Source organism: Protopterus annectens, chromosome 8.part0 (genome assembly GCF_019279795.1).
Source record: "Protopterus annectens isolate FY-2018-M chromosome 8.part0, PAN1.0, whole genome shotgun sequence".
In the NCBI taxonomy this organism is placed as follows: Eukaryota; Metazoa; Chordata; order Ceratodontiformes; family Protopteridae; genus Protopterus; species Protopterus annectens.
The window spans coordinates 1616230748-1616374926 of NC_056741.1; positions in this window are offsets into that span (position 1 = coordinate 1616230748).

The following is a 144179-nucleotide window of genomic DNA, read 5'->3' on the forward strand; positions in this document are numbered from 1 at the left end:
TCAGAGTTCAAAACCAAAGGAAATATTTAAGATAACGTCGCAGTACATGCCTACACAAATAAAGAAAAACTAAATCTAAACTAAGTTTTGCTATATTCCTGACTGTGTCTAAGATAGTTAGTATACGCTAGCAATCTACTTAGAGCAAGGCAGATGTTGTGGTGAATGGTTCTTGTCAGGTCCAAGACCAAATATAGAATGCTCTTTCTCATTAACAGACTTCTCAGATTAATATTTATCACACAACTCTTGACCATCTGCATTGTCAAGCTAAGTGTGTCAACAATTTATTTTGTTCAGTTTGTTCTAAGTAACAATGAGTTTGTATCAGCTGTACTTGTCAGCAGGATTTATTTGTTACCAACCTTCTTTATGTTTCAGTTACAAAGTTAATAGATGGAAGTGTATCCACCTATATCAATAGAAAACCTTTATAACGAATTGCTTTCCTGGAAGATAGTAGTTGACACACATTCCCCATTTAATATGCAATCCCTTTATTTAAAAAGTTTGAGATTTACAAGGTTGTGCTGTAATCCAGAATAATTCTCTATAGAATCTGATGATTTATGCAATTTATTTATCAGCAGAGGACATAAAAATGCTAATATTTCTAAGGGCTTTAAAACAGCAGCAGATCTGATACGCCAGGAAGTGTTTTAAAATGAAGTGTGGCAATGATAACACACAGCCTTTAAGATTTCCCACTATGTATAGTTCTAACAGTTTCAGATTTTATCAAACTGTAATAAACATTGGAATTTGCTTACCAGTGATAATTTTTACCCTTCTATCATGTCTGAACACTGTGTGCTGCCTTATAGGCTTGGTAAAAATTTTGCAGAATATTTTTCCTATATATAAAAAGAAGTTCCTGTAGCACTATCAACAAATTATTGTATTCATGCAAGCATTACAGGGATGTCTTCAATATTTACATTGCAGTTTTTTGTACTAAGATCTGCATTTTTTTTTTACATCTGTAAACACATTATAAACATACAAGATTAGATCCCTTGTCAATTGAAGTATATATAGGGAAGGTATGTCATAATGGTTAATCTGTTCACTTTATAAGTGCAAAGTACAAAATCTGATTATAATCTAGAGTTATTGGCTAGACTTAAAATTACCTTTCAGAACAATTAGTTAATTATTAATCTAAGAACCCTGAACCTTACCTTCAGTATAGTGCTGTCATCATGGTCTGGGTGAGGCCAAGAGCCTAAAACTTTAAGATTGTGAGTTAGCATAGTGGTTAAAGTGTCTACCATATAAACAAGAGGTACAGTTTGATTTTCACCAAGTGAAATTGGCTAGGCTAGAAATGACCCATCAGGGCAGCTGTCCTAGTACTTACCTGTGAATTCCTATGAACTAGATTTGTTGATTTACAGGGCAGTATGTTCCTGCAGTGCCTTTTATGTTGGTCAAACTTTATGGCCATGGAAATGCAGATTGTCCATACATCTGTATACATTAACTGTCAATGCCCACATAGTGCATCATTACAGCAATATCTCTTATTACATCCTTGAGTAGTTTATTCTTTTATTTGGTATAGATGCTGTTAACTGGGTGCAGTTTGACGTGTATTTGGAAACATGTTATCCTAAATAGAAAAGAAATGGATCTTAAATTTAGGGACTTTAGGAAAACCAGGATTAAATGTAGAGTTATTAACATGCTTATTTGTTATATATGGTTAATTATCAAGTGAATTTGTTGTTTTAATACTCTATCTTTGTAGTTGCCTTTTGTTTTGTTTCTTTAAGAATGGTTTTGCTCTGTCATGTGACCGTTTTCATGTAATTTAGTATAACTTTATATTTGCAGACAAGTTCCTTACTGTGACTATTCCTTTGAAAAAGTTGTTCTGAGTGAATCCATGGTGTGATTACCACTAATGAAGGATTTCTTGAAGCATGTATAAGATGCTGGAGAGCTTTTTTTTTTTTTTTAGGGGGATTTTGTATTATTCTTGCATCTGAATAAGGTCTCATACATATATATGCAATTGATTTGGTTGTTTCATATTTCACTGACCTCCAAATGATGGAACTGGAATTACTGACCTTTTTTAGTCGCGTTACAGGATAGGATTTGTCCTGCTTGCAAGATCCATTTTAAAAGCTTTTTTTTTTTTTTGCTGGGGTTTTGCATGGATGACAAGTCTTTTCCCCACTGCAGGAACAATGTTTTGATGCAAAGAGAATATGCACTTAGTTATGTAGATTCTTAGTGGTTGACAAAAGTGAACCGAATCATATAAATGTCTATTGTGAAAATGTTTTGATATACCATAAAACTACAATCTTTTCTTCTGGTTCAAGATGGCAAATCACGGACACATCTGAGCAACTTCATTATATGAAAAGTGTACAAAGACCTAAAAACCCATACCTTGGAATGTACTATCCAAGAATGATGTATTTCATATTTGAAATACAACTGAAACCTATACAGTGAGGAATTCTTGAGCAAATCTGCAGTTTGGGGCACAGGCTGATCAAAAAGAACTTAGAATCTGCCCTTTTTATTCTATGATAGCAAATCAAAGGACAAAAATGTATTTTAGTGTGAGTAATGACCTTTTCTGGCAAGTACATTACTAAATTAAAGTTGTCTAATACCTTAGGAAATGTTGGCATAATGGAAGCATACTTTGAAACCATCTTTACCATCCTTTCATGATATCCTTGGTGCTCTGGCTAAGTTTTGAAGAACAACACAGCTCAGCTACAGTCTTTTACATTTTAATAGAAAAATGTCTTTTTACTGAAAAGAGCTGACATGATATAAAACTGTAGAAAAACACGAAAACACCAGCTACCAAATGCACGATACTCTCGGCAACTTTAATATATTGTAAAATGTCAATCCACCGCGATAAAAAGTGACCACTTATTCACTTAGTAAAACTCTAAGCAAGACCAACCAAATAAATGTTGTTAAGCAAAACCAACCAAGTTGTTGTTGAAAAACGATTTTCGTCCGGATACTATCCGGACTTCTTCAGACAAACAAAGCCACCATAATCAACTACTTTTAAATACTAGCGGCTGTTTTCAACAGCCTATCAAATTCAAACATTCTGGTTAAAAAAATTTTTTAAAGTGGTATTTTCTTTTCTACATTCTCACGTTTAGATAATAAGTTTAAAACCAAACACATTAAAATACTTTCGTATGAAATAGAAAAATAAAGATTTCAACAAATACAATATTCAATCTGGGTTGCATATAGTTAGTTTTTTCTGCACTCCCAAAACAGACTCGTACATTAAACATTCCCTATCTATAAACATTGGTACGTTTATGATATAAAACTGTACTTCTTCACTCCAAACTTAAATATATAGTGGATGCCCACAGTCCTTAAGTTTCAGTAGAAAATTGGCAGACCAGAACAATTTAGAAATTTAATTTTACGGGGCAGTTCACCAATGAAATGCAAATATTTTTAGATGAGAAAACGTATTTGGGTTTTTCAGTGTTTTCTCACAGTAAGTGCAAGTAGGTATATTTCTCTAGCATTTCTTGCCCAAATTAAGTAGATGACAGATAGGCCTTAAATCAACAAATAACTTGCAAGCTTCTTTCAGTCTTTTTTTTTTTTTCTATGGCAAGAGGTTCATTCCAGGTCCCAACCTATATTACTTTCCAGGTTTTTCTTTGTCATTAGGCCTCTACCTCTGTCTCTGGGAATCCTCAACTAGGAACCCTACCAACTTCTTTTAAAGAAAAGAGGGTATGGCTTCATCTAACTCCACTCTGTAGCCATTTGTCTCCATTCCACAGGGCTGCTCTTGGAGCACCATCCCACAGTTGTTACAATAACTAAACATGTCTCTATGTAGTGCAGTTGTTTATTCTTACCAATGTAGTTACTAGACAGGGTACTAAAACTCACATAATGGTTTATTAGACATTTTATTGAAAAAGGACAAAGGTATTCTTATGTCTTCAAAACTGCTTTGGGTAATATATATATATATATATATATATATATATATATATATACACACATATATATATATATATATATATATATATATATATATATATATATATATATATATGGATCTAGGACGTTTGATCGAAAGATCAAATGTCCGAATCCATTAAGGGCGAGCATACTTACGCAAAAGTGCTTTTCACTGAAGAAGCACTTTCATCTAAGTATGCCTGTTGCCAAGGCCATACTATGGTGCAGATAAGGGAAACTTCCCTTTTCCCCACTGTAGTGTGGTCTTGGAGGGAGAATATTAAAGATGGGGGTGTGTGGGGAGCACAGCCCTCCTGCAGAAATGTTAATGTAGTGTTTTTTTTTTTTTATTTTTATTAACACGCTTTAACGAAAACGCTTTTTTGATGAAAGCGCTTTCGTTAAAGTGTGTTCGGTGGTTATGGATTTGAACGTTTGATCTTTCGATCAAATGTCCTAGATCAATATATATATATATATATATATATATATATATATATATATATATATATATACATATTTAGGTATGAATGTGTATGCAACAAGTTTAGTGTAGCCAGGATGTTTCGAGGAAGCAGAAAACTAAAACATACATGGGGAGAACATATATATTTCACTCATGTATTGACATAGTGGCTAGATGTCAGGACCCAACTCCATACTCAGGAGCCATGACATAACACTCTTCACTGAGCCATTGTGCTGCTCCCAAGTCCTTTATGAATCCTCTTAAATATTTATTAGCAAAAGAGCTAGTGTTTTCTTATCCTGCTTAATTGTTAAGAGGAAGACGTATCACTGACTATAGTGGTGGTTCATTCTGTAATAACACTGATCAGCTTAATGAGGTAGCTCTTCTTCTGTGATATCATTCTGGCAGAATATAAGAAATTATTGTACTGCTTTCTGAAAGTAAACAAAGGAATCTGTCTCTCAAACCGGTCTCATGTAGATTACTGACAGATAACTTGGGTATCCCATTTAATGCCGTCTCAGAGCCTTTGTTACTTGTATCCATGACTCTAATGCCCATAATGTATCCTAAGAACTGTCAGGTATTAAGGGCAATTCAGTAACATTTATGTAGTGTATGGAGCATGGTGATTATGCTCTGATATTCAGAAAGAAGACAAACCAGTTAAGTACCAGAGTGGCACGCAACCCATCCTTATCAATTGTTTAGCCCCCCCACTTTTGTTGTTAAGGTCAGGTCTAGTGCAGAGCAGTAAAATCTGCCTGCACTGACTAGCAAATGACAGCAGCAGAAGAAAACATTTATTTCTGTCTGCTGTCCATTGCCTTAATGTGTCCATAACTTCCTGTAAAAAACAAAATTAGTTGCTAAAATCACAGGATGCGTTTGCCTGCATAAACTAAAGGATACAAACTCTGAAACTCAAATATATGTAATTATTTAGTGACTTCAGTCCTTAGTGGTTTGTTCAAAAAACACAGAGTTTATGAGGAATGGACCAGAAAATATGAAGAAATAATCTAGACGGTCTATGAAAATCTAGACAGTAAAGAGGTATAAAAGATAAGTGTAAACAGCACCCACTAAGTGTTTTACCACTTTCAAAGCCAGCAAAACACTTAGCATTTTTTTCATTGTAATTAATAGTAGATGGAGCAGATAAAGCTTCAATCACTATAAAGAATTATGATCGTCTCAACAACCATAAACCTATATAGTGTGTTACTGATACAAACACCAAGATTCAGCTCTCAAGCTTCGCTCTCGAGGTTAATTTCTTGGCATCCATGTCTCAAACAAATAATAAGTGGGTTACGATCAATGACAAGAGCATAATATATGTACTTCATGAAGAATGAACAGTTTTGCTAACAAAGGTTACTTGAATACTTCATTACATTCCAGTCTTTGTACATCTATGAGTAATCCTTAAACATAACATGCATTCCCTTTTGAGTAAGTAACAGAGATGTATACCCTCTACATTAAGGTAATTACATTTCCGTGTGACCTTTTGTCATGAGCTTATTATGAACTTAAACAGAAATGAACAAATCTATGAAAATATTCTGCTTCCAGATAATGCAGGTGTTACATTTGGAGACTACTTAGACCATAAAAGAGAAGTATACCGAGAACATTTTATTCCAGTTAATCCTACTTTTCAGGAAATAGTTCTTGTTTTCTTAATATTTTTTACAGGCCCATTACATCATATATGTTATAAATAAACCCATTACTGAAATTAATAATTGGTGTTTCCCAGATAGATCCTGGTACCTGGTTTTAAGTGCCATTTTAGAATATGTCATGTAGCACATATCTACGTTTTACATCTAAACAGAGGTTGTGTTAATATAAAAGGAAACAGGATTGCAGATTTCATCATGAAGGATCATGATTCATGAGTCATACACAACAAAGCTATTGAAACAGCAAGAAGGTTTCCATGGTAACCAAGGAACACAAGAACAAACCAGATAAACCTGATACAAATTCACTGCTTTTCTCATGTCTAAATTGTCACACAACATTTTAAAGTATGTGAGAATCACATGGAACTGCTTCAAAGTGTTTCTATATAGAAATAAAAATGCATTTTGTTCTACTTGTTTCTGTGATGCTGTTCTGAACTACATTGATACCACTATCATAAATATGCATTACACGGAAGTACACGTTTTAATGTCAACCTTATTGTTCTATTGCTGTGACTTCAGAATTGTAAAATAGCTATATCATGCTGATGATACAAAAAAAAACTATAAATTGTTGAAATTTTATTTATAAAGGCAGTTATACTCTGTGATATACAATCACATATACCATCAAAATTAGTTCTTACAATAGCAAATAAGAGCTATTATATTTCAAAATCCTAAGCCAATAATAAAGCAGAATCTGAACCAGCATTAAGAAAGCAAAGAAAAGAAAAAGAAGAAAAAAACTGTTTGGTAATGGCCACTGTGGATTTGTATTCAGTGCATTTGTTCTATAAATGATTATGTCAATGCAATATACTTCAGTAAACCTCGGCTATGTAAATTCCTGTCTTTATATCAGGTTTGCACACTCACAAGATAATCAGAACTTTTTTGATATGAAAATGTTCAGAAAAAAAGTGTCATTTTAATTCAAGCAAGAAGAAAACTATTACATGATCTTGGGAAAGGAACTAATCAGAAATAAAGTGAATCATGAAGCTATCCCAAGGGACATTCATAAACTAGATAAAGTTATTTCATCTTAATTAGAAATCTGAATAACTAATAAAAGTTTAATCAAGTTTTTAGTAATGGCAAATGGTAGACAGATGTAAATTTACAAGAAAGAAATTAAATGAGCCAGACAAGGGCAATTCATTAGTGAATGAATCTACAAATCCATCTCTATTTTAAAAGAACAAATGAGGCTCATCTGAAACGATTACACATTGATACTGTTATTTCTTTATCTCTGTGTATATGCTGTGCAAGAAGAACATATTCCATGCTTATAAAATAACACACAACTTAATATGGCAGAAAGAAGAGAAGAAATCACACTTCCAAAATGAATTGCCTCTCCCATCTTCTATTCCATGCCAATTATGTACTCTTAGATTAAAACAATCTTTTGATAAAAATATAGAGTTAGTCCTAGCTGATATGTAGCCACCTAATACACATACCTGACAAAATGAGCAGTGACTCTCAGCAAAGGACTTAACTATGCAATTTTTTATGATTATTTTTATTACCCACTGAAAAGGATGAATGTGTCCAAAGATTGCTTATAATGACTCCCAGTTAGATTTCTGAGACGCTCAAATCTAGCTCAAGTTCTGCTGCCTTCAGTTGTTTTTGCTTTTGATAGTTGCTTCTAAAGCATTTTGTGACATCTGCCATTGTGTGTAGGCAGGCATACACTATGTTATACATCATATGCAAATCTGAAGTATTTTCTTTTTTTCTTTTTTATATTTCCCCCTTTGTCCACAGACTACTGAGTCTCCCCAGTGGTATATGGGTCTAATAGTTCCCAGGTAATGAGGATCATCTTTAGTTGAGGCCATTATCTTGATAGGCATCACAGCCATTTGTCCTTTCACTAATGTCCTAGCAATGATTGCATTTTATTAAGGCTCCAACTCCTTTCCTAGTGGTGATGTTAACACCTGCCACACAAAATGGACTATAAACACTCCTCCAATATCCATGCATGTGAGCTCTTTCAATGTGAGACGGCAGCTGTTATCTCTGGCAAGGGCAGATGTACTGCAAGATTCTCCATATACCAGATCCTCCTTTCTGTTTCTTGAGAATTTCAACCCTTGGGACAGAAGGGGCAGGTGTATCTGTCAGGGACACCCCTACCTCCCACAGGATGGACACAGTTCATACACCCTGCTAGCACAAACTAATCACATGGGTCACAAATGAATATGTGTCACCTGTGCAGGTAGTCATGGCTTAATACCTCTGTGCCACAGGACTGGTGTAAGTTACAAATGATTCTACCCAGTCCAGAATGTTGGACCTAACAGCCAAAAGTATTGTTTATAATGCTATTTAAATTTCTTTGCAAAAAAACAAATCTACTAATATAAGAGAAAGGGAGAGAGTCAGAGAAATTTGGTATTCTTAAAACTCATCATGTATAGCTAATTCTACACAAGAGAATCAAAGACATCAAGGTATGGATAATCAACATCAAGAAACAGTAACAAGATTTCTAGACATGTTAGTATTGGTTCATACTGACTTAAATCCTTAAGTGACGTATTTTGTAATAGCAGGGGAAGTCTTACAAGGAGAAGAAAGATGTAAATAAAGTGGATCATCACCGCCAAGGGGAAAAAAAGATTCAAAATATGATGTTTGTGTGAAGACCCCTCTCTAGGCCAGTAATCAAGAACCCTGAGTCCTCACCACTGACAGTGGAGAGGGATGTTCACTTGGAATACAAATGGATAAGCTCAGTATTTCCAAATGCAGCTCTCTGCATCAAATACAATTTCCCTTAAGAAAATACAGCCCAGGGTCTGGGTTTCTTTATATCTGTCTCCCTCCAGGGCCCCAATAAGGCTCCCTACTAGCACAGCTACAGGGTTAAGTCCTCAGCTGAGTGTCCAAGCCAAGTCCTCCAGCATCCTCTCTGTGAAACCAGTGCTTCGTGTGTCCCTGCTCCAAGTAGTTGACACATGTACATTGTGAGATTTGATTTTTCACACACACACACACACACACACACACACACACACACACACACACACACACACACACACACACACACACACACACACACACACGCACACACACACATATACTGGGAAAGGCTGACACAGATTTACCTGCTGTGCCCGTTTCTTCTCAGAGTATAAGGTAGTTATCACTGCCACCAGACACTCCACAATCAGCTAATCTAAAGCCTTTAACAAAGGGTGTCCAATTATACTGTGTAATATTAATACTAATATAAATGATAGCAGTTGAGAAAGACAGCTAGGCCTTCAGGAGTGGCCCACACAGTGTCACCAAATAAATATAAGCACTCTCAAAGGTTAAATACTTTCTAAAAGGACCAGCCACAACAAAAGTTTTAAAGATATTTAATAATAAAAGCACATAAAAATACTGAATATATATTTACAATAAACCACAGAGTTCAAATCACTGCAAATATTGAAAATAACATTGATGGACAGACTTGGGTTAATAAAGAAAGACAATATCTAAAGTAAGCTTCACTATATTTTCCTGACTGAATCTAGGAGAATTAATTTTCCCTACTTATTTAGTAGAACAAGGCAGATGATGTGATGAATGGTCCTTCTTGTTGTCAGGGTCAAGACAGAATACTCAATACTGAGAGATTTCTCTTTGTAATATCTAAAATTTCCAAGATGGCTGGCAGAATGTCCTCATCTGGTCACATGACTCTAGGTTCTTACACTATTCCCATTTGAAGCTTGAGACGGGATGTTAGCATAGATGTGATAAGATGCATATCTACATTTTTACTAATGTTTATGGCAGTGCCTGGGACTTCCTCTCTTTTTACTGAACTAATGAACAAAGACGTCTTCCAGACACGCTTTCTCTAGTCCTATTCAGAGCTGTGACATAAGCACTTCCATGGCCCAACAGGTGGTCCAATTAACATTATTTTTCTTAAAGTAAGAAGTAAGCTAGCTGTTTAATCCTTTCTCTTCCAGTGTCCTTTGCTAACATAGACACATACAATCTCACATGTATATTCCTTATTTGTACAGCAGGACCCACTGTTGATACATTTTTTTTAACACTAGCAACTTTACAAACACATTTTGATTTTCAAATGCCATATACTTGTAACATAAGCATTTGTGCAAATCAGTTTGATATTCAAATGCCTTACAGTTGCAATACATTTGTAAAACAAGCATTTTGTATAAATCAATTTGATATTCAAAGGACATATCATTTTTACAGAACTCCAGATGGCTATGCTGGCACTAGCCCACATCTTCACAGTTTGTAATATGTTTTTTTTTTTGTTCAGAGTGTGACACATTTGTGAGCTATATTTAAGCTTTGTAAATTCTGCTAATGCACTATGAAAATCCCTTAGCAAGATGCTTTATAAGTGACAAGACAATTGTATTTGTCCTCCTATATAATATATACAGGATAATTAACTCTAGTCTGTTAGAAAAATACAGCAGTTGTGTGATAAAAATTCAGAGATGTTTCTAACTATGGAAATAATTACTTGTTTGCCTGTAATAAGAGAGACAGTTGTAAAATGAATTGCTGAGCCCAGAACTCTGAACGGAACTAGAAGCAAGCAGTTTGCAGCAATGTGAAAAGTCTTGTATTTATTAACAGTTGGTCTTTCTGTTCTTTTCTCTGAATGTGAGAAAAAAATAAGTTAATTACCTCTGGTTCCACTGAGAAATAAATAATAACCTAATATATTTTAATCTGAATCAAGTGTACTAGTAAGTCTTGCTTCGACCTTGGATTGTCAACACCCATGTAAACTGATACTTTGCAATGTGCCTGTGTCGTAATCTAATAACTTAGCTCAGCTAGGCTTCAGTATTATATAAGACAGAGTCAGATAGGTTATTTAGCTAGTAACAATTACAGTTTTTCTTTTAAGCCTACTATATGAGCAATCAATTATTTTTTCTATTCTTTATCCAGAGCTACTTATCTTTGTATAAGTAACTTGCTCCAGTATTGTAAAACTTCTAAGTTAAGTCTTTTATTCTCTTATTCACGTTTAAGAGCTTGTAGCTGGGTATTTTATCTGAATAAAGTATTATTTAGCAGTGTAAGCTATTCAGGTTGCTAGTATTGGCCTCTAACTGTCCAGACTAATCTTCTCATTATCATTTGTGTTTATTTTATTATTATTATTATTATTATTATTATTATTATTATTATTACTATTTGGATATGTGGATATTAGTTGAAGAATGGCTTGTTAGTTGCCTTGTGCTTGTTCCAATAATTAGTGTGGCAACAGAGCTACCTTCCCAAAAAAGCTGTGGGAAATTGTACAAACAGCCTTCTGTGTGTGTGTGTGTGTGTGTGTGTGTGTGTGTGTGTGTGTGTGTGTGTGTGTGTGTGTGTGTGTGTGTGTGTGCTTAAACAGTTTGTCTGAAGGGCAGTTACCATGTGTGTAAATAGTTTGTCTGAAAGGCAGTTACCTTGTTTAAGAGGCACTACCTAGAAAACAATGAAATTCAGAGAATGATTGGTGCAAAAGGGGTCAGAGTTACTAGATTAAAGACTCAGATATGTAAATAGTGTGAAGTCCAAGTCTGGGTTTGGATTTTGAAAGCCTAGTCCCAGAACAGCAGCAGGGTGGCCACGGTGGTGCAGTGGTTAGTGTTGCCACCTCACAGCTAGAGGTTCTCTGGTTCGATCCTCAGCTGTGTGTGCCTTTTGTGGAAGGTTGGACACTGGGCTGGCAACTCAACACCATAAAACTCCACTGCCAATCATGAGTGGACAGGTGATCTTCTGTGGCGACTCCTAACTGGGAAAAGCTGAAAGAAGAAGAAGAAGAAGTCCCTGAACAGCAGTGCATATTACCTCTATGCTGTTGAGGCCTGGTTGCTTTTAGTAAATTGGTAAGTCAGATTTGTCTGTATATTTTTTTATTTAATCTGTTGTGTTCCATTGGTGTGACTTGAGAGACAGTTGGTCTGGTTTCTCAAACCTACAGGGCAGTGCAGTAGATCCAAGAACCATAGTCCCTATCCCTTACATATTGAAGATTGTGTTGGTTGTTTGAAGTGGGATTCATACCCATTTGTCTGGCAGTTTCTCACCATGACATTGGAATCTGCATTTCACTGTTGCAGCAGAATTCTTTTGCTCCCTAAAGCACTTTTTTGACTCATTCCTATACTGCAGTTAATAAAGTAACAGTCAAGTGACCTTGATTTTTAAGTGAGGCCAAACACATTGCAGAACACTGCTGAGTGTTAATCTAGATATATAGGTCAGTGGTATATGTTTAACATGGCTGGAATAATGTCCTCACTTCACAGAGACAAAGTAGTGGGTTTAATACTGACCTGTAGTCAATATCTGTCAAGTCTGTTTGTTCTTCTCATGTCTTTGTTGAGTTCCTCTCTCCTCCCAAAAGCAATTCAGCTGTTTTCTCCCCAAGGATGAAAGGTACAAGGTTCAAAACACAGCCTCCCAAGTTGAACTTGAGATGCATGCTAACAGACTGAGCAGTAGCATAGACTCTAAGCATTGTCTTTTGGGGAAAGAGGCATCAAATGCAGTGTGTGTTTTCCTCTCAATAGGAGAACACAGATAACGAACTACATGACATGTCAAGATTACCCATTCGACAGTATAAAGCGAAATGTCTCTAAATGATTAGGTCATGCTGATTAATGTTGCCAAAAATGGATATGGATGTTTGCTAGCATACTTTGATCTATGCCAGGACCAAAGCTAACAGTGAGTAATCTATGCTCATTTATTCAACACTGTATTCTCACTGTAAATCCCAGCAAACCTGGGTCAGTAAACTACTGGCTGGCTAGTGTCTGGACAAGGAACAAAGGCAGTGCAGCAAAGTCATTTGGCTTGGGACCTGTTGTAGAATTCTCAGTGGGAAGAAAAACTAGAAATGGTGTGGATATTATGGTGAGAGAGAGAAAGTCTTCTGAAAGCAGTAAGAGATATCAGCAGAATTATTGGCAGAGTCATGACAATCATACTCAGGTGTAAAGACAAGGCACTACTCATAATCTCAGCCCATGCCCCACAGCAGGGCTGTGATGGTGAGGAAAATAGTGTATTCAAGCAGCAGTTGCAGGGCCTACTGGATAAAGCAGGAAAAAATGAACTGGAGTTAATAATGGAAGGATGGAATGCTCATATCTGGTTAGACAGAAGATACATCATTTTTTGAAAAGAGAAGGTAGAAAAAAAAGAGGTAAGGGGCAGGTAAAAAGGAATAAATCAGAATTGAATGTGGAAGGATTGAAGGACATTACTATAAGAAATACAGAGGAGAAAGACAAATGTTGACAATTTGGCTCAAACTGTGGATGCACAAAACCAGCTAGATGACAATTACATGCTTGGAAATATAATAAGCAATGAAAACAGTAGGATCAATAAAACAAATAGTGATAAAGGTCAATCCCTTGTAACAACTGACAGAGCAGATATTAATTAATTAGAAGCTGAGGATTCTCCAGACCTCATCAGAAAATATAATCTTGGAATAGGAGATTCAATTATTAGAGGAACTGATACTTACATTTGTGGAGAAGATAATGAACATTAAATATTGTTATGCATGCTGAAAAGACCCGTCATAAAAAAATAGAAAAGTGTAGAGAACCAAAGCCTAATTTTGGGCACACGTGTTCTGACTGGATGGCCTGCTCTTGACAAGATCAGATAAAAGAATTTTTGCAGCAGATATTTTGCAACATTTGACAAAGAAAATGCAGGAATTTTGCCATATCAAAAATTTAATAGTTCACAGATAGCAACATTTGATGTATCTCTGATTGTTAATGATAAGATCATTAAAAATAAACCCCAGGATTCAATAAACTCTGTGTAGGCTTTGCACTGACCCTACATGTAGAGTACCTGTTACCGCAATGGTGCTTATCGTGCAGTATCAAGCAATGCATATTAATGAGGTGCAGCAGATCTAATTAAGGTTTTGTGGCTCATGGCAGTGTTGCTGCCCATGACACCTTGCAAGTGAATGCAGATAGCAATTCCATGTAAGTCAAAGCATCAGTGGTTTACGGATTTGCACAAAATGCCACAATGACCACCAGGACTACACAGATATCATTGATTCTGCACATTTCTCCAAAAAGGCCAACATAATGCAATAATACATATTACATAAACAGAAATAAGGACATAAAATGTGGCATAGACTTGTGTTGCAAAAAAACACAAATGTACCTGACATGCCCTTTCTGCAAGTCAAAAGGTATATATAATGGAGGGACAATGGCCCATAAAATATGTACAGATATGTAATAATTCACTTCCAAAGCTAGAACGCTGATAGAATAACTAGGTTGTACATTAGCACGAACTGTCTGAATAGAATATAAATACACCTGTAGTCAAACCCAGTACCATCTGGCCTCAAAAAGGAATCGATCAAAGCATTAATAGATGGCGCCACAAAGTCTGTTAAGTAGCACCTGCATTTTATACAATCAATAGTAATGGTCACAGTTTAGCAAGGATTTTCTTTTGTACTCCCCTGTGCATGCTCCCCATATCACCACTGTCTTATCTTTCCCATTTCTTTTTTATAAAGCATTATTGCATGATGGTGCACATAGTGCACCATCCCTAAACAATGGTGAATGAATGACACCTGTATATAAATGTATGTCAGTGTATCATAGACACCTCTGAAAGCACTACATACACCTGTATTAGAACCCAGTACCATCTGGCCCAAACAAATAGGAATATATCAATGCATTAGCACGTGCTGCCACAGAGTCAGTTTTGAAGTACATGTATTTAATACAATTAATCCTAACTGTCACAGCTTAGCAGGGAATTCCTATTGTTCTTCTCCCTGCTTGATCCCCATGTCACCACTCTTCTATGCTCCTCATTTATATCGTCTAGAGCATCTTTGTGTGATGGTGCACATCATGCACAAATGTGCAGCGAAGTTGATAAAAAGTAGTTATATATAATGGATAGAGCTGTATTTGGACCTAGTACCATCCGCACCCAAAAAAGAACATATCACTGCATTACATGCATTAATACCTGCTGCCACAGAGTCTTTTAAGTAGCAGGTGTATGCAACAGCAGTTAAGTCTTCCAGTTGCTATTCAGTCTTTAAAATACATCTGCTACTCAACTGAACCTGTGGCACACCTATTAATGCATTGAGACATTCCTTTTTGGGGTCAGATGGTACTGGGTTCTAGTACAAGTACATATGACATCTACAAATGTTTTTATGTTTGCTTCACTTAACGTCACACAAATGTGGTGCTTGAAGGTGCACAGTGCCAAGCACAATGTTTGTGTGATAGTAAGCATTGTGCAACACATTCAGTGTGCACAATCCCAGTAAATGTGATAACTGCAGTTGGCAGGAAAACATCAATCTACACTGGCCTTGATCCTTGGTAGGCATGGCAGGCATACATTGAAAGGAAATGAGATTTTCTGCTCAAAGATGGTTTGTCCAGGAGTCCAAAGTATTTGCTGGATTCCTTGTGAAGGAACATGGGTGCAGGCTATTGCTGAGGGACTATTCCAGATCAGAGTACAAGTCAGAGGCATGGGATAGTCTTGCTCAGGCTGTGATCAGTGCTACAGATATCTTCACACTGGTAAGCAATGCAGACAGCTCTGCAGTGACCACCACAGGAGAAAGAAGGATACCCTTGACCATTGGACAGAGGAATGTAGGACTGGGTGTACCCCACAGATGTGTAAGTACCAATTACAGAGACTAGTTGTAAGAGTTAAAAGCTGATTATAGTCAGGATTAGTATTCATAAAGCATTCTGTTCTTTTCTGTTTTTTTTTCATAGCTACACAGAGAGAGAACTGAATGTGAGAACCCATGCTAGCGTATTGGCCTGGATGGGAGAAGCATGTGGTACGTATACAGAAGAACAGTACTGTTATTGTAGCATTAAAAGTTAAAGACAGCTTTTATTGGTAGTTTATATGCTTGTATCAAACTGTGCATGCATATCTTAACCGTAAAAGCAAGTGTGAATGCATTAGTCTGTAGTACAAAGCAACAGTTCCATATTCTAAAATAAAAGTGAACATGCAAATCTCAACTGTAAAAGGAAACTATGCATGCATTATTGTGTATGCCAAAAAAACAGTACAGTGTTAGAGAGTAATCAGAGGTTGTTGGTTGAAAAACCACACTTCCCAACTATACAATAGTATTATAGTATAGTTTTCATCAGTATTGCAATGTAACCTCAGGTCTCTATACCGGTGGCACAAATGGTCTGCTGTAATCTGTAATCATTATAACTGGAACATGCATATGTGTGATATATGCACACATAAAAGGATTGCTTGCTGCAATGTGTAGTATAGTGTGGATCTGTTATGAGATTGGTAGCCTTAAAAGTAAAAAAAAGTTACTTATTAGGAGTTGGTACTCTTAAAAGTAAAGGTAACAGAATAGTGTCCAATAATTGTGTCAGTGTAGTCTATGTCATATATGAAGTTACCAATGTTATCCTTTTTTTTCTTACCCCAACCCTTATCTTCTCTTTTTTTCTCCACAGCACAGTGGGGTAGGAGTGGACCACAGGATCCTCCTGTCCCCACTCCACCAGCTTAGGTCTTTAGTTTCAGCAAGTCTAGATGCAACCTGGCAGCACCCTTTCTGCTACCCATCCAATATCTGGCCCATCAGGTAGATCTGCAACGCTGTATAGACCAGTGGACCAGTGGTTACCTCCTGGAAAAGTGGCAGAGTTTTGATTTTATCACCCATGGCAACCTGCCATGGTTGGTGTGTAGGATTGTGTGCCACACTGTCGGTGCACAGCTATGCCAGATGGAGCGCCTGCTCTCCATCATTATACAGAATACCAGGAGGAGACGCAGACATCCAGCACTGCAGCCGTGGGTGCAGTGAAGTGATTATGATGACAGTCCAGTGGGTGAGGACTTGATTCTCACTGTCACCCAGCTTGATGGCCATGGGTTCTCTATGCCCTGACCCTCACCCCAACCATTGTGTTCACCAATCATTTGTGTCCTTCACCATCCCTGTGTATTGTCTTGTATGTCCTGTCTGTTGGCAGTTACCTCCTCACCTTCCCAACCTACCTGACCCAGACATACCTATGCTCCTTCCCCAGCATTCCTCTCTCTCTCTCAAAAAAAAAAAAAATTTAATGGGCACCTGTCCCACAAAAAATATCTGTCCCATACGTAGCTCTCCATTTTGTGCATGTGTCTTCTTGACACACTTGATTCTGTTCAATCGGCTATACAACATGATTGTGTTGTGGTCACCATTCTTTCCAGAGATGACATTGCAAATTCAGCTAATATTCTGAACCTATGTTCATTTTCTTACTGTTGAAGAAATGGATAGCTATGGTTCTTTCCTACCTTCCTTCTGCACATTCCTGTCCTGTTTCACTTTGTTTTTCCTCTGCTTGCTCTCCATTTCACCACTTTCTTCCAGAGAGGATGGATATAGAATGCTCTTCAACATTAGTTTTCCAAGTTACAGGGTTGCCATTTTATATGGTATAGATTATTAATGTATTGCAGCTGTGAATGATTACTGTTTGAGAGGAGGAAATCACAACAGCACTGCAGGCTGCCTTACTTCCACTGGGTGTGTCAGTTTAGATCTAGAAAGCACCTCTGGAGATACCACAGGCCTTTCTCATCAACATAACACAGAGGCTGCAAACCATGCCATGATATATGTGGATATATTGAAAGCCATTTCACTGTAATCTGTCTGGTATAGGATTAGGTTACATCTGCCTGACCTCCAGACCACTGTCTGACCATGCCCTGGTGGTATTAGTGCACATCCAAAAGTATCATATAGCTGATGACATCAGTAGAGTCTGTTGAGACCAGAATAAGTGTACCACATGTTGGTGTAAAATGCTGATAGCAGTGTCAAGCAACAGCTCACAGACAGACAGACACACACACACACACACACACACACACACACACACACACACACACACACACACACACACACACACACACAAACATCCAATTGACTGGCACAAGTCTGATTTATACAGGACTGCAGGTGAATTTACAGTAGATGACAACAGATGGTCATGTAGAAGACAAGAGGTTTGGAGGGTAGCATGAAATGGGTGTTTAGACTTGTGTAAGTATCAAAATACTGGAATTCCATGTCATTGTAGAAGTAGATGTAGGATACGATGTCTACTGTGCTGACTAGACACAAACAGTAGACTGTAGTGAGAACACAACCCTTACCTATCTAAGTACACAGACTACAGAACACAGTACTTAATGCAAGCACCACTGCACAAGTCTGATTTATGCAGGCGTGCAGCTGAACTTATAGTAGATGACATCAGTAGGCAATGTGGGAGAAAACAGGTTGGGAGGGCTGCATGAAGTGGATGTGTAGGCTTGCACAAGTATCAAATTACTGTCACTGCATGCCATTGGAGAAGTAACTGTAGAACACCACATCTGCTGACTAGATACAGACAGTCGACTGCAGTGAGAACAGAAACCCTAACTATGTAGGTGCACAGACTACAGAACATAGTACTTAATGCAAGTGTTATGGCACAAGTATGAATTTTATATGGCTGAAGGTCAACTTATGCTGGATGACATCAGCAGTGTGTGTTATAGAGAAGAAGTTTGGAGGCCTGCATGAAAAGGATCTGTAGGCATGTGCAAGTATCAAAATACTGTCAATTCATGGGAATTTATTTATTTATTTATTTTATTTATTTTATTTAAATTTGTTGACCGGGAGTGTCCAACTGGACGTGGGTCCATTTTCAGCGGTGGCCCGGGGAGAAAAGCTCCACAGTAAAATAAACAGACAGTAGTTACATTGGATTACATAGCGATTAACAATTTAACATAGAAATTACTTACAGCATATTTACAGATGAAGAACATAGTACATCAGTAGACAACTAGAATCTTTATCTGTGAAGTACATAACAGGCATTAACAAATGTAACAATGAGAAGTTCCTGCTGTATAATAAGTACTAGGCTTATGAGCATCTGAGCTTGCTATCATCAAGGTAGTTAGTGGAGGTGAAAGAAAGGTAGTAGTTGGATGGGGTGGATGATATTAGAGTGGGAGTTGCAAGGGCATAGCCTGCATGTTTTTAGGTGCGCTTTTAATAAAGTTTTGAAGTTGGTGCATGATGGTACGGAGGTAATTGTGGGTGGGAGTGAGTTCCATAATTTGGCTATGGCGCAAGAGAATAGTGCTTCACCAGCAGAGTTATTGACTTTAGTGATCTGCAAGTGATTTTTGTTGTTGGATCTTAGTGGTCTGGTGGTGCGATAGGGTTGGAGTAGATTATGGAGGGATGGGACATTTAGTGGATGGTTTACTAGTTTGTGGGCGAGTGAGAGTTGATACCACTGAAGGAGGTGAGGGAGTTCAAGCCAGCCCAGTTCAGCAAGTGAGAGACAGTGGTGACTACGGTAGGATGCCCCTGTGGCGAATTTGGCGATTTTGTTGTAGCAGGTCTCTAGCTTGTTTAGATCACATTGCCTTAGGTTGGTATATACTGGAGAGGCATAAAGTAGGGTGGAGATAAGGTGGGAATTTGCTATTGAAATCTTTGCTGCTTTGGTGAGAAATTGTTTATTTCTGTATAATGCTCCTAGTTTTTTGTGGACTTTTTATGGTCATGGATATGTGAATGTCAAATTTTAGTTTATTGTCTATTTCCACTCCTAGCAATTTGGTGTGTTCAGTTGGGTATATAGTGGTGTTGTCTTTTGCTGTGATGTTAAAGTGAGAGTTGTTTTGAGTATGTTTGGTGGGTTGGAAGATGAGTAGTTTAGTTTTGTTTGGGTTGAGCATTAATTGGGCATCAGATAACCATGTTTCAACAGAGGAAAAGGCTTCCTGTGTGACTTTTTGCAGTTTGGGTAGGGACTGGGCTGAGCAGATGATGGTTGAGTCATCTGCCTATTGGAAGAGTGTGCCATGTTTGGTGGCAGAGGCTAGATTATTGGTGTAAACAGAGAAAAGTAGGGGTCCAAGGATGGATCCTTGGGGAACCCCTATGGAGACAGGTAGTTGGGGAGATATGTCATTCTGCCATACAACGGATTGTTGGCGGTCAGACAGGTAACTCTGAAACAAGTTGGTGACTGATTGTGAGAAGGATAGGTTATTGAGGACAGAGATAAGTTGTTTGTGCGGGACCATGTCAAAAGCTTTAGATAGGTCTAGGAAAGTAGCAGAGGAGAGATAGCCATTGTTTTTATGCTGAAGGATAGTGTTAGTAAAGGAGAGTAAGGCAGTGGTGGTGCTATGGTTTGGTCGGAAACCATGCTGAGTACTGGAAAGGAGGTTGTTAGTAAGGAGGTAGTGTGAGACCTGAGAGTGTATGCATCTATCTAGTATTTTGGAGAGTGGAGAGAGAATAGCTATGGGGCAGTAATTGGTTAGTTCTGCAGAGGGTCCGCCTTTGTGGAGGGGAATTATATGTGAGACTTTCCACAATGTGGGAACGTAACTTTCTGACAGAGATCGGTTAATCAAGATGGATACTGGGTAGGCTAGAGCATCAGCTGCGATTTGTAGGTATTCATTTGGGAGGTTGTCTGCTGCTAATTTGGTGGGTTTAAGTTTAGTTAAAAGTTTTTTTTATGTTGGAGGTAGGTACAGGAGAAAAAGAGAAGGCAGTGGTGAGATTATTAGTTGAAGGTGTGGGTTGGAGGGGAGGGGGGTTGTGTTGTTTAGCTAGTGATAGTATGGTTTGGGTGAAGTGTGTGTTGAATGAGGTAGCAATATTTTCTGAGGAGTGAGGGATGTTAGGAGGAAGGGTACTGACTTTACCTGGGTGGAGGATGGAGTTTATGGAGGAGTGGTAATTGCAGGATGCACACTTCAGCTTTTCTGGCTACACACACAGACACACACACACACACACACACACACACACACACACACACACACACACACACACACACACACACTTGACTACAGTGAAAACAGAACCCCTAAGTCCATGGACTTTATGCAAGCACTACTGCACAAGTCTGACTTTTAAAAGACTGCAGGTGAACTTACAGTAGATGAAATCAACAGGGCATGTGGGAGACAAAATGTTGGGAGACCTGCATAGGTTCATGGCTTCATATGTACATAAGACTACTTAAAAACCTTACTATTCTAATGCCAGAAGCTTCAATGTAATGTCAGTCTCTTCATCTTTGTTGCACTTTACTTTGTCAATATGTTATTTTACCAGTGATTCAACCAGTTGTTAAATATGTTACCTTTACTGTATGTACTCTTGAAATGTATTCATTTTTATATCCATTCATCTCTATGTTCATGTTCATGTTATTTGTGGAGCTTTACATTTTAAATTTAAATAAAACAGCAACTTAAATACTATTACAGAAGATAAAAACACCTGTAACAATTATACAATTAAATAATTAAATGAAAAATTTCCAATTACATTCTGTATTTAGTCTGAAAGGAGTTAAAGTGCCATTCTTTAAAATTAAAAATAGTCTCTTCATACAAAAGTTTGTTTTTTATATTTATATTTTCATGATAATCAGAAAATACTTTCTACACAACAGAACCCTGTAACCTCCCCGGATCACTATTGTGATATAATTTAAAATGTAATACAATGGGGCTCTCCAATATAACTTTCTGAACATATCTAAAATGTTTCTGCAGCCTTATCTTAAAGGCTTTCTTACTTTCTTCCACATAAATCAAGTTACATGGGCATTTCAATGCATATATAATCCCTTCGGTATTACAATTATATTTCTTGTTTGATTTAAACACTAACACATTAATTCTAGCAAAAGACCTCACAACAGATTTACAACTTAAACAATTACCACAAGGAAAAGTCCCTAAGCAACCAGGTTCCCTGGGAGTAGAATATACTGGAAGAAAGACTCTACTATGCACCACCGTATCTTTTATATTTCTCCCACATTTGTAAAAGATAAATGGAATATTATACAAGACATTAAAAAATATTTAAATTTTAAAAAGCAGCCCCAATAAAATCTAATTAAATTTACTAATTGTTCACTAAATACACTGTATATGGTAACCAAGTAAACTTTTCTATGATTAGTTATTATGTAACTGGAGCACTATATTTCTATCATTAGGACAAATATTATATTTATCAATCATCTCATCCCCTTGTTGATCTGTCTGACCTATTGTATTCAAAAATTTTTGAGCTTTTTTTATCATAGCATCTATTGGAGAACATACTCACATTTCTTAGTACCTCTTTCTGGAGGTCTGAATCATTATTGCATAACCAATGTAAATGCAAAAGTTCACTATAGGGTAAAGCAGACAACAAATGAGGGGTGTGACAACTATGACCATGGAGATACTGGCCTCCATCATCAAATTTCTTATGAACCCCGTGTTCTAACATTATCATTAACAATGCCTTCAAGCTGAACATCTAAAAACACTATCTTATTACCATACAGAAGTCCATCAAAATTTAAACCAAATCTCTTATTCTGTAAACTTTGCACAAATTCTAAAAACAAGTCATAACCTCCATAGCAAATAAAGGTCAAATCATCAATACATCTATAATACCGCAACACACATTTTTTTTTTAATTCCATGGTTATATAGATATTCTGATTCATCAATACATCTATAATACCACAACACACGTTTTAAAAAAATATTCCATGGTTATATAGATATTCTGATTCAAACATACCCATCAACAAGTTTGCATACATAGGGGCAAAAGGTGCCCACATAGCAGTTCCCTGCAACTAATGGCATATCTCCTTATTAAATTGAAAATAATTATTAACTAAACAAAAATGAACTAATTATATAATGTAATTGATAAAGGGCAATCCTCTAGATAATATTAAAGAGCCTCTATCCCAAAAGAATGTTTAACATTAGGTGTACAAACTTTTCACATTAATTGTTGTCCAAAACATATCCCCTTTCCATTGTATATCTGATATTTTATTCAAAAAAATCAACAGTGTCCTTAAAATAAGAGGGCAATCTGGTAATGAATGGAAATAAATGTTTATGTAAGAGAGTAATCTAGTAATGAAGGGAAATAAATGTTTATGAAGTAGCACACCAATATTGTGTAAAATGTATTTACATGCAGAGACAATGGGTCATCCAGAAGGGTTGGAACAATTTTTATGAATCTTAGGCAACAATAATACAAGCAACCAACCACATAATTTCACAAGTGGAGAAGTGCAAAGACCAAGAAAAATACAAAGGACAAAAAATTGTCCAGGACAAAAAAGAGAGAATAAATCTAAATCTGAAAACATACCTGTTTTGGCTCATGCCTTCTTCAGTGTAAATTATATACACAGTAATCAAAGTGCTTTTAAAGATATATGCCACCAATCACATCTATCCCTCATGAATAATTAATACATAATGTTAAAGGGATACAATCAAAATGTATAAAAATGCTTATATAAAGAAGCATATTAATTCAAAAAACATCCTGGTACACAGAATATAACCTAAATGTACATATAGATTATTCAGAATGTTGAGTGCACATACCATAAACTGATTCACATGATACTTATTTAAATCAAATAGAAAAGAGCCACCAGTTTAACAATCCATATACATTCCATCATCTAAACATATTGTGCTGTTATCATGTTCCAACTCCCTATGGTTTTAACAATGATGGTACCCTTAAAACAAACTTTTGGATATTATATAATATCTATAAGAAGCTATTAGTTTTTCAAAACATCCTATTGTCCAAAATATATCTTAACATGTGTAAATATTCAATATATTGGGTATACCTAGAAAGAACAAATAAGTTAAATTAAATTAAAGATGTTCATTCAATCCAGGTGAGAAAAGACCACCCGGTTTTATAATCCATATATGTTCCTTAGTATTAAGAATATTGTGCCAACCTGCTTTCATATTTTTACTCCCCATAATCCTGCCTATGATGGTTAACTTGAACTTGGCTGTTGGATGTTGTACAGAGTGCTTATACAAAGCATTTGATATATTCTTATTTCTAATTGCACTCATATGTTTAGAAATGCGCAACTTGATTGGACGAGATGTTTGGCCAACATAAAAGGCTAAACAAGTGCAGGTTGCAAGATATATAACACAATCATAAATACAGTTAGCCAAAATATTAATACAAAAAATCTTAGAGGTGCTTTTACTGGTAAACTCATGAGTTTTATTAATATAGTTACAAAAAGTACAATGGCCACAGGGGAATAGAACCTGAGAGTATCCTGCCTCCAAGAGTACCTTGTTTATTTGTAAACATTTTGGAGCCATGTTTATGCTGATTCAAAAAAAACACCTAAAGTAATTCTTCTCCTAAAAGAGAATTGACATCTATCTCCCAACATGTTCAAAAGATAGTCATCTGCCAAAAGAATGTTCCAATGTTTTTGAATCAGATTGATAAATCTATTACTATTACAGGCATATGTAGTGACAAGTCTTATCCCTTCATCATGACAATCACATTGTTTATATTGTAATAATTGACTACGATCCTGGGTAGATGCAAATGTGTTCATCTGAGTAACGTGATTACAGTCATATCCTAAATTACAAAATCTATCAATAAGGTCAAATATGACACATCCTAAGAAACTGGGATTTGGGAATATTGCATATTATGTGTTTAGGATGGCAATTGGAAGCAAACAGTAAATTATTAGAGCTAAATTATTTTCTATGGACATCAGTGGACAGGGTACCATCATCCAAAGGGATTATTTGGACATCCAGAAAAGAAATGCACTTGGTTTCAAAATGAACTGCAAATTCAATGCCCCCACTTGTTTTCATTGAGATATTCAATAAATTATTGAAGGTAAAGAGAGTCGGCTCTCCAAATAAGCCAACAATCACTAAGAGTTAGTCTCCAAATAACAATTTCATCCAAAAACAAATTGTGATCCTGATTATAGATAATTTGTTGTTCCAAATAGCCCATGAATGAATCGGCATAAATGGGCCAATTTTTTTTGTTCTTAACAATAAAACAAGGCCATTGTACACCCCTCACTATTAAACTTTTTTCAGTATCATCATTGGGCAAATGACCTAATCAATAACCTTTATTAAGTGGCTTTACAGTCACTCAACCAGTAGTCAAGGTTGCTCTTGAACAGGGTTTTGAAGAGCATTGAGTCACATACAGTGGGAGCCTGTTACAAAGGAGTGCATCACTGGGGGATATATCTGTCTCCTCAGCATTTTCTGTTTATGTCACAGGCTAAGTTGAGAAACCAGGGCCAAGTTATTCTTGTTCCATTTGATTTGCAGATGTGCAGCATTTCCAGTAGGGTAGGGTCTGAGACTGCTCTGTAGGGCAGCCATAGGTCACCTCTCAGTAGTCTGCATGATACTGAGTACACTGACAGATCTTTCAGTCTTTCCACAGATGTCATGTTTGGATGCCCTGGAGTCTTCCAGGCAGAACCCTGTGTCTTCTGCAATTGCTGCAGGTATCTGGTGAGGTACAGATAGAAAGGAGAATTGTACGCAATTAGTGGTCTGATAAGGGTAGAGTACAGCAGAGGGATGACTGCCCTGGTCTCAGATGTGATGTCAATATGTATGATGTGCGCAGTGCAGAATGTGTGCGTTACAACTATGGACATACAGTGATGAAAGTGTGGATTGCTAGCAACACATGTTCCTAAGTCTCACAACAATGTGTTTGAGCTTAGAGAGGTGCTATGTATATCATAATTAGTAGGGGTACTTCATTGCCAAAGGGGATAATGAACCATTGTATGTTTTAAGTTTCAGTCTGTGAGTTTGGCACCAATCATTTGTGTGTGGCAGCTGCTTCTGTAATATGTTACCATCATTGGAGGACTCTGCATTAGGTGTCCAGTTAACGTCATCTGTAAATTTGGTAAACAACAGGCCATCTACCATTGCCTGTGGTTCAGGGAAGTAGTTTGCAAACATTTGAGGGCCCATCACAGATCCTTGTTGTATTCTAATGGTAACTGGCTACTGGTGGAGGTGCAGTCCCCAACTTTGGGTGTGTGTGTTATGTCAGTGAGTTGTTTTTCCCTGTACTACTATATGGCATAATTTTCACAGGGAGGTCTTCACTATGACACATGAATGGGGGATAGTGTCAAAGGCCTTGGATAAGTCAAGACAGGTAGTATGTCCTGTTATCTCTCATCCAGGTATGTGGCATCAGTATCCAAGAAGTCCACAAGGTACAATAAGTTAGATGTACCCTTGACAAAATCAGAATGGGTAGGGTCCGATGCGTTGAAGGTCACCTATGTCTTTGGTTATGGTCCTTGCTGATTTCTTCCCTAGCCTTACAGATAAGTGTTTTTAGGTATATGGGTCAATAGTTGTAGTTTTGCATGTTACCAGATTGATGTGCATTGCATAGCACACAGCATTTGATATTACATTTTGTACCGTGGTTGATATATGTGTGAAACAAGTACTGAGACACAAGTGTTGCAGTACTTGGGGTGGCAACCGATAGATGTATTGCAAATATGTGACATATTGTTAGGGCCCTCAGTTTACAGTGTTTACAGAAGTAATTTCATATCATACACAAGAAATGGACAGTAAACAGCAATAATACAGCATAATATAAACATTTCTACAGTGAGGCAAGCAGAGGGTTTGTGTGATGGTTAGCAAAGGGCATATGCATGCATGATGAACATGTTTGCGTGTGGGTAAGCAGTGTGCAACTGCTAGCCACATTGTTAATATCTGGCCATTAGTACTGAGTATCTAACATATACCTGCTGGTAATCTGCACCACATTTGCATGATGGTAAGCAGAGCACAACAGTGGCAAGAAATGCATTTTCAGGGTTACTGGACATACAGACAGTTGTGTATTTGTTGTTGGCTAAATGAAGGCCTTGCCAGTCCAGATAGTAAGAATACATTTACCTGCAGTCAGTCATACATTTGGTCATAAATGTGATAATAGATAGATAACTAAATCTGTAAAAGTAATAGTGTGTGGAATATGCTGCATTGGAACCCAGGACCACGTGTATGGCAGTCCTGCACTTACACCTGTTGCCACAAGAAGGTTGAGAAAACAGTTGTCTGTGTTGCACTTCATTGCTGCAGTATCACAGCAGTAAAACAAAGGCTGTCCACTTTGTACTAGAACCCAGTACCATCTGTACTCCAGACCATGTTTTTGCGATGACCAAGAGCATTAATTGAATGTATCTGGTTTCTGTTTTTGTCTTTCTGCTTCCTAGGTGGTCCAGTTTTCTCTGTTTCTGCAATGCTGTGCTTCATGCAAACCAGATAAGCACCACCAAACCTGAAATTTATTTGTTCTCCGGTTCCACTATTTGCACGACATGACGCATCAATCGAAAGTGGAATTAAAAACAAGAAATATAAGACAAGAAAAAAGGGAGATGTGAAATGAGGAAATAGAATGCATGATATATACTGTAGAAAATGATAGTATACATTAGATATTTCTACATAGCTTGGGAATTAAACTCACACCAATGCAGCTTCAGAAAATGGGATAGATACCTTATTCCTCTTTGCCACACAAACTGCTTTGTAGCAAATAACTGAAGACATTCTTCAATCATCCATCTGCAACAGAATGTACACTGCTTTCAAACCATCAGCTATTTGTACAATTAATTATCTTTATTATATTTAGATGTAATGCACTTAGTGATCACACAACCTGTTATGATTATCCTTGCAAATATACAACTCTGTCTTACATTTCTGTGTTTCTTGGTAATTCATCACTTTTCTGACCAGTAGTGTGGGACATTCAGTGTGTAAGCCATTCTGTATCATTGAAATATCTGAGGATATTAACTGGGGGTAATATGAAATACAGTTGCCAGCAACTGAAAGCAAGGTTGGGTGGCACAAACAAGCATATACTGTTCTTTTTGGGGGAGCATATGTGAGCTACTGTTATGGTACAAACAATAGTATACTGTTCTTTTGTGGGGGGGGCGGCAAAACACAGTTACTGTTATAGAACAAACAAGCATAGTCTGTTTTTTTAGGGTGAAGCAAAAATGAGTTACTGCTATGGCACAAACAAGGATATAATGCTCTTGTTACTCTCCATGTTCTGCATCATGCCTGTTGTTTGATCTTGGGAAGAGTTGCGAAGTCAGAAACTGCAGTGTGTATCATTACTTTCTATCTTGTCTCTTTTTATTGATTTGTTCGTACAAACATATGATGCTAAACTGAGGGCATGTGGTGATCATCAGTACTTTTGAGAGGTATGACTGTGTAAATCTTTGATGCCTGAGGCCTACTACTTACTAATGGACACATAAAAGTACAATAAGTCTCTGCTGTCACATGCTAAGGTACTTTTTGTACAAATCCATCACTATTTACTTGATTACTACACCAAGTTAAGAAATACAAGGATATTCCATAATATTATTAAAGAATACACTATAGGTTCAGGAATTACCTTCAAATGCAGCAGTTGACACAGTTTTAGTTGAGGGCTGACTCTGTCAGGTACAAGCAGTACAAAGCCAATACATGGAGAGGTAAAGGTTGTGTGAGTTGCCTGGCATCAATTTTACTATATGTATGTGAGTAGGAGAAAGGTATTAGGCACCTAGATGCTCAGTGAATGTGCTATGCATTGTCTCTTAGACAAAGCAAGGGCATATTGAGCACAAATACATCTGTCTCCAGTCACAGCAGCTGGTGGTTCCCCCTCTGAATCCTCTTCTGACTGTGGCTGTGGTAACCTAGGTGTTGGCAGGGGGGATGTGTGCCCCTTCCCCTTGCTGATCCTGTTGAAGCTTTTTCTGCAGGACCAGATTGTGTAGCATAGCACATACTGTGAAGATGTGTGTGCATGTGAATGGATTATACTGCAGGGCTCCACCAGATTTATCTAGGCACTGGAATCATGACTTCAGCAGCCTAAATACATGCTCTATCATGTTTCTGACTTGAGCGTGTGCCTCATTATGGCATTCTTCCATGGTTGTGTGTGTGCACTTCTGATGGGTGTCATCAGCCACAATTCCAGTGCACAGCCAGCATCCCCCAGTAAATGGCCCTGTGGGATGTCCCTCCTAGCAAACATCTGGTAAAGCTGTGATGTGTACCAGGTATGGGAGTCATGGTAACTGCTAGGGCTGCAGCACACACATTCAAGATAATTCCCTGGGCATTGCACATGACTTGGCAGTTGATGGAGTGGTATCCCTTGCGGTTAATGTAGATTCTACCCTGCTCACCAAGTGGTGCCTGAATGTGTACATGAGAGCAATCTATGGCAGCTGGTACATCATGGTAGTGAGCTACACGGTAGAACTGTTGCATATTTCTGGCTCTCTCCTCAGAACTTGGGGAAAACATATGTGCTTGCTGACATGTATGAGCATAGCATGCAGGAATTGGTGGAGGATCCTGGATGTTGATGCCTGTGACACACCCATCATGTCCCCAGTTGGTCTTTGAAAGGTACCTGTAGCTAAGATTCTAAGGGCTACACATACCTTAGTTTCAACTGGGATAGACTCCCCTTGTTTGGCTCTGGCTCTGAGTTCAGGGTGGCAGAGGTCACAGAGTTCTTCTAGTGTGTCCCTGTCCACCCTGTAGCAATCTACAATCTCCAGGTCATGTAGCATCTGGAAAGTTACCTGGGGTTTGAAAACCCTTCTCCTTCTTGGCCTAGGCCTGTTGTCACCAACAGCAGCAACATTGACTTCAGTATGTAGTACATACAGATGGATCAGCAACAGCCCCTAGCATTGTGTCCTTGTAGATGTAGATTTTCTGTCTGTACTCCAATAGTATTGAAGTATGCAGGAAAAAAGCAGTATGGAGTCTACACAGATGCTTTACAGCTCGCCGGACAGCTCCACCATGTTGGATTGGTTCATTAACATGCAATTCAACTGCTTATGCTGTAATCAGCATCTATTAAACACACCTGCTGCTTGCTCATTAGTGGGCTATGTGCATCTCTGCACATCTCTGCATAAATAATGTAAACATAGGCAAAACTGGTATTACTTTCCTCCTTTCTTGTGATATTGTGCAAACATGGAACACAAAAAGTGAAGGAAAGGTTCTACACCCTGTACTAGGGCCCAGGACCATCTATACTCCAGCCCTACCATACACGTGTTGCTACAGAAATAATTACATGACAAGTGCAGGGAAACCTGCCATTCATTCCTCCATCTGCTGTGATTGAGCTAAGCAATGTATCACAAAAATAATGACCAAAATAACAATCACATGTTATGGTCATTTTTGTACAAATCAAACAACTTTTATTTCCTCTTCTGTCCATGTAGACTGCTTTCTATGGCTGTTTTCGAAAAGTTTTTGAATACACAGGGAACACCAGCATGGAGTCTACACAGTTGCTTTAGAGCTTGTTGAATCACTCCACTATGTTGATTTGCTTGATTAGCATACAGTTCAGTTACTTATGCTGTAATTAGCATGCCATGGTATTTACCTTGTTTATGTGTGAGTGCGCACCACTACACAGAGTTTACTGAATCTAAAAGTATTAGTGGCCATGTGAACATCACAGTGAAAAATGACCATGTAGGGTTTATTGAACCCCCCCCCCCACACACACACACACACAATTTTTTTTTTACTGGAAACTTTGCTATGTTCCCAAAAGATTGATGCAAGATTGATTTTACTGTTTTTGTGAAACACGGGTAAAGAACTATAACTGGAAACCAAGTCAGTCATTGTTTAAATGTTTTTACTGTAACAGACACTCTAACAGAAAAATCAGGTGGAGGTCCTATGATAGGGATTAAAGATAGTTATGAGACTTGTGATTATTACATGTTCAATGATAAGAACACTACTATAGATTGTGTAACTGTGACAATAAAAACAACACAGGAACATATAACAGTTGTTGGCGTGCATACACCATCAAAGTCAAGTGCTCATGACCTAGAGGGATTCATACATTTCATATATGAAACACAGGAGCGAAGAATAATTGTGGCCAGAGACTAATAAAACGGTCTGGAATAATGTTGATTCAACAACTTTAGTAAGGAAATTATTCAGAATGTATGTACAGGAACAACAGTTTCTTAAGATTATTAAAAAAAAAAAAAATACCAAGAAATGGAACATACTAGACATTGTCTGTGTTCCTAAAGAAATGACTGTTACTTCTTGTCAACTTTTACCACTGTAAATGTGCAGTGATCATGGGGTTATAAAGGTTAACTTGTTGCTAGATAATTCTGCCAAACTGAAGTCTAAACCAATGCACAGAAGATGAATAACAGATTATATGGAAACAAAACAATCACTAAGTAAAACTAAATGGAGTGATGGGTTTAGTGGAAAGAGAAACTGAATGCAAAAAATTAAAAAAAATGTTTAATATTAGGATCTAGGCACAGAATGTCGGTAGGATATATCTCCATATGAACAAGATACTTGATTATGGTGAGGGATAAAAAAATATAAGAAATGGAAAAGAGGTTAAACTGCAACTTTGAAAACTGAAATGAACAAGTTGAACAGACAAATTAAGTATGGGGTGAGACAAGATCAAGAAAAATTTGAAGAAAATTTATATAAAGATATTGAGTATAATAAGAAACCATTTAATAGATACAGAAGATGTGAAAGGAGCAAATGCATACAAATTGATAAACTATCCCCCGGATTCACTAATCTTACATGCAGGGCTAGCGTAGTCCTGCATGGAAGCGCCCATGTAGGAGGAGGATGACAGCACACCATGCATATTAATGAAGGCGCACTGCTCAACCTCCCAGGCTTACATGGAGCATGTATGAGTGCAGGAGGCATTTCTGAGAGTAGAGCTCTCAGAATAAACACTCCCCTGCAATGTAGAAGAGCACAAAGTGGAAATAAATGAGCAAGACCGCTCATAGGTGTCCGCATATCCCCACCAACAGCCTCCCATGTGTACAACAGCAACAGGACATAAAAATCAAAAGAAGAAACCCCTTTATTTTTTTTTTAAATCTGAGTACAGCTAACCATAGGTGCGCGTGTGCCCATTGCTTATCTATGGTTAAAGCAGCATAAAAGGCTGAAGAAGATAACAAGGAAGATATATGCAAATAAAGCAGCACAGCAATTGTGTAGTGGGCAGAGCATTTGCCTAACGATAGGCATTCCCGGTTCGAGTCCCACTGCAGCATAGTCTATTTTACATGGCAAAGCATGTTATAATCAATATTTTTATTGCAAAACCCACTAAATAACATATATTTATGAACTGGAGTACTGCCAGAAATGCACATGTGAAGAGTCAGTGTTATAATGAATAAGGCAGTAGTAAGGAGGTGTAAGCACAGATAAGCAATAGTAAGCATATGTAAGCACTAGTACGCGTGTTTAAGTGCGTTTGCGTGGGGGTAAGCATTGCCTACACAGATTAAGCAAAGTAGAAGCTAACTGAGTGCAAGAAACTATAACCTGAAATAAGCAGTGCTTACCACTGCGCAAACCCACTTACAACTCCTTTAAAGTGCCTTAATCACTCTGTATCCAATGGGCCTTTGTCTGCCCGGCAACAAAACAAACAGCCATGCAGGTCTTGAACCCAGGACCCTATACACCATAGTCCCAGTAGCTGTCCACCAAGCCATCACAGAACTACAGAAGAATGAGGTAGTAGTAAACATTTCCTCACCATAGTATAACTAAACTGAACCTGTGAAAGGCATCAGTATACAGTCATATGTGCCATAACAGACTATATAACATAAATATGTGAACAAGAGTACAGCAGTAAGCACAGAAGTGAGGTGTACTTGTAATAGAGTGTCGAAGTCCCCCAATAAAACACAAGGACCCCACAGAGTGTATGTACACATCAATCAGGGATACTAGGCATACATATAAGGTGTAATGAATAATAACACAATGCCAAAAAAGCATTATAATGAATGTCTACTGTAGGCAACACCAAGCATTGCACAGGCCAGCTTAGGAGGTGTAAGAAATGTGTAGACCAGCTAACTCTTTGTGCCCAGTGGTATACCCCTTTAAACAATGCCAACTTTTGGTAAGCAGGTTTGCCCATAGCTTAGCCTTTTCAAAACTGGCCAATCACGGAAAAATGCGGGAAATTGGCCCTACTTAAACCAAAGAGGTGGGAATACAGCTCATAACTGGTAGTAGCTTCCCCTTGCAGGCACTATGGCAGTAAGGGAGAAGGAGTGCACTTCCGGGCACAGCTCTGGTGCATCCAGGAGTCCAAGGTTATGGCTGGACTCCTAGTTAAAGAACATGCACAAAGACTGCTGCAGGACCAGTACCAGGGCACCCAATATAAGGTGGAGGCCTGAGACAGTCTCGCCCGTGACCTCACCAGGGCCACTGGCATACCCTGAACCTGGTGAGCAGGTCAGGTACCACTATGCCGACCTGAAGCGGCAGAAGGGGGACCTCTTGGAGGAGTGGCTCCAAGAAGCAAGAGCATCATGTCCCAGCGGTGTGTAAGTATCAGTCCACTACCTGTTTAATAATTACCAGCTCAGGTATATCATGAATAGGTATGGCTAAATATTCCTCTTATGTCCCCCACAGCTGCAATCGGGTGCTCCATGAACCTGGAGGCCACATCTGCCACCTGGCATGGTTGCGACGTGAGGCAGGTTAGTAATACTCATGCTTTTACTGTCATAGGAAATAAAAATAAAAGTAGTAGTAAAGCTGCTGGACAGTGGCACAGGGAACTAATGGCTCTGCTGGACAGAGGCACAGGGAGCTAATCTAAGGGGTGGCAAAAGCCAACACATTCTGGCTAGGCTTATAAATGCCCTTAGGCAGATAGCCTAGTACTTACCTATGAACCTATGAACCTATACAGTAATTGCTAGAATAAAACCTGTATTGTTCAGGCAAGTACTGCATACACTAGAGAATATGTCAGGAAGAGTCTCATATTGTTAGTATGGCAATAAAAGTGCAATACCCTGACAAAGCAGGTCTAACTGCTGGACTGTATATGTATATTCTGGTATCATATGGTAATGTAGATTTGCAATCATGGAATAGCACTTTAGCATTAAGCACTGTTACCCACACCATGAACCATAACATGAATTTGTAGGAATGCCTGTATATGACAGATGTAATCCCCAGAGGCCATTTAGTACAACTGACAGACACATAGACAGTAAACAGGAAAAATGCAGACAACAAAACCCAAATAGCACATGCAACTGAGATGTGAACTGTTGTTTTATTAGCACACACAGCCAAAGTTTGAATCCTGCCAGTGGTACTAGTCTGCATACAGAATTATACACCACAACTGTACACATACATCCAGACTGTCTATTAAAGTGGCTCATATCTAATGCTATCTATGACAACAAACATGGCACACTAGCAACTCCCCAATACCTTATGTGACTAAGAAGCCATGTATGTCCCATTTACACCTTAACCTGTTAAGCTGTGGTCAGAGTGTGTACAGTAACAGAGTGAGATGTATGTACATAATACTAATGTGTAATCTGGAACCTTGAGTGGCAACAGTCAGGTAGTGCTAACAAACCTTGCTCCCACAGGTACGTTGGATACGAACAATGTGCTGTGAAATACAGACTAATATAACCTGTACTGGTACCATCCACCCTGGTATTGTAGGGGACTGTGAGTATTGCAGTTTCTCTGAATAATAAAGTATCACTGGTCACTGTCGCCCACAGTGTGCTACATAATATAACTGTGTAGGAAACCATGCATATGTGTGTGTCAGGTCACTAAAGGCGGAAGAGGGCAATATTCTAGATATGTCCAGGCATACCAGCATGTGATCAACACATGGCCAGAGTCTGTGCAGAAAGAGTTGGATAGCATAGTGCAAAACACCAACCCAGAATCCGGCCGTATATGTACAAACATTTAGTCCGTGTTAACAAACATTCCCTCCACAGGTATACCAGGTAAGAGGTGTATACTGCAGGTAAAACTGGCTCATGTGTAATGATGTTGACAGCCATATAAGTGTCCAATATAGGTGTATAGGGTAGTGTAGTAAGACTTGTAAGGTTCAGATAATGGCACTGACTAGGAATGTAATGTGGAGTACAGGAATATACTACTTAATTGACATATTTCTCTCCCCCCCACCTTATCTCCAACAATAATCAACATACCCATCCCAACTGGTATGTACTGACTCTGATAACAGCCTATCGATTGATAAATATTCTAATGGTTCCCACGCATGTGCCATATTGAATTATTCCAAAATTGTTGGCATGGTGCCATCAATGCACCTGCATGCTGTTCTTATTGCCACTGTGGTCCCATATATGCATGTGTTCTGTTTGCTATGCAGCTGTTCTGCATCTGGTGTCTGGGTTGATGGGAATATCTATGCATGATGTTATACCTAACCCTGGAATGTGTTGACTATTACTAACCCATATATGATGTTGAAATCTAAACACTATAGCACACTTGGGAAGGCCGGTCCCTGTGGACTCACCTGTCCCACCTCAGCTGGCTGAGGCACTGGGTACCAGCATGTCTAGGGCCCAACCCCGCACCTCCCTGTCCATTGGTCCTTCACCACCTTCCGGTGGAACCACCTCAGGGGATAGGGCTCACCCCCCCCGGGAGTTGGTGCGGACAGGGACCTGTCACCCATCACCAGGTCGGGGTCATGGTGCATAGAGCAATCAACGACCAGGTCGGCGATCTTCCACACCAGCTTGAGGGCCACGTGCCATGATTAGATAGTCAGCCTTGCTTTGTGGCTAAGCCCCCAACACAGTCACCTTCGGGGCTGTGAAGGTGCAGTGGTGACTGCCCATGGGTGGGGACCTCAGTCCCACTGTTACCACTAGGAGGGCTGTGGGCTTCAGATATCCCAACACCCCTCCCCATCAAGGTGTTAACCCCCCATGTGTCATATACCACCCCTGTATGCATCTTGTGTGTCTTGTCTGTTAACCTACCCAACCTACCTCCCCAAATATACCTACTACCCCTCCCCAGCATCCCACTTCCACTTGAAAAAAAAAGTGCAATCTGTTCCCACAAAAAAATCTCGCCCCATACATAGCTGTCCATTTTGCACATGTCTACCGGACACATGTAATCTGGTCTAATTGGCATCACAACAAATCGTTGTCCTCACCCCTCTCCCAGGGGCTTGAGTGTCCAAACCTACTTCCAAATTCAGTGTATATGCACAGTTGTTGCTGTAGAAGAAATGGGCAGCTATGGACCTTCCCTAAATCCTTCCTGCACATCCCTAGCTATTTTCCCTACTGTCTTTCCCTCTTTGTGCCCCTTTTTCACCACTTTCCTATTAACCCTTTTTCTTTTCTTTTAAAGAAATTAGCACGGGGGTAAGCGTGAGGAAGCAGTTTTAAGCAGCAGTAAGCAGGTTTAAGCCTGTTTGCACAGGGGTAAGCACTGCCCACACAGGTTAAGCAATTTAGAAGCTAACTGAGCATAAGAAAATGTAACCGGAAGTTAGCAGTGCTTACCTCCACGCAAACCCACATAGAACTGCTTTAAAGTGCCTTAATCACTCTGTATCCAATGGCCCATGTTCTTCCCAGCAACAAAATAAACAGCTTCTGCAAGGCTCGAACCCAGGACCATGCACACTACAGACAAAGTGATTTACCACTAAGCCATGCCAGAAACAACTAAATCTGATATTTTCAGAAACATATACAGTCCGGTCATGCAACAGTACAGAGAATGTATACCAACATCTAGATGTATGTGTGTGTAAATACATTAATATCTAAACAGATACTACATATCTATATATGTATAAATATATATATATATATATATATATATATATATATATATATATATATATATATATTTCTAAAACTATATACATATATATATTAATATATATGAACATGTATACATGCAAATGCCTACATCAACACATATATTTGTCTACACCTATATGTCTACATAAACACAGCAAGTTACTTATGTGAACGCAGATATATATCTATGGAGGGATATACGGACTTAGGTATATATATGTAAGCAGATATATATATATATATATATATATCCACGTAGGTATATATGGCCATATATCTGTAGATAGCAATGGCAGATTAACAAAAACACATATGTCCACATGCATCATTAATGGGGGTGAGAGGTCCCACGCACTATAAGTCTTGTACGAATAGGCATCCCACCCCCACAGTCAAACACATCCACCCTGCAATACACTACCAAGTGTTACAGATCCCATAACCAGGACCTAACACGACATGGGCACAAGATGATAACAGTACTACATCCCACCTGTATGATGTCAGGCTGGTATTGGTAAGATATCATGCAGTACAGTCTGCATCCCATAGGAAATGTAAAATGTGGAAGCCATCAGCATCCCCAGGATACAGATACACAGACACAGATATGCAGGTACATATATAGATATGCACACAATATGGAACAGACATTATGCCTACAGTTAACACCTGAACAACTGGACACTGTATAGGGCACTCATACAAATGAAAATCATTGCCTGCAACATATACCCACAGAGAGGTCATAGGGAAAACACCACACACAGGTTTGCAGAAATGGAATACCTTTTATTGTGTACTATTACAGTTCTATATGCCATGTCATATAGCTGTTCAGACACTGACAGAGTAATGCAACTGTGAAACAGTTATACTAATACAGCAATCTGGAAAGGTTCACAACTGTTCTGTCCAGGCCAAGCCCTTCAAATTGTACAATAGTAAGGACAGACTGGGCTGCAGGATACCAAACAATCAAAAGTATGTAATGCAGGTTTATAGTTCAACAGCTTCTATCTACACTCTGTACAAAATCACTAGGTGGTAAAGATGTCATTTGACCAAATGGGTTGTAACTGTTACATAACAAGGCATAACTGACACCATCACATGCACACTGACAAACAGAACAGTCTGTATGGCCGGAGGCAGTAGGCTTACATTAACCCAATTTAAGTAAGTAATGTAAATATAGGTGAAGTATATGGTACTGTACATCTAGATACCTTAAGGCAGCTCACCCCTGATACCCCCACATTTTTTAACAGCCTAGGTCATTTATGGTGCTTCCCCCCCAGACTCAATAATACAGGGCCATATACCACTGTTACATACACTGGCCTCTAGAGTGCATAAGAGCACAGATGTATTGTGTAGTTGACGCCCACACATATATATGGCCCCAGCCCCACTGTATGTGTGGGGGATACAACAACAGTGGACTGATGGCAGCAATGGCTGTGTTATATACTCACAGCCCACTTCTTAACAACCCCTGGCAGCATGTCATATGAGCAAAGCTTGGTATGTAGGTGGAGGACAGAGGCTGGAACACAGGCACAAATGTGGAGAACTTTTGCCATACACTAAACAAGTTGCTGTTGTTACAGCATAGTCTGCAACATACCCTTAGTCATGGAACTGAGGTTAGAAACAGAAATGGATATAGCCATGTACTGATAGCACTCAACACACACACTGCCAATGAAATATCTGACACAAGACCTGTGTGGTGGACAGACAACACACGACAGGCACACCTCTTGCCGCCAAGAAGATAGGCCCACAGATGAGAGCTATGCAGACACACCACATTCAAAGGTAAAGTAGTATGTACACACACACCCTGTAACACCATTACTATACAAAGCATAACACAACTCTACTCACACTCTGTCTGTAGTTCCTGAACCGCCTACAAATATGTAGCTGCCCTGAGTGTGCCGGTTCTCCTGTAAGAGGTATTGCTACCTGCTGTCTGTATCACTGATGCTCACACACAGGAAGGATATCCATCACACAGGCAATGTACAGGGACCATGCCCACATGATGTTGGGGTTTAGAGTAGGTGGTTGCCATGACAGTGGTGACTGGAAGTACTACACATGTGTAATCATATATATATGGCTATCAGGATAATAATATGTACATATATTTCCATCATATGTCCTGGACATGGAGTGTAGCCCTACCCCAACCTCTATAGTCCCACAGTCATAGGGCAAGGGGATGTCAGGTATGTATAGCAGGTATATTAGTAGACTATTTCTACTGTCATTGGAATTGTCTTCACAGACATGATGTGTGTTGGAGGTCACATCTGCTCATAACATGTGTGCCATTGGCTACTGACAGACATCCTAATGACATCATAGTAAAGCACCGCTGTTAGTATGTAATGCCCCTGTGGACTGCAGCAGAAATATTGGCCAATATATGTGGACATTCTGACACACTCTGTACAGTCCAGAGGTGTACACATAACCCATTAGTGCTAAACATGTGTACCATGACTGACAATATGGATGTAGACAGCCACGTAGATGGGTATAACACATAACGACTGGCATACATTTGCCACCATAGGTTATGCATTCACACACCTGGCCCAACACATAATAACTGCTGGTACAGTGGTGCCATGGCCACATACCACCCACTGGATATTGACATACATCTGTATAGCATCCCACTGCCCTGTCTGACAAACATGACAGTTAAGGGAAGCCCAGAAGCAGTAAATCTGGCAAGTATCTGCACATGACATCTCACTAAGTAAGTACACTAAGCTGCTAGGCATGTAACAATGCACTGAGTAGGCTACAGTCAGACTTGCTCAACACTGGCCTACAACTTCTATGGGGGAATGCACATGTACCTGCATATATAGCAGGCTCTACAGGCATGTTACAGCACAGGGTAAGATACAACTGTGTAAAAGTGCATAACCGCAACCAATGTGAACACAGCCACAGCCACATATGTTAAGCTAGCATAATACAACAGTATATGGACTATTCAACACCATCCTCATATGTGCCACTCACAGACTGACCCTACATATACTGGGCTGCTACACAGTTTGGTCTGATGGCTGTCAGTGGTATGGGACATTTGTATGTATAGCCCTACAAACATGTACGCCAATACGGTACCATAGAGTGGAGCAGCATGTAACATCCGATAGGATAGGACCTAGGACAATGACATCTACCACAGTCTGTACACAGGCTAAAGTATATATTAACAATACACACACTGTCGACATTCACCATTAGTACACAGCACTCAGTACTGTACAAACATCCACAGAATGTCCTGGTTATGTCATCAAATATAACCCCTACTGTACATAACATGTGTAGCTGTCGGATATCTCACTGGCTTGCTATCAGATATGATGACACTAATTATGGTGTACAGTACATATGCACCACTTCATGTATGACATATATGCACAGGTTCACAGAGTTGTGGCTGGAAGCACATTCACAGGGTCAGTAATGATATGTTGCTGTGATAACCTCATATATTTACTGTTGTAACAGGGTTTGTTGTAACATATGTCCTATGAGGGATAAGAAGCCAGTAACTGTCACGGCTTTCATCATCTACAGACTGCAATCCTCACACTATCTTCTGCAGTCCACAAATAGATGCTCCATTGGTAACACATGAAACCAAAGGCACAAAACACTGCCCCTGTTTTCAGATGACCCTGCAGAAGGGGATTCCTCAAACATGGAACTGACATGGCAAGTATTGAAACATGTTGGACAGTCATATCCACACACACCCTGTTAAACCAACAGTACTCCAAATGCAGTATAGCAGCACTTACAGTCTGTAGTCAGGTCAGGCACGTTCATCTCCTGTGTGTTGCCCTGTTTCCACAGTGTATGTTGTTAGAGGTAAATCCCCAATCCATCTGAGATGCTGTTTGCCAAACAACATATCTAGTTCCTGCTCACAGTAAAGGAAAAGGGCCAACACCAACATGATGTTCCTAGATATTGGAGTGTGTTTCCATGCAATTGGCTATGGGAATGTTACCACAGCTGTTCCACATGCAATCAGCTAGGGGAGGGCTGCAATTCATGCAGAGGCCATCAGTTGATCATGAGCATCACTTAAAATACACATGCTGCTCAGGTGTAGGTCTCCACATCCATCAGAGAGGGAATGGGAGAGGCAGACAGAAGCAAAGACAAGTCAGGGAGTGGTGGGAGAGTAAAACCTAAGCATAAGCATGTTTGTGTCACACACCTACAAGCACAGGATAGCAAACCCCTGATGACTATGTAGTGCTATCACAGTTCTATGCAGTTATTGGAGCACCACATGGGTTACCTGCTGTGCAGCCCTCAGAACATATATGTGATGGTGACTGACATCTGCAACAGGGATACGGTAGCTATACAGTAGGTGACGTACACATGCCTGACCGCATGAACAAGTGCAAGCATCAACACAGCCACACTATCACAGGGACACACACACATTGACACACTTGGCAGGGCCAGAATTACAACTCATCGGTATTGGGATTACCACAACACATCAATGTGCAGGTATCACATGCACAACACTGGTCATACTGGGGTTGTATGGGCAAAGAGTATGTGGCGGTGTCTGACATCAGACAGCATGCTTCAGTATGCCCATGGGGGGTGTAGGGAGTGTGGATGTGAATATACGCACCATACAACACACACACAAACACACAGGGTGCCAATAATGACATGCATGGGTGCAATGTCTGCACGGGTGTGTCGTGGTTGACTTTGCTGGACGGCTGTACAAGGCTAGTTGATGGGTATACCTTGGTATCAGGCCACATGACAATGGTCTGCATTGTGGCTTAGGGCTGTAGTGTGTGCATTTGCTCACACAGGTGGGTATTGTATCCCCCATCCAGTCACCTTGGTGACTATTGTGTGTGGCCAATGCTGTGCATCTCTTGCCATGTATGTGTTCCTTAGTCCATGACATGGATGGTGTCTGGGATGTGCACACCTCCCACATGCATGCACAATGACATGTGGAACTGTACTTGGGGTGTCTGGCCCATGTTGTGAACAGAGATCATCATCAGATGTGCCAGTCTTGCTCACATGTGGCAGGAACTGATAATGGGCAGTAGGTTTACCCTGCACCTAAATTGATAGCATGCTAACGGCATTCCCTGGTGTCAGTGGCATCTGTCAATACAGAGAATGTTGTCAGGCATGGTATGTCCTTTGTGGGTCACATATAATGGCACCACAGGTGTTTTAGGTGTCCATTGGAGAACATGAGGAAGGTGCACTCTCTGCATGTACGTGCATATTGGACAGATGGACAGGGTCTCATGCCCTCTGTAGCCCTCAGCTATCACCCCATAGTTACTATCAGTGGCCAATATGCAGTGTGCTATCCACATATTGGCTATTGCCTAGGCATGTGTGTGTGTGTATGAGAAATGGTTTGAGAGTGTGGTTTGGGTAATATTGGGGTTGCTAACTGTGATTACTTGGCCTTGATGCCACATGTATGGGTATGGCATTGCACCCCAGCCTCTCAGCTATTTCACATCTGTTATCCCTGTACTGTCGACATTGTGATGTATAGTAGGGCCACCACATAAGAAATATGCAAAACCCACTCCACGTTGGCTAATGGTGTCACACACTCAAAACCACTTCCACACAGGATATGTGTTACACACACACACACACACACACACACACACACACACACACACACACACGCACACACACCTGTCATGTCAGTGAGTAGAACCCCTACCTAACTAGTTTATTACACTACAGCACTACGCAGTCATAGTACATGCCACGGAGATTACTGGAGTACTCCTTCCCCAAAGGTGCAGCTCACATTGGATAACATCAGCAGGATTGCTAAAGTAGGATTCGAATTGTAGTGAGTGTGACTAGCCTAAAATGCATTGTTCCCTACACAGACAGTGACACACACACACACACAAAACACCCACAACCAACATGTGTGGGTATAGAACCCCTAACAGGTCTATATCACACTACAGTATGGAGCTGTTATAGGATGCATCACAGGGATTACTAGAGAACTCCTTCCCAAAGGTGTATTTCACAATGAATGACATCAGCAGGATTGCCAAAATAGGCCATTTTAAATGTGCTGTGTGTGACTAGCCTTAAATGCATTGCTCTCTACAAAGACACTGAGACACACACAAAACATCCACAACTGACATGTGTGGGTAAGAACCCCTAACAGAGGTCTATATCACACTACACCATGGAGCTGTTATAGGACGCACCATGGGGATTACTAGAGAACTACTTCCCCAAAGGTGTATTTCACAATGAATGACATCAGCAGGATTGCCAAAGCAGGTCATTTTAAATGTGCTGTGTGTGACTAGCCTAAAATGCATTGCTCCCTAAACAGACAGTGAGCCACACATAAAACATCCACAACCGACATGTGTGGGTATAGAACCCTTAACAGATGTCTATATCACACTACAGCATGGGGAGGGTGGTGTGTGCATGGGCCATAACCCATTCACCTAGTGGTTGACACGCCACATGCGGGTGCTCATGGGGTCATATGTCACAGGTATGTGTATACAGCTGCTAGATGACTACTTCTTTGTACAGTCATGTTGCACAGCTGGCATATGCACCACATAGTCTGTAATGCTGACAGATACTGGTGGCTAGTATCTGCAGTGAGTGACATCAGCACCTCATGTGTTTGGGGCCATTTGGCTGTGTGCTGGGTGGTACAGGCCTGGATGGCTCTTTGTCACAGTCACCCTCTTCCACACATCTATGTATGTCTACCTTTAGCTTATTATAGTGTGTTGTCCTGACATATATGTCTGTATTCCTATCCACTGTGTGTGCAAGCCATGAGTGATGCATACTGACGAATGTCTGCACTAACAACTGCAACTGCCAGCTATGTCTGGTCTACTGGTGTTTTCAGTCATGGCCTTCATGTGTTTAAGTGTGTGAGCATGCCCAGTATGGCCGTCTGTACTGAATGTGTGGATTGTGTCCAGGTAGTTTATGCTGCAGTGCTGACCTTTGTGTTGTACTCCGACAGGTAGCATGCTGTCTCTGCAGGGTATCCATCAATCATTTTGCTTTGACTGTTACTACATTTCTGCATAGCAGGGGGGCACACCTGACTTTTTCTACATTTTTACACAGGAGTGGGGGAGCACACCTGACTGTTATTACATTACTATGTAGGATGGAGGGGCACACCTGACTGTTTCTACATTTCTACACAGGCGTGGGGGGCACACCTGACTGTTACTACATTACTATGTAGGATGGGGGGGCACATCAGACTGTTTCTACATTTCTACACAGGGTTGAGGGGGCACACCTGACTGTTATTACATTACTATGAAGGATGTGGGGGGGCACATGTGAAACTTGTACACATTTGCTATGACTGTACTGGTATGTTAGGTACTCCATTTCATTCTGTATTGCTAACTATCATGCCGGCTAGAGGCATACCAGTGTAGTACAGATTGCAGCTTTGGTTTTCCTACATATTATTGTCGGACTTCCTACCTTTCAGAACTTACATCCCACTGCCTGCCCTAATCTATCAGTTTTAATACATGAGCTTGCAAATAGATGTTATAGTTTTTTATATGATAGTTTTTCATACTAAGGTTTGAATGAATGTTTTTACCTTTAAGGACCTAATTGATTAATTGATTAATTGATTTATTTGTGTTTTTAATGCATATATAAGTATCTGTTAGGATGGAGTGTTATAGGTTTGATAAAGCTCTTCAGCGAAAGCGCTTACCGATTGTCCTAATAAATCCTTACAGTTTGAACAAGAGGGTGGACATTATTCTCTTATAACTTGTACTTTTTTGGAATTATTAATTTGAAAGTACCACGGAACTTGGTCTGAAAAGATGTGACTTTTTAACAACGGAGTACTGCTTGGTGTGACTGCGAACAGACCTTGGTTCATTTATTTTTATTTTTAAACTTAGAGTCATACAGACCATTAAGGCTAGTTTCACACTGAAGAAAAATAATGCAGAAGGTAATATTGGATATGTTATGGTCAAAACTGGAAAGGTTGGGACTTGAGACCATATATCAGCATGTATATGTTAAAATGTATCTATTGCCACCTGTAACATGATGTTCTGTAATGATATAATAACAGCTGTGAATGAGAAATTGTGCCATGATGTAATTTATATAGATTTAATGTCAACATTTGAGAGGGTCATGCACAAAACACTGATCAATAAATTAGAACACCTAGGTATCAATTTACTCTTGATAAGATGAATAGCTGCATGACTTACACATAGGACACAGCAAGTATCATACAGCAACTGGACAGGTGAAATTCATGGTTACAGTCAGGGTGTGCAACAGGGCTTTGTCCTAGGCCCTTACTTGTTTAGATTTTATCTAAAAATCTGTTCTGACCTGGTAGTCAAGAACATCACATATACAAATGCCATAGATATAGCAAACTTGCTGGCTGACAGATTCAGCAAAAACTTTACCCTTCCGTCCCCCCATCAGTAAATTAGGTCATCCCCATACTTGCCCCCTTCCCCTCATATCTAGGGAACAGGTCATCACTGCTCTATCAAAGGCAAAAAATACAGCCTCCATGGGACCCGATAACATCACAGGCTGCATCCTACATGAACTCATGCAGGAACTTGCAGCACCATTAGGCACCCTATTCAACCAAAGCCTCAGTACTGACTTCATCCCAGCTGAGTGGAGGACAACCACTGTCATCCCTTTACACAAAAGTGGAGCGTCCACTGATCCAGGAAATTAAAGTCCCATCAGTCTAACTAGCCTGATCTGCAAGGCCATGGAACGGATTATCATGGACTTCATTAATAAGGATATTGACAACCTCGAAACACTTGATCCCACACAGTATGGCTTCATCAAGGGGAGGTCATGTCTGCTAAATTTGGTCAACTTCTTTGAGAAGTCATCAAAGCCATGGACAAGGTGAAAATGGAGCACACCACCTACCTTGACCTGGCCATAGACTTTGACACTATTCCCCACTCGGGAATAATAGATAAACTCTCTCAACTAGACATCAGTTCATATGTTACCAGATAGGTAGCAAATTGGATCACTTATAGAACCCACCTAGTCAAAATAGGAAAAGCCACCTTAAGCAGTAGATCTGTAACAAGCAGCGTACCCCAGGGTTTGGTCCTGGGGCCTCTGTTATTTGGGATATACTTTTCTGAAGTCCAGGCCAAAACCAGTGGGCTATGGCTGACCATGTTTGTAGATGACTGCAAGCTGGGTACTGTCATCAGTTTCCCTAGTGATGTGGACATTCTCCAAGATGGTCTCACTCAGGCAAATGACTGGTGCCAGAAACATGGCCTCAAGCTGAACACCAAAAAATGCATCATCATCCCTTTGAGAGAGTGACATCCCCACAAATTATCACATTAATAACAATGTCCTAAGCACACAATCAGTCGTGAGGGATTTGGGCACCCAGGTTGATAGCAACCTGACTTTTGACCACCATGTTGCTTCTGTTGTACAGAAACCCTTCTACATGGCCCACCACATAAGTAAGGGTATCTCATCCAGGGACAAGGAGGTCATAACATCCCTGTGTCCTTCCCTTATAAGGCCCATTATTGAGTACAACACCCTTTTTGGCATGTACCTTGCAAAGCACATGGAGAAGCTGGCAAGACACAGAGGTTCCTCACCAGGAGAATTCAGGGCTTCAAACATCTACCATACAGAGATAGGCTAAAACCCTATCCCTCTACTCAGTTTCATATAGACTCCTCAGAGGTGACCTCTGTCTGGCATACAAGGCAATCACGGATCTCACCTTGATGGAACTGCTGCATATAAGCAAGTCAAGTTCCACTCAAGTAAACCACTCATGTGCCCTCAACCTGGTCTGTGACATCAGCAAGACTTTTTGGCGGGACAGATTTGTGTCCCAGAGACTCCCCCAACTATGGAATAGACTCCCTCTCCACATCAAGCAGAGTACATCTTCACCTCTTTTTAAGCGCAACCTGGATAACTGGATGGGAAACAGAAAATATACCCCTGGGATTCCACCCATGTCCCTGCTGGACAGGGGGATCAGGTGCTGATTTGTCTAAACATGGATTAAACTCTTGGCTAGGCTTATAAGGGCCTCACGGCCAATTGCCTAGTAACCTCCTATGATCTTATGATCTTATGATCTTTCTGATCTATCTTTTTCCTCAGAGGTATTCTACAGTCTGTATACAGATGACTTGAAACTGGTAAACTGATTACATCTGTTACAGATAGGGCATGTCTGCAAATGAACTTAACTAAAGTGACCATTTGAGCACAGGAGAATATTCTGCTGATCAATACATCAAAAACTAAGCATATGAGATTTGGGAGACCTAAACTGAAATGTGAATAGTTAATATAGTACACATTGATTGAAGCTGAATATTCAGTCATGAACCATTATATATGAGCAGTTCCTGCTTTGGGTTTTTCCAATCAAATCAACCAATTGGTGAATGATAACTATAGAACTATAGGTTTTATAAAAAGATTTATACAGTGTAGGAAATCAGAAATTATGAAGTCATTGTTTATTAGTTACATTAAACCCAAACTTAAGTATGGAATAACAATATGGAAATCTTATAAGGAAACATGCATGAGTAAACTGGAAATAGTACAGCGGAAATATACTAAGGGCTTCCATGGATGTGAAAATTTAAATTGCTGCAAAAGACTAAAATAACTGAACTTGTACAGTGCCTCATACAGATATTTAAGAGGAGACCTTATTCAGGTATATAGGGCATTTAGAGACAACTACACCCTGGAATGTTTGGGGTTTTCAAAATGTAGTGGAGAATCATCAGACAACCTATGTAGAAAATTATATAGGAATGAAAAGTGTACTATTTGGTTGTCATAGAGAGCAGCTGCTGCATGGAACAGACTATCAAATTACATTAACAAGCAGTAGTTTAGATACTTTTAAGAATAGCCTGGACAGTTATTATGGGAACAACTGTTCTGGTATATTGTCAGGCTAGAAGTGCATTAATGTCCATGGCTGAAATATTTGTATGTATGTATGTATGTATATGTAACACATTGTTCATTAAGAAACAGAGAGTATGTCATGATATCTCATACAAGAATTGGACTCTCATACAAAACTTGGACCGACCCACAAAAGGAGGGGGAGTATCAATATTCATCAAAGATACCCACACCTCCAGGTTGGTGGCACAGCACGAAGCATCAGAGACTATCCATGTGCAACTAACAGTGGGTAAAACTGCCTTCCAGTTTATAGCCTGCTACAGACCACCCTCCCTAAACCAGGAACCCCACTCGGCCTTCCTGAGAACACTGGAAAATATGAAGGTCTCTCCAAACACCATTATACTGGGCGACTTCAACTACCCAAACATAGACTGGGAGCATTACTCTAGCTCCAACACCTTAGCCCAAAGGTTCCTAGAATTTATAAACTCAAATGCTATGGAACAACTTGTTACCACTCCCACAAGAGGGGAAAACATACTGAACCTGATCATCACCAACATGGGGACTCTATGCTCCAGACCAGAAGTGTATCCCTCACTGGTAAGATCAGACCATAAACTAATCTCACTGGATATTCACATCCCGACACCACCCCCTGCCCAGAAAACCACAGTGAAAAACTTCTCTAAAGCAAATTTCACACTGCTCAAAACTGAGGTGGAATCCTTCAAAGCCCCCGGGCCTGTGGAAAATACGGCCCAGACCACAGAATCCTTTATAAACGCATTCTATGAACACCTTCAGGAATGCATGGATCATGCGATCCCAAATAAAACCAAGACCCAATCCTCCAAAGGCAGACGTCCTGTCTGGTGGACCCCAGCCATAAACAAACTATACAATAGAAGGAGGAAGCTACTAAATGATAGAGCAAAATCCCAAAAAGGGAAGGCATCTCTGATCAGTATTAGCAAAAAACTACGGGCACTCATAAAATCGTCTAAGGCCAGCTTCGAGAGAAAAATTGCACAGGACACTAAGGATAATCACAAGGCTTTCTTTAGTTATGTTAGGAACCTGGGTGGTAATTCCCAGATATGCTCAGAATTAGTCCAAAATGACAAAAAATACATGAACCCACAGACATTGCCAACATCCTAGCTGACAGGTTCAGCAAACTTCTCCCCGCTCCCCACCAAAAGGGCAAATATCTATCCCAGCAGAGTGCTGCCTCCCTGACATCTCAGATGCTCAGGTAAGAGCCACCTTCTCCAAAGCAAAAAACACAGCATCAATGGGACCAGATGGTGTCCCGGGCTGCGCCCTACATGAACTCCAAGAAGAGCTAAACCCAAGCATAAAACTACTGTTCAATCTCAGCCTTACTACAGGATATGTACCCAAAGAGTGGCGTACAGCAACTGTGGTCCCTCTCCACAAAGGTGGTGCCTCAACGGATCCTGGAAACTATCACCCCATAAGCCTGACTAGCTTGGTCTGCAAAGCTATGGAAAGGGTCATCATGGACCTCATAAATAAAGATATTGGTGACCTACAGACACAGGATCCTACCCAGTTCAGCTTTGTTAAGTGCAGATCCTGCCTCTTAAACCTGGTTGATTTCTTTGAAACAGTCACCAAGGCCATTGACGAGGGGAAGGTGGTCCACACAGCCTACCTGGACCTCGCAAAAGCCTTCGATACAATACCCCACTCAGGCATTATAGATAAGCTCACCAGCTTAAATATAAACCCCTGTGTTACTAGATGGGTTGCAAACTGGCTCAAGGACAGAACCGACATGGTTAGAATTGCTGGAGCCATGTCAGACTCCAAACCAGTTACAAGTGGCGTCCCACAAGGCTCAATCCTGGGACCTCTCTTGTTCGGTATATATTTCTCGGAGGTACAGGCCAACACGGAAGGACTGTGGCTGACCAAGTTCACAGATGACTGCAAACTGGGAGCCATAATCGACTCTCCAGCCGACACAAGCATCCTCCAAAAGGGCCTCATCGAAACAGACAACTGGTGCCAGAGCCATGGCCTCAAGCTAAACGCCAAAAAGTGTATAGTCATCCCCTTTGGCAAAAACAAAGTGCCCACAAATTACCACATAGGTGGTAATCCATTAAGTACAGAAGAAGTAATTAGGGACCTGGGGACCCAAGTTGATAGCAATCTCTCATTTGACAACCACGTGGCCAAAGTGGTTAGAAAAACATTTTATATAGCCCACCTAATCATGAAGGGATTCACATCAAGATCAGGGGAGGTCATCGTGCCTCTTTACTCATCCCTCATCAGGCCCATAATTGAGTACAATGCCCCTTTTGGGATGTACCTTACCAGACACCTGCAGCAACTGGAAAAACCCCAAAAGTACCTCACCAAGAGGATCAAAGGGCTCAAACAGATGCCATATGCTGCCCGGTTAAAGAAACTCCAGCTCTACTCAGTGGCATACCCCTGTTCAGAGGCGATCTGTGCCTGACGTATAAAGCCATGTCCAACCCGGAATTAATGGACATGCTGCACCTCAGAAAATCCAAATCCCATCGAGCTACACACTCGAGAGACTTGAACCTCAGCACTGAAATAAATAGGACATGCTGGAGGGACAGATTCATAACCCAGAGGCTCCCTTCACTCTGGAATAAAATCCCAGTCCAGGTTAGGCAGAGTCCCTCATTGACTCTCTTCAAGAGGAATCTTGATGAGTGGATGGGAGATTGTAGGTTTACCCCGGGTATCACTTCTGTGTCACTGTTAGACAGAGGCACAGTATACTAACCTCAAAAAAGGGCATAGCAAAATTAATTTAAAATGGGTGGCGAAAGCCAAACACATTCTGGCTAGGCTTATAAATGCCCTAGGGCAGATAGCCTAGTATGAACCTATGAACCTATGAACCTAAGAATGGCCAATATGCAACTCAAGTAGACTTCTTTACAGTAAGTAAAGGCACTGGGGCAGAATCAGGGACTGTAAAGTCATCATTGGCCATCTCTGCTGAAAATGTTGGCTCCCACCATAAATCACTGGTGGCCACAGTCAGCTGCAAGAAGACGTCTGAGATGGCTCTAAGGTCAAATGTAACTAGGGTTAAGACCTGGAAGTTGACTGCAGTGCAAGTACATGGGTTCAAGGAAATACTATGGGATCTAGCACCTGAGGAAGAAAAGTAATTAGGTGGAGTAAAATGAGAATGTCAGTGTCTCAAAACAGCATGTGTGAACAATATAGAATGGATATGAAGCCAAGCAAGATGTGAAAACAAGGTACACAATGAAAGCTGGTGGTTGGATGCAGAAATCAAGGAAGTTATCAAAAGGAAGGAGAGAAGAAAGAAGTGAGAGTTAGTAAAGACATATCAGGCTAAATGCTTGGATAGCTAAAATAGTAGTTAAACTAGCAAAGAACAAGGTATCAGAAAAGCTCTAACAACCCTGGAAATTGACTCAACAGATGGCACAAAGAAACTGTATTAGGTTGCAAGTTAATAGAAAGATACAATAGATAGTCATCAGATACCATTCAAAAGGGATGCCAGCAACATCTTGCTCACCAATCCAGGGGACACCAGAGACAGAAAGAGTAATGCCATCAGCTTCTGAATAAAAAAAAAACACAGAAGTTTTGCTGTTCTATGCACAGCCTACAATAAATGAGGAAGAATAATGCAACCTAGAAGAAGTAAGTAAAACACTAAAGAAAATGAAGTCATGGAAAGCAGCAGGATCAGATGTAGCAGCATCAGATATGATCAAGATGTTGGGAAAGTTGTGGAGAAATTGTTCCTGGGGATATTCATTGCTGTTCTAATGAGAGAAAGAGGCAAACAAGATGACTGCAGAATAAACATTTTAATGCCTGTGTACAAGAACAATAGAGACATTTACAGGTCTAAGCAGTACTGGGTACCAAAATCCTGTGACATGGCAGGAACATGCTGGGGGGGGGGTGTAATAAATCATTGCACAGTTAAATAAAAAAAATAGGATGGAAGTTGAATAATTTATATTCAGATCAGAAGCAGCACTACCAAACCAATGTTTATAGTGAGGCAGATAGCTGAATAGAAGCTAGGGATGAGGAAAGAGTCTAACTGGGTATTCCTAGCCTTGGACAAAGCATATGGTAATGTCCCATGAAAGCTGATTTGGGCAGTCCTGTAATGGTTCATAGTTCTGTTCTGACTCAAAGAGGGGTTCCCAGTAGGAGTGGGTGTGCATCAGAAATCCTCCCTGAATCCACTGCTGTTTACACTAATGATAGATCATATTAACGAACAGGTCAGACAGGAAAAAGCAACAATGCTGCTGTATGCAGATAGTGTGGCATTACATGCAGACTGTACAGGAATTTCAGCAAAAGGAAGAATAGAATGCAACCTGAAGGCACATGGGATAAACTGTTATGAGAAGTACATGGGGCAATAAGAAGAAGCTGAGAACTGATATAGACTGGAAAATAGTGGAAGATGTTAACAGCTTCAAGTACCTGGGAGGGTTGGTGGAGGAGAAAAGAAGTCTGAATGAGAAGGTCAAAGCTAGAATCAGAGGTGCTTTCACCATCTGTCACAGATTGTCAGGGGTACAGTGTGACAGAAGAATAAGAAAGATGCTAAAAAGTAAAGTGTACAAAACAGTGGTGTAACCATGGAAACCTAGCTGGTGAAGGCAGAGCAGCTGATGAGGTTTAAGTTGATGAGGTGAGGAGCTGGGGACAAATGAAGAAATGAGGGCATTAGAGCAAAAGAAAAGTAGTCCCTATTGCATAGTCATGAAAGAATACAAATTGCATTGGTTCAATTAGACATATGCAGGAAAGCAGAAGATGATCTGTTGAAGAAGATTTGGGAGAGGGAGGAAGAAGGTAAGAGGAAATGAAGACATTCAGCCAAGATAAAAAAGTATCGTGTGAGAGAAGACATGTGACAGTCAGGAATAATGGTTGAAGAAGGTGGAATTCAGCTGAAAGAGGCAGTGACAGCTGAAGCAGCACTCCAACTCCATCCAGAAAATGGGGGTTGATGATAATGATTACGATAATGGTGATACATATTTAAAAATGTACAAATCTTTACTTTGGTAAAACATTTGATGCTGAACAATGGATTAATGTTTTTCATTGACCACTGTGTTGAATGATTTTCCTTCTTCTGTTTCTCTGATTATAAAGATGCGCTCATTCAATGGGAAGAAAGCACATCTAATATTTGCAAGCAGTGTTCCTTCTTTTGTTTCATTTACAAGTATTACAGTTAGCAAGGAGTCCCCTACAAACAGTTATTTTCAATCACATGTGAAGAGTTTTCTGTGCTTTCCTGCATTTCTTTACCACACCTGCAACAGCTGATTTGCAGGCAGGTCTATAATAACATGGGAAGATATATTAGGCAAGAATAAAATTTTTTAAACAAAGGGCAGTTGTAATACAAGCTCTGTTAACCAGAACCTGTCCCTTTCCCTAGTGTTTGTGCAGCCTTAGAGGTAATGATCATTAGTGAAGGGGCATGGAATTTTTGGAGGCACAGCCCCTGAAAAACTATTTGCTCCAGTGTCATTCAATACGGTAAAAACCTTTTAACTAAAGAGTTCACTTTCTTTAAAATATTTTCTTTCGGTAATGTGAATCCATTCTACGAATGCACAGAAACATGTACTGTGTGCATATGTATACATCTGATAATATGTGTAATATATATTCTGTTATTCATTTTTCTATCCCTGTTTTATCCTAGCCATGGACAATGGAAAGCTGGAGTCTGCCCTGGTAAGCAACAATCATAAGAAAGGAGGCCACTGTTTTTTGGCCTGGCCTTGCTAATGGTCAGTTAGCACCCTGGCTGCACTGTAAGCACATTCATTATCCTATTAACATGTGGGAGAGATGGGCTGACTAACAATGAGATTGTCATAAGGTGAGAAAGTAAGATGTATGTTTTTTGTTTTTTCCCTCACTCACTGACATGCTGGCCTCTGTGCACAATGCATAAGGTAGTGAAGTGGGTCACTGTGAGGTGAAAGTCTCACCTCTGTGGTGTCGTACGTATCTGGGGACACTGACAGTGCAATGATGAGTTGCCCATCTAGCATCCAATTTTTCATGCCAACCCAGTGTGAACATGTGTTCTTCCATATCACAACCGTCCAGTATCCACCCTCTCCTTCCATCCTGAGGTGTGAGCAGAGCAGTCCCTTCATTCCTCTCCCATCCCTCATTTGCTCCCCCAGTGCCAGGACCACTAACTGTACCCAAATGACCTAGATCATAGATATGGCTTAGCCATCTGTGCCATGTAGAAAACAGATAAAGGACCTCTAGACATTGGACCCAACCCAGTTTCGTTTTGTCAAGGGCAGGTCCTGCCTACTCAACCTGGTGGACTTCTTTGAGAAGGACACCAAAGCAATGGATGAGGGCAAAATGATTCACACTGCCTACCTTGACCTGGCCAAGGCATTTGACACAATACCCCACTTGGGCATTGTTGACAAACGCACAAGGTTAGGTATGAACCCATATGTCACCTGGTGGATAGCCAACTGGCTCACAGACATGAAACAAGAAGTTAGAATTGATGAGTTCACCTCTACAAATTGGCCAAGTCAGTAGTTGAGTCCCTCAAGGATCAGTCCTTGGACTGCTGCTTTTTGGCATTTACTTCTCTGAAGTCAAGGCCAATGTCAGTGGTCTCTAGCTGACAAAATATGCAGATAATTGCAAATTAGGAGCTGTCATTGAATCTCATGCTGACACAAATTTTCTCCAGGAAGGGCTGATATAGACAAAAATTGGTGTCAGGACTATGGACTAAAACTAAATGCCAAGAAATGCATAATAGTATCCTTCGGGAAGTCATCCACCCCTGGTAACTATCATATTGACAACACACCTCTTAGAGTTGACCCAGTAGTTAGGGACTTAGGGGCACACATAGACAGTAATCTAGCCTTGGCAGTCACATGCCTACAGCAGTGAGGAAATAATTCTATGTTGCACAACTTATAAACAAAAGTATGGCATATAAGCCCAAGAAAGTAATTGTTTCACTGTATTTGGCATTCAGCCGACCTTATCATTGATTGTCAGTGCCCCCTTTAGTATGTACCTAACCAGGCATAGCAAACAACTGGAACGTCCACAGAGGTTCTTCATTAAAAGGATACAGGGCATAAGTAAAATATCCTGTGCAGACTGCCTCAAGGCCCTATCCCTGTATTCTGCCTCCTACAGTCTTTTGAGGGGAGATCTATGCCTGGCTTATAGGGCATTGTCAGACACAACTCGGATGGACCTCTTTCATATACACAAAACAAATGGCACCAGAATTACCCATTCTAAAGTCTTAAACCTTGCCCGTGATATAAACAGGACCTGCTGGAGAGACAGGTATACATCCCAGAGACTATCTTGTCTCTGGAACAGGCTCTCCATACATGTGAAGCAGAGGTCCTCCCTAACCCAATTCATGTGCAGTTTGGACAATTGGATGGGGAACTAAAAAAAATCCCTGGTTTGGCTCCAATGTCTCTAATGTACACAGGAGACCTGTAAATTTTGCATCTCCCAGGCCACTGCTTGTAAATGTTTCATTTCCCAAGCCACTGCTTACACTTATCAAGGGTATCAGATCTTATCATGGGTACAGGAACTTGTCAGAGATTTGGGAACATGGCTAAGCTTAAAAAGGCCCTTGTGGTTGTTACCCTAGCAAAAGGGATGGCAGTCCATTAGACACTCTCTCTCTCTCTCTCTCAAACACACAGACACACACACACACACACACAAATGAGCAGTTTAGATGATTACTATTATACATTACCTTCTCTAAGCTCAATCTCCTTTTATACCCCCTTTCTTATCCATCCTGTAAAATTCTCAAAATTAACTTCTCTGTTAAAATGTTTTTAATTTTCAAATGCCTTGAATGTACACAATATTACTATTTAATGCACAGGCCAAATTCTCTCCTCTTTCTCACCCAAGGGCTTGCTATAAAAACTGTTTCTCCTGCTTGTTGTATATAATAAAAAAGTGAATATTCATTATAGAAACTGCTCTCTTACTTACTGAACATAGCAGTAGCATATAACCATTATTTCTTAAATATCTGTATGTCATGCTTATCATAACTAGTATATATGGATTCAGTCAAGCCTGCCTCATCCTTTTGTGTAAGTAATTTATCTCTTTTTCTGTACACTCATAATTAATGTGTATGGTTTCATTCTTGTCTCCTGTAAATATTTTTTGCATGTATGTAGTGTTAATTACTATTTCACTATCTGATCTAATACTCTCTAAAAATGTTACTTGTCTCTGGAGCTATTCTTCCCACACCATCATTGAAAATATGTACGTCCCAAGATGGATCATTCCAGCAAAATAAATGTCAAGTAAAAAAAAAGGTAAATTAACTGTTCATCTATTTTCATCTCTTTGATTTGTAGAAAGAAACTAGGCACCTGAATAAAACTGACAAGGGCACAGGAAGGACATTCAGACTCCTGACAGAAGGTAATACAGCCAGGAGCTATAGGCTTAATAAGGCATGAAGAGATGTACAGATATCACTAATGTCCAAGGAGTATTGTCAGGGAAGTGATCAAAACAGAGACAGCACTTTGCAAGTCCCTGGGGATGTAGTAATATCCATACAAAGCACATCAGTGTGTACCTTATTATACATATAAAACACGTAGCTGTGTTGTTTTGCATACTTTATTTATTTATTTTTGTTTTCCAAGATAGAGCAGTGGTCTTCATGCATCTTTTTTTCACACTCAGCCCAGGAGCAGAGTCTGGTTAAGTGACTTGCTCAGAGTCACACAGGGGAATGGAGGCTGAGGAAACAAACAGTATTGATTGTAGATAGTTTGAACAGTGCTGTCAGAGCAAGTTTAAATAATGAACAAGAAGACAGACATGATAACCCTTTAGTCTTTTCACAACTCAAGAAATCAGACAGGGTAAGGAACTAGAATGAGGGGGGTGAGGGACTTCAAACCATCAATAGGGGAGTCATAAATACAGAACCAGGAATTGGGACAGTATCAGAGGGTTTGTGGGGGGAAAGGGGGAGAGTAGACATTAATAAGGGGTATTGTCACAAACACAGAAGGCAATTTTAAGATTAATCATTTTATTTATGAGGACATTACTGCATTACATTCAGACCTTTTTGAGAGAGGTCTGGCATTTGTACCAACTAGGAAGGACAATCTTATGAATACAGTTGTGGATTTAAAACTCTACATCAAGAAATTAAATGTTAACATCCTTTTTGCAAACAACGACAATAATAGGTGGAGTGGAAACCAAGGCCTTAGAAGGCCAACTGCATTCAATCCACCTTTACACCCTATGATTTTATTATTGGAAAAGATATGTGAACATAATTACGTCCTTCTTGCACAATAATTAACAATCTATTAAACACAGCTTTAGTGGGAACTTCTGAGGAATATTTATAATAACAGAGAAATTAAGATTATGAAACCAGAGAATGGGGGGTTGGTTATTATGAACACCAATGATTATGTAAACAGAATGGAAAACATGTTATATGATAATGTGTATAAAGAAGTTTCAAGGAATATTGTAGGTTCATAGGATGATACTAGGCTATTGGCCTGGAGGCCCTTATAAGCCTAGGCAAGAATTTCACCCATGTTCCCTCAAAGTCAGCAGCTGCTTCCCCTGTCCATCAGGGACACAGGTGGGATCCCAGGGGTATATTTTCTGTTTCCCATGCAGTTGCCCTGGTTCCTCATAAAGAGGGCTAGAGAGGTACTCTGGTTGACATGTAGACGGAGTCTATTCCACAGACGGGGGAGTCTTTGGGACACAAATCTATCCCACCAACAAGTTCTATTAATGTCACAGACCAGGTAAAGGCCTTGCATGTGGGTTGTGCAAGTGGAGTTTGTCTTATGGATATGCAACAACTCCATCAGGGCTGAGTCTGAAATGGCCTTGTATGCCAGACACAGGTCACCTCTGAGCAGTCAGTATGAGACTGAGTAGAAGGACAGGGCTTTTAGCCTATCTGTATTGGATAGGTGTTTGGGACTCTAGATTTTACTGGTCAGGAAATTCTGTGGACTCTCCAACTGCTGCATGTGTTGGCAAGGTACATGGCAAAGGGGGCATTGTAATCGATAATGGGACTGATAAGGGAGGAGTACAGGGATGTTATGACCTTCTTGTTCCTGGATGAAATACCCTTATTTATGAGGTGGGCCATGTAGAAAGCCTTACGTACAATGGAGGAAACGTGGTGGTTAAAAGTCCGGTTGCTATCAACGTGGGTGCCTAAGTTCTTCATGACTGATTGCATGGTTAGTACATTGTTATTAATGTTATAATTAGTGGGGATGACATTTTCCCCAAAGGGGATAATGATGCATTTCTTGTCATTCAGTTTGACGCCATGTTTCTGACACCAATCATTAGTTTAAGTAAGGCCCTCTTGGGGGATGTTCACATCACTAGGGGAATTTTAAGACAGTGCCCATCTTGCAGTCTTCTGCAAACTTTGTCAGCCACAGACCACTGGTTTTGGCTTGCACCTCAGAAAAATATATCCCAAACAGCAGAGGCCCCAAGGCCAATCCTTGGGGTACACCACTCATTACGGGTCTACTATTAGAGGTGGCTTCCTCTACTTTGACTGATTGGGTTCTATCAGTGAGCCAGTTAGTTACCCATCTGGTAACATACGAGTTAATGTCTAGCTGGGAGAGCTTATCTATTACACCTGAGTGGGAAATAGTGTCAAAGGCTTTGGCTAGGTCAAGGTAGGTGGTGTGCACTGTCTTCCCCTCGTCCATGGCTTTGGTGACTGTTTCAAAGAAGTCGACCAAGTTTAGCCAGCATGATCTCTCTTTGACAAAACCAAACTGTGTAGGGTCAAGCATTTGGAGGTTGCCAATGCCCTTGTTTATAAGGCCCTTGATAATGCATTCCATGGCCTTGCAGATCATGTTAGTTAGGCTGATGGGCCTATAATTGCCTGGGTCAGTGGACGCTCCATCTTTGTGCAGAGGGATGACAGTGGTTGTCCTCCATTCAGCTGGGATGAAGCCAGTGCTCAAGCTTTGGTTGAATAGGGTGTCTAATGGAGCTGAGAGCTCATGCCTGAGTTCATGTAGGATACAGCCAGGGATGTTATCAGGTCCCATGGAGACTGTATTTTTTGCCTTTGAGAGGGCATTAAGGACCTGCTCTCTGGTGATGAGGGGAGGGGTCAGGTGCTGGGGATGTCATGGTTTACTGATGGGGTCAGGGGGGTAGGTTGGCTATATCTATGGTGTTTGTGTATGTGGTGTTACTGACCACCAGTTCAGAGCAGATTTGGGTGTTGCCTTGGAGATTGCAGACATAAGTGAAGAAGGCCTTGTGATTGTCCTTGATGGATGTGGCCAATTTGTACTTGAAGTTAGCCTTAGAGGATTTCACCAGTGACCTTATTTGCTTGTTCAGACAAAGGAGAGATTGCTTTCAATTTGGCAGTTGTGCCTTCTTGGCCCTGGACAGCAATTCTTCCTTCTATTATAGAGTTTGTTTATTGCTGCTGTCCACCAGGCAGGATTATTCTTCCTTGAATCTCCTATGACTAGTATGTTGGGTTTGTGGATGAGCCTTAGAGGCTGTGAGACATAAACATCTGTACTATGTGTGATGCTTGGTGCTGTGGGTTATGATGTGTGTGTGTGTTTTTGCTTCAGAGGTCTATTTTGTTTCGGTATGTTTTTGTTGAGAACCATTGCATATGTAGGAGTGTGTTGTACAGATGTGGGTAGTGTTAGAGGTGAGGTGTTTGCAGTGTTTGTGTAGACAACCTTCTCAGTGCCAAATGTACTGGCTTGTATCTGAGACAGCAAGGATTCTAGGTTCTTAATATGACTGCATCTCTCACATATTGTGTTCCCAGGTGGTAGTAGTAGAGGGTTGTATGTGTACATAAGGCAGTTGTTACACTGTCTTAGGATGCCCATATCAACCAGACTAGCAGGAGAAACCATAGGAAATTGTCCATCCATAGTTATTAGAATCTGTGGAAGAGGGGTCAGGGATAGTAGAGTAGGTGCTACCTGAGGAGAGTACCTATAGGTGTGAGTAGGGCTGGATGCAATCAATACAGTAGCTGCAGGCGAGGACCTTAATTACACAGGAGTGCTAGTAAGGGAAAAAATGCAACTGAGATACCACACAAAAGGTTAAAACAGCACAGCTGCAGTGTGCAACTGGCAAACAAGCACAAACCCATGTAAATGCTGGGTTTAAATTCCACAAAAATGAAAGTAAAATAGAAACACTAGAGTTGACCATTCAGCCATTGTCCCTGTGCTCATAGCTCAACATCCTATACCAGACCAGTTCCAGACCAGTTCCAGCCATCCTGGCCAAGACAAGATGGCTTAGCAGGAAACACAGGAATCACACAAACAGATCTGAATACAGCAAAACCTGTAATCAGGCTGTGCTAAAGTTATTTAAACTCTGTTTAGGTCAATGTAACACAGGAGAACAGATACACACTTAAATAAAACAGTAGCAAACAAGAGCAAATTGGTTTAAACAAATTAACCAATTAACCAATAAGAAAGCTCAAAACTGAGCCCTGTTCCAGCAGTCTTCAATCAGACAAGTTCTAACTGCACACTCCTGCCACTAGGGTGCAGGGGAACCTTCTCCAAAAAAGATGGCCTGGATTAGTGCTTAAGTTATACAAACAAAGCTAGATTCAGCAGGTCTGAATCTAATATATGCTACAGCAAACAAGGTGCACCGATTTCAGAAAGCAACAGCTCAAATAAGCAGGCACAATACGCCTTTAACCAGCAATTCCCAGCTCAGAAGGGCAGAATCTACCCTCTGCCCCCACAAGAGTGCAGACCACAAACATTCTTAATGCAAAATAACTGGCCTGAAGCCCAAGTGCTTAAACCAGAACTAAGATACTTTTAGAATAACAGACAGTAAGCCTTCAACCAGCAACCCCCAACTTAGAAGGATGCAAACTACCTCTCATGCCACAAGATTGAAGACCACAAACCTTCTTAATGTAAAACAACTGGCCTGAAGCCCAGGTGCTTAAACCAAAAGGCTTAGAATAACAGTTACGATTTAATCAGGCTACTAACAAGCAGTAATAAATGCAATTAAGTACCTTTAAGAACAGGTAGCAAAAGCAAAATAAGTAATAAAGTAGGAAGAAACACAAATACAGTAAAAGCAGATAAATAAAGTGTGATTTTTTTTTTTCTTTTTTTCTTTTTCTTTTTCTTTTTTTTTTCAGGGTAAGTGGGAAGGGATGAAACACGATAATTTAAGGTTGAGCAACTAAGGGGGTGGGCCTTTCCAAATGATCTCTCTCTACTCAGTAGAATAAGCTGATGAGATGGGACTGGGAGGAGTATCCAAAATGAGATTCGTAGTAGGGGTGGGCAACTCAAAAGCCATCAAATTTAAGAACACAACAAGGACTGGGCAGGTGTAGAATTAATAATGCATTGTATTATTTAGTTATGCAGGAACAAATAACCACATTTTTTGAAAGTGAAGAATTCCAGGATCCATACTATATTCGGGATTCATAAAATTCATAAAAACATCATAGACTTACCCCTATGCCCGAAAGTAGATGCTAGATATTCTAAGACATATGGTATGGCAAAATATGTGGATATTAAGTTAAAAAGAGTATTGAAAGTTGGAAAAATCTGTTTAAGAATTCATGGGATTTTCCTCAAAAAAGTGATATCTGATATATATGATGATAACAACATTATATTTGTAACTATTGACATTAAAGGCATTTTTCTGGTCAACCCTCACAGATTTTGTGATTATTTATGTGAATACCTTAGACTGTGGAATTTTTAATGTGACGTGAGACTTAATGGAGAGTACTATATTGTCTAATAATTTTATTTACTTTGAAGGAAGTATACATTAACAAAAAATAGGGTGTAGGTTTTTTATTTCTTTAACATTTGTTTACTGGGAAAGTCCGACTTGGGCCGAAGCCAATTTTTAGTAGAGGTCTGGGGAGAAATGCTCAAGATGCATGTCTTTGAATTGTGAGAGGAAACCGGAGCACCCAGAGGAAACACACACGAATGCAGAGAGGACATGCCGACTCCACACAGAAGGCATACCAGCCAAGAATTGAACTGGAGAACTTCTTTCTGTGAGGTAACAATGCTACCGCTATACCACTGCACCAATATATTTGCTAGTATTTTCATGGCTTATTAGATAAATCAGTATGTAATAAAATCTGTGTTTCAGGATGCATGGAGACTGTATGGTCAGCTTTTAGATGACATATGCATCTTTTAGATACATACAGAAACAAGACTTAATGTTTTTTTTTTTATTATATAAATAATACTACAGAGTTTATCAGTCTTACTATGGAATATTCCCAAGTCAATATGTGTTATCTAGATGTTGAAATTAAAAAAAAGATCAAGCTAACAAAATGCTTATATCAAATATTTATAGGAAACAAACCTATTCCAAAACACTTTTACACTTCAATAGTTGCCATCCTAAATTTCAGAAAAAAGCCTTGGTTAAGGGGCAATTGTTGAGATTAGCATGGATGATTTCATCCCTCGATGCATTCATAGAAGAAAGTGTAAAATTAAGTATAATGTTACATAGGAGGTGATATTCAGTGTTTTTTTTTAAGAATATTTTTGATGAAGTGTATCAGAAAAGGAACAATGGGATTTTATATCCCATTGTTTGAAAGTGGGGTTGTTACAATAGGAAATCAAATAAGGAGTGCAGGTGAAGAAAAGGATCATGGTAAGGCTATTGTAGTGATGCATAATACAGATGTTCTGACAATTAACGATATTTTTGATAGGAATTGGCACATTTTTAGGGTAAACGATAAGCAGTTACAAGCATTGGAAACCAGACCACAGTTTAAATATAAAAGAATACCTTTGTTTTAAGAACCTGATAGAAAGGTTAAGGAAGCCAAAACTTAATTATAGAGGTAAACAATGGATATATCATTGTGGGAGTTGTAGGCAATGCCAACATATCATGCAGGGGGAGAGTACATGCATAAAGGGATACTGATTGATTAAAAGTACAAATTATAGTAATTGTGCTACAAACAGAGTGGTTTACATAGCCCAATATAAAAAAATGTACAATTTTATATATAGGAAAAACTGAGAGAACCCTCAGAGATAGAATTTGTGAACATGCATATGATATGTATGGAAAAAATATGAATACAATGCCCAATACAAATACATTGAGAAAAATTATGATCACACATTCATCTTTTTTGTATTGGAAAAGATGGAAAAGGATATGAGAGGGGCATTGGAAACAGAGGTTGGAAACAAAATAATTAAAATGCCACAAGTATGAGTGGGTTAAATGATACAATGTCTGTCAGTAGTTTGTTGAAAATTAAGTCTTTTAATATTTAACTTGAGGTGTGATAAAGGATAATGATTTTCATATTAAATTTGAAACTTATTTGGTATGTATTATTTATAGGTTGGTTTAATAGCACATTTATTAACATTTGAGGACGACAGTGTATTGGTGAATACTTGTATGTAAACACAATAGTTTATATATAACCATTTCCTTACATACTTTTAGATTAATTGATGGGAGCAGTTTTATAATTTGATTGGGGGAATTAGTCATGTGATGGGAGTATAGTGGTTTTAAAGACATTTTTTAATTTTGATAATTTATTCTAATGACGCCCCAGCATATTGGGTAGTTATCTGTTAAATCACATCTCTGTTGCACCGAATAAACAATTTTGGATAAAGAAGTTACTATTCTGGCAGGGCAATTTTATCTATCTATCTATCTATCTATCTATCTATCTATCTATCTATCTATCTATCTTTTGTTGACCAGATTAGTCCAATTCGACCAGCAACCTCTTTTCATGGGACTGTCAGAATGGTACTCATACTGACTATGGAAATTTTATCCACCGAATTGGGGAGATTGTTTTACTCATTTTATTATATCATTGTGCTCATAGAGTAAGGATGTATGGGACAAGGCCCACTATGGCAGAAGGGGGTGTGAGTACTCACTCTACTCACGGGATGTTCTGGTTGTAGAACTGTAGAAGAGTGGTTTAAGTAATAGTTAACTTCAGTTATTAGTAATAGAGCAGGAAGAAGTAATGTCATGTGAAGTAGCTGGATGAGACACAGACTGTATCTATAGAGATGGGTAATTCATATGAAAACTCTGTGCATACAAGCAATTAACTGGATTAGGGGATGTTACTTGTGAAACAAGAACATAATAATTATGCAATAACTCTGAAAATAAAAGCAAACAGCAGATGCTATTAGAATTACATCTGGAAAATGTGGTATATTTGTTTTATAAATGAGAATGTTTCAACTAGGCGATTTATAGATTGACATATTAAAATAATTTTGGTACCTATAGTTCAATTTAAGGCAGTTCTGCATTTAGGCAATTAGTGTTTTTGATGAATGAATTTACATTTCTTTTTACTAATAAGAACTTTCAAAAAACACAGGGAAAGGCACCCTGGAACCAGCAGAGATTGCAAGATTATAATATGCCTGTAAGAGGAAAGGTTATTCTGCAATTTTATCCTGTTGTTATTGATGTAGGTGGATTTGACACTCTAAATTGGCCCTAGGTGTGAGTGTGTATGTGTGTGCCTTCTGTGGAAGGTTGGGCGCTGGGCTGGCAACTTGACAGTGTAAAACTCTACTGCCAATCATGAACAGACAGGTGATCCGCTGTGGCAACTCCCTAACCAGGAAAACGCCGAAAGAAGAAGAAGTTATTACTGAACTTGCAATTAAACAATCTTTAGACAGTTTCTAGCAAATAAAGTTTGTTTAGCAGATAAAATGCAGCACTTGGATTTTTTTTTTAACTGGGAAGCAAATTGTATATTGAGATTTAAATGTGGAAGAAGGGGATATGATACATAGTTCAAATGTTTTGATGGTAAATGGTTGCAGTGGAACTTTGTTTTAGCATGGAAAATCAAATATTTGCTATATATTTTCTTTTGGTTTATGCAACTGTGTAATAAAGCATTGACCCTTAAATTGAGATGTGAAATATTTGGGAAAATGGGTCATGTGTGTATTAAGTGAATTGCAGAAAATGTATGAGATGCAGAAAACAGATCATTTATTGGTGGGCTTTAAAGCAAATGAAAGGCATTATATTGTTAATGACTATGATGGTGATATGTCTACTGTGGAATGAAATCTAGAGAGTGAGGAGTGCAGTAACTAAGTGTTTTTGTACAAGGAAGAAAGGAAAGTGAGGATTTATAGTGCTCAGAATGGACAGTAAATGGTAGACTATGTAAAGCTAATGAAAGTAAATGTGGAAATGAGAAAACTGGACATGAAGATCTTACACCTAGGGAAGTGTGTTTGCAAAGTAAGTATCCTAGGTTACATGTAAAATGAGAAGAACTGTCTGAGAAACATAGAAAATAAAATAAAAGTGAGATTGAAAGTGGGGTGAAGACTACTGGTAGCAGATGTGTAACAAGAAAAATGGAAAAAATATATTGTCAACCTGATCTTTGTGGACTTTGGGTATAACAAAAGCCGAGGGAACTCTGGGGTGTGTATTAGACAAAAAGTGAAAATTGTCCTGGGTGATGGAACCCTCCAAAAGTAAATCATTAAGTAGTAAATTGATTTTTGAATAGGATACATTCACAGAAGATCAGGTTGACCCACCATTATGGATGATTGTTTCCTCGGATGGTTCAGCCACTACACCTCTTGCAAAATCTGTGGAAGAGAAGTTGAAAAAACTCTCACAGCAGGGTGTTACCTCACTAAAAGATTCATGGGACTTTTTAAGATGTGTGGAATCCCACTTATTTTCCCCAGATTTGGTGTTTGTTACATTGGATGTGATGGACCTATTTGGGTCCATTCCTCATGATATAGGCTTACACTGGTTAGAAGAGAGCATTAGAGACAGTAAACTTTTTTCTAATGATGACTTTAACAATTGTTTACTTTTTATGGACATTATTCTTAATAATTTCATGTTTTTCCAAGGGGAATTCTTTAAACAAACTAGAGGAGTGGCTATGGGAGCCAAATGTGCTCCCACCTATGCAAACATTATTTTGTCTAGGTGGGAAGAATTATTCGTCCTTGAGAGCCCCTTTGCAACACATTGGTGCCTATATAAAAGATTCTTGGATGATATTGTTATTTTTGGACAGGTTCTTATGACACCTTTACAGAATTTTTGCAATATATTAAAAGCACCACCACATTTTTGGATTTTACTTACAATTATAATTCGGACGTGCTTACATATTTGGACATTACCCTTACAAAAACCAATCAAGGTTTTTTATCTAATATTTTTCGCAAAAAAACATTTTCTAATTCATATCTTCACTTTAAAAGTGCTCATCCTTATTTTCATAAAAAGAACCTAGTTATGGGTCAATTGGTTCGGATTATTAGGATGACATCTAATGATGTTCATTTTCTTAGTGAAAGTGAAAAAGTTTTAGAAATGTTTAGAGAAAGGGGATATCCTGAAGGTTTATTGCAACAGACGCTGGAGGTGGTGGTTCAGGGGATACATGATAGATTTTCTCCCATCCTAGGATGTGGTTCTTTTAATACAGTTCCCCCAGCCCCACCAAATAGTGAGGTTGACAATTTTTGTGAAGCTTTTATTTTTGATTATTCAGGGGATTCAGGTGTTGTTAGGGAGGTTATCACTAAGGAATGGAACAAATTTGTTGAATTTTCTGATTTGGAGATTTTCAAAAATAAAACCTTGAAATTTATATATAGGAGAGATCAAAATTTTAAACAATTGTTTGAGTTCAATGGGCCTAATAAACCTAAAGGTTCTTCACGAAGGCATGGGACTTTTAAATGTGGAGCATGCTCACAATGTGCTTACGTAGTTAATCAAACCTGCATCACCATACCTTCAAGGGATAGAAATATTGTTAGTGACACCTTCTCTAACTGTAACACCCAAGGAGTTATATATATTGCCACGTGCAAAATTTGCAGCTCCTTCTACATGGGAAAAACTGAAAGAAAGTTGAAGAACCGCATATATGAACATTTATATGAAATTAGGAAACAATACAACAAAAATGCACTATATAGACATACTTTAAAATGTCCTCAAGTGTCTTTTTCTTTTTTTGTCTTGGAAATTGTTCCGAAAGAGATCAGGGGTGGCATGTGGGAAGCCAAATTAGAATACAAAGAACTTTTTTGGCAAATTGTGTTGGATTCCACTAAATCCCCAGGTCTCAATGATACACTTTCTATATCTTCAGTTCTTAAGCTTAGGGCAGCTAAATTATGATGTTTTTTACTGTTACCACAAGGGGGCATTAAAGCAACATGGTTCAAATATAAGGAAAGGTCTTTTTTATACTTTGAATTTTTATACTCTGAATATTTATTCTTGTTATAGTCTTTTATACTCTGAATATTTATTCTTTCTATAGTATTTGTCACATATTAAAAGTGTTTTAATTGTTATTTAGTTTATTTGGAACATGGTATATGCTTTTATTATCAGTGAATATTTTACTTGTTTTTAACAGTTTGATACATTTCTTAATGAAGTACTGATTTTTATTGGCTAATTGATGATTTTGATTGATCAATTCTGTATAAAAGGCACTTCATTAATGACATTCAGTTTTTCTGAAGAAGACCTAGGTATACTAGGGTCGAAAACGTATTTAATTTTTGTGGCGTTAATGTTTGTGGTTGGTATTTGCTTTGAATAAAGGAGTTTCATCTGGTTCCAGTCCTTTATTTGGATTTCCAAGCAAGCTTTTGCTTTTGTTTTTTGGTACTTTAAGCTCACTCTACCATCGCTGTTTGGTAAAATGGACGTAAGATAAGATTTGATCAAGATATAAAGATAGATTTTTTTTCAAACAAGAACAGATAAGTGGAAATATGAGAAGATTATGAGACTGCCAGACTTCTTGAGGGCAATCTTTCAGGGCTTATGAAGTTTAAGACCAGAACATGTGATGCTGAGAAAGACAGAATGAAACATTAACAAGACTATATGGGGAAACTTTGGCAATTTCTTGAAAGTGTAAGAGGAGGCAGCATGGAAGCTTAAGAGAAAGAAAGAAAATATAGTTTATAAAGATAATGAGTCAATAATGAAACAATATTTCAATGGAAACTTGAAGAAGGAAACACATTTTTAAGTAAATCATTCCACTAGAAGTATTTGTATATGATTGGATTAGATGGTGGAACTGTTAGTTTTGTAGAAAAGGACATGATCAGGGAAAAGTAGGAGTTTTTCTTAATACATCTGGATAAAGGAAACAAAACATTCTATGCGGAAAGTTAATGAAAAGTATAATATAGGGATGTTGGAAGCAGATATGACAGTGGGAGAAGTAACAAAAGTGCTATCTAAAGTGAAAGAGAAAAGTGAGCCAGAAAAAAGATGGTTTAACTTAAGGATTTTATAAGCTTTGGAAGAAAAACAGAAGGAATTATTTAAGAATGTGTTACAAGAATGGTAGATGAAGATAGATGAGCGAGGTAAAGCATATGTCAGTGCAATAAATTTTAAATGCAAAAGAAAGAAAAATTAAGAGATCACTAATATGGGGCATTAACATTAGCTAATACCCAATATAACATATTAACACAAATTTTACAGTTGAAATTGTGTGAAGTGCTTATTTATTAATTGCATTTGTTTATTTACCAGGATGGTCTGCCAGGCCAAGAAATCTACCCCTTTTCATTTGAGGCCTGGGAAGAAATACTCCAGAAAATTAACGTAAAGTACAAAGTAGTAGATCAGGTACGCAAAGTACAACAATAAATAAATACACAATTTAACATGCTAATAACAAGTATTAAATAATAATAATAATAACAATAACAACTACTGATTAAATAAGTAAAATAATTAGTAGCCCAGTGTAAAATCTAGTTGAAACTATTGTGGAATAAAAAAAAAGAAACTTTAATAATAGACTGGAGAAAAAGCTGGGGAAGAAGAGATAAGAGGGAGAGAAGCAGGAAAAAGAGGTGAAGTTGTACATTCCAGGTTATAATACTATACAGCTTAGGTAAAAGTATATAAGGTTGGTAAGGGAATGTAGAAGTTACTCATATAAGAAAAAGAGGTTGTAGTTTTTAGAAAATTGTATAAGTTGGCTAATTAGTTAGTTCATTATCCAGGTGATGTACATGAGCATATCAATGTATGCATTGGGTATTTTTTATTTGTAGTTTAAAGGGATGGAGTTTTTTGTAAGTTTGAGAGTAAGGATTTAGGTATATATTTTTGTAAAATAGGCGTGCAAGAAGCCATCCTTAGTGTTTGTTTTTTTTTAAAGATTAAGGCGTCTGGTTGATAAACTGATTTATGGGCAGTAATTAGTTGTGAACATGTGAGGTTGTGCCTTAGTTCTAATCAGTAAAGTTGGTTTAAGGCAAGACAGTGATGAGACTTGTAGTGGTGATTAGAAACATATTTTGTTTTTTTTGTTATAATATTGGTATAATAAGGAGAGTTGAGTGGATTGGAGCAGTGTATAGAAGTGCTGGGGGGGGGTCTATATTAGGTTGCCGAAATGATATTCTGGTGAACACCTATTCAGTGACCCATAATCAGCAAAAATTGCTTCAGCGATTCATTGAATTCACTAAGGGCAATGAAACAGTTGCCTGAAGCACGAAGGACAACTACAGAACTTTGCCCTTTTCTCCACTGTAGTGCAATCTCAGAGTTGGTTTATATAGTTGGGGGGGGGGTTCAAGTTAACTAAAAGTTGGTCTGTTGTGCTTCAGACAACTATTTCATTGCTCTTAGTAAATTTAGTGAATTGCTGATGCAATTTTCATTTATTAGGGATTGATGAATAGGTGTTCACTGGAATACCATTTTGGCGAACTAATACAGACCCGTGTTGGAATGAGAAAGAATAGAGCATTGTTTTTTCTTGTCATTATCTATGAGATAATGTTTAACTTTTACAGAGGGAACCTAGTTTTTGGTGGGTTCTTTTTACTGCTTGTTTTATGTTGTGAACAAATCTTACGTTTTATTCAACAATGAAGCCCCCAAGCAGCTTATTAGTTTTATCCTGGTATTGTTGGAAGAACTGATTATGCTATGTTATTTGGTAAGTTTATGGAGAACCTACAAGTAATAATCCACAGGATCTTCTGTTATTGATAAGAGAACTAGTAGAAAATGAAACAGTAGAAAAAATACAGAAAATGTGTTATTTGATGAAAGATGTATCTACAGTAAATAGTTTATTTCTTGGTGTAATGATGTTAACACTAAGATAATATGGGTTTAGTACAAATTTGTTAGAATTTCTTGGAGAAGTTTATGATAGTTTCTGTTCTATCTGTAAATTATTTATTGACAAATAAAAAATGAAAAATTGGTAAGACAAAGGTACACCCTTACTTCTGTACTATTCAGACTAGTGATGAATGCTGTGGTAGTGAGTTTGAAAGGAAAGATACCATTAACATGGTTGAATATTAGAAAAGGACTTGTGATTTCTATAGTTTTCTGTTATGCAGAAGGCGCACTTTGTGTAATTGATGTAAAAAGAAATATAGAAATTCTGAAGAAGTGTTTAAAGTACACTTAAGGAATTTTTTTTTTACCTGAAAAAAGAGAAATGTGAAATGTATGCGCTTTTAAAATAAGGGGATGAGAGATATAAAGCGAATATTAAGATTTGGACATTATTAAGTGCTAGGAATAATGTTTCAAGAGTATAAAGCATTAACTGAAGAATGGTAAAACTACATTCATTAAGAAATATATAATAGGTTGGAAGCCACTTGCTATGACATTTGAAAAGAGAAGAAAGATCATTTGATAAGATCAGTGTTGCTATTTAATCTGGGATGGATACAATATGTGTAGCCTTCTCCAGATCAGCTAGAATAGAGGCAAAGATCATTATTTGGGACCTGAACTAAACCTACTTTGAAGAAATTAGTGTAGTGAAGTAATCATTTATCTAGTTTTGGTTTTGAATTTATTACATTTAAGGAACATTGTGCATGTTATTTAAAATTATTTTATATATTTACTGCAAAAATTAAGAAAATCCTGATGCTTTTAAAGTAAATATAGAGGGGGATGAACAGAAACAAAGAGGAAAAGACAGAAAATGAGTATGAATATGAAAGGAAATGTGACAATTGGAAATAAAAGGAAATTATTGGCATATGATTAAATGCGATGCTAATATTTGAAATACATCTTATTAAGTAGAAAGGTAGAATACATTACAAGCAAGTTTAAAAGAAGAAAACAAGTAACAGGAATAAACAATTTCAAATTATTTATTCAAGGAATATGAGGCAGAGTAGACACTATTACATTTCTGATTGTACTGGAAGTCAAGCAGAAACTGGACTGGACTTTAAACATAGATTGTCTTCAAAATTTAAGAGGAGAAGAAGATATAGCTTATGGATTTAATGAAAATGAAAGGTAGGTCAGATAAAATTCTATGTATAGTGTTATGGGTTGTTAAGAGAGGAAAATGTTCAGATAATATATAAGTACAAATGAAATGCTGAGAAGAGTATTAAAGGTGTAATAAAACTTATATATTTAAAATATGAGTAGGGAAATGTTGGGTAATGTAACTGCTATGAAAAGAAAAATAAATGTTTAGTGAAGTGTATTCTGATTATTGATGTGAAAATTGTATAATAATAAGACAAATGAAGTACCCCTACTGTTTTTGGTAAATACATTGGGATCATTTATATCTATGTGAACTACCACTGACTCATGCAGGTGGGAATCCCAGTTTAACATCTCATCCAAAGGAAGGTACTCTCAGGAGTGCACACCCCCTTTATGCTACACTGCAGTATCAGTAATGGAAAATGAATCCAAGCAAATGGGATGGGAAGAGAACCCACAGCCTTCTAATATTCCTGCATCGAGTGTGTGTGTGTGTGTGTGTGTGTGTGTGTGTGTGTGTGTGTGTGTGTGTGTGTGTGTGTGTGTGTGTGTACTTGTACTACTTGTTGAACCTCTGACCTTGACCAGTGGCTAGAAATGGTCCCTAACTGTAGTAACACAGGAATTCCCAGCTGCAGCACAGTAGGAAAAATATTATGTGCAAGGAATAGATAAAATTAGTTAAGAAGGAGCAGCAACATTTACTGCATGGTGGAATTTAAAATAACCTTTTCCTTGAATTTGTCTTTTAATTATTGTAACATGCAACTGTAGTAAAAAGGTTCAGTAACAGATACAAATAATATATGAATACTGTCTTTCAACATCTAATGGTTAATTTCTTTGTTAAGTAATTTTTTATTTAGTATTATACTATAATATGTTTCAGCAGATGAAACTGAAGTTATTTTGGCTTTGCCTGTGAAGGATTGTGTCCTCCCTCTCCTGGATCATTTGATTGTTTGCCAAAAACTATTTCAGACCGTCTGAAAGTCTTTCTCCATAGCCTGATCACAACCTCACATGAAGGACTGTTGCAACCTTTGCTGTCTTGGCTCTCTGGTACTTTTCAGTCAAATCTGTAGATGCTCTCTGCTGACTTTACATATAAAACTTCTCTTTAACCTGAGATATTAACTCCCTACTGGTGTTTAGACAGAGTAATAGGATTGTTATTGTGATGAGCCCTGACCATTCTTTGGGTGCGGTGTAATACTACTCCTGGTATCATTAAATCCCTCAGGAATGTCCAGTCAGACTCCACATCTCTGTGACCTTCCAGTTCTATGACAGAATTGGCTTATTTTGCTTATTTGGCATTTGTTTACCAGGAACGTCCGACTGGGCCAGAAAGTTCCTATTTTTAGCAGAGGTCTGGGGGGAAAGCTCTACAGTCACAATCTTTCAAAAGTCAATTGCAAATATTTTAAAATCACAAAGTATCATGTTGCATTAAAAAAGCAGGAGTGAAAAACTGATTTAATGTAAAAAACATAAAACATATGTTTCACAATAAGTGCAATAAAAACAATAACATGAGTTGGAGAAAGTATGTAAGAAAAAACTCATTAGTCATATTATTTGTTACATAGATTAGTATGCAATAAATGAGATCTAAGACAATTCTAATAAGATACTTAAAAGAGATATTAGAGATTAAATGATTAGAGACAGTGAGGGGAAATTGTGTGATGTCTTAGTATAAGAGAGGGTATTCATATTATGGTTATAGAAAGAAGAAGGATGGAGAGAAAAGAAGATTATAAGAAGAGTGCAGGGTAGGGTGCCTTCAGGTAGTTTAGGTGAGTAGGGAGGGAGGAAAGAGAAAGAGGTGGAGGAAAGGCTTGCAGAGATCAAGTGGATAAGATAAGGTAATGGGGAAAAACAAAATAAAGGTGTGGAGTAAAAGGTTGGAGTGGGTTGTGAGGTGTGACTTAGGTAGAAAGGAGTGAGTGAAGTATAGTAAGTTCAGCCAGGACTGGCACAGGAGCAGGTCCATGATTTTATAAAGTATTCTTCTGGGGAGCATATAAATGTCAGTCAGTACTTTAGAAATATTTCTAGTAGTTAGAGATAGGGAGCTCCATGTTTTTTTTTTTTTTTTTTTTGCTGCTGTATGAGTATAGGCTTTGCCTAGGGGATTTATTTAGTTTATTTATTGTAAGAAGTTGTTTGTCTAATGATCTGAGAGTTATTTCTGTTGTATATTGTTGATTAGCTTATTTTGTAAGAGATCGTAGAGAAATTGTTGATGTACACATATCTCAAGGATTTTAGAGAGGGGAGACAGAATGGCTACGGGATGGAAATGTGTAATGTCAGTTGAATTACCTCTTTTATGTAAGGTGAAAATATGTGCCATTTTCCATAAGTTAAGGGCACAGGATTCTGTTATTGATCTATTAGTAAGAATGCTGATTATATATACTATTGTATCTGTAGCTAGCTTTAGGTATTGCAGGGGAAGGTTGAAAGCTGAGGAGGAACAAAGTTTTAATTTATGTAAAGGCTTTTTTGTGAGAGTTATCGAAACTGGGTTAAATGTAAAGTAGGTGGAGTTGCTTGTGTGTGCATCAGAGAGGCTGCAGATTAGTGTGCTTTGTGAAGGAGATATGCTAGGGTCTAAGGTAGTGTAAGTTAACTACATGGAAAGGGATGCATTAATTGAATTTGAGGTTACGTTGGCTGTGCATTCTATGCTGGCATAAATTGGGCTACTGTTGGCCAAAGGAGGAGAAGAGGGGGAAAGCATGCCCAAAGGCAGGTAAAGGCTAGGACTGTGATAGTGAGGGTCGGAACTTTGAATGTTGGCAGTATGACTGGTATAGGGAGAGAGCTAGCTGATATGATGGATCAAAAGAAGGTTGGTATATTGTGTGTGCAAGTGACCAGATGGAAGGGGAGCAAGGCTAGGTGTATCGGAGGTGGGTTCAAATTATTTTATCATGGTGTGGATGGGAGGAGAAATGGCGTACGCATTATCCTGAAGGAACAGTATGCTAAGAGTGTTTTGGAGGTGAAAAGAGTGTCGGATAGAGTGATGTTTATGAAGCTGGAAATTGATGGTGTAATGACGAATGTTGTTAGTGCATATGCTCCACAAGTTGGGTGTGTGATGGATGAGAAAGAAAACATTTGGAGTGAGTTGGATGAAGTGGTGATGACTGTAACCAAGGGTGAGAGACTACTGATTGGAGCATATTTCAATGGGCATGTTGGTGAAGGGAAAAGAGGGGATGAGGAAGTGCTGGGTAGGTATGGTGCTAAGCAAAGGAATGCAGAAGGTCAGATGGTAGTGGATTTTGTGAAAAGGATGGACATGGCTGTGATGAATATGTATTTTAACAAGAGGGAGGAGCATAGGGTGACATACAATAGAGGAGGAAGATGCACACAGGTGGATTATATCTTATGTAAAAGGGCCAGTCTGAAGGAGATTGGAGACTGTAAAGTGGTGTCAGGGGAAAGTGTAGTTAGGGAGCATAGGATGGTGGTTTGTAGGATGACATTGGTGATCAAGAAGAGGAGGATGAGGTTAAAGGCAGCACCAAGCATCAAATGGTGGAAATTGAAAAAGGGTAATTGTGAGGTAGAGTTCAGGGAAGAGTTAAGGCAGGCACTGGGTGGCAGTGAAGAGTTACCAAACAGTTGGGTAACTACAGCAGAGCTAGTAAGAGAGATGGCTAGAAAGGTGCTTGGTGTGACATCTGGAAAGATGAAGGAGGACAAGCAGACCTGGTGGTGGAATGAAAAAGTACAGGAGAGTATACAGAGAAATAGGATGGTGAAGAAGAAGTGGGATTGTCAGAGAGATGAAGAAAGTAGACAAGAGTATAAGGAGATGAGGTGCATGGCAAAGAGAGAGGTAGCGAAGGCTAAGGATAAGGCATATGAAGAGTTGTATAAAAGGTTTGACACTAAGGAGGGAGAAAAGGACCTGTACTGATTGGCTAGATAGAGGGACCAAGCTAGTAAAGATGTGCAGCAGGTAAAGGTGATAAAGGATAATGAGGGAAATGTACTCACAAGCAAGGAGAGTGTGTTGAGCAGATGGAAAGTGTACTTTGAGGGGCTGATGAATGAAGAGAATGAGAGGGAGAGATGGTTGGATGATGTGTAGATAGTGAATCATGAAGTGCAGTGGATTAGCAAGGAGGAAGTAAGGATAGCTATGAAGAGGATGAAGAGTGGAAAAGCTGTTGATCCAGATGACATACCTGTAGAAGCATGGAGGTGTTTAGGTGAAATGGCAGTGGAGTTTTTAACAAGATTGTTTAATGAAATTTGGGAAAGTGAGAGGATGCCTGAGGAATGGAGAAAAAGTGTTTTGCTACAGATTTTTAAGAATAAGGATGATGTACAGAGCTGTAGTAACTACAGAGGGATTAAATTGATCAGTCACAGCACGAAGTTATGGGAAAGAGTAGTGAAAGCTAGGTTAAGAAGGAAGGTGATGATTAGTGATCAGCAGTATGGTTTCATGCCAGGAAAGAGCACTACAGATGCAATGTTTGCTCTGATAGTGTTGATGGAGAAGTATAGAGAAGGTCAGAAGGAGTTGGATTGCATCTTTGTGGACTTAGAGAAAGCATATGACAGGGTGCCTAGAGAGGAGTTGTCATATTGTATGAGGAAGTCGGGAGTGTCAGAGAAGTATGTAAGAGTGGTACAGGATATGTACGAGGGTAGTGTGACAGCAGTGAGGTCTGCTGTGGAAGTGACAGATGCTTTTAAGGTGGAGGTGGGATTACATCAAGGATCAGTTCTGAGCCCTTTCTTATTTGAAATGGTATTGGACAGGTTGACAGATGAGATCAGACAGGAGTCTCCATGGACTATAATGTTTGTAGATGACATTGTGATCTGTAGTGAGAGTAGGGAACAGGTGGGGAGACCCTGGAGAGAAGGAGATATGCTCTAGAGAGAAGAGGAATGAAGGTCAGCAGGAATGAGACAGAATATATGTGTGTGAATGAGAGGGAGGATAGAGGAATGGTGAGGATGCAGCGAGTAGAGGTGGCAAAGGTGGATGAGTTTAAATACTTGGGAACAATAGTTCAGAGTAATGGTGAGTGTGGAAGAGAGGTGAAGAAGAGAGTACATGCAGGATGGAGTGGGTGGAGAAGAGTGTCAGGGGTGATTTGTGACAGATGAGTACCAGTAAGAGTGAAAGGGAAGGTCTACAAGAGGGTAGTGAGACCAGCTATGTTATATAGGTTGGAGATAGTGGCATTGACAAAAAGGCAGGAGTCAGAGCTTGACGTGGCAGAGTTGAAGATGTTAAGATCTGCACTGGGTGTGACAAGGATGGACAGGATTAGGAATAAATATATTAGAGGGTCAGCCCAGGTTGGAAGGTTTGGAGACAAAGCCAAAGAAGCAGGATTACATTGGTTTGGACATGTGCTGAGGAGGGATGCAGTGTATATTGGGAAAAAGATGCTAAGGATGAAGCTGCCAGGTAACAGGATAAGAGGAAGATCTAAGATAAGGTTTATGGATGTGGTGAGAGAGGACATGTAGGTGGTTGGTGTGACAGAGCAAGATGCAGAGGACAGAAAGAAATGGAAACAGTTGATCCGCTGTGGTGATCCCTAACGGGAGCAGCCGAAAGAAGAAGCTGGCTGTGCATTCTATAAAGTATGTATTGAAATAGGTAGCTGTTTGAAGAGGGGTAATATCTGGGTATGGGCTTGGATCCTTTTTTTTTGTACTTGGGTTGATGAGAGAGGGTATTGAGGAACAGAATTTTTAGGGCTGTTTTATTGTTATCTTGTTTTATTGCTATTTTGTGAGTGAGTATAATAAGATTTTTTATCTCTATTAACCTGTTTCTTGTCTTAGTTTCATAGCTGTCTGAATAGCTGCCAATTTTTTTTCATTTTTCTTCTTTTGCCAGTTAATTCATAAGGAGTTTCCATTGGTTGATGAGCTACATTGAATGGCTGTTTTTAATTCTTTTTGTATGCTGTGGGGCTAAGGTGTTAAGAATATTTAGACATTTTGCACTGAATTATTCAACTGAATAATTTGAAGTGGGGGAGTATTTTAGGATGCATCAGTTAACTGCTTTCAGAGCTTCAGTGAAAGACTGTTTGGAGAAACTGGAAAGATTAAGGGTAGTTTTGAGCTTATGTTCCTTTGTTAGTTGTGTAATACTCCTGTGTGTAGAAGATAACTACCCCACCTTCTTTTTTATGTGTTCTATCGAGCCTAATAATATTATAACCAGAGGGTTGTATTTCTGCATTTTATTTCAGGCTTTAGCCATGCTCAGTTTTGGCTAGAATATCTGAGTTGTGTTGAGTCATCTGGACATGAAAAATCTGTGATTTTGTTACATATGCTTCTGAGGTTTAGACTGACTGTTTTTAATCTTTTGGAGTGTATTCTTTGGTTTGAGGTTTGGTTGGAACCTGGGATGGGGTGGATGTCATCACACTGATGTATGGTGGAGAAAGAAGATTTGTTTATTATGGCATTTTTAACAGAGATGGGTGAAGTATTACTTTGACATTGAGACTGACATTTTTAGTATTTTGTGGTTACAACAGTGGAATGGAGTTATGGGATATAAATTTGAAGAGATTTTTGAGTAGCTAGTGGGAGGATGGTTGATAGGCGAGGATGAAGTTATATTTGACATGTGCATTATTATTATTATTATTATTATTGATGGGGATGTTAGGAATGAGAGGAGGAGGATGAATAAGGTGATACAGGAGGGAAATAGCATAGTTAGTGTTGTAAAAATCTTGTACAGTGAGGTGAGGTAATGAGCAATGATAGTGTGGGGAATAGGTAGGTTTTGATGGTTAAGGATTGGAGTGAGATTTAAGAAGGAATTTAGAACAGAAGTGGACGGGGGTGTTATGATGAGAACAGTCTGTGATTGGACAGTGCAGTTGAGCACAGGATATGAGGATGAGTAGAGGAAGCGGAGGAAGTGAGGTTTAAGTTTAGATGTAGTGGGGGTTGGTGGGAGTTGGGGGTAGGGTAGTGAAACAGAGTAAAGCCCAAGCATAGCGAAGGTTGAATGAAGTGGGTTGGCCTAGAATAGAGTTAAATATCAGGAAAACAATCTATAAAACTGCAGTGAGACAGGAAATAAGACAAGTCTGATCATTTTAAACACAGTAACAGAAGCTGCAAGATTACTTTTAACATACATCTAAGTTAACTATAACAGGCTGTGTTACAGTGACTTTTGCTAGAAATGAGGCTATAGTAACTGGAAAACAGCTGAGATGAAGGGAGGGCCAATCGGGTACTTCAGTGAAATGCAGATACTCCCCCCGCAGATGTTTTTCCACTTAAAAGCCAATGAAGTAAAATATTTATGGATACAAAGACAAGGTCTGTGAAATCTAAATACTTGACATGAGTCACAGTTTTAAATTTTATTGTTATGGGCTTTTATTGCTTTACCAGGGAAAATTTATACTGCTAGAGTAAAATATGTTAAAGAGTTAATTTAGCTTCACCTTCAGCAGTATAAGGCCTGTGGCTGTGGGTGCCTTCCACAGATTCGACACTACAGTACAGAAAACACCAATGCAGAAGTGAAGGAAAACAAGATATTTCATTAAGTTTAATTTGATTCTTGAAAACTGCCTTACACATGTTTTTAACTGAAGGTATTGCTTCTTTTGCACTTCTGCAACTAGAGTGAAATTTAGCTGTAGAAGTTCCTTTGGTAGTGAGATTATGCTAACTTTTACAGCAGCAGCAGGAGGAATGGTCAGACATACTATGTGGTCAGTACACTGGGAGAGAGATTAAAATAATTAAAATTGATTGATGGTTTAACTCGGTAGATAAAGTACTATTTGTCTATACTCTGCTGCATTAGGTAAGTGCACTATATTTCACAGCTGGGCATTTCTCTTTTATAGCTTTTAAACAGGAAAATAAGGATGCAAACAGGAGACATGTCTAGGTATACAAGTTTGGGATTACTAAAATAGAGGCTTCCACAGTTTAGAAGGACAGATGCAAAAAAAAAAAAACATCTAACAAGAGATATGTTGGCATGCAAGTTTAGGATTACTGAGATGGATGTTATTTAGAAAGACAAGTATAACACCTATCTCAATTAGTTCCCACTCTTTCATACACAGCATATAGTCCGCAAATGCGATATTTAAGCTCAGACACTCTTTCAGAGGTCAGAGCTGAACTTATCCCACAAAGGGCAGATAATCATTACCAAGAAACCACTGTTGTATATTCAGTTTCTGTAGTCTATCTAGTTGTGTCAATGCCATCTGACAAAACTCAACTCCAAATGGTGATCATTTGACAACTCAGTAGTTCTCTTCACCTGGATGGCCATGAAAAGTGATAATTGAATGGACTCAATGAGGTTGTTGCAAGCCATCCACTGACCCAGGTTAGGGAGACACAATAATGCACAGGGTGTTTCATCAGGAGTGGACAATTTCTGAACTCAACCAAGGAAACTGTTAAGAGGTTTAAGAAGCACTTTCAGGAGTTCCTAAATCTGGTTATCATATCATTTTGAGATAAGACAGTGCCAGAGGATGACAGTGGAACTGATTCCATTTCAGTAGATGAGCTTAGTGCAGCAGTTAAATGGCTCTACTCTTGCAAGGCTGCACGAGTGGATGAGATACACCCAGATATTCTGAAGAAAAAGTACATTATTTTTTCCTGGACTGGAAAAAATAGTAGTGCTCCTCAATTTCAGAAAGTAAAGTAAGATGGGAAATGAGCAGTTCCGATTCAGATCAAGATGCTGCACAACTGATCTGATGTTTGCAGTAAGACATATAGCTGAGAAGAAGCTAGATATGACAAGAGAGTCCAACTGGGTTTTCCTGGATTTGGAGAAAGCATATGGCAAGGTCCCCAGAAAGCTGATTTGGGCAGTTCTGTGGTGGTTCAAAGTTCCAGAAACATTGTTAGAATTAGTGCAAGCTATGTACAAGGACACAGCGACTTGAGTATGGACAGTGTCTCAGTGAAAGTGGGTGTGCACCAGAGTTCAGCTCTGAGCTCACTGCTTTTCATACTGTTGATGAACTACATTAGAAAACAGGTCAGACAGGAAATATCAACAAAGTTGTATATGTAGACAATGTGGCACTACAGGCAGACTCTGAACAGGAAAACTGAAAGCACATGGGATGAAATGAGTACAGATAAGACTGTTGTAATGGCAGTAAGTGGTGGAGTTCAGAAGAAGCTGAGACTCAAGATAGAAGGGAAAATACTGGAACAGGTTAACAGCTTCAATGATCTGGGAGGGGTCATTAAGGAGATGGGAAATCTGAATGAGGAGGTCAAAGCTAGTATAAGAGAGACTGAAGCCAACTGGCACATAGCGTCAGGTATAGTATATCAGAGAAGTATGCCAAAGAAGCTGAAAGGTAAGGTCTGCAAAACAGTGGTGTGACCAGTAGTACTGTATGGTACAGAAATCTTGGTGGTAAAGGCAAAGCAGTTGAGAAATCCAGAGGTGATGTAAAATAAGTGTCTGACATGGGTGGTAGGATGCACACTGTGGGACAGATGAAGAAATAAAGACATAAGAGCAGAAGCCAAAGTAGCTCCAATTGCAGAAAAGGTCACAGATCACAGATTACAGTTGTTCGGACACGTGCAGAAAAGAAGACAATCTGGTGAAGATAATTTGGAGAAGACATGGAGAAGGCAAAAGAAAATGAGGATGTTCAGCAAAGAGGTGGACAGATTGTGTGAGAGAAGGCCTGTGACAGTCAGACATGAGTGTTAAATAAGGCAGGAGGGTGGCATTAAATAGGAAGAGATGGCAACTGTTGACATGACACCACAACTCCAAATAGAAAATGGGAAAAAGGGAGGGTTGATGATGATGATGATGATGATGATGATGATGATGATGATAAAGAAAAAGTTGCAAATGGAGTGATGTGGTTCCATAGTGGTTCTGGAACAATGGATCAACTATTTGTCCTGATTCAGAAATTGGAAGGGTCATGAGAGATTGCCAATACTATCTACATGCATTTTGTGAACTTGAAAAAAGTGAATGACCTTAAACATGGAATATTTTGTGGGAAGTAGAGCAGTAGTGTTTGTTCCATCAGACACAGCTGCATGCTATTTATTTGCTGTATTTGAGAAGTTTGAGTTGTGCTTTCATTCTTATTGTTAAGTCAGGTATATTCCAAGTGGGTTGGGACACCACTAAGGGTGCATGCCGTTTCTCTTCATATTTCTAATTTTCATGGTTAGGAGATCAAGGTACAGCAAAGGATGACAGAGTTCCTTGTCTAAGAACATAAGTCCATCTTTGTTCTTAGTAGATAATGTTGTCTTACTCAGTTCCCATTTGAGCTATTCACTTTTGAGTGTGAAGTTGGAATGAAAACCATTACCTCCAAATCAGAGATGATGGTTCTCTCCTGGAAAGAGTGGAATGCCATTTGTAAATAGGGGGAGGGCAGCAGCTGACATAAGTGGAGGACTTGGAGTATCCTGGGTCTTGATGACTAAAGGTAGAGCAGATTTAGAGATTTAGCACTGGATAACTACAGCAGTGGTTGCACTGTATGCATTGTATCATGGTGTTTTGGTGAAGTGAGAACTTAGTCATGTGATAAAGTTCACAATTTATTGATTGGTCTATATCCTTATCCTTATCTTTGTCCATGGGTAGAGACTGAGAGAGTAAGAGCATGGATACAAGCAGCAGCAATGAACTTCCTTCATAATGTAGCTGGATTCACATTCTATTACAGAGCGAAGGAGCTCTTTTGTCTGGGACAACCCCTGAGTAGTGCCACTGCTCATCTGTGTTAAATTGAGCCAGGTGAGGTATTTAGTATAATTTGTAAGGATCAAACAAAAACTGCACAATACAGATGAACTCCACAGGGCCAAAAAAACAGTCACAAATTACAGAACATAATATGTTTAACAAGGTGAAACACTGGTAACATAAAATAATTACAGTTTTATCCAAACATCAGATGGACTTCTTCATAATTTGTTACACCAATATGCAAAGGTGGAAAGGGTCTGTTAAGTTGTCCCCAGAAGAAATGTTTAATGTAACATTACCTGTCTGTTAACAAACACATTGTACCACTTATTTTATTCAAAATTATCAAAAAATCTGAAGAAGGCCATTCTCTCTGTGGAGTTTATCTGCATTGCGAAGTTTTTTTGTTATCAGTGGTGCTCCTTGTTATGGTGTTACTTTGTGAGGATGCCCCCTTGACACCCCCAACAGGATACATAGCTGACATATTTCTTGCAAACAAGCTACTGTATTTTGCGCTTCACTGTGAGAAGGATCTAGGGTAGAGACCAGGACATATTGGAGGGATTATATCTTCCAGATCAACTAGGAACACACATGGAATCCACAGAATTTACTGGTGACTTTTACCTGGTGCTTCCTACTTGCTATCGCTACAACCTTCACCAGGACAGACAGTTCAGAAAATGAATGGAAGGACAGACTGATGGATGGATGGATGTTAAATGGATGAGAGGGGCTGAAGTTATTCCATCAGTTGTCTTCCATTTGGGCATTTTTGTTATATCAGATGTAAAAATGAAGTAGTAGAGCCTATACCACCTGGAATTCAAGTAAAACACTGGTGTCCATTTTAGTAAAATGATTATGTTTGTTTATAGTTTTACAGCAGTTATGTGTATATAATCTCTGCATTAGGGCTGGATAAGGTAAATGTAATTTACTTCCAATAAGGTAAGTGGGTAATACAAAACTGGTTAGTGTAGTGGAAGCCATCACCATGGTATCTAACGCTGAGAAACTGGCTATGATTCCAGTGGCTCCTTAGTTTTTTATTAATTAATTAATTGATGTATTTATTTATATTTATTTACTAGGGCAGTGCACTAATCTCAATGGATCATTTACAGACACAACTCGGGTGCTAAGTATCACATAAGAAATTAACCAAACATATTTACAGGTATAAGGCTGCAATGAAAAAAATATATACATATTTACAGAAGCAAAGATATGCTAGAAGATTTAGTTCAATAAGCAATTTTCAAAGTCAAAACATGGAAGGAAAATGGAATTATGCTTAGCAGAACGTTAAAGATAATATGAAGCCATAATGACTGAGATGGCTTATGATACAGGGATACCAGCATATCTTTATATACAGAGGTATGAAGCCATCTGAAGAGGCAAGTGAAAATAGATGCAGGAAAGGATACTATGGGAAAAAATAGAGAAATGGAGAGAGAGGCATGCAGAGGAAAGAGGAATAAAAATGACTGAAGTGTGAAAGATGCAAAGAGAAGATGGAGGTAGGATGAATGAGAGGCAATAAGTGAGGGATGACAAGGTGAGGTAAGGAAGGATAAAATAGGGATAAAATGGTGTTAAAGAGTTGCAGGGTTCATGTAACAGCAGCTATACTTTTGGTGAAGAAGTATTCCTTCGGCTATTGTCAGAAGTCTGAGTACATTTGGACGTCTCTGATTGAGTGGAATGGAGTCTTATAATTCGGGTGCTAGAATGTAGAGTGCATGGTCAGTGAAATGAAGTTTAATTTTTGGAGTTAGTAGGGTGGGTTGAGATTGAGGGATATCCTTGAGATCATATGTGGGGGGTTTGGAGAAAATATTATGAGTGAGAGGGGAAGAGGTCTTAGGTGAAAGGGCTTTGTGAATTAGTGATCTAGCTGGAAGTTGGCTCTCAAATGTACTGTTAACCTTTTAGCTTAGGCGAGAGTTAGGAAGTGGTGTTCATAAGTGGAGGAGTTGGTAAAGAACTAGCAGATTTTATTGGAGATGGTTTTCAAGGTGGTAGCATTTTTTTCAGGCTGCAGCTATTATGGGTAGTCCATATTCAAGTTGAGATAAAAGTATTCCTTTGCATATGGCAGCATTCACTGGCTTGGACAGTAAAGTTGATAGGTTGGTTGCCCAGTACATTACTGTGTTGATCTTCTTGTATGTATTTGAATGTGTATTTAAAAGTTAAGAGACTGGTCTAGCCAAATGACAAGGTATATAAAGGATGTGGTAGTTTCTATGGTGGTAATGTTAATTCTATTAAGGAACCTGAGTGTTTTGGCTGTTTTTTGGTTTATTCCAAATAGTGGTGCGTTTTTGTTTTTGAGGAACTGAGTTTCTGTTCTATTAGCCATTGGTTGAGGGTTTGGAGGTCATCTTGGAGCTGAGTTTGTATAATGGAGTGGGATTTGGTTGACTTGTAGATGACCATGTCATCTGTATAAAGAATTAGACAGATCTGAGGGTGATCAGATGAGAGTTTGTTGATAAATCTAGAAAATAGCTGAGGGGCTAAATTGTAACTCTGATGGACTCCTTTCATAAGAGGATCTGTTTCACAGACGGTGGTGCTGACTTTCACATTGAAGGATCTCTTGGTGAGGAAATCTATAAACCAAGGTTCTGCATTGTCATTCATGCCGATTTCAGTTAATATGTCAAATAATAAGTTATGGTCAATTAGATCAAAGGCGTTTGTGTGGTCAGTTATTAGAAAATGTCAAAGTCTAAACCAACTGTATTTGAAGCAGTGAATATTGTAACAAGAGATAAAATAATTGGAAGTGGGATCTTTAAAAAAGGGTAGGAGCAAATTGCATGGAAAAATGCAGATTGTGGGAGCAATACTTACACTAACAGGTTTTGGAGAAGGTATGAAGTTTAAGGGAAGGTGGCAACTGACCACCTTATTGTACAGAAGAATATATATGATGTATAATGTTTGTGATTATGGTCATGTTAATATAGCTTGTTTTCATTTTGAAAAATGTAAGTTTGCCTATGTTACAAGTGATAATTCAATAAAAGTGTTTAAAATACTGGAATAATTAGTACAGAGTAAAAAAAGTGGCTTTTGTGAGGTTAATACAGTTGTCAGGTTGCTTTTGTTCATTCTGGATTGGATGTCATTGGAAAGGGAGCAGAGAGCTGTTATGGTGCTGTGTCCAGACCAAAATCAATGGTACTTCCTCGACAGAAGATGGTATTGATGTAAACAAGCAGTAATTTAGTTGCAGGTAATTTTTTCTAGCATTTTACTAAAGTGGGAAGTATTGAGATAGGACAATTTTGTGAAGCAGTAGTTGGCTTGAGCAATTTTGTAAAAGGAGTGACTATAGTTGTTTTTCATATCTGAGGAATAATCTTATTACTGGAAAATACAACCACAGTCCCCAATAAGAACTATGAAACAGAATGACACAGGAATTCTCCTCAATAAAAATAAACCAGGCGTAAGCACAGTTGTGGCTGCAATTCTTTATTCCACATCACATTCTGGTACCTCAGCTCCATCAGCCTTCAAATGAATAATCTCATTTCATTCAGTAGCTATTTTATATCCCCTTAATGACAGTGCTAATTACTTAAATACATTCAATTCCTTTTAATGACTTCATCTTCCAAAACCTTAAAGGTGCCTCACAGGTATATGAAAAACATCACTCACATATTATGAACGTATTCCACATTTTCCACAACATAGTTATATTTTTTTAATATATATTTAATATATTTAAATTTATTAATATGATGACTTGTTAAATTTTATCATTTAAATTTTCCACATTAAATGTCCTATACTAATAGTGTCTACCAATATTTATGTCTCATTTAAATTTCATCCTATTAAAAATGACTATGTATGCTACTACATTTTTTTCTACATAAATTCTTTAAATTCATTTATAAGGTACCTACTATCAAACTATTATTTCACTACCTATTTATACATAAACCTTACAAATCCCAATTTACCACCAAATTCATCCCTCTAGGATGTAAAGTGCCTAAACTGATAATAATTTTTGTTTCTAATCTTACCAATCTGCTTTTAAATTCTTCACTTCCCATGTTTGCCCCCACAAAAGGTTCTGCCAGTACACTAAAGAACAAACTGTCAACATCTCCCCCACGTGTTGTCCAAAAATGCTCAGCAATCGGACTTTCCATCCTTCTATTTCTTATATCACCTAAGTGTTCCAATATTCTCAATTTCACCTTTCTTTTTGTTTGCCCCACATACCATTTCTTGGGTGTGCAACCACATCTAATGATGTAGACCACACCACATAAATCGCATCTGAATTCACTCTTAATCCAAAACTTTTTATCATTTATTACCCAACCATCTACATTTTTTATCTTACTACATACTTTACAAGCTTCACATGGGAAAGCATCATTTCTGCCTCCACTTTTGTTCTCATTATTTGATTTTAATAACTCTTAAATTCCTAAAGTGACCATAAGAGAAACTAACTTTTTCCTGGGAACAACTTTCCTACCATTTCATCCCTTCTAATGACAGGCCACAAATTTTCCACCAATTTTCTTACTTTAAACGTCAGTGGAGAAAATTTTGTCACAGAAAATATGGGATCCACTTCCATTACCCCTTCTTTATTTTCTTTTATGCGACTGACATGTCTTCTGGAAAAACTAACCTCTTCATTCCAATTCTTGTTTACCCCTTAGCCTTTTCAAGGCCACCTGTATAATGTTCCCACCATATCCCCTTTTCAACAATTTCCTCTTTATCTTGTCAGATTCACTCTCCAATACACTCTTATCAGATGTATTAGTTGAAATTCTCCTGAATTTTCCATAAGGCAGAGATCTTATTAAATGTTGGGGATGTGCAATACTAGCTTCCAAGAACTTTTCTGCTGTTGTTTCCTTGTGAAAGGGTTTGTATTGCAAACTTCCCTCTGTATCAATGTAAAATTCAACATCCAAAAAGTGCATGCTTTTCCTGTTCATGCTATAAGTAACTCTAATCCGAAATTATTTTTATTTAATGTGTCCATAAAGCACTCAAACTCTTGCATTTCCCCCTTACTCACAAATAGATCATCTATAAAGCATTTAAATAAAACAATTTTGTTCTTCATAAATTGTATTGGATATATAAACAAATTTTCAAAATATAACCTAAATTATATTGCATATGAGGGGGCAAAAGCCACCCCCCATTGCTGTCCCTTCCAGCTGCAAAAACATTTTACCTTCATACTCAAAATAATTGTGTGTTAAGGCATATTCCAACAGCTGACAAACAAGGTTCTAGGACTCTCCCCCATCATCCTTCTAAAAACTTCCAAACCTTTACCAATTTTAATGTCCGTGTATAGAGATTTAACATCTACACATACAAAATAATATTCTGATTCCCACTGTATATGATTCATACACTCCAATATGTGTGATGTATTTTTAATGTACGACTGGATACTTGGAAGGTACACATTTAATTGAGAGTCCAAAAAGATGCCTAAATTCTGTAAATAATTCTGTAAATAGGCCCCTACCCCTGAAACAATCGGTCTTCCTGGGGGTTTACTTTAGGACTTTTGAAGTTTAGGAATTGCAAAAAACTTTGCATCCTTAGGGCACCTTAGATATAATTTTTCAACATCTCTACCATCGAAGAAACCCAGCCTTTCACCTCTCTCAAGCAGTTCCACCAAACCCTCATTAAATTGTTTCATTGGACTAGAGGGTAGTTCCTTATAAGTTTTTTTATCAGATAACAATTCCAAGACCATATTATCATAGTCTTTTTTATTCAAAATGACCCGATTCCGCCCCCCTTTGTCAGCTTGCGTAAACACATACTTGTCAGTAACACTACGTAACTGTTTGAGTGCTAACCACTGTTCTTTACTCAAATTACACACATTAACATTTTTAGCACACTGATCATGTATCTCTTCTATCTGTTTACACAATGCATTTTCAAATGTACAAACAGCACTGTAATTTAGTTGTAGATCATTTTTTTCTAGCATTTTACTGAAGTGGGAAGTATTGAGTTAGGACAATATTGTGAAGCAGTAGTTGGTTTGAGTAAGTTTGGAAAAAGAGTGACTATAGCTGTTTTTCATATCTGAGGAATAATCTTATTAGTTAAACAGAGGTTGTATACATGAGTGAGAGGGTGGGGGAAAAGTCCTTACAAAGGTGAATGAACTAAGGGGCTAAGTTATCTGAGCCTGGGGGAGTATAATTTGTATTTGGCCCATTTGTGTTTCTATTTCTTTGGTTCTAATCTTTTTAAAATGGAATAATGGAATGTAAAGGGAGTGGCTATGAGGGTGGTAGGTTTGTGTTGTTGCTGTCATTGATATGTGGCATGTTGCAAAACTCATTGAAGAAGTCAGTGCATAAGAGTTTGTTTGTGGAGGTGTTAGAAGGGTTCAGGAGAGTGGAGTTGTGTTGATTTTTTTCAGCCAATCGACAGGATGATTTCTATCCAGAATATTTTGGGTTTGGCTAAAAGTGAGTTTGTTTGTTTTGCTAGTGCTTGTTTTTATATCTGCGGATGGATTGCTTGGCTAGGTTGTGCAGTGAGATATATATGGCACATGAATATGTGGAGGGGTTGCATTTCTGATTGTGCCATGCTTCAACAAGTAATTTGAGGAAATATTTCACTTCATAAGATACCCAATCGTGCTTATGAGGTCAAAGTAGCCTTTGTACTAAAGGAAAGAATTAGTTTTGCAGGTCCAATATTGTGTTGATAAGGTTGTTAGCTTCTTCCGTGGGGTCTTTTGTGGCAAGTAAGTCAGAACAATCAATAGTGGTATGGTGGTTTTAAAGGATAGTGATATTCTGAATGGTTTTGTCTCTGAAGATGATAAGTTTAGACTAATATTGTAATGCATAATTATGTACTAAGAAAGTTATGGGATGATGATCACTGAAGGAGGGTGCATGTATGGTGAGGTTAGATATCACTGTAGGATTATTAGTTATTACAAGACATACTAAGGTGCGCCTATGTGATTAATGGTTTGATCTAGTAGCTTCAGAGTTGAATTGGGCAAGACTTAAGATAGCCAGGAATTCTGACATATCAGTGGCTTTTGGCCCTAAGTAATTAAGGTGAAATCTCCAAGAATGATTAGGCTACAGCTTTTGGGAGCCTCAGCATAACTTTGTTGAATGAGGGTATTGAATTCTGGTATAGAGGCTGGTGGAAGTGGGTATGCACTGGCTATAACAAGGGTTTTTTGGCTGGTTGTTGGAAATTTTAAAAGGATCCAATTAGGCTCCAATTCTGAGTAACTGTTAGCTTGTGCAATGATGGTGGGGTTATGTGTGTGTGTGTGTGTGTGTGTGTGGTGTGTGTGTGTGTGTGTGTGTGTGTGTGTGTGTGTGTGTGTGTGTGTGTGTGTGTGTGTGTGTGTGTGTGTGTATGTGTGTGTGTTCCTACTGCTAGGATATTGGCCTTGCTTGTACTCACAGTACAAGGTATAGAGTTTGTGCAGTCTTGGTAGCCAGTTTTATTCTTTTGCTTCCTGGCTCCATTTTATAATGAACCCCAAATCCTGATAAATGGACGTGACAAGTATGGAATATATGGAGAGCTAGAGTGTGATATATCTGTACTAGATCTTTAGGGAATGATTTTTATGATGAGTTACAAAACCTCAAGTACAAAATAAAGTGCAATAGGCTTAATGTAATAATTATTTCATATATCATACAAACCATACTTTAAATATCTCATTATATTTCATTTATCTGTTTTCTCACATTTTGTTAAATTAAATTACCATTTCCTATTTATTTCAATGGCATGTAGTAACAGAGAAAGCTGCTTAATGACTATGTAGTCACACAGTTTCTATAGCTTTTCTTGTATATGCTGTCATTTGTTTGGTTTTCCAGGTTTAATTATACTTCACAAAAAATAGTACTTGATATGTGTGAATAAAATATACAGGCCTTTATTTCTCACACTGACGTTCATACTTCAGCCTTGCAGCCTTCTTAGATTAAAATAGATAAGATTAAGAAATTAAAGAAGCCAATTTATCAATAAATTCTTTACACAATGTGAAATAGGAAGCTATGCAGCAACAGTGCAGTACTAGTGGTACAACAGGTAGTACACTTACCATGGGTGATAGAAGATCAAAAGGTTGTTATTCCATTCTCACACCAGGTAGATTGATTACTTGCACTGCACTGCAACATGAGGAGGGTGCTGTGCTCATAAGTGTGTTGCCCTTTGGATGAAATGTTAAACTGATGTTCCATCTGCTTGAGTTAGTGGTAGCTCAGGTGAATATAAAAGACTATTTGGCACTTATAGATAAGACTAATGAAGTCCCTTAAAACCTTGGCAAATTTCTCTTAGTAATAGAAATACTACTGTCGGTCTCTTCCAAAAAGAGGCCACTACGCTAGTGGAACAAACACAGTCAAAAAAGTACAGATGGATAACAACATTTGTTTACAAGGAATGTCCAACAGGGACACAGCCCATATTCAGGGGAGGTCCGAGAAGAAACACTCCAGTCACATGTTTTTGGAATGTGGAAGGAAACCAGAGCACTGGGAGGAAACATATGTGAACACAGGGAGGACGTGCAAACTTTTCACAGAAGGCATCCAGCAGGGAGGGCATGCAGAATCTGCACAGAAGTCACACCAGCTGAGAATCGAACTGGAGAACATTTTGCTGTGAGGTGGCAACACTAACTAATGCACCACTGCACCACCCCCAGGAAAAGAAATAAACATTTTAGCAGCTTAGGCAAAGATCTGAATTTATATAAATTTCATTACACGATTATAATGATACCAGAAGCTTAACTGATACCACAAAAATGTTGAAAAATTAACACTTCAAAACTAGAATATAAAAAATAACACAAACCCGAGAAATAATACCTTAATTCTAGGGAAATTATGTAAAGCCCTATTCATTTCACAATGCGCACAACACATTTAATGAATCCTATTGAAATGAATGGGAAACAGTTAATCAAATTAAAAGAAAAATAAGGAAAAATTAATAAAATGATTATGCAGAGATTTAGTTGATGCAATATATGGAAAATATATATATATATATATATATATATATATATATATATATATATATATATACATCATTTGAAAACTTAGTTATCTGAGTCATAGCTTCACCACTCATTTGGGAAATCATAACTTCATCTTGCAGTTCCAGCTATTTCATGAATCATGCTCTGTTTCTTTATATATATATATATATATATATATATATATATATATGTATATATATATATATAGAGAGAGAGAGATAGATATATCTATATATAGGTTCATAGGTTCATAGGTAGGTACTAGGCTATTGGCCCAAGGGCCTATGTAAGCCTAGCCACTTACGCCACCCAAGAAAGTTATTTTCCTGTGCCACTGTCCAGCAGAGACACAGAAGTGATTCCTGGGGTGTATTTCCTATTTCCCATCCACTCATCAAGATTTTTCTTGAAGAGTGTTAATGAAGAACGTTGCTTGACATAGATGGGTAGCTTGTTCCAGAGTATAGGAAGTCTCTGGGACATGAATCTATCCCTCCAGCGTGTCCTGTTTATTGTGGTGACAAGGTTTAGCTCCCTAGAGCATGTAGCTTGGAGGGATTGGGATTTCTTTAGGTGTAGCATGTCCAACAGCTCTGGGTTTGACATAGCTTTATATGTTAGGCAGAGATCACCTCGGAGTAGGCGATATGCTATGGAGTAAAGCTTGAGTTTTTTGAGGCGGTCAGTGTAGGGCATTTGTTTGAGGCCAGTAATCTTCTTTGTGAGGTACTTCTGTGGCCTTTCCAGCTGCTGCAGATTTCTTGTGAGGTACATTCCAAAAGGGGTGTTGTACCCTATAATGGGTCTAATGAGTGATGAGTAGAGGGGAACAATGACCTCTTTTTTCCTGGATGAGAACTCTTTTATGATGAGGTGTGCCACGTAGAAGGACTTTCTGGCTACTGTGGCGAAGTGACTATATATATATATATATATATATATATATATATATATGGGTGTACTTCACATGCCACATAACCGACATTCAAATAACTGAGATGAAAATAACGAAATGTCTGAAACCTGAATGGCGAAATTCACCAGGGTAAGTAACTGCACGGCCGACTGTCAATAAAACTCACACCAAAATAAGTAAATCCCACCTAGGTGAGGGGCTATGCCCCCTACATTCCCCCTAACTAAATATACCAACTCTAGGATCACACTACAGTGGGAAACAGGGCATGTCGGCCAAGTGTTTACTTACCCTAGTAAACAGTCGCCATTTGAGTTTCTGAAGTTTCGTTATTTTCATTTTCATCTTGGTTATTTGAATGTTGGTTATGTGGCAGCTGATCATGTGAAGTAGACCAATATATATATTTATATATATATATATATATATATATATATATATATATATATATATATATATATATATATATATATTAAAGTACATAGGTAGGTAGGCAGCTAGCTAGATACATACATATGTACATATATATATATATATATATATATATATATATATATATATATATATATATATATAACGAGAGAGAGAGACAGAATGATTCATATCTGTAGACTGATGTCCTTTAAAGTGGCATATGATTTAATGACGCCAAATGGTCTGAACTGCATGTTTAAACATAAACACAAATTTTCAGAAAAAATGCAAAGCAACCCATATAATTAATTTATTTTTTTCAGTGGGCAAACCACTCTATAACCTCACAATCCCTTTACTTAAATATACCAACTAACAGTAGAAAGCTACAAAGACCACTTACAGTTAAAGTTCGTCCCACTGCAGCACAAACACTGCAATATCATTCCTTTTCATTAAGTGAGACTTTAACACAAAAAACACAGGCCACAGATTATTGTCTAAACTTATAAGTGATATAAAGTATACAACTGTCCCTCAATATAAATGAGAAACTATTGACAGTCATCTTGTAGTTGTGGGTTGATTTAATCAGTCTTATTTCCTTGCCTGTTTTGTGACTCGTTTCAAATGACTTAACTATATAGTGTTTCTGGTTCACCTTCTAAAGCATAGCAGTTATATCAAATGAGCTTACCCTGTTAACAAATAGCTTTATGCCTTGAATTTTGGAAAATTTTGAAAAAGGATCTAATGAACTGGATGCTTAAATGGCAGTGTATATACTACTAAGCCAGAATAAATGGCATAGCAGAAATGTAAAACCTGCACATATTATAGTGCGATTTAAATTTAAAAAATGGAGGATATAGACACATGGGTTATAACTAACTCTGCTATGAACTGTAATTCATTTACAGCTTATTGTCTAGCTAGTACCTTTTAATGCTGCATTTTTCTTTTTAGTAGGTTATTAGTCTGCAGACTTATTACAAGCAAAACCAATAACCACAGATCAAAATAAAAGCCTGTACCTCGAATCTATGAGGGAAAGACTTTAGCCATTGTGCCAACCCATCCCCCATTTTTCGTAGTATTGTTTTTATCAGGCATCCCATATATTCAGCAGGCAGCTGCTAGTATTTTCTTTTACATCCACTTCAGTGCACAAAAGCATTATGCTCCCTATTGTCTTTATTTTCTTTGTTTGTGGATAAGTAGCTTTTAGTTTTGCATTTGAAATACAACTATGGATTTTTTGTTTCACAGGGTACAGAGAAAGGACGCACACAAGGAATGTGACATCAATATATATGTGTTGTGTTCACTGGCAAACAAAGGGAACAGAGAAGCACAGTACAGCTAAGCCAAAATGAAACAATAATGCCACTCCTTCTGGAGAGATACACAATTTTCGCAAGTATATCAAAGCTCTGGTACACTTAAAATGGACTACTGTCACCTGTGGGAGAAAGCTAGAATGAAGCACCTTTAAAAGCTGCTTGGAACAATATACTGTCTACTTTAACCAAAAAAAAAGTAATATCGAGTGAGTAATTTTGTATCCAGAACTCTTAAATGACCTTGCCATCTCATCAGACAATAATCATCCCCACAGACTCCTGTACTCAACAGAAGTGCGAAAAAAGTAATCTTTCTTTCAGGCTATTACAAAGTGAGACAAAAAATAATGTAACAGTTTTTGTGCTGATGCTGTTACATAGGAGGTGTTATCTGTGCCCATCCCTCCAGGGCATCAGACAGGTCTGGAATATTTACCTGGCCTGAGTTCTCTGCTTTATGTATTTATAGCTCTGTTTCTTTGGACAGATGTTTAGAAGTTACAGTTCTCTTGAGCTTTGTATGTAAGAGCTTTTTTTAAAGCTGTGCCAAAGAAGTTTTCTTAATTTTTTCTCTGAAGATTCTGTAACTGCTAAGTTTTGACCTTTGGTTTGTAGCTTCCTTTCTATAGACATGACACCCTAAATTAGAGGATGCTTCAAAGTGGTATCCCCAGGACACAAACTGGATGAATGACAGGGGTGGACAGAGCAGGGCAAGAAAGACTCATGGAAATAATGTTATCTGGCAAAACAAATCAAAAGTAATGCAGCAAAGAACAATTTGTAAAACTGATGAACTTAAATGGACTGGGGATAGAGTCCATGAAGTCCTTTGCTGATAGTCTTGAGTAAAACTTAACAAATCTTTGGAAAATACCTGCATATATACATTAATACACACAATCGTTAAAATTCTGACATTTTTCTTTGCAGTCCATGGCATTTTAGTATAATAGTTTTGTATATTATATGGATAATGCTGTTGTTTTAAGATATTATTTTTAATCTGTATGTATCCACTGTCCACATAATAATCACAGTTTTCAGATGTGCATTTGCTAAAGATGCATGTTGAGTGACTGTTGAATGACTGCTGTAACATGACAAATTAGCAATGGAGGGAAAGTGAGATACAGAATAAGGCAGCAGAATGAAGTAAGACAGGGTAGTGAGGAGACAATGACATGGCTAGAAGACATTGTTCTAGTTCTAGATGTATGAAGTGCTTGATGGGTGATTATATCACAATGAGATTACATGAGCTCATGGTGTAGAGCTGTAAAAATGTAGATATAATTTTGAAAGGACACAGATTCACTCTGCAATGTCAAATCCTGTGTATGCTAATTTCAGCTCTGCTGGCTGATGTATAATGCAGATTTTACTATAAAATAAATTTGATGTTCCCTGAGACAAATGAAAGAGGCAAGGTGCACTGTAAGATTATGGTAAGAGATACAGTGCATACATATCAGCCCAGCATTAAACACAAACAATCAAAAGCAACAGTGAGAGGGACACGGTTATGACAGAAACAAAAAAAAAACAGACACCACAACAACTGCACAATAACTCAGCATAAATGAAACCACAACACAGACAGTCTTGCTTTGAATGAACAAAGCAGACAATGGAAAGGAGGATACCACTGGTGAACAAACAAAACCACAGCTATCAGCAGAACTCAGTGCAGGTAATATTACAATTGGGAATGACTGGCAAACTGACAATAGGTTCATCTCATCCAAAGGACACACTCAGGAGTACAGTACCCCCCTTCCTTATGCTGCACAGTAGTCTCAGCAACCAATCTACCTATGGTAAGAAGAGAACACACAACCTTCTGATACCTGCTTCACCACTGACACTGAACAACACAGTTTTGAAACTCTGTGACTGACACTGGCACACTGCAATCCTCAGTGATCGACCAAAATAAATAAATAAATAAGAGTAAAGCATTCCTGGTGGTTGGTGATGAGTTTTAAGGCACTTGCCTGCCCTTAATTATTAAGGCTCAGGGTTTGACTCTGAGCAGAGTCAGGTAACTAGACAGTGCAACTTACTGGAACATTTCACTGACACACTCATACATGCAGACACACACACATCTGCACTCACCCACCCTCTGTCTGTGCAGTCTGTGCGGCTCTGAATTCTGTTTAACATACCCATTCCTGTTCTGTATATCCATCATGCAGGTTTAGATGTTGCCAGCTTCTAAATTTCATATATTTAATGACATTAGGATGTCATCCTAATAAGAACATTTTTGGGTGTGGCTCTTGAAAAGGAAGATCTCTCACAAGGTCCTAATACATGCTGTGTTTATGTATCCCACGAGTTTTTTTTTTTAATTTCCCAAATATTTTTATTTATTCATTTTTTTATAACAAAGATGGGGCTTCACTGTCAACATGGGCCCTAGGCAGCTGCCTATGACACCTAATGCTGGATCTGGCTCTAGGATCAGAAGCTAACAAGATGGTAGAGGAGATTTTAACCAGCAACACAACATCTCATGCAACTCTTTTGAATGAGTGTCATCTGAAAGTGATGAAAGAAGGTAAATTAATATGCAGCTTCAGTCATATTTCAGTTGTAGCAATTACCACAGGATTGTGAATAAAAAAGAGGCTTCATTAAGGTTTGATTTGTTAACTTTTCTGATATGCAATTTTTAGGCCTTGTTGTATTGAGTCAGTATATAGCATGGAATTAATGGTAGCAAATGCATTTGTTCGATTGAAGAGGTTTAACTCTTTCTCATCTGGTTAAACTATAAGGGTATTCATAATAATAGCACTCAGCAAGTAGCTGGTAGAGAGAAATAATAGTGAGCAATGGGAGGGAACTTCCTGGAAATCAGAGAAACTTCTTAAGCATTTTTATTAAACTGTGTAATTAATCAAATAAACATGATAGTAGAAACGTATTATTGTATGTAAAGTTGCTGAAAAAGAAACAGACAAATCAAAAGAACCAACAGAAGAAGAATGGATTAAGTAAAAAAATGATGGTAGAAGGAGGAAGGAATGTGTGGATTTTTCCAGTAAACTGTGCTTCTAGTAAGTGGAAATGTTGAGATTGTAGTAAGACAGAGTAAAAAAAGAGGCATTTGAGTATCAAGCCAAGAAAGATTGTGATTAAATATAAAAATGTGTGCATATGATACGGCAGAGAGCAGGGACACAGATTTGCTAGAGAATGAAGTCCGTAGTTCAGAAAGAAAAAGAGACCAGCTACTGGAAAGGAACATTTGAGGGAATGCAGGAGGCACACTTGAATGAATGAAGGAGTGACAGAGTAGAATTATTAGACTGTTTAATGTTATATGTCACTTAAGATTGTCACAGCTGTTAGTAGTATGAGGAACAAAGATAAAAGAGGCTGCTTGGCCGTAAATGCCAGAAAGCACAAGCAATGAATAAACAGTGGGTGGAATTGAATAAACCCTACACCGAGCAATTCTCCATGTAAGAATAATGTTGCAGCCCAAACACAGAACATGGCTGCTGAGCAGTCCAGGAAACAGGGCTGAAGGGCATGCATGAACGTGCAGACACGGAGGTATCTGCAGAATGGAAATCACCTCATAAGCTGGTGAAAACCATACAAGTGAGGTTGATTTGTGATTCAGCAAGCAGAAAGGCACCTGTGCAGCTGCCGTGTCAGTGTATGAAGTGTACAGGACAGTAAAAGTTAAACACGGGCTGATAAAGCCCCAACAAAGGTGGACAGTACACAGTAGGCATGCAAATGGCCAAGGCTATGGCCAGTAATTCCAAAAAGCAATGCAATGTAATAAAATTATAATTTTTTTTTCAATATATATCATGTTTAAGCAGCATACAGCGATGCACAAACATGCCGTTATGCAAATAAATAAATAAATAAATAAATAAAACTTAATAAAATGAAAATTAGACACTTGCAAAAGCATTGCATTACAATACCCAGCAGGCAGAGTCATACAATGGCAGGTTACAGTGTTTGATAAGGAGACAGATCCTGGTGTAGTACAGTATCCTGGATATACGCAATTAGGTGTATGTAAATGAGCCAGGGTTATTGAATAGCAAAAAAGGCCAATGTGTCCACAGGTACAAACCATGGTAGGGTGAGAACAGTGTTGGTGTAGACAGAACAGGTAGCTGATATCACAAGGGGGTGTCTCACTCTATGTTAAAGTAGACTGGAGCTTATAGGTGCCTGTTTGAGCTCAGATAAACACAGCTAAGAAGGGGAGTGTGTCTGATGCTGCTGAACGTGTTTTAGCTAGTTTAAGAAAAGCTAAGCATGACCGTTATTGTGGGAGGGTCAAAACTGCTGAGCCCTGTTTACACTAGTGCTGTGGGTTTGGGCAGTGTGCTGCACTGCTTAGCAGTAAAAGGAATCAGAAAAAAAGTAAAAAAAAAAATTTCCTGGGAAAGCCAATCAGGTAGAAATGACTGATAAGTCCTGTTCAACAGACACTGACCCATTCAAACCCCTAATGCTATACCTATCAGGTGGAATGTAGCATAATGAGCCAATTACACAGGCTACAACTGCAGCACACCACTATAAAGTATGCATAAACCCTATAATCTGATTTTCCCACATACTCTGCATCATTGGAGTACACACTTGGGAATTTTAACTGACAAAATGCTAGGAGTTGCTGCTGCTGTGCTACATCTATATGTGCTTGAGGCTGAGGTCAGTGAAGATGATGATGCTGACAATAGACCCAGACTGAGAAGACAATTGTTCAAGCACAGGGTGACCTTCCAGGGGCTACATGAGCTGGGGATTGTAGAGCGTTACAGGGTAGACAGGGACATACTACAAGAACTGACCGAGCTCTGTCGCCCTCAACTCAGACCCAGAGCTAACAAAGGGGAACCCATCCCAGTGGAAACAAAGGTATGTGTAGCCCTTAGAATATTAGCTACAGGTACTTTTCAAAGACCAACTGGGGATATAATGGGGGTCTCACAGGCATCTACATTTAGGGTACTTCACCATTTCCTGGATGCAATGCAAGCACAAGCCATGACCACATTTATTTACCCCGCACCCCTGAGGAGAGGGTCAGCAATATGCATCTCTTCCACTGTGTAGCACACTACCCTGAGGTACTGGGTGCCATAGACTGCACTCATGTGCACATCAAAGCACCACCAGGTGAAGAGGCTAGGGTCTACATCAACCGCAAGGGGTATCACTCCATCAACTCCATCAACTGCCAGGTCATGTGCAATGCCCAGGGCATTATCACGAATGTGTGCTGGCAGCCCTGGCAGCTATTATGACTTCCACATCTGGCACTCCTCACAGCTGTACCAGATGCTTGCTAGGGGGGATCCCATACAGCCATCTAGTGGTGGATGCTGGCTATGCACTAGAACCGTGGATGATGACACCCATCAGAAATGCACACACACCTACTGAAGAACACCATAATGAGGTACATGCACAAACTAGGAACATCATAGAGCATGTGCCTCGGCTACTCAAGTCATGGTTCTGCTACCTTGATATATCCTATGGAGCCCTGCAGTTCTCTCTAGTCATGTGTGCACACATGTTCACAGTAAGTGCCATGCTACATAATATTATCCTGCAGAAACAGTTGCAGCAGGAGCATCACAGGAAAGGGAAACACAGTCCTTCCACCAGTCCCAAGGTCCCAACAGCCACAGGTGGACTCACAGCAGGAACCCCCTGAGTATATCCCTATAGGCAGATGTGGGCATGCCCAGTATGCCCTAGCCTTGGCAAAGAGTTAATGCATAGCACATCCAATGACAACTTAGAGACCTAGGGACTGACACCTCACTCCGACTCACATACATAGTAAAAAGGATGCCAGCCACACCATACAACCTGTACCTTACCATGTACTGGCTGTGTATGGCATGCATCAGACAGAGACAACCCTGAAGTACTGTTATCTCAACTGCTGATGGCACAAGTTAAGTCACTCTTCTTTACAAGAAATTAATGTTGTAGTAGACTGTGTCAGCATATGTATGGATCTGCCACATGTATGCAAGGGAATAGAGTGGGCTACCAGGACAGCTGCAGAAAACTGACAGCTGTGTGGGACACCAGGAACTCTCCGTCCAATACTGGCCAACCCTTAATAACCAGTAGGCCCCAAGCCAGCAAAAACCAATGCACTATATGAGGGAATGACATACAGTGGGGTCACAGGACAGATACCTCACTGTCAATGCTAGAGTCCCCTACCCTGAACACTCTTGTAGGCCCCAAGCCAGCAAAAGCCAATGCACTATGTAAGGGAATGAGATACAGCAGGGTCACAGGACTGATTCCTGACTGTTAATGCTAGAGTCCCCTACCCCCAACACACTTGTGTCCCCATACAACTGCAGTCACTGTATGTTTGCAAGGTAATAGCAGCACACCACACAGTCCCTGGGCTGTCCCAATCAACCTGGTGACATGTACCATTTCCCCAATATGCTGGAGTCAAAGTGCTATGTTCGTCTGTGGTTGATAGTGTCAGGAAGTAAACTGCACTGTCTAGTGGCTGTTGTGGCTTAGTGGGTAAGTGTATTACCATTGTTAATGGGGTACATGGTTCGAGACTGGCTGCACCTACTGTTTTGCATGTGAGCTACAGCTATGGTAGGAGTTCAACAGACTATCCATATGTCAGTATTTCTTAATGCAAGAAAGCTGGACAAAGACAAACACAATGAAGGAACAGGGGGACCATGGATATGGACAGTGTACAGTCCTTAGTAACCTAGACCGTGGCTATTAGAACAGCAGGTTGTAACAAATCAGTGTAGCAGCAGGATATAATGGCTGTCATGTAACTGAGTCAGTACTTACAACAAGTCAGTGAGCACCATCCATACCCCACAAATGTATAGAGTTTAACAGAATGTCCACATTTATGGCTCATATATCTGTTCTGCTTTTTATAACATTTGCAGTTTTCCTGGCAAACTATTGGCAAATGACTAAAGGTTGCTGTGAGCAACTAATAACAGACAGGTGAGATGCAGGCTTCATATCCATTGGAAAATTCATGGTAATATAAAACCATTCCACCAATTGTCTAGGTTTGAAAAAGCAATATTAAAATCCTGCCCCCATGTTTGGGCCTATGTCCCACTGTTTTATATATATATATATATATATATATATATATATATATATATATATATATATATATATATATATGGCCCTGACCACATTAATGACTGTAAGAGTATGAGTGGTTTGGCCAACATGCATCCTTATAATAACAGTACAAGACAAAACATCTGAGGAGCAGAGCAGATGAATGGGGCACTATGCTGGACAACCTGCAAAACAGGTACAGTCAGAGATGTGAAGTCTGTAACTGCTTGTGTGGTGTTACATCTCTTACACCTGAATCTGCCAATAAGTAAAGTAAACAGAATTATACTACTCAACTGGCAAGACATAATGGAGAATGAAAGACACAGTTTGTATATTTAGTTATTGAACAAGTTTAAAGGAATGTAAGGGGCGGGCCGTGGCAATTGCAATTGGAAGAATGTGAGCTTTATTGGCAGATTCAGTTGAATGCCTATGCATACCCCAGATTGAATGATCAATCTTCATTAAAATGTGTTTTAAAATTAAGAGCCTTAGAAAGATAACCTGCAACATGAACTTTGGTTATATAATTAGTGTGCAGTTGGTATATATAATATGTATATATTTTAAAATATAGGTTTTAGAAAAAAATTATTAAGTTTCATATAATAAAATATATTTGTAGTTATTTAGTTAGAATTAATGGTTGGAAGTGAAGGTTTTTATTATGTTTTTGATTTATTGTTTTTTAGTATGTTACCCCTTTAAGTTAATTAATTAGGTTGTGATGTTACGACTTAATTATTATTAAAACTGCTAAACTGGTGTATTCTGTGTCTGATAAAGTTGATGTATTGTTTGTCAATGAAAGCACTAACATAAATTTCATTTTGTTGGAGATACTGCTGCCTTGGGTGTTTTTTATTAATGTCATCCACCCCAACAGCAGTGGTAGACACTATCCAAATGTATATGCTCTGTGGCACATGCGATAACTATGTAGCATAATAGTGTAAACAGCTAGATAGGTAGCGGTTCTAATCCCATAACGGCAACTCAGTCAGTGAGTGTGTGTGCGTGTGTGTGTCAATATATTCCCTTCTGGCTGTGTGTACTTCCTGCCTATGTATGTACAATGCCAGTACATTTTAAAGCCAGTGCCTGCCTGTGATACCTACCATTGGCCTACTTTACAGGGCCTGCTAATGTCATCAACCTTAGATGCACCATTAGACACTCTCCAAACTCATAATGTCTGTGGCGCATGTGATAACTATGTAGTACTATAGTATAAACAGACAGATAGGTAGGGATTCTAATCCGAACAATGGCAACTCAGTGAATGTGTGTAGCTATATCCCCCTGCAGTTGTGTGTATGTCTTGACTATGTGTGTGCAATACCAGTACATTTTAAGGCCTATTCCTCCATGTTTACCTCCCCATTGGATTACTTTACAGGGCCTGCTGCTGTAAAACATCTTAGATGCACTGTTAGACACTCTCCAAGCACATAAGCTCTGTGGAGCATGCGTTAAGTACGTAGCACTATAGTAGACACAACTAGATAGGTAGGGGTTCTAGTCTCACAACTGGCAACAATATCAGTGTATGTAGCTGTGCATGTGTGTCAGTGAGGCATACCCCCTGTAGCAGTGTAGTTGCCTTGTGTGTACAATGCTTATACCATTTTGAGGGCCTGTTAACCCCCTCTTTGGATCACTTTACAGGGCCTGTTCCTATCATTCACCTTAGATGCACCATTAGACACTTTACAGGCACATAAGCTCCATAGTGCATGCAATAAGTATAGTAGATGCAACTAGATAGGTAGGGGTTCTACTTTCACAACTGGCAACTCTGTGAATATATGTGTGAGTGAGACATATCCCCTGTAGCAATGTGGTTGCCTTGTGTGTGCAATGGTTAAACCATTTTGAGGGCATGTTAACCTCCCCATTGGAACACTTTACAGGGCCTGCTGCTGTCATTTACCTTAGATGCACTGTTAGACATTCTCCAAGCACATAAGCTCTGTGGCGCATGCGATATGTGTATAGTACTAGAGTGGGTTCTATTCTCAAAACAAGTATCTTTGTGAGTTTATGGATGTGTGAATGCGTATCCTCTAACAGCTGTGTTATGTTCACCATCATACCTCTTGCTCCCTTAAAGCAATCTGGAAAAAAACATACAGAAAATTGTGACAAAGGGCAAATAATAGGGGCAGTTTTAAATATTGCTCTTACAAACATAGAAAGTTGATAGCATAACAGGTTGTGTATTACCATGAATTTTCAGAAAGGGTATGAAGTCTGAAAATAAAAAATATCTGACATTATTGTCTAACTTCAGTCTTTAATGATTTGCCACTAATTTGCCGGAAAACCACACTGTTATGAAAAATGGACCAAAAATATGTGGCAAACATCAGGACATTCTGCAGAAATCTGTACAGGTGAGAGGTATGGCCACTACCTGTCCCACCCTGCAGGGTGCAGTCCATGTTTGGCCAGCTGTGACCTGTGAAAGCAATTCAAACAACACAGAGGTCCCAAGAGTGTAGGACAGCAAACATTTTCTCAAATTGTATAATAGTTGCATAAAGCAGTTATTGTACATCAGAAACACATTAATAGTATGGGAAATAGCATAAGCTATGAAAATGTGACAAAAATAAGCTGTCGTTCTGGAAGACCAAGAGAAGTCCTGTTCATTGGACTTGCTGCGGGTATGGTTTGTCATGCCAGCTCTAACGATACTACAATAAGTGTCTCACATTGCACATTTCATAATGTGGCAACCCTACCCTGTGTTGCCTATGTCTATGCAATATGTAGACATATGGAGGCCCTGTGAGTAGCTGCTGCCCCCAATGACCCACATGTATCTAGGCATGAATGCTAACTGCCAACACACATATTTGGAGGTAATGCCTAAGGCTGCGGTGACTGTAAGTTGTGTGCTCTCTGTCATTGACCCACCAACTGATGTTAGTACACTGCAACAGGGTCTTACATCAGGTATGGAATGGTGGCAAGGTTCTGACCTCAATCTAAATGCAGAAAACAGTACCATCATGCCATACAGAAAAGACATGGCCACACTATTTCCCACATCAATGGCAACCCCATAATCTCACAACCTGTGTGGAGAGACCTGGGTACTCAGGTTGATAACACTGCTACATTCAGCTATCAAGAAGCATCAGTGGTCAGAAAAGCCTTGTACGTGGTTAGCCACATAGGTAAGTGGAGTGCGTCCAGATAAAAGGTAAACATTACCTCTGTATAGTCCTCAGTAAGTACAACAATAATGTAGTACCATGGGCCCATTTAGTATGTACCTATCCAAACACCTGCATAAACAGGAAAGGTCATAGTAATGACCACAAAAGGAATTCATTGCCTCCAATATCTAATCCATGCACTCAGCCTTGAATCAGTAGTGCTCCACTTGGTATTGGATAGGTTGTCCACAGCTGGGCTGTGGCATGCCTAGATGACAATGTTGTGCCCAGCCCTTCCACAGCTGGCCCATATATGTGAGACTAACTCTTCATGCATTTCCAGCATTACAGGCCTGCATCTGATATGCAACATCAATAAAACCTGATAGAGACAGGTTTGTCTCCTAGAGGCTGCTCTGTCTCAGGAATGCAGTTCCCAGACATGTCAGAGTATCATGCAGACTCTCATCAAGTGCAGCCATGATGAGTGGATGGGGAACCACAAATCCATCCCAGGGGTTGCACATGTGTCCCTCAATGACAGGGGCAACAGGTTCTGATCAATGATTCTGTCGGTGATAAAGTAATGGCTAGGCTTGTAAGGGATGCTGGAGCATTACTCTACTAACCTTCTATGATCCTATGAACCTGTGATCTTACATAAATCCCAGGTGACATGTATCAGGAGTAGCATGCTGTGTCAAGGGGTATGCGTGCAAGATTATGCTATCTTCCCCCATCGTCCCACACACACACACACACACACACACACACACACACGCACACACACTGTTCTACACATACACACCTAGGTAACCATGCACATATACAGCCATACCTGATAATGTCACATTTCTGCATTGCCACTATGCCATCCTGAACTACTGTATTGGCAGCAGATCCCTACAGTGTAGACAGACACCTGGAACAGAAACAGAATAAGGTCTGGGAGACAACAGTCAATCAGCAATACTAACAGCAATGCAGCATCATGGCACAAAGATACATGCACTTTGATGTGTTCGCATGACAATTGCCAGCAGACAGCACCTTACAGGGCATAACACTACTGAACTACAAACTGCCATTAAGTGTACTATATTCACTCTGTGCATCAGGCACTTATTAGCATGTCCATGCACCGATGGTATGGATGACAGGGATGTAGCACAGGTATCATCAAATGCAAGGGTGTGGTGTGGGACTGCCAAAGACCTAGGCTGTGCCACACAGTTGACATCATGTTTGTGTGTCTGGAGGGATGCTGGTCAGCTGGGCCATGAAGAGGAGCTGTGTGTGTCTGGTGGTGACCTGCATGTGACAGTGATGTATGAGTGTGTGCATGTACACAGTCAATCCATGTGCCAGCCCTACACAAGGGCATGTTGGACAGCTGTGGACCGGACATGTCAGAATATACAGTTCACCATCTCTAGCCATGAACACAGGAACTCGTTCCACCAAGAATGGCACTGGCACCACTGTGCCCAGGGCCAGATGCAGTACTACTTGCTGATGGTGACCGGTGTCTGCTGAGTCTGTGTCCCTCACAGGACCACCCAGGACCACGTGCCCATGGCTGGCCATGTTGTGATGTGGACAGCACCCTCCATTCGGTAGTGCTGGAGGTACTGCCACTACGGGAGTGTGACTCAGCAAAGCCATGTGGGCTTTCAGCTGATGATTTTGCAGCCTAACATCCACTTGTCTAACACCCTACTCCCACCACATTTTCAAGCACAGACATTGCACGGTTAAGGGCTGACACCATCTCACCCCACAGTCTATCCACTACATCAGTGAAATGATATAACACATCACCAGTGCCACGAATGGAGTCATGCATGCCAGGCAGTGTGGCATCCATGACCCTGAGCATCAATCTGATGTGCCATTCACAATGTGCCTGTGTCTCCATGATGGACTGAAACATGCATCAGGTGACACCTCTGACAGGTGCTGGATGGGTAGCAGTCCTCCTTTGAGCAGCACCCCTGTCAATCTGCCTGTGTGGGACCTCTCCATATCTGTAGCTATGGCTAGTTTCTACAGTCACAGTTGCCATAGTCGCTACACTCCTGTTTGATGCCACCATCTTCTGACTGTCCAATATCTGTGGCAGCTGAGGACTGGGTATGTGTGGGCATACTGACTGTGTGCAGGGACATTGGGGGAGGAAGTGGGATGCCAACCAATGGTTCAGACTCAGCCCCCAACAACCCCAACTGTGCCTCATTATGGCCACCATCATCATCAGAGTCCATTGAAACACTGACATCAGGTTGTGAGGGGGACACACTCCAACCCCCATGGTCACCTGTGAGGGGACGACAACATGACTACATTAATTCCTTCACTATAATGTTTGCTTATCCACACACACACACACATACACACACACACACACACACACACACACACACACACACACACACACACACACACACACACACACACACAGGTGAGGTGCCACAAATGCATTATTCAGACCACACCTTATGACTGATGCCATGCAGAACACACAAGCAGACCACAACAGACACACGCAAGACAGGCCCTTAACACAATCCTGTACAGCTATGTCCAGTTAATGTTCCTAGTACTATACACCTGTGAGATAAGTGACATGTCAGTGTATCAGATGGACCTTCACCTACAACACAGTGCACCCATTTCCACAATAGTAATGCACCCCTTTATAGCAGACTGCCTACACCTTTACAAAAATATGTGCTAATATGTTACAGCACCTGCAGATATGCTACTCTGATTACTGATGTAATGCACTGCAGTGCACCCGTCCAAAGTGAACATACACATACTGCAATATAGCTAAGCTTAACAGCTGTGTCCACAGCAAACTGGCAGCCCTTAACATGCCTAAGGTATAGATGAATCATAAGAAAACATTTCCACACTCACTGGCAACAGGAGGATGGACCCCTGTCACACTAGAGGTACCTATGGATTTGTTGGGGAGAGGAGTTGTCAGCAGACACAAATGTGGCACTGGTACAGGATAATATGCTCAGATATTAACATGTACAACACAAATTGTGATACTACTTAAATTGCTGACATTCACAATATGTGTGCACACGTGCATTACAACCCCCCCATAAATGCAGATTGACCTGATATATGTGTACAGGTATGTGGAGGCTACCACTATGAATGCTACAGTATTGATGTGATGACAATTGGAGACTTACTTGGATACTCCTCGGCTGTGGAAGGTGTGCCACCCACATCCATGACATATGGTGTGATCGATACTTGTGAGCTGGTGACTGAGCTCATGTTTGGCAGGAACTCATCTATTCAAGAGTGGTTGTTGTGCAGCAGGCCCTCCGCCGGTGCCAACATGGTCCCTGGCCTCAGCTGTGACCCTTTGCCGTGCATGATGTATCATATCAGTGACACAGTATCAGACCTACTCACAGCTCTTGTGGTGGTGGCCTACATGATTAAATGATACCACAAGGTCTGCCCACAGTGCAGCATGTTCTTGCTAGTTATGGTGGCTCCTTGTCAACAGGATCTGGTGATGGAGTCTTAGGGCATCAGTTGTGGTGTCAGTCTCTGCTTCTGAGAAAGGTGGAATCCTACGGTGAGACATCCCTCCTGAAAGACATGAAGAGGGGAACACATCACACAACCACTTACATTGCTCACCATTATGTACACACCTTGCATATCCACATTTACCAACACTGTCCACCATTAACTCCCACATCATACCCCACCATCTATCACCACAGTATGTATGTGGCTATCAGCAACATAGTGGCAATACATCATGCATTGCCCTCCTGATCTTGATGTTTCCTTCTACTTGCTGCATGCACTATAAGGTGTTCAAATGCATATTTTTGTCGGGGTCTATATCACATCAGTGAAAACCCCTTTACATGAATACAATTACGTTGAACCATATTGCGTGAAGTACTTAAACTTCGAATGTCCAAAACCGCAAATTCCAAAATGTCGATTTGTTTTGGTTGGCCCATCTGCTGTATAGCTCCGTAAGGTAAGTGTGCGATAGATAGGACTTTAGGGCTAGGATTTGGGTTAAGGTAAGTGCATAGATAGGTTATGTATGTAAGATTTAGTGTAGTGTTAGATGTAGGGTGTTTTTAAGTGTATGTATGTGTGTTATTTATTTTGTTTGGTTGTATATCTGTAGGGGAAGTTTGCCATAGTTACGGACCTTAGGGTTAGGGAAGGGTTAAGGATAGTGCATAGACAGTTGTGTATGTGGGGTTTAGTGTAGTGTTGGAAGTAGGGTTTTGTTAAATGTATGTATGTGGATTATTTATTTTATTTCGGTGTATGTCTGTAAGGTGTGGTTAGTGTATGTATGTGGCTTATTTATTTTGTTTGGGTAGGTACTAAGTAGCGAGTGGTAGAGTTGGCCGACTATGGCAGTTCGATATTTTATTTTTCACGGTTTAGTGCGTTTGGGATTTTCACGGTTCGAGGTATAGGGGTCGATGTATGGGTATTCGCGTGAAGGGGTTTTCGCTGAAGTGATATAGACCCTTTCTGTTGCACCTATTACTACTTGTTCATAGCCTGTCTGCATTGTATATAGTGGTGTTAGCCTCCTACTATTGAAGTAAGCATCTGGACTGTAAGCCCACCCCTTAAGTCTCCCTGGCCTTCCTCCCTCAGATTCTGGAATATATGTCTGGACAATGTCCTACAGTTCTCCCTGCCAGTCCAGTTGATATGGGCATCCTAGCACAGTGCAGCACCTGCCTCATGTACAGGGATGGACAACCATCTACAAACACCACCAAGGAACACACTGTGTGAGAGATGCTATGAAATTAGGAGCCTCCCTGTCAAGCCTGCATATCTGTCCCCATACAGGTTGGCAACATAATCAGTACACCTCACACACTACCCACACCTACACAACACACGCACACACACACACACACACACACACACACACACACACACACACACACACACACACACACACACACACACACACACACACACACACACACACATATGCAGAGATCCTCAACATACACATCCACAAACAAAGGAGACCTCTGAGACAAAGCCACACGTGAATGTCACAGCCCTACATAGCACATACCACACATAGCCACACACACCTGTGTACCACAGCCATGAAGGCATCACCACAAATCAAACATGTTACACATAGGAGACTCCATTGTGAGACACACTGATGTGCCTCTCACCAGGCTGTATATGTGGATGGTCAAAGTTACTTGTCTGTCAGGTGACAGAATCCACCATATCGCATATGCACTGCTGTCTCTCATCAACAGGTACTGTCATGAGTGTGTCACACTGCATGTTAGCATGCCTGACCTGAGATGTACCTCCCTTGACTAAATGCAGTGAGACATGAGTGAGCACACTGATTATGTGTCCCAGGCAGATATGTCCCTAGCCTTATGCAGCATTTAGCTGTTAGCCAGACTGATGTTGCAATAAAATCAGGAAATGATTCACCTAAACATGTGGCCTGTTATCTTGTGATATTCCAGAGGGTTACAGTACCTGACAGCCTGGGATGATATGGTCAACAGACCATGATGCTTTGCCAGAGATGGCCTCCATCTATCTTAACTGGCCTTCACATGTCTGGCAATGGTTCTCACCAGACTCATAGTGCCTTCATTAAGAAAATTGGTGAGGTTATCTCTACCAACATACAACTGTCAGTGCAGCAGACATTGAAGGCCATGCTGCTAACCGCTAGGAGTCTGCACATGACTCTGCCCTGCTTGCAAGCATTCTTAACTCTGTGTAATGCTGACATTTGTGCAGTCACAGACACATGGTTCAAAGCTGCAGACAGAACCCCAACCTTACCTTGTCAACCATCCTGTCATACAGTCAGACCACAAAGTGTGGGTGGTAATGCCATGAGACATGAGGTATCAGTATATATGAGAACACTGCAGGGGAAGTTCAACATTGCCAACACACCTATTCAAACCATAGCTAGCTACCGGCAATCACTGCAACCAGGAAGCCCATTCTGCCTATATGGACCTCATCAACCATAGTAGGATTTGGGTCTGTACCCTGATCCTGGGTTGCTTGAATGACCCAGACATACATTGGAACACATACCCATGCCAGCACACAAATGGCCAGAGAGCCATCAACACTGGAATTGCAAACACCTTGGTGCAGCTAGGGGCTACCCCCACATGAGGTGAAGGTGTGTTGGAGTTGAAATTACACAGAACGGGTTACCACTGCAGCATCTATACAGTATCATCCTCCATGGCAAAGCAACCATCATGCGATCATGTTTGCAGTCACCATATCCCACAATACCGCTCTAGCTAGGGTCAGACATACATACACCTCCAACATGGAATACAGATTCCTGTGAGGTGGTATACACAGTTTCACAGCCCCCAAGCACTCTGTAAGAACTGGCACCAATATCCACACATACAAACAAATGCTATACCTGCATTTGTATAGATGCATGGAGTCAAGTATACCTGACAGGACTACGTCATCCTCTGTAAGGATAGATACACCTGTCTGGTAGACATCTGCAAGAAATAGTGTCTATAACAGGGATGACATACCACTGTCCAAGACAAAGTAGGAGCAGATGCCCATTTTGGAGCAATGTCTCCTTAGTATGAGCAAGTGAATGGGATCACTCCTGGAAACCTGCACAGCAAACACAGTGCTCACATTGTCAACATCCACTACAGACAATCATATCCCCTTCTGCACATATGTCTGAAATATCAGAGGAAGCACTTGAATCTGCTCACTTGAGGTGGACAAGGACACCATCTATGCCAGTGCTGTAGGTGTAGCATACTTGATGCCTGACAGAGTCAGTGTAGGCTTCGCCCCATCCCCCCATCAGTACATCAGGGCATTCCCAGTACCTTCTCCCTTCTCCTATATGTAGTGAACAGGTCACCACTGTCATGTGAAAGTCATGGTATACAGCTGCCATGGGAACCTATCACATCACATGATGCATCCTACATGACCCCAAGCATGACCTTTCAACACCATAAGGCACTGTATTCAAAGGAGGCCTGACTACTGCCTTTGTCCAGCCATGTGAAGGACAACCACTGTCACCCCTTTACACTAAGGTGGGAGTCCATCAGTGTGTCATGTTATACACCCATCAGCCTAACTAAGCTGATCTGCAAGGCCATAGCACAGTTTATAGTGAACTTCATTAGCAAGGACATTGGCGAACTCCACACACTCCATCAGGCAGAGTTAGGCTTTGTCAAGGAAGGGATCATGTCTGGTACACTCAGTTGACCTCTTTGGTACAGTCAACAAAGCCATTCAGGGGTGAGAGTGCACACTGCCTACCTTCACCTGGACAAAGACTTTGACAGTATAACCCTTTCAGCCATAACAGATGTATGCTCCCAAGTATGCATCACACCATATGTTAGCAGTGAGGTAGCATAGTGGTGCACTAACATGACCCACATAATCCACAAAGGAGAATCCACTTCATGCAGTTGACCCATAACTAGTGGTGCCACCTGGTGTTCTGTGTTTGGGCCTCAGTTATGTGTGGTGTACACTTCTGATGTGCAAGGCACAGCCATTGGGCTATGGGCTACCATGTTTGCAGACAACTGCATGCTGTGTGCTGTCACTGGATTACCTAGTGATGTGGACACCTGTCTAGGAGGGTCTCACAAAGACACAAGATGGGTGCCACAAACATGGCCTCAGGCTGCATACCAGGAAATGCAGTGTCAACCCCTTTGGGGAGACTGACGACCCCACATCTTATCACAGTACTAACAACATCCTAGGCACACAATCATTAGTGAGTGATCTGTGCACACAGGTTGATGGCAACATGACAGTTCACTACCATGTTGATTCCATTGTAAGGTACACCTTCTACATGACCCACCTCATACATAAGGGTATGTCATCCAGGGACATGGGGTCATAACATCCCTGTATTTCTCCCAGTAAGGCCCATTATTGAGTATAACGTCCTGTTCATTATTCACCTCACACAGTACATGCAGCAACTGGAGACATCACAGAGGTTCCCCACCAGGGAATACCAGGGCCTCAAACATTGACCTCTGCCTGGCATACAAGGCAATCAAAGACTCCACTTTGTTGGGACTGCTGCACAACTGCAAATGAAGCTCTACTCTACTAACTCCCACACATGCCCTCAACCTGGTGTGTGACATCAACTGGATTTGTTGGTGGCTCAGATGTGTGTCCCACACACTCACCCTATTGTTGGATTGGCACCCTTTCCACATCAGACAGGGTAGCTATTTACACCTTTGGAAGCGGAACCTGGATAACTGGATGGTTAACAGCACATACACCCTTGGGATACCACCTGTGTCCCTGCTGTACTACGGCATCAGGTGCTGCCTTGCATGCACATGGGCTAACATCTGGGCCAGGCTTATAGGGGCTCAGGGCTCATAGCCTAGTAACCTCATATGATCCTAGGTATACCAGTTATAGCCTGTGTGCTGTGACAGTCTGTGTTATTATGTGTCCACATCCATCACTTCCATCTACTGTGGTGTGTCCCCTATGGGCAACGTTACAGTACCATGTCATACAGCCACTATCCAACAAATATGTGAGTGGCACTACAAGTGTATGTGGACATTCCAGCAACATGTGTGCTACACAATACCTGAGAGCAGTACAAATGTGTTGTAGGGTTTCCTTCTGGTACGTGTCCAACATCTTCAGTACACAGATGTTGCGGAATGTGTACATGTGCCTGATATATGTGGACCCCTGTCAGACAAATGTGGATGTCTGGAAACCAGTTAGACAATATGTAATGTTTACACCCAGATTGTGGGGAATGTGTCTGTGACATGGCAGACACCTCAGAACACAATAATAGTACATTAATATCTGGTACTGTATTCATTCATTTACATTGTATGCTCAATATGTACATAGTGCTGCTGAGGTGAGTCTGTGTTCCCCCCACTACTGCTGCCTATAACCTGATGTCCTGCTGCAGTGGGTCCCAGGTATGCTAGCCATATCTGTCAGGCAATGAGATACAGGTGTGGAGTACACAGTGACCTAGCCAAAGTACGTCATGAACAGTCAGGGACACCTGGACCATGGTTGAAGTATGCCTGTATGACATTTACAGACTGCGGAGGGGCTCACTGACAGTGCATGATGTGATATGACAGCTGTATGCCTCAGTAGTTACTGTCACTATTGTACAAAAGACAACAACATTAGCATTATCACATGAGCTGACCATTGCTGGGGGGACTCAGGGGCCAGAGCTGTGAACTATGTCACTCCAGACAGAGCCAGAAGGGAAGACTGTAGGTGCTTGACAGCTGACTAACAGCAACATGTCATTCCAAGATATGTTGTTGAGACCTACTGTTGGAATTTCTATTTCCCATGACTGCAGCATCCCATTTGCATTCCATTACATGGGGAATTCTATGACATACCTGGTATAGTGCTGCACTCCTTTGTGAGCAGAAAGCTAGTGTTAGTTTTCCTAGGAAAGCACAGTCTGTCTTCATGAAGAAAGTCAAAGGCCTGTTTACCATAAACAACAGCTTGCCTTTTGCAGTTAATGATCATGAACAGGTGATTGCCTGTGCACCAATCTGTGACTCACACTTGCTAATAGCATCCAGAACAGCTGGGTTGCATTTTCATTAGCCAATGGCATGGCAACACAGTGCTATAATTAAGGCCTTCATGTAGGCCTTGGACCTTTTCCTGGCCTGTGAGGAGGATATTATCGAGGTGTGGGAGCTACAGCATCACAGAGGGTAGATAGAAATGCTGTCCACTGTTTGGATTGATGTGGTATGTCCACAGTTTTGCATGCTATGTTTGGCCATTGTTAACAGACTTTCTGATTCTGTGGCAGTTTACTGTTTAACAATGTGTATTGGGGTCAGTAAGGAGGCAGGCAGATGTGAGTATCATACATCATTTTGTCTGAATGTGCATGATGCTGCAGTTGATGCTGGCCTATCACCTGTGGATGTTTGCAGGTAGAGACTGTGACAGATGTCCCTGTCACCTGACAATTTCCCCCCAACCCTTTATATATGGGTGTTGTGTTGATGGCCTGTTCTAGGTATATGGGATGTATGTTAGGTCTTTAGCAGGTAGCCGGACATCCTGCTGCATGTGTAGCAGGCTGCAGCTGCTGCATTCTGGCCAGGAGTCATTCTGGGGATTGTGACCACATTGGGGGACAGCAAGCTATATATGTGAGTGAGGGAGCAGTGTCAGCTCTGTTGTGATAGCACAGCCAGGGTGAGGGTGCCCATAACAGTCCAGGTAAGGTATGTGCCTCTGGTACATACGTTACATAATAGTGCCATCCAGAGAGTGGTAGGCAGCATCAAGGACACATGTGTGACACATGTTCCACCCTATAGGCCTTTGACATGCTACTGTGGGTGGCAGTGACTGCTGTAGCAGCAACTAGTTCTGCTGGACATTGCAGGGCACAGTTATTTCTATGCTGTATTGACCATGTGGTTGTCATGCAACAGACTGGACTGTGGGCCAGGACTGTGCGTGTCCAGATAGCACACATGCTAGGTAAGTCACAGATCAAGCTACTGAGTCATTATTATGGCAAGTGTTGTTGCAAGACATATGTGCATGCAAACATAGGATTGGCATGAACATGTGTGATCGGATGGTTATGACATGTGACACTGACCTGTCTGTCCTGATTTTGTAACCTCAATCTGCAATGACTTGCCAGTACTTCAGCACACAGAACAGGTTTTATGACAAACCATGCCATAAGTAGGTGGCACAACTGTGGACATTCTGCAACAGTCTGTGCATTTGTCAGCTCTCCCTGATATTGTTGGCCTCATGTACCTCCAACAACATATATTTGGCTGTGTACTGGTAAGGTGTTTGCATCACAGGCCCAAGTACGCTGTCATTTATCCCATTATATGTATATGTATAAGTAGTGTGTCACTAGCAATCAGGATATCTTTGTAAAAACAACAGCTGTTTTTCACAGGTGAGTGGCCTAGTGGGCAAATGCACTCTTCTGTTGGTCAGAGGGTCCTGGGCTCAATTCTTAATAGGGATGCATATTTTTGCTGGTGTGACATCACTGTAATGCATGATATATTTATAGAAACAGCAATCATTCTCCAGAGCTGACCTGGCCTAGTGGGCTAATGCACTATGCTGTAGCTCAGAGGGAACTTGGTTAAAGACCTGGCAGGGGTGATTGTTTTATTGATGTGCATAACAGTGTCAGAATTAGATAAGGTGATTAAAGCAGTTTTAAGCGGGTTTGTGCGATGCGATGATGAGCAGCGCTTAGTCCTGCTTAATCCTGCACTATTTCCAAAAAATGAAAAGAAAAAAAGGTGATAGGAAAGTGATGAAATTGGAGCAAACAGGGGGAAAACAATATGAAAGGCAGGTAGGGATGTGCAAAGTGGGTTTAGGAAAGGACCATAGCTCTCCATTTCTTGCACAGCAGTAGCTGTGCATGTAGTGGACGATTTGGAATTTGGAGCCTCACGTCCCACAGGGAGGGGTGTGGGTGACATAACTTTGTTGATTAATTGCTGGGATGATTGATTGATGGCAGTGTACATGGGGGTGAATGGAGAGCTATGTATGGGGTGATTTTTTTTTTTTGAAAGACAGATGCCCATTTTTTTTTTTTTTTTTTTAAGGATAGAGTGGAATGTTGATGAAGGGATGCATGTATGTTTGGGGAGGTAAGTTGGGTAGGAGACATTGCGTTTGCAGACAGACAGGACAGTGGACAGGGGGGATGTATGACACATGATGGGGGTAAACACTTTGGATGGACAGGGTGTTTGGGAATCAGAGGACCAAGTGCCCCCAGTTGGCAACAGTGCAACTGAGCTCCCCACCCATGGGCAGTCACCACTGGTCCTTCACAGCCCCAAAGGTGGATGTGCTGGGGGTTGGGCACCAAGGCCTGCCTTCCCCTCCAGGTTTGCCAGTCTCCCCTTGATCTGGAACAGTTGATCATCCAAATCGTACTGGATACCCCTGTGCACTATCCATGGGAACTGATTTCGGGAGACAACATCCTCTCTGTGGCCCTGCCCAGGGGGGATGGGTCCCATCCCCTGAGTAAGTTCCACCCATGCATGGTGCAGGACCAATGGAGGAGATAGCTCCAGGTTGGGTCCCGGATGTGCTGGGACCCAGTGCCATGGCCAGATGAGGTGGAATAGGCGAATCCACTGGAACTAGCCTACCCAATCATGTTATGGTGTTGAGGTTTGTCAAAGTGTATTGGTTAGTCATGAACAGAACATTTCAATGTTAGTTATAATAGCATGCATGGGTGTTCCAATAAACCCAGAACAATAGAATTTCATAGCATACAGAACACAGACATAAATGGAATAACAATCATTATTGTAACAGTATGCCAGTAGCAGCTACAGCAAAAGGCAACAGCATTGGTTTTTCAACAAGGTATGTTAATATGCAACCATTGCAATATATAATCAATAATACAACACAAGGCCCAACATTAGGTTTTGAGAACATATGTGAAAATGGAACCATACTCATAGTATAAAAATAATAATTTCTGATGGTAATAAGGGGTGGGGGGAGAGAAAGACATTCCATTACCAACTGTATAGGCTATATTTTTCACAACAATATTGCTTGATACTCTACAGGTCTGCCCTTACTTTATGTCTGCAAGTGCCCTATAGCTTCTGTAGCATGTGCATTCCTCTCAAGCTATCCAGATGGGATGGTATTGGCCAAGCTGTAACACCTACAGCTACATAACTACAGGGGACTATTACATGTCAAGGGAACATATATGACTACTAAGTTGTACTCTGCATTGATGTTGTATGAGTGTGCTACTGGCATACTTCAAAAGGGTTTATATCTGTGTCCAAGGTTTTTGGCAACAATTATCACTATCCATGTGTAGCGTGACACTTGGGAGACATGTATCATGCAAAGTGCATAGAGTTTACACTTATCCTGCCATCATTGGCAGGCATGGGGTTACACTATCAGCAGACATTCACAGACACACCACACATACAGCTGTACCAACAACAGACCATTAATTTGTCTTATTAACTTGGAATAGTACTGTACTTAGTGTCATTTTATTTAATAGAGTCTTATCACCTTGCTAAGAAATGCTGTTTACGCACTAATACATCTGAACACAAACATTAGTATACCCTTCATACCGCTACTACAGACATTTATTTACCTGCAAGTCCTGTGGGGAGAATATCTGTTAACAATACATAACTGTTTCTATAAATAATCAGTTCTACTTGTCTGTTACTATAAGTATATCTTTACACCTGTCCATGGATTCAAACCCCAGTGTGTGTGTGTGTGAGAGTGTGTGTGTGTGTGTGTGTGTGTGTGTGTGTGTGTGTGTGGCAAAATGAACAACATCGATACTGCTTATCCCACTGAGCTACTGGGCCACTGCTGTGTGTTGATTGAGTGAAATGCACCTAAAGCTCACCTGCTGACAAAGTGTGACCTGGAAATATAGGTAGAGTGTCATAAAAGACTACAGTGATAGTTGAACATACATGCATGAGATTCATGCATGACAGAGATAGTAGGTGAACTGCATATTAATACATGAATGCAGGTGTACACAAATAACCCCTAGTGGATGGGAATATATGTGATCTGTACAGATCATATTGGGGTGCTGAGTTGCCTACCTGACCTATATACATTTGCAGATGGTATATTTGCAGTCTACAGTTATTACACTTTCATACTTGCCTACATCAGCATACCTACATTCAGGGATGCATAATTATGAAATGCAAAGGTTAACATAAGACAATCCTTGGAGAAACACACTATAATACCTTACACAGTACTGCTCTAGGTTCAGATCTTAGTGCAGAACAAATATCATATTGCATTATATCATGTACTACAGCTCCACATCTACACTTTAGCCTGACAGTTATTTATTGGATAACCTTCCATCACTTCATGGTGTTACACCCATGTTTACTTTACAAAACCTGTAATATTTATTTCTTGAACAACAGCTCAGAATACACACAACAATTGGTAGAACACAGATTTATTGAGGGTGAGATGACACAGTGATTGGTATACAGCTGATAATCTTTATTGTTCTACACTTTAAATAATGCAGGTGTTGGAAGACATCTGTTATTACACAATCTATGCAGTCCTACCTTTATTTCTTCACAATTCTGACTGCTGTTGTACTGTATTTCCTGTAGATTAGGAATGCAGTTAATTTATTCCCTTCACATTTTCAATGCGGGTCTACTTTATTACCAGAACATGTATTATTAATACTGTATACACATGTTATTCCAAACATTTTTAATGCTGTATTAACTTTCTTTCTGTAAAAGTATCATGTTTTATGCTTAAATCTATATTGAACTGTACCTGGCAATACTCACTTATATCAGTCCAGGTCTATGTACACATTCATTGCAATACACTCACAACAGACTATACCTATTGGCAATTACTACTGTACTCTTTCTTAATTAGATTACTATCTATTGCAAGATATATCTGTGCTCACCACACTTTTGGTACATCCTGGCCAGGCTCCCTGCATGGGTCTCCAGGCTGTGAGCCCTCTCCTTTGCAGCTGTGGGGAGAAAACACACCATTATGCATACCTGTCTATCAGATATTCATACTAGAATTTGGGAAATCAATGGCTCTTATACTAACAAACTTCTGGGGCATTGCATTCCAGAGTGTCTTGGACCCATTGGGCCAAGAGCTCCCCCTTCCTTTGCTTCAGGGCATCATAATGATGATGCACCTGCTCACCAGTGCAAGGGATTCCAGTTGCAGTGGTGAGGTCATGTGCCAGATGATTCCAGGCCTCTGACTTTTACATTCAGAGCCCTAGCACTGGCCCTGGAGCAGCCGGTTACCATGGTCTTTGACAAGCAACCCAACCATGACCCTGGACTCCAAAATGCCCCAGTGCTGTGCCTGGAAGCTCGCACTGTCTCCATCTTCAGCCATAGTTCCTGCAGTAATTAAACTCCAACAGATTCTGGCTGTATTCTTGCCTGTTCAGCTTAAATAAGGCTGCTTTCCCACCCTTTGCCACCATTGGACCATTTTTAAAAATGCTAAGTGAGGCTTAGCACTGCACAAACCTGCAAAGCTTAGTTGAGCAGTGCTTAAACTGGCAAATGCTTAGCAATGTTTAGCAGTGCACAAACCTGCTTAGCTGAGCTGAGGACTACTTAAACTGGCATTGCTAAGCAGTGCCCAAAGTAGCTAAGCAGAGGTGCGTGTTGCTAAATACTGCTAAAACAGGTCCTGTTTAAGCATTGCTTGGCTTGGCAGTGCTTAGCTAAGGGCAAACCAGGTTTTTAAATAATAAATAGAAAATATATTGACATTAATTGCTCATTAATGATGCTTTATTATTATGTATATGTATTTTACTTTACATGACCTAACCCTATGCATTTTAATTATATTATCTTGGGGTGTGACTGTAATGTATTGGACACTTGTGTGTAACTGGAGCTTTTCTCCTTGTATCTCCACTGAAAATGGGCTTCTTGACCAGCTGGCCTAACCTGGTTAACAAATATCAATAACTACATCAATAAAAAATGTTATATATATATATATATATAGATTTAAAAGCTGAATGGCCTGTCTGGGTATTCAAACCATGTACCAACTGCAACAATGGCATGGCTCTAACCATGCAACTAATGTGAATATAAAGATTTCAGCTATATATTTTTAAATAGCTTTCAGTTACGTTTAAGCACTACTGAGCAATGTGCTGCTCCACTCAAACCTGCTCAGTTATGCTTAAACTTTACCTTTTCCATTAAAATTGAAAGGATCTGGTTTCTATTTTTAGATGTCTGGCACATGTTCATTGCTAAGCACCCCACAAACACAAGGAAAAAAAATAAAAGGGTAAATGACATGTTAACATTTATATTGCAGTGCCATCCAGCACTTTGACAGTACAGGGGGTGTATTACAGACACTTTAACATGCCCACTACAAACAAAAGAAAAACTGGACAAGTAAACACATTTAACATTTCTATTTCAGTGCCGTCTAGCACTTTGAAATTACAGGGGGTGTGTTACACATCTTTGAGCACCTGTAGTAACCCCTACAGTGATTCAGTAACTGTGTACATGGCTCTCCCTCAGTAGCGCTTCTTCATTAATATGCAAGGTGCGCTGCTGAGGGTGAGCTGCAGACACAGCCATGGTAAACTCTGTGTAGGGCTTGCAATATTCCAACACTGAGTTTATTAAGTCTGGGGTAGTGAGTAGTACTCAGTATGAAAGCAAAGGTGAGGAGGGGGCATTAAAGGAAACAAGTAGGAAGGGGTGTAAAAGAGAGTGTTAAGTAATTTGTGAAATCTAGGACTAAATATAGAATAACAGTATGGGCAAAAAAGATAAGAAAATAATGCTGCATCTCAAACTATGTCATGTGTTTTATTGTTAAAACTCTTGACTGTGTTCACTGATTAACTCACATACTGATCACAGGTGTATGAGACAGCCAATGCTAATGCTATGGTTCTAACAGACTAAACAGCGCTTAATGAGTTCCTATGCTGATTATGGGCAAATAAATTATCCCAAGTGGAAAAAAGCACTGAGATATAGCAGCAGTTCTAAATCATCAAGATCTAGAGAGAAATGGAAAGAAAGTTTTCGACATGCAGATAGACAATATGGTCTGGTTTATGGCCAGTGTAAAGTAAAAGGAATATGATCCATAGAACACACACATCCCATATTTGTTATCTTATGAATTACCACTCCATCCAAAATGGGTTTTCAGCCTTATGCCTGCTACTTCTGCAGTTGGTTATGGTTACTACATAACTTTGAATATGATTTATTGCACAAGTCATTAAATAATTGATTGTGTCAATATTTGTTTTGCATCAGTTAACTGGAAATATCTAGCTGACACTTTCCATTTTTAGTAGACTCCGGGGGAGAAGGGAATGATCTAATGGTGAAAAAAAGAGCATTAGTATATAGAACAACTTCATACAGGACATAGAAGAAGCACAGTATTAAAATTAAAATGTGCTGTACAATAGCTCTACAAATGATAAAACAAGTTTAGCGTAATGGAAAGTGTATTGAATAGGTTCTAATTTGATGCTTCTTGAAAGTTAAATTTCAGTGTGAATTCATGCTTCCATCCATTGGATGCTATTGAGTTGTACTCTACTCTTGTAGTGACTCTGAACAGCTGATGCTATCCACAGAGTTTAATAGGCAAATAGTAGAATGAAAGTAGATTGCAAGGTCTTTCTTCCATGTCACAAACACACACTGCACACACACCTACGAAGAACGTCAGTCACCACTCCATTCACCAAATGCATTTATGATGTGGAAGGAAAACAGAATTCCCAGAAAAAACCACTGGAACACAGGTATATGACAAGTGATGCTCTGTTGACATGTTAAACATTGATGTCTTTATGTCAATATTGTGTATGTCAACAAGCAACTATGCATGCACCAAAAATAAATAAATCAACATAAATAAAACATTGTTTTTTTAAAGGGGAGGCAAGCCCCCTGAACCTTCTCACACCCCTGTTATTTATATATACTAACTCTAGAATTGTACAAACACAGGGTTAGGACATATTCCCCAACCATGGGAATTATTTGATCTCACCAACCTGCTGTCCAGGTGTATATTTAATCATGAACAGTTGACCAAACATAAAACTTGACCAATGGGATGGAACCATATAAACATATATTTATATCTATATGTCTATCTCTATACACACACACACACACACATATATATATATATATATATATATATATATATATATATATATACATATAAATATATATATATACGTCTATGTCATTTTGTCAAAAACCCATTTCGCCGAAAATTCTGACATAGGGTCCACATCGCTGAAAACCCATTTTGCAGAAAATAGTACTGTATCTGCCCTTTTCCCCCACTGCAGTGCAATCACAGAGTGAGAATATTAAAGTAGGGGGGTGTGGAGGGCGTAGTCCCCCACCTAGGCAGGTTATAAACTACTTACTTATCCTTTTAATAGGCACTGCACAATATAAAACAAAACTAGACAACATTAAACTGTACTAGGTGGGAGGCTATGCCCCCCACACCCCCCTACTTTAATATTCTCACTCTGAGATCGCACTACTGTGGGGGAAAAGGGCAGATACACTGTCAGTACTATTTTCGGCGAAATGGATTTTCGGCGATTTGGACCCTATGTCAGTATTTTCGGCAAAATGACACTGATCCATATATATATATATATATATATATATATATATATATATATATATATATATATATATATACATGTGTGTGTGTGTGTGTGTGTGTGTGTGTGTGTGTGTGTGTGTGTGTGCGCGTATGTGTGTGTGTATATATATAGATAGCATATATATATATATATATATATATATATATATATATATATATATAGAGGGAGAGAGAGATAGATATTTATACAGATATATGCACACACACACACACACACACACACACACACACACACACACACACACACACACACACACACACACACACACACACACACACATATACACACACACACACACATATACACACACATATACACACACATACACACACACACACACACACACACACACACACACACACACACACACACACACACACACACTCAGTAACATTTGTATATATGCTCAACATATATGTGACATTTGTAGTACATGGCATAGAAAAAATAGCTTTGTTAAGCACCTACCAGACATAAGAAAAGCACATAAAATGTTATTAAGCACCTCTTACACTACAGTATAAAAGTAGCCAGACCTATCTAACACAGAACAGTGTTAAAAAGCTCTAACACTTTTATAAGCTGCTAGACAGCAGACTGCCAAACAAAAATGTGTGGCAAAGTGAAGTATCTTAGAGTATTTAAAGTAATTTGTTCAACAGGGCAACACTTCACTTTTACCCACTGTGCGACAGCTCTAATTAATTTATGACTTTCAAAACTTTAAAACCACTTTGTGCTCTTATGCATTTTCCTTTAACTGGTAATAGATGGAACAGATATGCTTCCATGCACTAGAAAGAGTTATGACCAAGTTTCTCCTTTCAAAATTCATATTATGTATTCGAAGCATGGATATCAAGGTTTACCACTTAAGCCTTGCTTTACTTTGCTCCACTCCTGTGGTGAATTTGTTTCACATCCATGTCTGAAACACAAAATAAGTTTGTTATGATCAGAAATTTGATCATAATACTCTGAATGGTAGCAATTTGCTGTCCTTGCAAAACAAAAGCTGTGTCTGGAATCAGCTTTTACATTTTCAGCTGAGATTTATTTACAAGGGTGAATATAAAAAAAAATAGCTTTTTTGGCAAACATTACTTTAAGTATCAGAATAGAAATCCTGTCACTTTAAATCAGTGCTCATAAGTTCTTTCCAAAGTTCACTTCAATATGGTCTCTTTCCAGTTAGGACTATTTTAACATTCCTTCATACTCCCTTCCTTCTGAAGAAAAAAGCTTATGTTTGACAAGTTGATCAGAAAATTCAAACACAAGCTTTTCTCTTCAGCTCATTTTCCAATACAGGTAGGAATAAGTCTACTAGCTTCTTCTTTGCATGATGATAGCTCCTACCCCTTTTCCATATAAAAATGATGTCTTTTACACTGCTTTAATCATTTACATGTAGCTCTCTGAAGTTTCCTGATCAGAACCCCCCTAGACCGAACAGGCAGGAATCTGACTCTATCAAGAAGCATTTGCTATAATATAGTACTATAGGCCACTGTACCATATTGGCTGTAAAGGAGAGTTGCCTTTCTTTGGTTTAACATAAATGTTTCTCTTTAACTCTGATAGAAAGAGTATATTCATTTTGTCTTGCAAATGAAACTAACACTCCATGAAATGATTTTCTGTCAAACAAGCAATAACTGTTTGGCATACAAAAAAACAAAACATTACATTGGCTACTAAGAGATGTGTGAAAAACATTGCCAGAAAACAGTGGACTTGGGATGGTAGGGAGACCTCAAGGGAAATGACAAGTTTTAGCTGAAAAGCCTACATATAACTGGTCATTATCGTGACTGGCTTATTTACTTCACAAGGTTAGTCATGGAGGAGCAGAAAAAAAAAATAAAAATGCAAATAGTACAGCCACTTAGGTATGACAGAAATTACTGCAAATTTACCTATAGGTTCATAGATTCATAGATTAGTACTAAGCTAACTGGCCTTGTGGGCCATTTTAAGCCTAGCCAGTTACCCCATGTGAGAATTGAATCCTGTACCTTGTGTCTGTAAGGTAAACGCCATAACCATTAAGCCAACCTCTCACCCTCCCATGATGTTTTGAATGTCTTCCATCCGACTTCATAGGTTCATAGGTTCATAGGTTGGTACTAGGCTATCAGCCCTAGGGCCTATAGAAGCCTAGCCATAACAATTCCCTGGCTATTTTTGTCAGCATTTTCTTTTAATGTTATTGCTATGATATAAACTTTGTGAGGGACTATAATGTGATTTAATGTTGCTATTCCATAAGCAATGTTATAAGAGTGGTATGACAATCATGCTATGCTAAGTTGATGGTACATTTCATAGAAAAGCTTGTACTGAAATTCAGCACAGAGAAAAATGGTATCTATTCAATATATCTGTAGCTCATGTGTTGTCCAGGGTGATCTACTGAAGTTTGCATATGAAATGGTTATCCTAGGTACCTTTTTATTATCTGCCATCACACTTGCATATTTTGTTTGTTTGTTTGTGTGTTCATTTGCACAATTATATATTTGCTTGTTTGTTAACTGGGTTGAAGGTTGGGCACTTGACCCTTTTCAGCCATGCTCTGAGTCAATTATACCGTTTACATACAGCACATAGTAAACTTGTTGCAAGACAGAGTATTAACAGACTGAGAGTAGGAGGATGATATATAGCAGTTTAGTAGTACAATATGGTTTTAGTAATTTAAAAGCCGACAGAAAAAAAAAGCAATCTTAGAGCTCCCTTAATTGCAGAGTGGATGAAGCAATTGCACTTACATAAAGAGGTGTTGAAATAGATTAGTACGGAAGGCAGAATAGCACAATGTACTCTAAATATATTATGGTAGATTGTTTGGAGTTGCTGGAGCAGTTTTTAGGTGTGCCCTTTTACTGATACAAGAGCAAAAGATGATATTAGAGACGTAATGACGTTTTGACTGTAAATTCTTAGTAGGTAAAAGGGAGTGCTTACTCTTAGAATTTTTCAGCTGAGTAATTTGTTGAGATTGAAAACAACTTAAGTTAACAGGATGGTGGTTGGTGAGTTATCACTAATTAGATTCCCTTTTGTGAGATCAGACAATTGTGTCCATGTTGATGGAGGAGCAGATAAAGGGATGAATATTTTCACTTTTGTCTGTAATGCTCTTGTGTTGTAGGCTTGATTAGATAAAATTAAAGAAGGGGCTTGCACATGTTTGGGGATCAGAAAACTAATGACTTTCCAAATAATTTTCTCACTGCAGATGTAAGATCTGGTAAGTAGAAAAATCTAATGTACTTTACCACTCTAATATCACTTGCCTGTACATGATATTTCAAAGAGAGTTAGATTATCCAGACCCCAAGGTATTTTTGTATATGGCTTTAGGTTATGGGGAAATTGTCTATAGGGACTATTTTCAGCTCTGCAGTACCTTTAACCTTCCAGGTGCTCTTGGTCATCATACTATTCTGCAGTCACTCACACAGGCACATAAAATCTTTCTCCAACTCCTGTTGTACTGTAAATGATGATTTCCTAGTTTAAAGTGTCAGTGGTGAAACAGGTAGCACACTTGCCTTTTTGCAGAAGGCTGTGTGTTCTATTCCCACACCAGGTAGATTGATTACTGACATTGCAGTGTAGAATAAGATAGTGCTGCACTCCTGAGTGTGCCATCCTATGGATGAGATTGTAAACTGAGGTCTCTTCTGGATGAGCTTGTGGTAGCTGAGGGTAGATGTAAAAGAACCCATGCATCTATTGAAAAAGAATAGGGGTCCTTTATTTAGCACAACATAAAAAACATTATTTACATAGTTACAAAAAATATACATATTTTCTGGTCCATATATACACATTTCTATTTTTTTACTGTTTATTATTTTTCTTATAATATCCTCATTGGTTTGCTTCCATAATTGACTCCCAATCCTTCCACAATCAAAATCTAATTTTTCACAATACATCTACCAAAATCAATTTCCCATTAAACAAAATTTCATTTAACCTTTCATTCCAAATAACCCATGTTACAGAAAAATGCATTCTTATTCAGCTTTCTCACATATCCTTTCTTCTTGTTCTTATAATAACCATGCATAATTATATCCATATCTATATGGTTTGTCATAATATTCACAACATTCTTTCTTCACACTTTTTCCAGAGTTTCACCACTGTTTAATATCTAAAAAAAAGTTGCTCTGTTGTCTCTTCTTCCCCAGAAAAATAAACTCACTGTTTCAACTTTCTTTGTACATGGCATATTCCCCTTTACTGGTAATTTATTTATTACCAGTCTCCACAAGAAATCCTGACACTCTACTGTCTAGGTATACTACTGTTTCCATTACTTTAATGGCTTTGATAACTTACTCAGGCAGATTTTTCCAATGGATTTACATAATAATACTGTTTCAACACATTATTTTACCACATCCTTCCTTCTCTGTATCATCAATTTTTGTATTCCCTGTTAGTATTTTTTTCTTGAAAATGTTAGTTTCTTCACTTGCATATTCTTTTTCTTATTCTCATCATCTCCCAGTACTTTTTGTATTAATATTTAAATAGTCTCACTATTAATTTCTCATTATCTTCCATTACCCACAATAATAATATATACAAGTTTAAAGAAACAAAATGAACAGCTAGATTTTGTAACCCCAATCCCCCTTCTTAGTCACTTAAATACAACACACCACTTTTACCTGGTTTAATTGTGAACACTATATGAAGAAAAAAAAACAGTTACACAATTTCATTTTCATATATTTTTTTCTGGGATCATATAAGCATTTGACATATATGCTATTTTCCACATTAATACAAAATTCACCAGAGAAGATTTTTTTCCTAAATGCTAATCAATACATCTTCCACAGAAGATATATTTTTCATCTTTTTTCAAACCCTCCTATTGCATCATAACTACATCATTTTCCCAAATTTAATTACAAGCAAAGCCACTTCATTCATTTAAAAATGCACTTACCCAGTTTTCACAGCATCACCCAAACCCTTACTTTTATCTTTATTCAAGGTAATTCCCATTTCATTTAGACATCCATTCATACAAACCAGGACTTCCCTCATCCATATTTTGTTCTTAGCAACTCGAATTATATCATCTCCACTTGTCAAAACTACAGGAATCACCACCTCCTTTTGCATCACATACCTTGCTTCTTTCATTTTATAAGCTACTTCTCTAACACATTCATTACTAATGCAAAAAATTCTCCACTCATGGGACATCCTTGTCTTATACCACACTTCAGACATATTTCTATACTCAGCCACCCATTCACTAACATTCTCACTCTATTATCTTGATATGCTGACATACACACACTCCTAATTGTATTATCTATTCCATATTTCTCCTTAATATCCCACAAAGCATCATGTACTACTGAAGTAAATGCCTTGCTAATATTACCTACCATAAATTTCACCTCCTTCCGTTTACGTATATCATCCACAATTTCTCTCACAACCATTAACAATTCTTGACATCCCTTCATAGTATAGTTTCATAGTATAGTACTAGGCTATCTGCCCTGGGGCATTTGTAAGCCTAGCCATAGTGATGTGGCTTTTGCCACCCCATGAAATGGTACAAAAATGTACAGAATAAATCTAGAATACTGTGCCTCTGACTAGTAGTGACACAATGAAGGTCCCCTTATATAATAGAATTAGTTTACTGTGCCCCTGTCTAGCAGTGACACAGATGTGACCCCTGGGGTAAACTTACAATCTCCCATCCACTCATCAAGATTTCTCTTGAAGAGAGTCAGTGAGGGGCTCTGCCTAATATGAACTGGGATCCTGTTCCAAAGCATGGGAAGCCTCTGGGTTATGAATCTATCCCTCCAGCATGTCCTATTCATACTTGTGCTGAGGTTTAAGTCTTTAGCTCTTGTGGTCCTGATGGATTTGGATTTTTTGAGGTGGAGCATGTCCATCAGATCCTGATTGGATATGGCCTTGTACGTCAGGCAGAGATAACCTCTGAGCAGGCGGTATGCTACTGAATAGAGCTGAAGTTTCTTTAGTCTGGCAGAATAAGACATATGTTGGAGACCCTTGATCCTTTTGGTGAGGTACTTTTGTGGTCTCTCCAGCTGTTGCAAATGCTGGGTGAGGTACATACCAAATGGGGCATTGTACTCAATCATGGGTCTGATGAGGGAGGAATATAGGGGTACAATGACATCCTTGGATCTGGATGTGAATCCCTTCATGATGAGGTGTGCAAGGTAGAATGTTTTTCTAACCACTTTGGCAACGTGGGTGTCAAATGAGAGGTTGCTGTCTACTTGGGTCCCTAGGTCTCTGATTACTTTTTCCGTACTCAGTGGGTTGCTGTCTATGTGATAATTTGTGGGTACTTTGTTTTTTCCAAAAGGGATGACTATACATTTTTTGGCATTTAGTTTAAGGCCGTGACTACGGCACCAGTTGTCCGTTTCAGTGAGGCCTTTTTTGTAGGATGTGTGTGTCTGCTGGTGTATCGACTATGGCGCCTAGTTTGCAGTCATCTGCGAACTTTGTCAGCCACAGCCCTCCCATGTTTGCTTTAACATCTGAGAAATAAATGCTGAACAAGAGGGGTCCCAGGACAGATCCCTGTGGGACACCACTTGTGACTGGCTTTGAGTCTGACATTGCTCCAGCGATTTTAACTTTATGGGTTCTGTCCTTTAGCCAGTTTGCAACCCATCTAGTGACATAAAGGTTTACTTTTAAGCTGTTTAGCTTATCTATGATGCCTGAGTGGGGTATTGTGTCGAAGGCCTTAGCCAAGTCCAGGTATGCTGTATGAACTGCTTTGCCCTCATCAATGGCTCTAGTGACTGTTTCGAAAAAGTCAACCAGGTTTAAAAGGCAGGATCTGCCCTTTACAAAGCCAAACTGGGTGGGGTCAAGTGTCTGTAGGTCCCCTATGTCTCTGTTTATGAGTTCCATAATGATTCTTTCCATAGCTTTGCAGACCAGGCTAGTTAAGCTTATGGGGCGGTAGTTGCCAGGGTCTGTAGAGGCATCCCCCTTGTGGAGTGGGACCACTGTTGCTATATGCCAGTGTTCAGGTACATATCCCGAAGTAAGGCTAAGGTTAAATAGCATTTTTATGTGTGGGTTTAGCTCCTCTTGGAGTTCACGTAACACGCACCCCGGGATACCGTCAGGTCCCATTGATGCTGTGTTTTTGCTTTGTTTAGGCGGTTCTCACTTGGACATCTGAGATGACAGGGAGATTACATTCAGCTGGGATAAGTATTTCTTCTTTTGGGGGTGAAGGAGGCGAGAAATTTGCACTGAACCTGTCAGTCAGAATGTTAGCAATATCTGTGGGTTCAGTGTATTTTTTGTTGTTGTGAACCAACTCTGAGCATATCTGAGGGTTTCCCAGGTTTCTAACATAGCTGAAGAAGGCTTTGTGGTTATCTTTAGTGTCCTTAGCGATTTTTCTCTCAAAGTTTGCCTTGGATGTTTTATGAGAGAACGTAGTTTTCTGCTAATGTTGATCAGAGATGTCTTCCCTTCATGGGATTTCGCTCTGACGTGCAGTAGCTTCCTTCTTTTGTTATACAATTTGTTTATGGCTGAGGTCCACCAGACAGGACGCTTACATTTGGTGGAGAGGGACTTGGATTTGTTTGGGATTGCATGATCCATGCATTCTTGGAGATGTCCATAGAAAGCATTTGTGAAGGATTCGGCATTGTGGGATGTGGTATCCACTGGCACAGTGGGCTTAAAGGATACCATCTCAGTCTTAAGAAGAGTGAAGTCTGCTTTTGAGAAGTTTTTCACTGTGTTCTATTGTGTTGGGGGTGGAGGTGGGATATGTATATCCAGGGTGATTAGTTTGTGGTCAGATCTCAGTAGTGAGGGGTATACTTCCGGTGTGGAGCATTTTGTCCCCATGTTTGTGATGATCAGGTCTAGTATATTATCTCCCCTAGTGGGAGAGGTGACTAGTTGTTCCAGTGCATTTGAATTTATGAATTCCAGGAACCTTTGGGCTAGGGTATTAGGGCTAGAATAATGTACCCAATCATGTTTGGGTAGTTGAAGTCTCCCATTATGATGGTATCTTGTGATACATTCATATCCTCCAATGTCTTCAGGAAGGCTGAGTGGGGTTCTTGAGATTGGGAGGGTGGTCTGTAACATGCTACCAGTTGTATAGCAGTTTTGCCTATGGCTAGTTGCACCTGTATGGTCTCTGATGCTTTATGTGTTGCTACTAACCTGAAAGTGTGGGTGTCCTTTATGAATATGGACACTCCCCCACCCTTTTTGGTTCAGCCCGGGTTTTGGGGCCGAAAAGCATGATACAAGGTATAGCCTGGTAGCACTGGGGTGCTCTCAGGAGCCTTGAACCAGGTTTCAGTTACTGCACAGACGTCGATGTTCTCCATGCTGAGGAGTGCATCAAGTGCCTGCATCTTGAGATTTAGACTTCTGGCGTTGAGCAGCATTACCCTTAGTTTTTTTCCATTTTTGTTTTCTAAGGAGGTGGGTTTGTCTTTTGAGACTTGCCTAAAAAAGGCACTATGGGGGTGGCAAGAGCCTTAGCCAATATCCGGAAGCCCAGTGGTGGCAGGTGTAAGCCATCCCTTGTGAAGCAGCGTGGCTTGTCCAACATATCATCCCAGGCAGACAGACATTGGATCCCCTTAGAATGACACCAGTACTTGAGCCAATTGTTAAAGCTGATCATCTTGTCTTTGTATTGTGGTATCATTCTTGGTGAGGGCAAGATGCTGCTCAGGGTCAGGGTCATACCAGCCTGGGCTACATAATCGGAGAGCTCCTCTATGTCTCTTTTCATGTAGTCCAGGGAGGTACGTCTCAGATCATTCACACCAGCATGGACAATGACGGAGTCATATTTGTACTTGCTTTGGAGTTACCTGAGTGCGTGTGTTATGTGGCGGATCCTAGCTCCCGATAGACAGCTCACAGTCACCTTCTCCTTGTTCAGCCTGGTCAGTGGGACATCAGTGTGTCTGACTATGGAGTCACCTATTACTAGTGTATCAGGCAAGGTGTTTGGCCTTAAGGGCTGCGATTGGTCGACACACTGATTTATTGAAGTATGTGTTGCATGTGTTTTGTTTTGAGGTGGTGGATTTTTGGATGTCTGCTTTGGGAGCCTCTGTTGTTTTGGTAAGTTTTTATTAGAGCCTCCGAGTATGTCTTTGTGTTTTTATGTGTTTGGTTTGCAGTTGTGGTAGGTCTATGTGGGACTGGGATTGTTGTGTGTGTGGTTGCCATCTCCTCCTCTCTGGTCATGCCAGCCCTGAGTTGAGAGAGTTCAGCCTCCAGTTTGGCTATATAGTTGCATCTCTCACATGTATTTGTGTTTGTTGGGAGGAGGAGAGGGTTGTCTGTGTACATGAGACAATTGTAGCATTGTCTCAAGATACCCAGATTGACCAGCTGAACTGGAGACGATGCCAGTAATCTACCACTCGACATGCTAGAACAGTATAAGGGAGTGGTATACCTATAAGGGAAGTGGTTATTCACAGGGGTGGTAAGTAGATGTAGTGCTTTACTTAGTATGAGAGTGCTTACTTAGTAGAGAAGTATTGAGAACAAGTGCTAGGCTTATAATACAGTGAGTAGTCTGGTTATACTAAGAGTAGAGCTTCCTTAAGGGAAAATTTGAAGAGCAGACTTGGCAGAGCCAGAAAAAGTTTAACCTTGTTTAACCGGCACTGCGCTATGTGCACGACCGCGCAAAGCTGTGCAAACGCGGATTTTAAACAGTGAACTACAAAAGAGCTAGAAATGGTCCCAAACAACCAATTACTGCAACTTCTTGTGCTGAGGTCACTTCCCCCAAGGACAGGTAGGCTGCTCAAGGCTCCCCACTCCCACTGGTGAGCAAAGAAACTTCCTTCTATCCAAGTAAGGTAATGGACAACACAGGAACTACACCACAGCCCAGAATACAGCAATGCCTGTAAACTGGACTAAACTAGTCGAGGAAGGCGGGAAAACAAGGATTATTTTTTTTTTTTTTTTTGGTAGAAACACACAGAAAATGCAGAAACAGTGATAAATTAGTTACACAGGCTAGCACACTTTAGTGGGCAGCCTCCACAGTTAAATTAAACAAACAAACAAGCAAACTTTCGATCAAATTCGACTAAAATGTAACTTTAAGTGCAAATTTTAAAATAATGCAGCAATCAGTTAAAAAACAGTTCAGGCTAGTTCAAGGTAAGCTACAGAAGCTATTTTAAGTGAAAAAAAAGCAAAGATACTTAAATCCAGAAGGTAGTCGCTTTTCTGAGTTCCCTGCTGCTAGGACCACTCTGTAAACCCACGTGGAGCTTGTCTGAGCAGTATAGCCAGAAAAAAAAGCCCAGAGGCGGATTTTAAACAGTGAACTACAAAAGAGCTAGAAATGGTCCAAAACAACCAATTACTACAGCTTCTTGTGCTGAGGTCACTTCCCCCAAGGACAGGTAGGCTGCTCAAGGCTCCCCACTCCCACTGGTGAGCAAAGAAACTTCCTTCTATCCAAGTAAGGTAATGGACAACACAGGAACTACACCACAGCCCAGAATACAGCAATGCCTGTAAACTGGTCTAAACTAGTCGAGGAAGGCAGGAAAACAAGGATTATTTTTTGTTTTTGTTTTTGGTAGAAACACACAGAAAATGCAGAAACAGTGATAAATTAGTTACACAGGCTAGCACACTTTAGTGGGCAGCCTCCACAGTTAAATTAAACAAACAAACAAGCAAACTTTCGATCAAATTCGACTAAAATGTAACTTTAAGTGCAGATTTTAAAATAATGCAGCAATCAGTTAAAAAACAGTTCAGGCTAGTTCAAGGTAAGCTACAGAAGCTATTTCACTTTTATACTTTCTTCCATAATATCCCTAATCCTTCCTTCCATTCTCCTTTGTATTATTCTCATAAAAATGTTATAATCTGTGTTATTTAGTGTGGTGGTTCTCCATTTTTTTATTTCATTCTTCTCATGTTTCTTCCATGTAAAGTTTAATACCCAACAACATGACTCTTCATAAACAAAACCTTATTTCAACAACTCATTCAATATATTTATAAAATACTCTCTCTTTGCCAATCCATTAATTTATTGTATATTTAATACCCTCTACCATCTGGGCCTGGCACAGAATCAATATTTACATTCCTAAGTTCTTCATCCAACTCACTAATATTAATTTATTTTTCAAATGTTTCCTTAATCCATTCTTGATTGTTTTTTATGTTCAATTCTCTGTTATTTTCCTTCTTTTTACTCTTTTTTTTTAACAAGAAACATCTTTATTAAATTATAATGTATGACATAGGCAATCTTACATTTAAATAAATGAAAATAAACCATACCGATGCAATCTCAGTTGCAAAGACATTGTCAGTCAATCATTACATAGCTCATTCAAATCCTGCCTTCTTTTAAACCTTATTCCTCCTCTGCATGTATTGGTCCCACAATTCCCATATTTTCGCATGTAATTTGCACCTTCCCTTTTCTAAAGATCCCAGTTATGGTTGTTTTATCTTTGTTACTATCTTCACTACTTCTAGTAAATTTAATTTAGACTTTGATTTCCATTTTCTAGTAATTGCTTTTTAGGCAGCCATCATAATTAGACTCAGCAAGGCCTTATTATGTCTAGACAATTCCAGTTCTGTATCATAGCTCAAAAAATAATTTCCTTAGTTACACTAGTTTGCTCACCCAGCATCTCTGACAGAGCCATTTGCAGGGAATGTTTAATGTCTGCCAACTCATTACACTCCCAGAAAATATGTTTCTAGTTACCTCTTTCTTCATCATCACACCTCCAGCATTTGCTGTCTACCTGAGGAAAAATTCTTCGGAGTCTACTTGAGGTATAAAAATATCTATGTAAACACTTCAAAGCAAAGATCCTAAATTGTCTAGACTTTGTTGCATATTTGGGAGACATGCATACATCTCCCATTGTGTCTTATCTAATCCCGCTTCCAAATCCTTTCCCACCTCCACTGATTGATTCTTATAGTTATCGTGTAATATTTTACATGAACAGCAACTTGTGCTCTAGATGCTACTAAAAACTCTACCATTGCTGGTCTTTCATTTAAGACCTCCCTATTTCTTTCTCTTTGCCTGTTCTCTGATATCAATCCTTAATATGGAAGGTAATCTTTAAGCTGCAGTCCAAATATGTTCTTGGCATCTTCCCATTCTATTACTTTTCCCTCTCTAGTTATTTACTCCCAATACCTTGGTTCCTTTGCCAGTTTTCTCCAATAGATTCCAGCCCCCTCTTGCCTATTGTTTGCATCCCTAATTGCAGTCATCCCTATTGGCAGAATCTCCTTTCTCCATTCCCTTGTTGGCTTAGTTCTTAGAAAGCTTTCTGCTATTTTATTAATATAATATTCTGTATGATTATTGTTATTCTCCTTAAAGATCTGCATCCAAAATCCCAGTCTTGCTCGGTTTCTTAGATTCACTCCTGTTTCATTATCATCTCTTACCACTTTGAATTATAGTTTTCTGCTTGCACTATGTATAGGAGCCTTAACTGTGTTGCTCCGAAATACCCCTTCAAATGGGTAATCCCAATCCAGCCTGTTCTATTGGAAGAATAAGCTTATCCCACTTGACTCTTGCCATCTTCTCCTCCCAGATAAAATCCATCAGGTCTTTATTAATTGCTATCTATAACTTCTCCTCTGATTGATAAAAATATGCATGTTCTGTGTATAAGACTAAAGGCACTAAAGACAGTTTAACTGTTTGTATCTTACTATAGATATCCATATAACAGATCTTCGATTTTCTCAGTTTTGCATTATCTGTTGCTTTAGCTGCTACACTGGAATCATTTATAATCCATACTCCTAAATATTTCATTTTATAATGTCCCCATAAGTATGGATATTGCTGAACAAATTCATATATGGGTATATAATTTACCGCTCTTGCCATCCTTCTTTTTACTCTTATGCGTATTTTCTACATGCTCTACTTCAATGCTAATAATTTTCTCTTGTGTTCCTTTTGCCTCTTCTTTTACATTTTTCATTTCCCTCATTGTACTAATATCCTCCTTGACTATTTTACTCAGTTTTGTACATACCTCCTCCCTTCTCCCTTGTAAACATTTCTGCCAAAACAGTAATGCCTTAATTTCTTTTCTATTTCTTTTATATATTTCTTTTTCCCTATCATGATATTTTTTGTATTATTCTGTAAACTACGTAATACATTTCTATATATTTTCATATTCTTCACAATCTCTTCCTTTCTTATATCATCCTGCCATTGAAGAAAAGAACACTTTTTACACTTCATTTTAAATTTAATCCACCATTCAGATACAAATTTATAGAAGTCCTTCATGGTTTTATGATTCTTCCATAAATGCAGTGCTTCCCACTCTCTCCAAATTCATCCCATAATTTCTTATTCTTTTTATTCCTTTTCCTATTTTATTGTACTCTCTTTCTTCCATTACCTCCACTCATATTGCTAAATGGTCTGAAAAAACTATTTCAACTGTATCAACCATCTTTTACCCCAAGCCTTCTGATAATACAAAATAATCCATTTCAGATCCATGTGCCCCACCCTTCTATAAGTCTATTGACTTTTGTTACACCATTAATTTATCACTTCCTGTATTTTTTTACATATTTCGCTTTCATAGGTTCATAGGTTCATAGGTTGGTACTAGGCTATCGGCCCTAGGGCCTATGCAAGCCTAGCCATAACAATTCCCTGGATATTTCTTCCCACAATATTTACTTCTCTGGGCCCCTGTCTAGCAGGGTGACTGACATGATCCCCGGGGTGAATTTCCTATCTCCCATCCAATCATCAAGGTTCCTTTTGAAGAGGGCCAATGAGGCGCTCTGCTTGACATGTATGGGCAGTCTATTCCAGAGTATGGGGAGTCTCTGGGTCAGGAACATATCCCTCCAGCATGTTTTGTTCATTGTGATGACAAGGTTTAGATCCCTGGAGCATGTGGCTCTGAGGGACTGGGATTGGAGCATGACCAACAGCTCAGGGTTTGACATGGCCTTGTATGTTAAGCAGAGATCACCTCTGAGTAGATGATATGCCATAGAGTATAGCTGGAGTTTTTTTAGACGGTCAGCATATGGCATCTGCTTTAGGCCTGTGATTCTTTTAGTGAAGTATTTCTGTGGCCTTTCCAGCTGTTGCAGATGTCTTGTGAGGTGCATACCAAATGGGGCATTATACTCTATAATGGGTCTAATGAGGGATGAGTACAGTGGGACAATGATCTCCTTTTTCTGGATGAAAAGCCCTTAGTGATGATGTGTGCCACATAGAAGGATTTCCTGACTGTTGTGGCAATGTGGTTATCGAAAGTGAGACCACTGCCCACCTGTGTCCCTAAGTCTCTCATCACACTTTCGATGTTTAGTGTCCTGCCACCTATGTGGTAATTCATGGGTACATGTTTTTTTCCAAAGGGGATAACTATACATTTCTTGGCATTATGCTTGAGCCCATGGCTCTGGCACCAGGCATCTGTTTATGTAAGGCCCTTTTGTAGAATATTCACATAATTTGGGGATTCAATAATGGCTCCCAGTTTGCAGTCATCTGCAAACTTTGTTAGCCAGAGTCCCTTAGTGTTGGCCTGTACTTCAGAGAAGTAGATGCCAAACAAGAGTGGTCCCAGGACTGAACCCTGAGGTACTCTACTTGTCACTTGTCTGGAGCTGGATTTGGAGTTGGCTACTTTTACAGTCTGGGTTCGGTCAGTAAGCCAGTTGGCAGCCCATCAAGTGACATAGGGATTTATGCCCAGCTTAGTAAGTTTATCTATGATTCTGGAGTGGGGGATGGTGTTGAAGGCCTTGGCGATGTCCAGATAGGCTGTGTGGACCGCCATACCCTCATCCACAGCTCTTCCTTCTTTCTTTTTACATATTCCCCTTAAATCACAAAGTCTCCTGCAATTATAATTTCATGCTAACCCCCACATATTCTAATATTTAACGAAACAGATTATCTCTTTCCTTGTGAGTTATATATGCACGTAATGGCATAATTCTATAAACATCACTCACATCCACAGCAGTTAACCTTCCCATCCTTACCAATTTTACATGTAGTATTTTCAATATTTTTTGTACAACACAGCCACTGCATAACAACTTTCTCTTCCTAAGTTACATATTATATTTCCATCCCATGACTTTTTATGTTTGCAGCCTTTCTTCATTTGATGGCAATCTTACGTCCTCTAACAGAATAACAACCACGTCACATTAAGCACACTGTTCCAATATCCCTATCTTTTATATAGTGTTAATAATACTGCTCACATTTGCTAAAAGTACTCAAAAATTGTTGCTTTTCTTTCTTTTTAAGTTCAGGGGAAATATTTTTACATTTTTGTTTTCTTTTTTTTTTTCACTCTGTCCCCAATTAAATCTTTTTACCTGAGTTTATATATAAACGATCCTTGATCCTCTGAATCAGATTTTTCACTGGCTAGAACTTAAAAAAATATTAGTATCAATCCCTTCTCTCACCGCTCTCTTCCTTCATGCACTGTCTCTCCTCATTTTCCCCTCCATATATTTTTCTTCTTCTACAGTTTCTTCTTTACCTAGTACACCTTCTCCCACAGCCTCATGTTGTCCTTCTTCACATTTGTTTTCTTCCCTTTCCCTGTCTTTTTCATTGTTTACTGTTTGCTTTTGACAATCCATACAAAAGTATCCCTTTCTTTATGCAACCACACAGCTTCTTGCTATATGTCCTTTCTCCACACACAGGTTGCATTGTACCTTGACACAATCATTAATTAAATGCGAAAAAGTACCACATAAAAACATGATTTAGGCTCTACAGCATATCTTAATGTCCGTCTATGACTAGCCACAAAAATAACACTTGGTAAGCACTTCATTGTGTTTTTTTTTCCATTTCAAAAACAGCTTCCAACCCCCACCCTCCATTTCAGAACTTTCACAACATTATCACCAGTTTCAGACAGACCTTGCATGCTTTGTTTAACATCATCTTCTTCCAGTTCATCAGTTCTAAACTCCAAAGTAACATTTTTTACTACCAGAAAACAAATAATTATTCCAAAGATAAATGTCCTCCATTTTTTTACACAGTTCCAGAAATTTCATCATCAGTCCATCAGTTTCAAATGTTAAATCACAAAAAGTCTCTGTCCTGTTATGTATAAAAGTCTGAATTTCTTGAGCTTCAAAACCCAAAACAGTTACTAAATGGTCCCATACATAATATATATCTATTACAGTGTCATTTTTTATTCTTATTCTTACAGTTTGTCTTCGTTTCTTTTTAAAAACAGTTTTACTTACAGTTTGTTGCTGCTTTCCTTTTTTGCCTACTGTCACTGCAGATGTTTTATTTACTACATTATCTGCTGCCACAAAGCCAGACACCGTCTCAGTTTGCTGCTGCTTTTCTTTTTTACTTTCTGTCAGTGCTGTATAACTTTTAATTGTTGCATTCTCTAGTGCCACATCACCTGGTTACCTTTCCACATTACCATCCTCAGCACTTCCAAAAAAGGTACCTGCCATTTTACCACATGAAACAGCAGCTCCATTATCCGGATCAATTGTTTTTAACAGAACATCATCTGCAAACCCTCCTGATGCCAGTTCTGTTATCTGTACCACTTGAAAAGACTCACTTACTTCTTCATGGACACAGCTAAATGTTGCTCATTTGTAACATCTAATACACAGGAATCTTCGTTTACATTCTGAAGCTCCATATAAAAACAATTTTCCTTCAAATTCTAACTTTCCACCTGCAAATTCTCCATAGCTTTTATCTCCTCCTCCACATTGTTTCTTCCCTTAAGCATTTTTCTTGCCACTATAGGAGCCCTCCAGTGCCATCTACCAGCTCCAAATAGTAGTAGAAGTTTCCCAATACCCTGGCCAGATTTTCCCATTAGTATAAATACCACTTCAGTTTTCCTTCCCCTAAAAGAGGTTACTAACCTAATGAGACTAACCCGGTTAACAAGGAATAAATAAATAAAGACAGTAGTATTATGGCATATGTGTACTTAGTAATTTGGACATAGGGAGGTAAAGAAATAAGTCAGTAAAAAGGGCTGAAAAGTATAGGGCCTAGCACAGGACCCTGTGCCACACCTGTTTTGAAGACTGCTTTGACTGATGCAACTGGCCTCAAGGCCATGTGAAATGTGTTCTTTGAAGTATTTAAAAGTCAGTTCATTGTCCTGACTTTGGAAGCATATTGCTTTAGTTTATGTAGCAGGAACAATTGAGCAGGTATTTCAAAAGATGTCTCTTAGTTATTAAAGATGGTGCCTCTCCATGCTGCCAGCAGACTGTATAAAGTTATAAGAAAGATGATGCGTTCACTTGGTGATCAATGAATTGCTCAGAGTCACACAGCTGACAAATGAAATCAAACCCTACCAGGAATATCATTTCTCCCTCATCTATTGTACTACTTTAGTGATAATTGGAGCCAGAATATGATATTCTACTACCAAGGAGTATGATTTTATACCTACAAATGCAGCCTGAATGTAACATGCTACTATCCAGAAGTATGACAGTTCACACAGTAATTATTTTATGCCCATCATCCATATTTTTGTAAGCCAGGAAGGTGTTAGTGCACTACATGTTAGCATCAAGTAGCACTTAACAGCTGTTAGGCCTATGGTCTGTAGTCTCTTTTTAGCATAGCCACATGCAACACTAATTTCATGGTGATTAAATGATGTCCCGGGAAATAGAAAAACTTCCAGGTAGATGCTGTGTCCTATCATCAATTGAATGGCCATAGTTCAGAGTAGCATTTGGCCCCCTACATAAATCATATTGCTGTTAAAGAATGCTGGTGTGTGTGTGTGTGTGTGTGTGTGTGTGTGTGTGTGTGTGTGTGTGTGTGTGTGTGTGTGTGTGTGTGTGTGTGTGTGTGTGTGTGTGCACGTGTGTGTGTGTGTGTGTGTGTGTGTGTGTGTGTGTGTGTGTGTGCACGCTCGCACATGTGTGCACGTGCACATGTGTGTGACAGGGACTATCAGAGGAACAGACAAAAAGGTTGTCATGGAAATGCTATTTTCCAAATTAATACCATTACTAAAGATCAGAAGATGCCATGTCACTGCATGATGCCATCATGGACTAGTGACTCTGTCTTGCAGATAATTTATCCCCTTCATCAATGTTATTTCACAGCTCAGAACAATATAAGATTGCTACACGGGAGTAAGGTATTTATCACAACAGGTGTGTGTTCCTCATCCTTGATAGTACCACAGGGCAAAATGATGCCACAGCACTAATTGTTGCACTCAGGGAGTAGTCCAGTTGGAACTTGCATTCGTTGCCTCTCATTAGTGGCATTACCATATGTTAGCATGGGGTGAGAACATATTATGTTATTACCACTGGAGAGTAGCACAACAGTGACATGTATGAGTTGACTCTCATGAGTAACCTTGTTATATGTTCTCATTATGCTCGAGCACTACATCTTACTATGATGGAGTAACATCACTGGAACATGTATGCTTTGCTTCTCAACATTGAAATTACCTTATGTTAGTATGGTACTTGAGCACTACAGCACTGCAGGTTACTATCATGGAGACCATCACTGAGACATGCATGCATTGCCTCTCATCATTGATATTTTTATGTTAGTATTGTAACAGAACACTACATGTTGGTATCATAGAGACCAGCAGTGGGGCACATATGCATTGCTTCTATCACTGATGTTACCATATGTTAGCATGGTAACAGCACTACCTGTTGCTATTATGGAGACCACCACTGGGACATGTATGCATTGCCTCTCATCATTGATATTACCATATGCTAGTATGGCACTAGAGCTCAACATGCTGCTATCATGAAGACCACCATTGGAACATATATATTTCTCATCAGTGATATTATCGTGTTTACATTGTACCAGAGTACTACATCTTACCCCTGATGAGAAGCACAACTGAGACATGGTGCTGTATAGGCTTATAGGTAATTAGTAGTTAAGGCATCCAGGAGACCACTGAGGAACCTAAGCCATGATCCAAGTTGCAGCAGGGCACTTTCTTTCTAAATGACTTTCTCAGAGTTACATAACTGGTGAATGAAGACTGAGCAAACCAAAGATGTGACTGCAGAAAATGATTCATTGACAAGTCATAGGTTTAGTGCTCCCTATTAACTTTTAGTCACAGTCAGTGATGTAACCATAAGTTAGTATTGTACTAAGGTATTAAATGTTACCTACAGGAAGTGGCACAGCTGGGACATCTGTGTATTACCTCTCATCAGTGATATTACTTATACAGGCATAGAACAATAGCACCATCTGTTACCACCAGAGAGTACTGCAGCTGAGACATGCAGGTTTTGCTTCGCATCAGCAAGATTACAGTATGTTAGCATGGTTCCAAAGCACCACATTTTACCCTTGAAGAGTAGTACAGTTCCTAGGCCAAAGTTTTTACCCTTATTTGTGTCATTGTTGAAAGACAGAATTGTGTCATAGTGTTGCATGCTTTGTCAGGGAGCACCAGAGGTGCCCCACAAAAATTCTGACCCGCAGCAATGCCATTACCAGAGGTACACTGTAGCCACTCCTCTACAGGCTACCCTGAGGGGGAAGCACTGCTGTTCCATAAATAACTTCCTTGCTCAGAGTCTGGGCCAGATTTAGGCCAGAATGGCCTGGACCACTGCACACTAATGCAGCATTGTCAGAACATATTGTTTGCCACTGATTAGAGGTTTTGCTTAAAGACAGAATATTTTCCAAACACTAATTATTGCCATCAAGGAAAAACAACTGTCAGACAGATGTTCAATTAATATCAGTGGCACTGGAACTAGTAATAATAATTCTGACTCTTGCACGTTGTCAGTAAGGAATGCTAAATGTGTCAGATCTTGTTTGGCTTCCTCATCTGTAGGATTGTTATACTAAATGATACTAGCTACATAGAGAAGTTGAATTTATCTTTTGTTGAAATGTTTGATTATTAGAGTTGTAGTGCCACTATGACTGTAAAGATATCAATGCTTAAAGTTAATTTTATCTCTGTGAGAGAAACATTTACGTTTTATTATCTTTTCATTTATTTATTTTGCTAGATGACTTGGAATACTTGGGTTTCACAAGTTATGGTAGAATCTAGCTTTTTAATTAATAGTAAATTTTAAAATTACCATTTTGATTAAAGAGCAGTTGAGTTCAGAAAACATAGTTTAGCACAGGAGTAGAGTCATGCATTTGCCTAAATGTCTGGGTTTAGAAATAAAATAGAAGCCATGCTAAGTAGTAGCATTCACTTGATTAAATGCTTTATTGATTATCACTACAATGGCGATCTTTCTGAACAGGTGTTGGTGTTACTTTAATAAAACTTTGCGGATCCTGTACCTCTCATCCTGCACCACATCACATTCCATCCCAAAGCTTTTATTTCCTTTTCCCATGTGCCCTGGCTTAATTTCCTGATGCAGTACTAGCTATTTAACTTAAGCACAGTTTCTTACATAGATGCATACCTTCATTCTACGTCTGGGACAAAAGCTTTAACTATTCCAGGCTCTAGCTGTATAATAGCAAGTAAATCACTAACAGGTTAAAGTTAGTCGTTTTATAATACTATTACTTCCAAAAAAACTGCCACATAGCATAGCAAATCAAATACAATACAGGAGATGCAACAGAACAAAAGTGGAGGAATGGGTCAGGTATACAGGCTGTGGGTCTGACTTTTAATATCATGATAGGAATGGACCCTGTTCCTAAAGTGGGGTATAGTTAGAGTTCATGAAGTTACTATTGTTTCTGCCTTTGATGTTAGCCAAGAGTGCTCTGCTCACACATGGATTTGTGTATTTTTGATTTCTCCAAGACTTTTGGGTTTCTAATACCACGATGAGAATGGACCTCATTCCTTAGTCAAAGTATGATTAAAGGTCATGAAATTAGTATTGTTTCAGTCCTTGATGTTAGCTAAAAGTGCTCTTTGCAGCACCAATTCTAAGCAATGTGTCCAGAATTGACTCCATCTGCAATTTGTATGGAGTTACATGTATCGGTAATTTAGCTAAATATGACTGTTAATTCTTTTTTATGAGACCCATTGCTCCTACAACCATTGAAACTATCTGAGTATCCTTCTTCTACATTGCCCTCATGTTGGCCTGCAAATCCTGGTAGTTTATGACTTTGTGTCTCTCTGTACATCAGACACTGTAGTCACTGGGTGTAGGAATCAATACTACTTTTGTCTTATTTCCTGAACTACTATATCTAGTT